The sequence below is a fragment of the Scyliorhinus torazame genome, chromosome 20, assembly GCF_047496885.1.
Source record: "Scyliorhinus torazame isolate Kashiwa2021f chromosome 20, sScyTor2.1, whole genome shotgun sequence".
Classification (NCBI taxonomy): domain Eukaryota; kingdom Metazoa; phylum Chordata; class Chondrichthyes; order Carcharhiniformes; family Scyliorhinidae; genus Scyliorhinus; species Scyliorhinus torazame.
In genome coordinates, this window is record NC_092726.1 from 27,095,510 (window position 1) to 27,238,554 (window position 143,045).

The following is a 143,045-nucleotide window of genomic DNA, read 5'->3' on the forward strand; positions in this document are numbered from 1 at the left end:
TGAATTCCTTTCAACTGACACTTGAAAGCCTCCCACATGTCAGATGTTGATTTGCCCTCAAACATCCGCCCCCAGTCTTTGTTCTTCAGATCCCGCCTAATATTGTTATAATTAGCCTTCCCCCAATTTAGCACATTCATCCTAGGACCACTCTTATCCTTGTCCACCAGCACTTTAAAACTTACTGAATTGTGGTCACTGTTACCGAAATGCTCCCCTACTGAAACTTCTACCACCTGGCCGGGCTCATTCCCCAATACCAGGTCCAGTACCGCCCCTTCACTCGTTGGACCGTCTACATATTGTTTTAAGAAGCCCTCCTGGATGCTCCTTACAAACTCTGCCCCGTCTAAGCCCCTGGCATTAAGTGAGTCCCAGTCAATATTGGGGAAGTTGAAGTCTCCCATCACCACAACTCTGTTGTTTTTACTCTTTTCCAAAATCTGTCTACCTATCTGCTCCTCTATCTCCCGCTGGCTGTTGGGAGGCCTGTAGTAAACCCCCAACATTGTGACTGCACCCTTCTTATTCCTGATCTCTACCCATATAGCCTCACTGCCCTCTGAGGTGTCCTCCCGTAGTACAGCTGTGATATTCTCCCTAACCAGTAGCGCAACTCCGCCTCCCCTTTTACACCCCCCTCTATCCCGCCTGAAACATCTAAATCCTGGAATGTTTAGCTGTCAATCCTGCTCTTCCCTCAACCAGGTCTCTGTAATGGCAACAACATCATAGTTCCAAGTACTAATCCAAGCTCTAAGTTCATCTGCCTTCCCCGTAATACTTCTTGCATTAAAACATATGCACTTCAGGCCACCAGACCCGCTGTGTTCAGCAACTTCTCCCTGTCTGCTCTGCCTCAGAGCCACACCGTCCCTATTCCCTAGTTCTCCCTCAATGATCTCACCTTCTGACCTATTGCTCCCGTGCCCACCCCCCCTGCCATACTAGTTTAAACCCTCCCGTGTGACACTAGCAAACCTCGCGGCCAGGATATTTATGCCTCTCCGGTTTAGATGCAACCCGTCCTTCTTATATAGGTCACACCTGCCCCGGACGAGCTCCCAGTGGTCCAGATAATGGAAACCCTCCCTCCTACACCAGCTGTTTAGCCACGTGTTTAGCTGCACTATCTTCCTATTTCTAGCCTCACTGGCACGTGGCACAGGGAGTAATCCCGAGATTACAACTCTGGAGGTCCTGTCTTTTAACTTTCTGCCTAGCTCCCTGAATTCCTGCTGCAGGACCTCATGCCCCTTCCTGCCTATGTCGTTAGTACCAATATGTACAACGACCTCTGCCTGTTTGCCCTCCCCCTTGAGGATTCCCTCGACCCGTTCGGAGACATCCTGGACCCTGGCACCAGGGAACGAACATACCATCCTGGAGTCTCTTTCACGTCCACAGAAGTGCCTATCTGTGCCCCTGACTATAGAGTCCCCTATTACTATTGCTCTTCTGCGCTTTGACCCTCCCTTCTGAACAACAGAGCCAGCCGTGGTGCCACTGCTCTGGCTGCTGCTGTTTTCCTCTGATAGGCTATCCCCCCCGACAGTATCCAAAGGGGTATATCTGTTCGAGAGGGGGACAACCACAGGGGATTCCTGCACTGACTGCCTGCCCTTTCTGGTGGTCACCCATTTCTCTGCCTGAACCTTGGGTGTGACCACATTTATATAACTGCGATCTGTGATGCTTTCCGCCACCTGCATGCTCCTAAGCGCATCCAATTGCTGCTCCAACCGAACCATGCGGTCTGTGAGGAGCTCCAGTTGGGTGCACTTTCTGCAGATGAAGTCATCCGGGACGCTGGAAGCCTCCCGGACCTGCCACATCTCACAGTCAGAGCACTGCACCCCTCTAACTGACATTGCGTCAATTAATTAGTAAATTAAAATTAAAAGTTAAAAAGTTACTGTTAACTATCTGTTTCCTAGCACTAGATTTCTAATATAAATCTGAAAGCTAAATATAGTACTCTCTGATCTCTGGCTTAGATACCCCTCTAAATTTTAATTAAGTAATTCTGTTTAATTAGTTACCAATGCTTAATTTTTTAAATTTAGTGTAGATTCCCAACCAGCCACTCAGGTCACAGCTTTTCTGTGATGTCACTTCAGTTTCCCCCCGACACACACAATTTGAAAAAGGTATAAAAGTAAAAATGAGTAAAAATCACTTACTTACCTTCTCAGGGTCTTCGATGTTCTCAGGTTCTCTCCCTGACAGAGACTGCTCCTCCTCCTCCGAACGGCTCCCGAAACTAGGCCGCGATCATTTTAAATCTCCGCTCCGACTCGCAGCTCCCGCGCTTTTTAAATCTCCCGCTCTCTCTCTCCTCCCGCGCTGTTTTCAATGTCCCGGCTCTCTCTCCTCTCGCGCTGTTTTCAATGTCCCGGCTCTCTCTCCTCTCGCGCTGTTTTCAATGTCCCGGCTCTCTCTCCTCTCGCGCTGTTTTCAATGTCCCGGCTCTCTCTCCTCTCGCGCTGTTTTCAATGTCCCGGCTCTCTCTCCTCTCGCGCTGTTTTCAATGTCCCGGCTCTCTCTCCTCTCGCGCTGTTTTCAACGTCCCGGCTCTCTCTCCTCTCGCGCTGTTTTCACTGTCCCGGCTCTCTCTCGTCTCGCGCTGTTTTCACTGTCCCGGCTCTCTCTATCCTCCCGCGCTGTTTTCACTGACCCGGCTCTCTCTCTCCTCTCGCGCTGTTTTCAATGTCCCGGCTCTCTCTCCTCTCGCGCTGTTTTCAATGTCCCGGCTCTCTCTCCTCTCGCGCTGTTTTCAACGTCCCGGCTCTCTCTCCTCTCGCGCTGTTTTCACTGTCCCGGCTCTCTCTCCTCTCGCGCTGTTTTCACTGTCCCGGCTCACTCTCCTCTCGCGCTGTTTTCAATGTCCTGGCTCTCTCTCCTCTCGCGCTGTTTTCACTGTCCCGGCTCTCTCTCGTCTCGCGCTGTTTTCACTGTCCCGGCTCTCTCTATCCTCCCGCGCTGTTTTCACTGTCCCGGCTCTCTCTCTCCTCTCGCGCTGTTTTCACTGTCCCGGCTCTCTCTCTCTCTCTTCAGTTCTGGTCACCCTGTTACAGGAAGGATATTGTTAAACTAGAAAGAGTGCAGAAGAGATTTACGAGGATGCTACCAGGACTTGATGGTCTGAGTTATAAGGAGAGGCTGGGGTAGGCTGGGACTTTTTTCCGTGGAGCGTAGGAGGCTTAGGGGTGATCTTATAGAGGTCTATAAAATAATGAGGGGCATAGATAAGGTCAACATCTTTTCCCAAAGGTAGGGGAGTCTAGAACTAGAGTGCAGAGGTTAAAGGTGAGAGTGGAGATGAACCAGAAGGGAAGTTTCTTCACACAGAGGGTGGTGGGCATCTGGAACGAGCAGCCAGAGGCAGTGGTAGAGGCGGGTACAATTTTGTCTTTTAAAAAGCAGTTAGACAGTTACATGGGCAGGGTGCGTACGGAGGGATATGGGCCAAATGTGGGCAAGTGGGACTAGCTTAGTGATAGAAACTGGGCGGCATGGACAAACTAGGCCGAAGGATCTGATGACTGTATGAAAGCGCCTCCACTCCATGCCAGAGACTCTCTCGGCCCTTTTCAAGCAGCGAGCACATCGTTTTGGGCCCAATATTTTCCAAAGAAGGAGAAGCGAGGAGGGAGAAATATTTTAAATTCTGGTTGATTTAACAGCCCAATAGTTGGGCAGCCTTCCCTCGGAGAGACACGCAGCTTGGTTGCTGTCTTTTCCCAATATTCCCCCATTTTTAAATTCGATCTCCGCAATTCGTAGCTTTTCGTTTAACCTCAGAAATTCAGGAATTGAAAGCTCTTGCCTAACCGGGTGGGAAGATTTACATTGTAGAATAACATTTAATGAGTAGACACACAGTACCGAGACTGGAACATCCATCAGTGTAAGATGGACACTACATTTTGAACATTCAGTGAAAGGGGTAACGGTACAATGTGGCAACATGCTTCATACTGATTCTAACCAGGTCTTTTTCCACTTTAGGCATGCGAGTTGCTTCTTGAGTGGAAACGAATATCTGTTAGTGGTCACTGAGAGCGACCATGGAAGGCCATCGACGAGGACTAATAGCCGTGAACAGCTTCTCATCAGCTGTGGTGAATGCGTAACCCGTGAGACGGATATATGTTGCTAAAAGTAGCAGGTAGGAAGGGTATTGTGTTCACCATGGTGAATTCCACACACACACACACACACACACACACATCACCCCCCTCCGGCCCCTAACGACACAGAACTGGGAAAGGCAACTTGAACCCAGAGTGGGAGAAAGGGGATTGGCTGTTCCTGACATAAAAATTTGATCGAGTCTGTTTGCACACAGGCCTCTCTCTCTCTGTTAGCTATCCGGTGCTTCACCAAGCAGCCATTCATCGTGGCTGGAAATGGACTGTGAGTTACATGGCAAGCTATGTGACATATATGTCCGGTGGCACGGTGGTTAGCACTGTTGTTTCACGTCTCCAGGGTCCCGGGTTCGATTCCCCGCTGGGTGACGGTCTGTGCGGAGTCTGCACATCCTCCCCCGTGTCTGCGTGGGTTTCCTCCGGGTGCTCCGGTTTCCTCCGTCAAGTCCCGAAAGACGTGCTTGTTAGGTGGATTGGACATTCTGAATTCTCCCTCCGCGAACCCGAACGGAGCTCTGGGGTAGGATCCCTCGCCTACACCCTATCCACCCTCAAGATCTCACCCACCAACTCCTGACTCCTGCCTATCCACAATGAACCGTGTACGAAATAGCCTCCCTCCCGATCGCCGCTTTCAACGCCTCCCAAAACGTAGAGGGCGCGACCTTCCCGTTTCCATTCCATGTCACATAGTCCCCCTGCGGCCCTAGACATCTTAACACAGAACCCAAAGTCAGCCAGCAAACGCCCATGCAAGCGCCATCCTGTCCGCTGCTCCCCACCCACCTCTAATTTCAAATCCACGCAAAATGACCGACCATCGCTGAATGCCCCAGGGAGCAATGTTTTACCCATCACGAAGAAGTGAATCCTTGGGTACATTATGCATTGATGAAGAAACGAAAGCCTCTTACCCCGCTAGGTTCACAAACCGTGCAGGGATCCATTCACCCCCATTTGCCTCGTCCGTGAGTGCACAATTGCTTCACAGCTCCAGGGCCCCAGGTTCGATTCCCGGCTTGGGTCACTGTCTGTGCGGAGTCTGCACATCCTCCCCGTGTGTGCGTGGGTTTCCTCCCACAGTCCAAAGATGAGCAGGTTAGGTGGACTGGCCGCGCTAAATTGCCCTTAGTGTCCAAAATTGCCCTTAGTGTTGGGTGGGGTTGCTGGGTTGTGGGGATAGGGTGGAGGTGTTGACCTTGGGTAGGGTGCTCTTTCCAAGAGCCGGTGCAGACTCGATGGGCTGAATGGTCTCCTTCTGCACTGTAAATTCTATGAAACTATGAAACCTTCGCCATCCCCCAAAGAGGACCGCGATCTTGCCCTGGAACGGTCCAACTTTGGATCGGAAACACAGTTAAAATCCCCCCCGCCCACCCTAAAATCAGCTGGTGCGTGTCCAGCTTCAGAGTAGCAGCCAACAGCTTCCCCATTCGGGGCATACCCATTCGCTAATACCACTGCCTTCCCTGCCAGTGTCCTGCAACCATCGCAGAGGCCCCCCACCCCCTCACTGACGAACCGCCACCACCACCCATGCCTGAACCCCGTCCCCCTTGATGGGTCCGTGATTCACCCTTCCCACCCAAATTCCCCAGATTCCCCTCAGAGAAGAAGAGAGAAGAGCATTTTATATTTATTTCAGATATCCAACTGCCCGACCGTTCCACTTTCAAATAACAAAGAACAATACAGCACAGGACAGGCCCTTCGGCCCTCCCTGTACTGGTCATGATACCAACCTTGGCCAAAACCCTCAGCACTTCCTTGTGCCGTATCCCTCTATACCCGTCCTATCCATGTGTTTGTCAAGATGCCTTTTGAAGGCCGTTAATGTATCTGCTCCCACAGTCTCCCCTGATGATGTGTGAGTAAGGTTTGTGCCGGGGTGAAAAGTTGGGGGGAAGGAACCGAGGTTGGGGGGAGGAGTTTTACAAGAGGCAGTGGACGGGAGGAGTTGGAGACTTGGGAGGGGGGGGGGTACAACTCTTGGGTATCATGTACGGTACTCTTTCAGAGGTTGGAGGGCGTTGAGTGTAAGGGGGGGGGGGAGGTAGGGGGAGTGGACTCTATAGGTTAATGGTGACCATGGGCGGTCCCGGACTCCTTTTTCTTTTTCTCCTTTGTTTTTTTGTTGCCGCCGTGGGAGGGTTTGTTTTATTGGATGCATATATTGACAGCTGGCCGTTGTTTGGGGTGGTGGGAGGATGGGATCGTTGGTATTGTTAAGGGGATTGATTTTGTATTTGTTACCGTTTACTGTCTGTGGGTGGGGTGTAAATCTTTGAAGGAAAATGTGAAAGTGGAGAATAAAAACATTTAAAAAAAGTAAAGTTTGTGGTGATGTGCATCAATGTAAATGCATGTAGGCTAGCTAGACACTAGAGGGAGCACCAGTGACATCACACACTCAACCAATAGATCAGGTAGATAGGACACGACCAATGGACATTCACGATACACACGGAGGTGACACCACCACAGGGGGGCATCACACTAACCCATATATAAAGGACACCACACACATGATCTGCTTCTTTCCAGTGGAGACAGTCAGTGAGAACAGACACAGGGTTGATTCAATATTACACCCACCACGTGGATTGCAGCAACTGGTTAGTCAGCCTGGGTAGCTATAGTAGGATTAGCAGTAGCGTCGAACCCGAGTAATAGAAGTGTAAATAGTTTAATAAACGTGTTGAAGTTATCTCCACGTCAAGTGTACCACAAGGAAGCGGCTTATGTTACACCTACAACATAACAAATCAAGGTTGGCAGCGGGAGACGGTGGCGCAGTGGTTAGGAGAACTTCCTCCATCCAGAGAGTCATGAGACTGTGGAATGCGTTACCAGCTAACCCACTGCGCCACCGTGCTGCCCCCATTGCAGTGTTAATGTAAGCCTACTTGTGACAATAATTAAGATTATTAAAATTATAGATATCGCACCTGGGGGGTCAGCACGGCGGCGCAGTGGTTAGCACTGCTGCCTCACGGCGCAGAGGACCCGGGTTCGATCCCGGCTCTGGGTCACCGTCCGTGTGGAGTTTGCACATTCTCCCCGTGTCTGTGTGGGTCTCACCCCCACAACCCAAAGATGTGCGGGATAGGTGGATTGGCCACGCTAAAACGCCCCTTAATTGGAAAAATGTTTTTAAAAAACGAGAATGGTTGTTAAAAAAAAGAGTCAAATTGGACTGTGCGGAACCTTGTACTGAAATTCTGTGAGTAATATTCTGCTTCTTACCAATTTGATGAAGGTTTTAGAACTGCAAGACAAAATTAGCAAGAGGATTTAGCAATTAGCAATTACGGCAGCACGGTAGCACAGTGGTTAGCACAGCTGCTTCACAGCTCCAGGGTCCCGGGTTCCATTCCCGGCTTGGGTCACTGTCTGTGCGGGGTCTGCACATCCTCCCCGTGTCTGCGTGGGTTTCCACCGGGTGCTCCGGTTTCCTCCCACAGTCCAAAGATGTGCAGGTTAGGTGGATTGGCCATGATAAATTGCCCTTAAGTGTCCAAAAAAAAGTTAAGTGGGGTTACTAGGTTACGGGGATAGGGTAGATAGGGCTTCAGTAGGGTGCTCTTTGTAAGGGCCGGTACAGACTCGATGGGCCGAATGGCCTCCTTCTGCACTGTAAATTCTAGGATAACTATGATCCAACCCTGCACACCTGGACCATCCTGGAATGGCCTAAGTTCTGGAATTCTATCCCCAAATCTCTCTGTCTATGGGCGGAACATTTTGCTCCTGCCAACAGCAGGGATTATGGGCGGACGGGGGAAGGTTTAGTGCGACGTCAAAAATCAGTTATCTGATGGCGGGAAGTTCGTTTGGAATCTTGAACTCCCGACTTTCATGGCATCTCATGAATACTCTTTAAAAGACCATAACTCGAATCCTGTTCCCCTCCCAAGTTAAGCCCCTCCGTTAGCGGGAGTATAAAACATCCGCTTTCACCACTGCGCCCGGTGAGGTAGACTTCCTCCTGGTCTTTGAGGTCAGGGGTCGCTGCTTAACCTTCCTCTCACCCTGACACGAGCTGCAGCACGAGCTGTGCCAACGCTTGGGCACAGGGGATGGGCGGCCGAGACTGAGGCAGGACTGGGGTGGGGGGGGGGGTGGAGGGAGGGTGCCAAGGAGCAGAGGGCAAGAGCCAATGGCTGCCCGGGGGGGGGGGGGGGGGGGGGGGGGGTGGGGGGGGGGGCGTTTGAAGATGGCCCCTTGACGTTGGAACTTGTGAGGTAATGGCGGTATGGGCCACTTCCTGCCCGCCTCGCCATTAGATGTTCTCTCCACGACTAAAGAATTCATCATTTTAAAACATATTTTTATTGAAGAGTTTAATTCATAATCTCCAGACAACATACACAATAGTAAGATGTTAAAATGGATATTTATGAGGTACAGTATGAGAAAAATCCCTCACAAATTCAACAAGTTGGTGGGCAATGTCATATTAATACTGCTAAACATTTTTTTTTGTTGCAGTGTGGGTACTACCCCCCCCTCAAACGCCCACCCCTTAACCTTTCCTCCTCCCTCGCACCCCTCCCCATACACCTCGCTCGGCCCCCCTCCCCCCTCGCTGCTGGTCATGAGCAGGTCTTCGAAGGTGGAGGCGAACTGCTTCCACCCGGAGTGGAACCCTCCATCCGATCCCCTGCTGATTTCCCCGCGCCTCAGGAATTCCGCTCGATCGGCCGGCCAGCCTGGGGCCGTGGGCGGAGCTGCCGGCCTCCGTCGGGGCAGGAGTGGCCGCCGGGCTATCAGGGAGGCGAAGGCCAGGGCCATCGCCCCGCCTCCGCCCAACGCCTCGAAGAGCTGCTTTGACACCCCAAAGACTGTCAGGATGGGCATTGCTCCACCCGAACACCCCCCCACGACCTCGGACATGGCCTGGAAGAAGGTGGTCCGGAATCCAGTCAGCCTTCGGCAGAACCAGAGTATGTGGGACTGTTCGGCAACTCCCCCTACCCCCAACATCATTCGCATCTGTCTTCTATCTCCAGAAAGAACCCGCTCATGTGCGTCTTGGTCAGGTGTGCCTTGAGTACCACCTTCAGCTCTGTCAGGCGTTCACCCTGTGTGGTATATGTCATGATATCCACATTAGCATATCATGGTGCAATCACACACACACTGATGGACAGGCAGTTGGACCAACCAGCACACACATAACATTGCAGCCAATCACCAGTGAGAGCACACGCACTATAAAACAGGGAACACCACAGTTCCTGCTCATTCTACCAGGAGCTAGCTCAGAGCACGGAGCTCACAGCGCACCTCTCAGACATACACCATGTGCTGAGTGCCTCTCTAAGATAGTGCTAGGGCTGGGTCCACAGGTTAGCTGGTGAAGCACGTACCCAAGCCAGTAGTTAGTTGTTACCGTTGATTAGACAATAAAACAGAGTTGTACCATCTACAGCCGTGCTGGATCATTTGTGCATCGGAACACCCAACACGACAGTATCCCGTTCCAGATTCCTCCCCTAATTCGAAGCCCAGTTCTTCCTCCCACCTCTCTCTCGCTTCGTCCAGTGGGGTCCTTACCTCCTCCAGGACTGGTCCATGAGACCCATGTAGACAAGGGGAGAATGTGCAAACTCCACACGGGCTGGGATCGAACCCGGGTCCTCGGCGCTATGAGGCAACAGTGCTAACCACTGCGCCACCGTGCCGCCCCATCGTAGCGTCCATTTTGGGCGGGATCTGTGGTTATTACAAAATGGAGGTTCTACGGACATATCTTTGAGTTTAAAGAGCTGGTTCCGGGCCCTCAGTATGGCTACCACCACCGGACTCGCCGGGTATTTGGTTGGCGGAAATAGTGGTGGGGCGGTGGCCAGCGTCGCAGGGACGTCCCAACACAGGAGGTCACTTCCATTTGTACATATTCCGCCCCTCAGCTCCCCCAGCCAGCCCCCCACCCTTTCTACATCTGCTACCCAATACAAGAACAATGGGCAGGATGGTAGCACAGTGGTTAGCACTGCTGCTTCACAGCGCCGGGGGTCCCAGGTTCGATTCCCGGCTCGGGTCACTGTCTGCGCGGAGTCTGCACGTCCTCCCCGTGTCTGCGTGGGTTTCCTCCGGGCGCTCCGGTTTCCTCCCGCAAGTCCAAAGACGTGCGGGTCAGGTGGATTCTAAATTGGCCACATGTCCAAAAAGGTTGGGTGGGGTAACCGGGTTACGGGGATGGGGTGGGGGCTTAAGTGGGGTGCTCTTTCCAAGGGCGGGCGCAGACTCGATGGGCCGAATGGCCCCCTTCTGCACTCTAGATTCTACGATTCTATGAACAGGTTCGGCAGTGCTAAGCCCCCCGAGCGCAGCCCGCTCTCTGAGGCGATTTTGCGGACCCCGGGGTTCTTTCCAGCCCACACGAAGGCCGAGATTACTTTATCCACCTTAGCGACAAAGGATTTGGGGGGGGGGGGGGTGAAGACTGGAAATGATTTAAACATGAAGAACAACCTTGGCAGGACGTCCATTTTTATTGTCTGCAATCTTGCGGATGCAGGACTGAGGAGCTGAGCAAGTCTCGTGTGTACGGCCACCCCACTTTCCAACAGAAGTCACTCCAACTCCTGCTCTCGCCACCGGACTTAAGCCTCCAGAATGGAAGATTCTGCCTCATTTGTCCCACTCCTCTTTCCAAACATCCACCTCTTTGACCAAGCCGGCAGTCACAGCCTGAATACCATTTCTAGGGCTCAGCATCCAATTTGGTCCCAGTTACGCTTTTGTGAAGTAGCTTGCGGACGTGGACGCCAATGGCCAAAGTTGTTATCCGTGTGTCTGATCTGAAACAGTGGGAGCGCTCGACATCCGGTCAACTGCGGGCCAGGATTTTGGACACCCATCCCACTGTCTCCTCATGTGGCTTTGTGACAAACGTTGCCGGGTTTTACCCCGTCAAGCATCTTACGATGTTGAGGGCGCCGGTTAGAAGCGAGCTGGTGTGGCGTCGAGCTAATCTACACTTCCAGGCCCACGATTAGCATCGGTACTTAGGCAAGCAATGCCGCGGGTCACCTCGATGGAGGGAGGCCCAGGAAGCTGCGGAAGGCCTGTGCGGCCTGTAGCTAGGCTCCACCACGCCGCCTCTCGCTGGGGTGAGAGAGACAGTGCTGAGCTGTATTCAGGCCCTGTTCAGCTCACCTTCAATGAGCACTGTGCCCGTCAGCTGTGCCCGTCAGTCCTGAGGCTAAGTGGGGCAAGGTGAATTAAATCCACGATACTTATTCCTTGAAGCTTTCAGTAATAGTATATTGTATAGTATATTTGCGTTTGATAAGGTTCCCCAGCGTTTGATAAGGTTCCCCACGGTAGGCTATTGCAAAAAATACGGAGGCTGGGGATTGAGGGTGATTTAGAGATGTGGATCAGAAATTGGCTAGCTGAAAGAAGACAGAGGGTGGTGGTTGATGGGAAATGTTCAGAATGGAGTACAGTCACAAGTGGAGTACCACAAGGATCTGTTCTGGGGCCGTTGCTGTTTGTCATTTTTATCAATGACCTAGAGGAAGGCGCAGAAGGGTGGGTGAGTAAATTTGCAGACGATACTAAAGTCGGTGGTGTTGTCGATAGTGTGGAAGGATGTAGCAGGTTACAGAGGGATATAGATAAGCTGCAGAGCTGGGCTGAGAGGTGGCAAATGGAGTTTAATGTAGAGAAGTGTGAGGTGATTCACTTTGGAAGGAATAACAGGAATGCGGAATATTTGGCTAATGGTAAAGTTCTTGAAAGTGTGGATGAGCAGAGGGATCTAGGTGTCCATGTACATAGATCCCTGAAAGTTGCCACCCAGGTTGATAGGGTTGTGAAGAAGGCCTATGGGGTGTTGGCCTTTATTGGTAGAGGGATTGAGTTCCGGAGTCGGGAGGTCATGTTGCAGCTGTACAGAACTCTGGTACGGCCGCATTTGGAGTATTGCGTACAGTTCTGGTCACCGCATTATAGGAAGGACGTGGAGGCTTTGGAGCAGGTGCAGAGGAGATTTACCAGGATGTTGCCTGGTATGGAGGGAAAATCTTATGAGGAAAGGCTGATGGACTTGAGGTTGTTTTCGTTGGAGAGAAGAAGGTTAAGAGGAGACTTAATAGAGGCATACAAAATGATCAGGGGGTTGGATAGGGTGGACAGTGAGAGCCTTCTCCCGCGGATGGATATGGCTGGCACGAGGGGACATAACTTTAAACTGAGGGGTAATAGATATAGGACAGAGGTCAGAGGTAGGTTCTTTACGCAAAGAGTAGTGAGGCCGTGGAATGCCCTACCTGCTACAGTAGTGAACTCGCCAACATTGAGGGCATTTAAAAGTTTATTGGATAAACATATGGATGATAATGGCATAGTGTAGGTTAGATGGCTTTTGTTTCGGTGCAACATCGTGGGCCGAAGGGCCTGTACTGCGCTGTATTGTTCTATGTTCTATGTTCTATGTTCTATAATATTCTCACCACAGATCAGTGACAAGAACTGAAGAATCACTGAATGAACGCAAACCCATCTATCTGGTCCTCTATCGCCCTGGTAGTCAGTCACGTGACCTCGTGGTAATGGAGTTCATAGAATTTACAGGGCAGAAGGAGGCCATTCGGCCCATCGAGTCTGCACCGGCCCTTGGAAAGAGCACCCTACTTAAGCCCACCCCCCCACCCTTATCCCCGTAACCCCACGAAAGGCAATTTAGCACGGCCAATCCACCTAACCTGCACACCTGTGGGAGGAAACCGGAGCACCCGGAGGAAACCCACGCAGACACTGGGGGGGGGAGAACGTGCAGACTCCTCACATGCACTGACCCAAGCCGGGAATCGAATCCGGGTCCCTGGAGCTGTGAAGCAACAGTGTTAATCACTACCCATAAAAATGGCCATAAAGCGGGGCTGCTTTGTCCTGGATGGCGTCGAACTTCTTGAGTGTTAGGGAGGGCGAGGAGAGGGGTGGGGGGGGGGGGGGGTTGCGGGGGGGTGAATCAGCCCGGGTCCCTGCTCCTGATCCCAATATTGTGGACCCGGGGTTATGGGGGAGGAGAGTGGGGAGTTTGGGGGAGCGTGGAGTTGGGAGGAGTGGGGGAGTTTGGAGTTCCCGGTGGGGGGGGGAAGGAGGAGTGTGTCTGTGCTCCACCTTGGGGAGCTCTTGGCCATCGTGGTTACAGATGAAGGTGTTGGTGACTCCAAGGCGACGAAGGTCGCCTACGACGCTCCCCAGACGCTCACTGCTGGAGTCATTTGCAGCGATGAGGCCTGTGTTCTTCATCAGCCGAGCGCAGATCGAGTAACCACGGCAGCCATTTTCTACCCATGAGTCCACAACAGACCCAGACACGAGGGGAGGAAAAGCCCAGGGGTGGCGAACATGGGTGTATCCTGACATGGAATTCTCGCCTCTGAGAGCTGTCAGCCTGTCAAATGTCTGGCTGCTCATGATCCGGTTGCAACAGCGCCGCCGGGAGTGGTGGCAACTGCTGGGACTGCAGTCGGCCCCCAATGCTGATCGTTGCCGGAGGCAGATAAGAAGGTGAGTGGTGTGGGGGGAGGGGGTGGGGGGCTAGCAGGATAGCAGGCCCATGTGTGTGTGTGTGTGTGTATGTGTGTGTGGGTGAGGTTGAGGTGGGGTGTGTGTGTGTGTGTGTGTGGGTGAGGCTGGGATCAGAATTCGGAAGGCAGGTTGTCAGAATCACGCAGGGGTGGGTAGTACAGTAGGATGGCAGGGAATGGCCTCCACTGGGCGCAGGATGCCCAAGCAGGAGGAACCGCCCCCCTAACCTCAGCATGTGGCATGGGCACCCAATACTAGTGGTATTTTGTGCCGGTAAGGGGGTCATTAATTGGCCTTACTGACAATCTCGTAAATGGAGCCTGAGCCATTTACCCATCATGCAAGCTTGATGCTGAAACAGGGCTCTATCAAAACCAATCTGCGGGATAATGGCTGCCCCGATCTGATCATTCCTTGCTGTGTACCGCATCTCCTCATGAAAGGGCCTTTAGCCATCAATCCAGAAAAGCGTCCCGTCTACCTCAGATTACCCTGGAAAGGTAGCGAGCTCAAGAATTTGAGCAACAGGTGAAGCTGGTTTTCACACACTGATACTAACCAGTAGCGACACAAGGGACATTTTCTACTAACAGAACGCTGCCCTCAAACCAAAGAAGTGCCTATCACTGAAATGAGCAATGTGGTATAACAGTTTCAATGCCTGTGTGATGTCAAGTATGTCCCAATGACTGGCTGATCATATCAAGCAGCACGTTTGGTAGAACACAGACCCTACTCAACCAGTCCATGTTTCCGAAACTCAGATCATCAGTTGGGCTTGCAATGTGCCTCACTTCTGCTTGCTAGAAGCCACTGTATTTAAATGCATGGACATGTCCTCTGCAAGCAAAAGGAATTTGTCCAGGCATTGCGCCTTTTTGGAATTAAACAAAAACGTGAGGGACAATAGTCCCCCTGGTGAATTCTCCATAGTAACAACTCAGCCAATCAGAGTCAACTTGCCAGCCCATCACCATCCGTTTCACGTATAGTATAAATTGTCGCTCCCTTCGAAATTTGGCATTCTTGCATCTGTCCTGACGAGTGCGAGCTGAAAAGTTTCGACAGCATGGGCGGGGTTCTCCGACCCGGCGTCGGGGGTCGGCGTGAATCCCGCCCCCGCCGTCCTCCGAATTCTCCGCCCCCCCCCAAAAATCGCCCCGGCGTGAATCGCGCCGCCCACCACGGAGAATGGCGGGGACCGGCACGAATCAATGGGCCCCGGGGCCACCCGAATTCTCCGGCCCGCCATGGGCCGAAGTCCCTCCCGTTTTTTGCCAGTCCCGCCGGCGTAAATTGGAGTAGGTCCTTACTGGCGGGACCTGGCGGCGCGGGCGGCCTCCGGGGTTCTCGGGGGGGGGGGCACGGTGGGATCTGGCCCCGGGGGGTGCCCCCACGGTGGCCTGGCCCGTGATCGGGGCCCACCGATCCGCGGGCGGGCCTGTGCCGTGGGGGCGCTCTATTCCTCCGCATCGGCTGCTGTGGTCCTCCGCCATGGCTGATGCGGAGACAAACCCTCCCGCGCATGCGCCTACTCACGCCGGATTTAATATTAATAATAGTCTTTATTAGTGTCACAAGTCGGCTTACATTAACACTGCAATGAAGTTACTGTGAAAATCCCCTCGTCGCCACATTCCTGCGCCTGTTCGGGTACACGGAGAATTCAGAATGTCCAATTCACCTAACGGCACGTCTTTCGGGGACTTGCGGGAGGAAACCGGAGCGCCCGGAGGAAACCCACGCAGATACGGGGGAGAACGTGCCGATTCCGCACATGAAATCATGTGGACTAGACCAGTGTGGTGAGAAATGGTGTAACAGCCCAGTCCAGTGAAATCATGCCACAATGTGGTGCATATTACACAATATAGTTACAGATTACCGTGAGGCTAATCTCACTTTTGTCCCTGAAGTAACGCGAACGGTTTTTGAACTGCTGCAATGTCAAATCGGAGTCGAAGGTCAAACATTTTCCATGACGGTTGCCTGAACTGCGATACCCGTTTATTGTTCCCGCAGTTCCAGGGTCTCATTGTACTCTGAGGTGTTTCAGAGTCATCGGCCTTCTCGACAACCTTTCCCTGGTTGCAAAGTAGACTCACGAGATTCGCTTCGCAAGTGTGTGAAACTTTTCACACTAAGGGGCAATTTAGCGTGACCAATCCACCTAACCTGCACATCTTTGGACACTAAGGGGTAATTGATCACGGCCAATCCACCTAACCTGCACATCTTTGGACTGTGGGAGGAAATCGGAGCACCCGGAGGAAACCCACGCAGACACGGGGAGAACGTGCAGATTCCGCACAGACAGTGACCCAAGCCAGGAATCAAACCTGGGACCCTGGAGCTGTGAAGCAACAGTGCTAACCACTGTGCTTCCTGCTCCTTTCCCATTGTGATCTTTTACCCCCACTTTATCCTGAGGATTTTGTGCAGGGCAGGGCGCCTGTGGCCGAAGAGTCGTGAATCCATTCACGAGCATCTCCATGCTTCAACTTTGCCTCAGTAGCGACTGCCTCACCTCAGAGTCAGGTGGCCATCGGTTCAAATCCCCGTCCAGCCACATGAGTGCACAGCGTCTAGGCTGACACTCCAGTGTAGTACTCTGCTATCGGAAGTGATGTTAAACTAATGTCTTACCTCAGCTGGAGATAAAAGATCCTGTGGTGTTATTTGAAGAAGATGATATATCCATCAATCAGCATCACAGAAATATATATTTCTTAACTTATTCCAATTAAGGGGCAATTTAGCGTGGCCAATCCACCTACCCTGCATATCTTTGGGTTGTGGGGGTGAAACCCACGCAGACACAGGGAGAACGTGCAAACTCCACACGGATAGTGACCCGGAGCCGGGATTGAACCCGGGTTTGCGGCACCATGAGGCAGCAGTGCTAACCACTGTGCCGCCCTGTCACCAAAATATATCTTCGATATGCAGGAAAGGATGTCCCGAGGCGTGGTACATTGGCGAGACCATGCAGACGCTGCGACAAAGGATGAACGGACATTGCGCGACATTCGCCAGGCAGGAATGTTCCCTTCCAGTCGGGGAACACTTCAGCAATCAAGGGCATTCAGCCTCTGATCTCCGGGTAAGCGTTCTCCAAGGCGGCCTTCAGGACGCGCGACAACGCAGAATCGCCGAGCAGAAACTTATAGCCAAGTTCCGCACACATGAGTGCGGCCTCAACCGGGACCTTGGACTCATGTCTCACTACATATAACCCCCACCATCTGGCCTGAGCTTGCGAAATCCTACCAACTGTCCCGGCTTGAGACAATTCACACCTGTTTAACCTGTGATTATCGCTCTCTCCAGTCGCACTGTCTGGACCTGTAAAGACTTAATTACCTGTAAAGACTCACATTCAATGACTTGCATCTTTGACTTTGTCTGTATATGCTGTGTTCGTGTAACCTACCTCTTCACTCACCTGAGGAAGGAGCAGCGCTCCGAAAGCTAGTGATTCCAAACAAACCTGTTGGACTTTAACCTAGTGTTGTAAGACTTCTTACTGTGCCCACCCCAGGTCTGTATAGTTTACCTCAAATGGCCTTTGTGTCTATAATCCCGATATTCCTCAGCTCCTGCTCCTAATGGGCGCCCACCTGATCGATTTTCAGGAGAAATGTAACGTAAGTCCCTATTTCCATTGATTTGAGTGCTGATAGCATGGACAGATCCATAATGAGTTTCACAAATTAGGTATTGCCCTCTAGTCGCGGCTTTGAATAATTTTTGAATGTTACTGAGGTGCCTCCTTTGAATAGTACCTGGGGTTCTTTTGCGACCACGCGACAGCACAGACAAGGAACTCCGTTTAACTTCTCACCTGAAACATAGTCCGCACGGTAGCACAGTGGTCAGCACTGTTGCTTCACAGCTCCAGGGCCCCAGGTTCGATTCCCGGCTTGGGTCACTGTCTGTGCGGAGTCTGCACGTTCTCCCCGTGTCTGCGTGGGTTTCCTCCGGGTGCTCCGATTTCCTCCCACAAGTCCCGAAAGACGTGCTTGTTAGGTGAATTGGACATTAGAATTCTCCCTCTGTGTACCCGAACAGGCGCCGGAATGTGGCGACTAGGGGCTCATCACAGTAACGTATGGTAGGGTTCTTGGCAATGTGGAGGAGCAGAGAGATCTTGGGGTCTATGTTCATAGATCTTTGAAAGTTGCCACTCAAGTGGATAGAGCTGTGAAGAAGGCCTATGGTGTGCTCGCGTTCATTAGCAGAGAGATTGAATTTAAGAGCCGTGAGGTGATGATGCAGCTGTACGAAACCTTGGTAAGGCCACATTTGGAGTACTGTGTGCAGTTCTGGTCGCCTCATTTTAGGAAGGATGTGGAAGCTTTGGAAAAGGTGCAAAGGAGATTTACCAGGATGTTGCCTGGAATGGAGAGTAGGTCTTACGAGGAAAGGTTGAGGGTGCTAGGCCTTTTCTCATTAGAACGGAGAAGGATGAGGGGAGACTTGATAGAGGTTAATAAGATGATCAGGGGAATAGATAGAGTAGACAGTCAGAGATTCTTTTCCCTGGGTAGAAAAAACCATTACAAGGGGACATAAATTTAAGGTGAAAGGTGGAAGATATAGGGGGGATGGCAGAGGTAGGTTCTTTACCCAGTGGGTAGTGGGGGCATGGAATGCACTGCCTGTGGAAGTAGTTGAGTCGGAAACATTAGGGACCTCCAAGCGGCTATTGGATAGGTACATGGATTACGGTAGAATGATGGGGTGTAGATTAATTTGTTCTTAATCGAGGACAAAAGTTCGGCACAACATCGTGGGCCGAAGGGCCTGTTCTGTGCTGTATTTTCTATGTTCATTGCAGTGTCAATGCAAGCCTACTTGTGACACTAATAGAGATTATTATTCTAAAGGCAGCACCTTTGATAAGACCGTACGACATAGGAGCAGAATTAGGCCACTCGGCCCATCGAGTCTGCTCCGCCATTCAATCATGGCTGATATTTTTCACATCCCCATTCTCCTGCCTTCTCCGCATAACCCCAGACCCCCTTATTAATCAAGAACCTATCTATCTCTGTCTCAAAGACACTCCGTGATTTGGCCTCCACAGCCTTCTGCGGCAAAGAGTTCCACAGATTCACCACCCTCTGGCTGAAGAAATTCCTCCTCCTCTCAGTTTTAAAGGATCGTCCCTTCAGTCTGAGGCTGTGCCCTCGGGTTCTAGTGTTACCGATGGCACAGCGTTCCCTCAGAGCTGTCTAGACGACGAGGCAGGGGAATTCAAACAACTCAGAAATGATTGCCCTGGCACTGAACGTCAGAGATTACGGTCGGGCTTTGCGAACAATGCCTTTATTAGGCCCCGCCCACGCAGAGTGCCAATTGTACTGTGCTGAATCGCCTGCACTCAAATGTCTGAGGACTCGTTCACCAATGAGGCAACGGTGCAGCGGGAGGGAAGAGTCTTCCTTCACCCACTTCCTGAACTCCGATGTCCTTCCCTCGTTCTCTCCCTCATTCCTGTCCTCGGTTTAATCCGTGTTGATTTCTTTATTGATCAGGAGGAAAAAGCACTGGATAGGGTTCACGGCACAGCTGCAACTGCTCCTGGCTAATGAGCCCAGCGTACCCAACCAATTGGGGCGTTCACGTCAAAACTGGGCCAGGGAAGAGCACACAGAGGCCCGAGTCAGGCTTTGTTCTGTGTTCACTCGAGCGTGCAAACGCATTCGCTTGCCTGGAGCAGCTGCCTGGCGGGAATCGTTAGCTGGAAATCCCGCCCCCCACCACCTCCCCCGCTATTGAAGCTAGGGAGAATCACAGACAAATATTGGGCAGTTTTTACACAAGACCCGGGACCGAATCTGGGATATTTCCTGGTAATTCAGTATCCCACCAGGCATCGTATGAACCCACCCAGCAGAACAAAACAAAATGGCGTCCCTCTTATTTTGACGGAGCGAGACGTCATGATGCGGAAAGCGCTGGCCGACAGGGAAAGATTGATGGGCACAGAGTCAAAAATAGCTTGCAAAAGGGAACTGGAGGCGGCACGGGGGGGGGGGGGGGGGGGGGGGGCAGTGGTTAGCACTGCTGTCTCACGGCGCCGAGCACCCGGGTTCGATCCTGGCCCCGGGTCCGTATGGAGTTTGCACGTTCTCCCCCGTGCCTGCGTGGGTCTCACACCCCCCAACCCAAAAAGATGTGCACGTTAGATGGATTGGCCACGCTAAATTGCCCCTTCAGGCAGGGTTGTAGGAATAGGACCCAGGCAGTGCGATTGTTGAAAGGGTCGGTGCAGACTCGATGGATCGAATGGCCGCCTTCTGCACTGTAGGGATTCTATGATTCTCTCGAATCTCTTTTCATAATTTCAGCCCCTGTTGTATGTAATAATAATAATAACCTTTATTATTGTCACAAGTAGGCCTACATTAACACTAATGAAGTTACTGTGAAAATCCCCTCGTCACCACATTCCGGCGCCTGTTCGGGTACACGGAGGGAGAATTCAGAATGTCCAATTCATCTAACAAGCACGTCTTTCAGGGCTTGTGGGAGGAAACCGGAGCACCCGGAGGAAACCCACGCAGACACGGGGAGAACGTGCAGACTCCGCACAGACAGTGACCCAAGCCAGGAATAGAACCTGGGACTCTGGAGCTGTGAAGCAACAGTGCTAACCCACTGTGCTTCCTGCTCCTTTCCCATTGTGATCTATTACCCCCACTTTATCCTGAGGATTTTGTGCAGGGCAGGGCGCCTGTGGCCGAAGAGTCGTGAATCCATTCACGAGCATCTCCATGCTTCAACTTTGCCTCAGTAGCGACTGCCTCACCTCAGAGTCAGGTGGCCATCGGTTCAAATCCCCGTCCAGCCACATGAGTGCACAGCGTCTAGGCTGACACTCCAGTGTAGTACTCTGCTATCGGAAGTGATGTTAAACTAATGTCTTACCTCAGCTGGAGATAAAAGATCCTGTGGTGTTATTTGAAGAAGATGATATATCCATCAATCAGCATCACAGAAATATATATTTCTTAACTTATTCCAATTAAGGGGCAATTTAGCGCGGCCAATCCACCTACCCTGCATATCTTGGGTTGTGGGGGTGAAACCCACGCAGACACAGGGAGAACGTGCAAACTCCACACGGATAGTGACCCGGAGCCGGGATTGAACCCGGGTTTGCGGCACCATGAGGCAGCAGTGCTAACCACTGTGCCGCCCTGTCACCAAAATATATCTTCGATATGCAGGAAAGGATGTCCCGAGGCGTGGTACATTGGCGAGACCATGCAGACGCTGCGACAACGGATGAACGGACATTGCGCGACATTCGCCAGGCAGGAATGTTCCCTTCCAGTCGGGGAACACTTCAGCAATCAAGGGCATTCAGCCTCTGATCTCCGGGTAAGCGTTCTCCAAGGCGGCCTTCAGGACGCGCGACAACGCAGAATCGCCGAGCAGAAACTTATAGCCAAGTTCCGCACACATGAGTGCGGCCTCAACCGGGACCTTGGACTCATGTCTCACTACATATAACCCACACCATCTGGCCTGAGCTTGCGAAATCCTACCAACTGTCCCGGCTTGAGACAATTCACACCTGTTTAACCTGTGATTATCGCTCTCTCCAGTCGCACTGTCTGGACCTGTAAAGACTTAATTACCTGCAAAGACTCACATTCAATGACTTGCATCTTTGACTTTGTCTGTATATGCTGTGTTCGTGTAACCTACCTCTTCACTCACCCGAGGAAGGAGCAGCGCTCCGAAAGCTAGTGATTCCAAACAAACCTGTTGGACTTTAACCTAGTGTTGTAAGACTTCTTACTGTGCTCACCCCAGTCCTGTATAGTTTACCTCAAATGGCCTTTGTGTCTATAATCCCGATATTCCTCAGCTCCTGCTCCTAATGGGCGCCCACCTGATCGATTTTCAGGAGAAATGTAACGTAAGTCCCTATTTCCATTGATTTGAGTGCTGATAGCATGGACAGATCCATAATGAGTTTCACAAATTAGGTATTGCCCTCTAGTCGCGGCTTTGAATAATTTTTGAATGTTACTGAGGTGCCTTCTTTGAATAGTACCTGGGGTTCTTTTGCGACCACGCGACAGCACAGACAAGGAACTCCGTTTAACTTCTCACCTGAAACATAGTCCGCACGGTAGCACAGTGGTCAGCACTGTTGCTTCACAGCTCCAGGGCCCCAGGTTCGATTCCCGGCTTGGGTCACTGTCTGTGCGGAGTCTGCACGTTCTCCCCGTGTCTGCGTGGGTTTCCTCCGGGTGCTCCGATTTCCTCCCACAAGTCCCGAAAGACGTGCTTGTTAGGTGAATTGGACATTAGAATTCTGCCTCTGTGTACCCGAACAGGCGCCGGAATGTGGCGACTAGGGGCTCATCACAGTAACGTATGGTAGGGTTCTTGGCAATGTGGAGGAGCAGAGAGATCTTGGGGTCTATGTTCATAGATCTTTGAAAGTTGCCACTCAAGTGGATAGAGCTGTGAAGAAGGCCTATGGTGTGCTAGCGTTCATTAGCAGAGAGATTGAATTTAAGAGCCGTGAGGTGATGATGCAGCTGTACGAAACCTTGGTAAGGCCACATTTGGAGTACTGTGTGCAGTTCTGGTCGCCTCATTTTAGGAAGGATGTGGAAGCTTTGGAAAAGGTGCAAAGGAGATTTACCAGGATGTTGCCTGGAATGGAGAGTAGGTTTTACGAGGAAAGGTTGAGGGTGCTAGGCCTTTTCTCATTAGAACGGAGAAGGATGAGGGGAGACTTGATAGAGGTTAATAAGATGATCAGGGGAATAGATAGAGTAGACAGTCAGAGATTCTTTTCCCTGGGTAGAAAAAACCATTACAAGGGGACATAAATTTAAGGTGAAAGGTGGAAGATATAGGGGGGATGGCAGAGGTAGGTTCTTTACCCAGTGGGTAGTGGGGGCATGGAATGCACTGCCTGTGGAAGTAGTTGAGTCGGAAACATTAGGGACCTTCAAGCAGCTATTGGATAGGTACGTGGATTACGGTAGAATGATGGGGTGTAGATTAATTTGTTCTTAATCGAGGACAAAAGTTCGGCACAACATCGTGGGCCGAAGGGCCTGTTCTGTGCTGTATTTTCTATGTTCATTGCAGTGTCAATGCAAGCCTACTTGTGACACTAATAAAGATTATTATTCTAAAGGCAGCACCTTTGATAAGACCGTACGACATAGGAGCAGAATTAGGCCACTCGGCCCATCGAGTCTGCTCCGCCATTCAATCATGGCTGATATTTTCTCATCCCCATTCTCCTGCCTTCTCCCCATAACCCCTGATCCCCTTATTAATCAAGAACCTATCTATCTCTGTCTCAAAGACACTCCGTGATTTGGCCTCCACAGCCTTCTGCGGCAAAGAGTTCCACAGATTCACCACCCTCTGGCTGAAGAAATTCCTCCTCCTCTCAGTTTTAAAGGATCGTCTCTTCAATCTGAGGCTGTGCCCTCGGGTTCTAGTGTTACCGATGGCACAGCGTTCCCTCAGAGCTGTCTAGACGACGAGGCAGGGGAATTCAAACAACTCAGAAATGATTGCCCTGGCACTGAACGTCAGAGATTACGGTCGGGCTTTGCGAACAATGCCTTTATTAGGCCCCGCCCACGCAGAGTGCCCATTGTACTGTGCTGAATTGCCTGCACTCAAATGTCTGAGGACTCGTTCACCAATGAGGCAACGGTGCAGCGGGAGGGAAGAGTCTTCCTTCACCCACTTCCTGAACTCCGATGTCCTTCCCTCGTTCTCTCCCTCATTCCTGTCCTCGGTTTAATCCGTGTTGATTTCTTTATTGTTCAGGAGGAAAAAGCACTGGATAGGGTTCACGGCACAGCTGCAACTGCTCCTGGCTAATGAGCCCAGCGTACCCAACCAATTGGGGCGTTCACGTCAAAACTGGGCCAGGGAAGAGCACACAGAGGCCCGAGTCAGGCTTTGTTCTGTGTTCACTCGAGCGTGCAAACGCATTCGCTTGCCTGGAGCAGCTGCCTGGCGGGAATCGTTAGCTGGAAATCCCGCCCCCCACCACCTCCCCCGCTATTGAAGCTAGGGAGAATCACAGACAAATATTGGGCAGTTTTTACACAAGACCCGGGACCGAATCTGGGATATTTCCTGGTAATTCAGTATCCCACCAGGCATCGTATGAACCCACCCAGCAGAACAAAACAAAATGGCGTCCCTCTTATTTTGACGGAGCGAGACGTCATGATGCGGAAAGCGCTGGCCGACAGGGAAAGATTGATGGGCACAGAGTCAAAAATAGCTTGCAAAAGGGAACTGGAGGCGGCACGGGGGGGGTGGGGGGGGGGGGGGGGTGGGGGGCAGTGGTTAGCACTGCTGTCTCACGGCGCCGAGCACCCGGGTTCGATCCTGGCCCCGGGTCCGTATGGAGTTTGCACGTTCTCCCCCGTGCCTGCGTGGGTCTCACACCCCCCAACCCAAAAAGATGTGCACGTTAGATGGATTGGCCACGCTAAATTGCCCCTTCAGGCAGGGTTGTAGGAATAGGACCCAGGCAGTGCGATTGTTGAAAGGGTCGGTGCAGACTCGATGGATCGAATGGCCGCCTTCTGCACTGTAGGGATTCTATGATTCTCTCGAATCTCTTTTCATAATTTCAGCCCCTGTTGTATGTAATAATAATAATAACCTTTATTATTGTCACAAGTAGGCCTACATTAACACTAATGAAGTTACTGTGAAAATCCCCTCGTCACCACATTCCGGCGCCTGTTCGGGTACACGGAGGGAGAATTCAGAATGTCCAATTCATCTAACAAGCACGTCTTTCAGGGTTTGTGGGAGGAAACCGGAGCACCCGGAGGAAACCCACGCAGACACGGGGAGAACGTGCAGACTCCGCACAGACAGTGACCCAAGCCAGGAATAGAACCTGGGACCCTGGAGCTGTGAAGCAACAGTGCTAACCCACTGTGCTTCCTGCTCCTTTCCCATTGTGATCTATTACCCCCACTTTATCCTGAGGATTTTGTGCAGGGCAGGGCGCCTGTGGCCGAAGAGTCGTGAATCCATTCACGAGCATCTCCATGCTTCAACTTTGCCTCAGTAGCGACTGCCTCACCTCAGAGTCAGGTGGCCATCGGTTCAAATCCCCGTCCAGCCACATGAGTGCACAGCGTCTAGGCTGACACTCCAGTGTAGTACTCTGCTATCGGAAGTGATGTTAAACTAATGTCTTACCTCAGCTGGAGATAAAAGATCCTGTGGTGTTATTTGAAGAAGATGATATATCCATCAATCAGCATCACAGAAATATATATTTCTTAACTTATTCCAATTAAGGGGCAATTTAGCGCGGCCAATCCACCTACCCTGCATATCTTGGGTTGTGGGGGTGAAACCCACGCAGACACAGGGAGAACGTGCAAACTCCACACGGATAGTGACCCGGAGCCGGGATTGAACCCGGGTTTGCGGCACCATGAGGCAGCAGTGCTAACCACTGTGCCGCCCTGTCACCAAAATATATCTTCGATATGCAGGAAAGGATGTCCCGAGGCGTGGTACATTGGCGAGACCATGCAGACGCTGCGACAACGGATGAACGGACATTGCGCGACATTCGCCAGGCAGGAATGTTCCCTTCCAGTCGGGGAACACTTCAGCAATCAAGGGCATTCAGCCTCTGATCTCCGGGTAAGCGTTCTCCAAGGCGGCCTTCAGGACGCGCGACAACGCAGAATCGCCGAGCAGAAACTTATAGCCAAGTTCCGCACACATGAGTGCGGCCTCAACCGGGACCTTGGACTCATGTCTCACTACATATAACCCACACCATCTGGCCTGAGCTTGCGAAATCCTACCAACTGTCCCGGCTTGAGACAATTCACACCTGTTTAACCTGTGATTATCGCTCTCTCCAGTCGCACTGTCTGGACCTGTAAAGACTTAATTACCTGCAAAGACTCACATTCAATGACTTGCATCTTTGACTTTGTCTGTATATGCTGTGTTCGTGTAACCTACCTCTTCACTCACCCGAGGAAGGAGCAGCGCTCCGAAAGCTAGTGATTCCAAACAAACCTGTTGGACTTTAACCTAGTGTTGTAAGACTTCTTACTGTGCTCACCCCAGTCCTGTATAGTTTACCTCAAATGGCCTTTGTGTCTATAATCCCGATATTCCTCAGCTCCTGCTCCTAATGGGCGCCCACCTGATCGATTTTCAGGAGAAATGTAACGTAAGTCCCTATTTCCATTGATTTGAGTGCTGATAGCATGGACAGATCCATAATGAGTTTCACAAATTAGGTATTGCCCTCTAGTCGCGGCTTTGAATAATTTTTGAATGTTACTGAGGTGCCGTCTTTGAATAGTACCTGGGGTTCTTTTGCGACCACGCGACAGCACAGACAAGGAACTCCGTTTAACTTCTCACCTGAAACATAGTCCGCACGGTAGCACAGTGGTCAGCACTGTTGCTTCACAGCTCCAGGGCCCCAGGTTCGATTCCCGGCTTGGGTCACTGTCTGTGCGGAGTCTGCACGTTCTCCCCGTGTCTGCGTGGGTTTCCTCCGGGTGCTCCGATTTCCTCCCACAAGTCCCGAAAGACGTGCTTGTTAGGTGAATTGGACATTAGAATTCTGCCTCTGTGTACCCGAACAGGCGCCGGAATGTGGCGACTAGGGGCTCATCACAGTAACGTATGGTAGGGTTCTTGGCAATGTGGAGGAGCAGAGAGATCTTGGGGTCTATGTTCATAGATCTTTGAAAGTTGCCACTCAAGTGGATAGAGCTGTGAAGAAGGCCTATGGTGTGCTAGCGTTCATTAGCAGAGAGATTGAATTTAAGAGCCGTGAGGTGATGATGCAGCTGTACGAAACCTTGGTAAGGCCACATTTGGAGTACTGTGTGCAGTTCTGGTTGCCTCATTTTAGGAAGGATGTGGAAGCTTTGGAAAAGGTGCAAAGGAGATTTACCAGGATGTTGCCTGGAATGGAGAGTAGGTCTTACGAGGAAAGGTTGAGGGTGCTAGGCCTTTTCTCATTAGAACGGAGAAGGATGAGGGGAGACTTGATAGAGGTTAATAAGATGATCAGGGGAATAGATAGAGTAGACAGTCAGAGATTCTTTTCCCTGGGTAGAAAAAACCATTACAAGGGGACATAAATTTAAGGTGAAAGGTGGAAGATATAGGGGGGATGGCAGAGGTAGGTTCTTTACCCAGTGGGTAGTGGGGGCATGGAATGCACTGCCTGTGGAAGTAGTTGAGTCGGAAATATTAGGGACCTTCAAGCGGCTATTGGATAGGTACATGGATTACGGTAGAATGATGGGGTGTAGATTAATTTGTTCTTAATCGAGGACAAAAGTTCGGCACAACATCGTGGGCCGAAGGGCCTGTTCTGTGCTGTATTTTCTATGTTCATTGCAGTGTCAATGCAAGCCTACTTGTGACACTAATAAAGATTATTATTCTAAAGGCAGCACCTTTGATAAGACCGTACGACATAGGAGCAGAATTAGGCCACTCGGCCCATCGAGTCTGCTCCGCCATTCAATCATGGCTGATATTTTTCACATCCCCATTCTCCTGCCTTCTCCGCATAACCCCAGACCCCCTTATTAATCAAGAACCTATCTATCTCTGTCTCAAAGACACTCCGTGATTTGGCCTCCACAGCCTTCTGCGGCAAAGAGTTCCACAGATTCACCACCCTCTGGCTGAAGAAATTCCTCCTCCTCTCAGTTTTAAAGGATCGTCTCTTCAGTCTGAGGCTGTGCCCTCGGGTTCTAGTGTTACCGATGGCACAGCGTTCCCTCAGAGCTGTCTAGACGACGAGGCAGGGGAATTCAAACAACTCAGAAATGATTGCCCTGGCACTGAACGTCAGAGATTACGGTCGGGCTTTGCGAACAATGCCTTTATTAGGCCCTGCCCACGCAGAGTGCCCATTGTACTGTGCTGAATTGCCTGCACTCAAATGTCTGAGGACTCGTTCACCAATGAGGCAACGGTGCAGCGGGAGGGAAGAGTCTCCCTTCACCCCCTTCCTGAACTCCGATGTCCTTCCCTCGTTCTCTCCCTCATTCCTGTCCTCGGTTTAATCCGTGTTGATTTCTTTATTGTTCAGGAGGAAAAAGCACTGGATAGGGTTCACGGCACAGCTGCAACTGCTCCTGGCTAATGAGCCCAGCGTACCCAACCAATTGGGGCGTTCACGTCAAAACTGGGCCAGGGAAGAGCACACAGAGGCCCGAGTCAGGCTTTGTTCTGTGTTCACTCGAGCGTGCAAACGCATTCGCTTGCCTGGAGCAGCTGCCTGGCGTGAGTAGACGCTAGGTGGTGCTTGTTTTGCCGCGGTTGAGCGACACTTTGCAGTAATTGGCGGGCGTCTTACTAGCTAACATATAAAGTATTAAAAATATTTCACGTCAAAATCCGGCGCCGGTGCGGCGACTCTCCGGGGCCTGAGAATTGGCGTGATCGCGGAGCAGGCCGCGCGGCTGCGGGGGCCCATTGACAAGAGGCCCGCCCCAGCGATCCTCCGCTCCCGACCGGCCGAGTTCCCGACGGCGTGGAACCAACCTGGTATTGCCGGTCGGGATGCTGGCGTGGCGGCTGCGGACTCAGTCCGCGGTCGCCCTGGTGGGGGTGGGGGTGGGGGTGGGGGGGGGGATCGGACACCGGGGGGGGGGGGGGGGCTTATAGGCGGCCGGAGGTTAGAACCGCGCGGTCAGATGCTCGGCCGTGAGGGCCGATCAGAGGGGTCTAATTTTTATGGCTGCCTCTGAGGTCCGAGTCCACCATGGAGCACGGCGTGGCCGTTGGAGGTCGCCGCTCTGCGCATGCGTGGACACCAAATCAGAAGTTGGGGGCCCATATCCGCAGCTAAAGCTGTGTGAATTACTTTGGGTCCCTGCCAGCCCCCTGCAGGATATTGAATTAGCTGTTCTTTTTTCCCAGGAATCTCCAGAGTAAGACTCCAGCGTTGGCATGGGGGCATAGTCCCATCTTGGGAGAACCCTGCCCAGGGCCTTATGTGCTGAGTGACATATAGACAGGCTCCTCACTCTTTGTAATGTTGCAGGTTTATCACCTCCTCCCCCAACAGCACTGACTCTCCTCAGGGTCGTGTCCTAGGCCCAACCCTCTTCAGCTGCTTCATCAATGACCTTCCTTCCACAATAACGTCAGAGGTGGGGATGTTTGCGGATGTCTGCACATTTATCAGCACCATTCCTGACTCCTCAGACACTGAAGCAGTCCATGTCCAAATGCAGTGACAAGTGGCAAGTTACATTCGCACCGCACAAGTGCCAGGCAATGACTATCTCCTTTAAAAGAGGATCTAACCATCGCCCCTTGACATTCAATGGCATTACCATCACCGAATCCCCCACATCCTGGGGGTTACCATTGACCAGAAACTGAACTGGACCCAGCCACATAAATACTGTGGCTACCAGAGCAGGTCAGAGGCTGGGAATCCTGCAGAGAGTAACTCACCTCCTGACTCCCCAAAGCCTGTCCACCATCTACAAGGCACAAGTCAGGAGTGTGATGGAATACTCTCCACTTGCCTGGGTGAGTGCAGCTCCCAACAACACTCAAGACGTTCAGCACATCGGTAGCGCAGTGGTTAGCACAGTTGCTTCACAGCTCCAGATTCAATCCCGGCTTGGGTCACTGTCTGTGCGGAGTCTGCACGTTCTCCCCGTGTCAGCGTGGGTTTCCTCCGGGTGCTCCGGTTTCCTCCCCCAGTCCAAAGATGTGCAGGTTAGGTGGATCGGCCACGATCAATTGACTTTAGAGTGCAAAAAGTTAGGTGGGGTTACTGGGTTACGGGGTTAGAAGTGTGAGCTTAAATGGGGTGCTCTTTCCAAGAGCCGGTGCAGACTCGATGGGCCGAATGGCCTTCTGCACTGTAAATTCTATGATTCAACCAGGACAAAGCAGCCCCGCTTGATCGGCACCCCATCCACAAACATTCACTCTGGAGGTTCCCCTCCGAGTCGCTCACCATCATGGCCCAGCCAGCGACGTCCACAACCTGAAAAAGAATGTTTTTAAAACCTAGGATCGTATAATGGTTACAGAGCAGAAAGAGGCCATTTAGTCTATTTTGTCCGTGTCGCTGTCCGAAAGAGCGGCTCGTACTGTCGCACTCCCCGCCTGTTTCCCCATAGCCCTCAGATAGCTACCCAATTCCCTTTCGAAAGCCACGATCGAACCTGCCCATCCTGCACTCTCAAGCAGTGCATTCCAGCTCCTAACCACTCGCTGCCTCAAATAAGGCTCCCTCCCCCACGTCACTGTTGCCCGCTTCGCTCATCACCTTAAATCTATGCCCTCACGGGGCGGCACGGTGGGGCAGGGCTGGCACTGCTGCCTCACGGCGCCGAGGTCCCAGGTTCGATCCCGGCCCCGGGTCACTGTCCGTGCGAAGTTTGCACATTCTCCCCGTGTCTGCGTGGGTCTCACCCACCATAAACCCAAAACGATGTGGAGACTAGGTGGATTGGCCAGGCTAAATTGCCCCTTAATTGGAAAATAGAATTGGGTACTCTAAATTGAACCCTGTGGCTCTCCATCCCCCTGGCAACGGGAACAGTCTGTCCGTATCAACTCTGTCCAGACCCCTCATGATTCTAAACACCGCAATCAAATCTATTCCTGACCGTCTCTTCCACACGGAGCCTGGGGCATTCTTCACCCTCGCCCACTCTCACCCGACTGTGGGTTCTGATGCGTGAGCCCATAGTAGGCGGGTACCAGCGGCAGTGTGCAGTCATTCGTGCAATATTGCCCGATGAACGCGTGAATGTTAATCGTCCGCCCATTCCTACCCCTCCCCCTCCCCTCGTAATTTGCAGATACTGACAGCACCACCAGATAGAATGAGAGTCAAACCTGGAATCCCTTTGCTCAGCACATTGCATCAACTGTGCCACGCCAAAAAAAAATATATATAAATAACCTTTATTATTGTCACAAGTAGGCTTACATTAACGCTGCAATGAAGTTACTGTGAAAATCCCCTCGTCGCCACATTCCGGCGCCTGTTCGGGTGCACAGAGGGAGAATTCAGAATGGCCAGTTCACCTAACAAGCACGTCTTTCGGGACTTGTGGGAGGAAAACCGGAGCGCCCGGAGGAAACCCGCGCAGACACGGGGGGAGAACGGGCAGACTCCACAGTGACCCGAGCCGGGAATCGAACCCGGGTCCCCTGCCGCTGAGAAGCAACGGTGCTAACCACCGTGCTATTGTGTCGTCCGATATAATCACGATGGATTAGGAGGTTTGAAAGCGTCCCTCGTCTCCCGTGCTGTGGAGCTATTCCCAAGCATGCCGGATGGGATGAGGAGTGTGCCAAGTGCAGTAACTGTCTCTCCATAAATCCCGTGTGTGTGTGTGTGTGTGTGCCCCATCCCCTAGTGACCACTGAAACACCTCGATTAAATAAATTCCCATTAATAGGATTCAAAACTCCGGCAGCACCTGCTTTAGGACTGTGTGGGCTGGGGGAGATCACCCCAGCAGTAATGTGCAACAAAAAGTCACCCCACTCGCATTGTTTTTGATTTTAAACAATCGAGCGAACACTTGAAGCCAATTCAGTTCCGACAAACTGACCAGAAACTATTTGAGCTACCCCATAAATATCCACAGGCCATTCCATCGGGGGTGGAGTCCGCGGCTTGGGCAGCTACATTTCTAAAGCAGGGCTTTTTAAATAGTGTCGTCAGCAGTAAAATAAATCCTTCAGCTGTTTCAACTTGACCTCCCGGTGACACGCCCGCCCTATCTCAGCCGTGTGGAGTCCTGCAATCTCCACCGACGGCATTTTAACTCTTTCAGCTTTGCCTTTATTTCCAGTTTTCCTATCCCGAAGGAGTTAACTGCTTACATAAGAACTAGGAGCAGGAGTCGGCCACCTGGCCCCTCGAGCCTGCTCCGCCATTCAATGAGATCATGGCTGATCTTTTGTGGACTCAGCTCCACTTTCCGGCCCGAACACCATAACCCTTAATCCCTTTATTCTTCAAAAAACTATCTATCTTTATCTTAAAAACATTTAATGAAGGAGCCTCAACTGCTTCACTGGGCAAGGAATTCCATAGATTCACAACCCTTTGGGTGAAGAAGTTCCTCCTAAACTCAGTCCTAAATCTACTTCCCCTTATTTTGAGGCTATGCCCCCGAGTTGACATAGACATAGACATAGACATAGAATTTACAGACATAGAATTTACAGTGCAGAAGGAGGCCATTCGGCCCATCGAGTCTGCACCGGCTCTTGGAAAGAGCACCCTACCGAAGGTCCAAACCTCCACCCTATCCCCATAACCCAGTAACCCCACCTAATCCCCATAACCCAGTAACCCCACCCTACGGGCAATTTTGGACACTATGGGCAATTTAGCATGGCCAATCCACCTAACCCGCACATCTTTGGACTGTGGGAGGAAACCGGAGAACCCGGAGGAAACCCACGCAGACACGGGGAGAACGTGCAGACTCCGCACAGACAGTGACCCAAGCCGGAATCATGCTACCGTGCTACCGTGCTGCCCAGTTCTGCGTTCACCCGCCAGTGGAAACAACCTGCCCGCATCTATCCTATCTATTCCCTTCATAATTTTATATGTATCTATAAGATCCCCCCCCACATCCTTCTAAATTCCAATGAGTACAGTCCCAGTCTACTCAACCTCTCCTCGTAATCCAACCCCTTCAGCTCTGGGATTAACCCAGTGAATCTCCTCTGCACACCCTCCAGTGCCAGTATGTCCTTTCTCAGGTAAGGAGGCCAAAACTGAGCACAATACTCCAGGTGTGGCCTCACTAACACCTGATACCTTATGCTGCCTCAGGGCTGGCTCGTACTGTTTTCTGAGCGAACAACACCTCAGAACGGAAGGAGGAGGCCATTTTGCTCCTCGGGCCTGTCCGCCAATCCATGAAATCCGGCCAATCTGTAGCCTAAACCCCATATCGCTTCGCCCCACATTTTTGGTGAGCAAAACCTATCGAATGTCGCTTTAAAATTAACAATTGATCAATTGCAATTCGCGGGATAGAGTTCTAAACTTCCCGGCACTGAGGACCCAGGGATGTAATTTTAAAATATTTCGACACACATAGGCGGCACGGGAGCACAGTGGTTAGCACTGTTGCTTCACAGCTCCAGGGTCCCGGGTTCAATTCCCGGCTCTGGGTCACTTTCCGTGCGGAGATTGCACATTCTCCCCATGTCTGCGTGGGGTCCCCCCCCCCCCCCCCCCCCACACCACCACCACCCAAAGATGTGCAAGTTAGGTGGACTGGCCACACTAAATTGCCGCTTAATTTTTAAAAAGTGTTCCAAACTTCCATCGCACTTTGATAATAATAATCTTTATTGTCACAAGTCGGCTTACATTAACGCTGCAATGAAGTTACTGTGAAAATCCCCTCGTCGCCACACTCCGGCGCCTGTTCGGGTACACAGAGGGAGAATTCAGAATGTCCAATTCACCTAACACGCACGTCTTTCGGGACTTGTGGGAGGAAACCGGAGCACCCGGAGGAAACCCACGCAGGCACGGGGGAGAGTGTGCAAACTCGGCACAGACAGTCACCCAAGCCGGGAATCGAACCTGGGACCCTGGAGCTGTGAGGCAACAGTGCTAACGACTGTGCTGCTTTTGTGTGTTGAAATATTTAAAATTCACAGAGCGCATTTGACGAGGGCGAGGCTGAGTAGGTTCTTTGGGGTAGAGGACAGATGTGAAAGATGTTCAGGGAGCCCGGCGAACCATGTCCATATGTTTTGGTCATGCCCGGCACTGGAGGGGTTCTGGAGAGGAGTGGCGGGAGCAATATCTCAGGTGGTGAAAGTCCGGGTCAAGCCAAGCTGGGGGCTAGCTATATTTGGAGTAGTGGACGAGCCGGGAGTGCAGGAGGCGAAAGAGGCCGGAATTCTGGCCTTTGCGTCCCTAGTAGCCCGGCGAAGGATCTTGCTAATGTGGAAGGAGGCGAAGCCCCCCAGCCTGGAGGCCTGGATAAATGATATGGCGGGGTTCATAAAATTGGAGAGGATTAAGTTTGCTTTGAGAGGGTCTGCGCGGGGGTTCTACAGGCGGTGGCAACCGTTCCTAGACCATCTCGCGGAGCGTTAGAGGAAGGTCGGTCAGCAGCAGCAGCAACCCTGGGGGGGGGGGAAATGAGAGATTGTTTGAGGGGATGGATGAGCGGGAGATGGCGTGGAGGGTGGGGAGAAACGGTACGTGCGGCCAAGAGCCAGTGTATAAAGCTATGTAAATATACCATCTTGCCATGTACATATCTTGCTCAGGGTGATTTTGCGTTATTTTGTTACGGGGGGGGGGGGTTATTGTTTGTCAGGGGAAAAAATTGTGTTGTTAAAAAACCTTAATAAAAATATTTTTTTAAAAAAAGAAATATTTAAAATTTTACTCCTGGTACCCCCCCCCCCCCTCCCCCAGTCTTAGATTCCTCAACCATTAGAAATAGATTCTCTATATTAACCGTATCCATTTCCCTTCACACCGTGGAAATTTTGATCAAATCATTCTTGACCTTCTAAATTCAAGGAAATACAACTACAGTTTGTGTCATCTTGCCTCCTAATTTAACCCCTGGAGTGGAGATATCGCCCTGGCAGATCGGCACTGCACTCCCTCCAAGGCCATTATATATCCTTCCCGGGATGGTGTGCCTTAGAACTGCCCACAGAACTGATTCCAGATGTGGTTGAAGCAGGCATCTAGCCCCCATGCATTCTATCCTCTAGATGTTAAGGCCAGCGTTTCATTAGCCTTGGATAATCGATGGAACATAGGAATTAGGAGCAGAAGTCGGCCATTCAGCCCCTCGAGCCTGCTCCACCATTCAATCAGATCCTGGCTGATCTCTTCCTGGTCTCAAATCCACCTCCCGACCTCTTCCCCATGTCCCCTTAACCCGTTTTTAAAAATCCGAAATATATCGATCTCCTTTTTGAAACCATTTAATCACTCAGACTCCGCCGCGCTGCGGGGCAGCCAATATTCAGAAGGTACCGGGGTGGTTTTGTGATCCAGGGTCCATTTGATGGGTAATGCCAAGAGGGAGTGATGCTATGTGAATAATTCCGCCAATCCCTTATGAGGGACTTGATTGGACGTTCCGCTCGGGTGTCCCGATCTCTCGAGCCCCCGAAGCGACCCCTGAACCTCTCCAAAGATTGACGTCGGTAATCTGACGAGAAGCTGGCGCCTCTACAATTCTCCAGTGCTCCCATCTCACCTTTCTTAAACAGAATGGCAGAACCTTTGCGCGGTGGCATTATAATGTTTCCAAGCTAAAGGAACATTAGGACCTCTGCAATATTCTCCCCTACTTTCTCCAAAACCCGAGGGTGGAGACCATCTGTTCCTGGTGGATTGTCACTCTTCCATTCCTGCCACTTGGTTCATGTCAATGTTGTTGAGTCTCAGGCCCTGATTCAATATTCATATCCTCGGGGTTTCAAGCAAACTGACCTCTTCCCCTAATAAACCCTCGACCACGTCTTCCCCTGATGCCAAGTTGAGCATCTGTAGGGGTGGCCCGGTAGCACAGTGGTTAGCACTGTTGCTTCACAGCTCCAGGGTCCCAGGTTCGATTCCCGCTTGCATCACCGTCTGTGCGGAGTCTGCACGTTCTCCCCGTGTCTGCGTGGGTTTCCTCCGGGCGCTCCGGTTTCCTCCCACAAGTCCCGAAAGACGTGCTTGTTAGGTGAATTGGACATTCTGAATTCTCCCTCGGTGTACCTGAACAGGCGCCGGAGTGTGGCGACTAGGGGCTTTTCACAGTAACTTCATGTTAATGTAAGCCACCTTGTGGAGCTAATAAAGATTATTCTTATTATAAGTGGTTGTTCAACGTGAACACCATGTCCTTATATAACTTCTTGGTAGTCTTGGTAGTGTGGATGAGCAGAGAGATCTCGGTGTCCATGTACAGAGATCCCTGAAAGTTGCCACCCAGGTTGATAGGGTTGTTAAGAAGGCGTACGGTGTGTTAGCTTTTATTGGTAGAGGGATTGAGTTTCGGAGCCATGAGGTCATGTTGCAGCTGTACAAAACTCTGGTGCGGCCGCATTTGGAGTATTGCGTGCAGTTCTGGTCGCCGCATTATAGGAAGGACGTGGAAGCATTGGAAAGGGTGCAGAGGAGATTTACCAGGATGTTGCCTGGTATGGAGGGAAAATCTTATGAGGAAAGGCTGAGGGACTTGAGGCTGTTTTCGTTAGAGAGATGAAGGTTAAGAGGTGACTTAATTGAGGCATACAAGATGATCAGAGGATTGGATAGGGTGGACAGTGAGAGCCTTTTTCCTCGGATGGTGATGTCTAGCACGAGGGGACATAGCTTTAAATTGAGGGGAGATAGATATAGGACAGATGTCAGAGGTAGGTTCTTTACTCAGAGAGTAGTAAGGGCGTGGAATGCCCTGCCTGCAACAGTCGTGGACTCGCCAACACTAAGCGCATTCAAATGGTCATTGGATAGACATATGGACGATAAGGGAATAGTGTAGATGGGCTTTAGAGTGGTTTCACAGGTCGGCGCAACATCGAGGGCCAAAGGGCCTGTACTGCGCTGTAATGTTCTATGTTCTATAACCGAACATGTCACCACAGGATGGGAGAAATTAATAATGATAATAATCTTTATTCGTGTCACAAGGAGGCTTACATTGACACTGTAACTGTGAAAATACCCTCGTCGCCACACTCCGGCGCCTGTTCGGGTAGACGGAGGGAGAATTCAGAATGTTAAATTCGGTTTACATTGGTCAGGGATGTATTTGAGTCTGAGGTCTTCCCAACACACGGGTGGCCTTGTTGTGCCTGCCGCAATGGGCACCCTTCATTTTCCACGCAAGAAAGCGCTGAGGTACCCTCAATAATGATGCTTAGAGATTAAACTGTAAAGAAGGCTTTATTAGGCTAATAACTATGCTACAGATTTGGACGAGAGCTGACTGCTATACAGACCATGAGGCAGGCCTTTATGTATGGCTCCCAGATGGGCGGAGCCAGAGGCGGAGTCCCCAGGGTTCCAAGCCTGGTCTTAAAGGGGACATCACCTTACATGATGATATGGCAGTAACCGTTCATCACATTCACCCCCTGTTTAAAAAGGAGTCCGGCGGGGGTGAAGTGCCATCATAGGTCCATCCGTCTCGGTGGCCGGATCGTCCTCCTCGATCTCCTCAGTTCGGGCGGTGGTGCGGCGGGCACGGACGTCCCGGTTGAGGGCACATCCGGGAGCACAGCAGTCGGAGCTTCGGTCCGGGTCGGGGCAGAGGAACTAGTCAGGGCCGGGGGTAGCGGAGCCGGCGCCGGCGGGGTGTGTAAAGGGGGGTGCACGGTAGGAGCTCACCAACGGGTGGTAGGGCCGGAAGGGGGTGTGTTGTAGGGGGCGATGGGTCCTGCAGGGGAGCGGCGCGGGAAGGGGCGTCTGTGGTGGAGGATCCAGCGGGCGCCAGATCCCGAAGGGAAACCGTATCTTGCCTGCCGTCGGAGTACTCCACGTAGGCGTAACTGGGGTTGGCGTGGAGCAGTCGGACCTTTTCAACGAGGGGGTCCGTTTTATGGCTCCTCGCGTGCCTCCGGAGAAGAACAGGTCCCGGAGCCATCAGCCAAGGTGGAAGCGAGACCCCGGAGGTAGACTTCCTGGGGAAGAGAAACAATCGCTCATGAGGGGTCTCATTTGTGGCCGTGCAGAGGAGTGACCTAATGGAGTGTAGGGCATCGGGTAGGACCTCCTGCCAGCGGGTGGTTGGGACATTTCTCGACCGCAGGGCCAGAAGGACAGCCTTCCACACGGTCGCGTTCTCCCTCTCCACCTGCCCGTTTCCCCGTGGGTTATAGCTGGTCGTTCTGCTCGAGGCGATGCCTTTGCTGAGCAGATACTGACGCAGTTCATCGCTCATGAACGATGTACCCCGGTCGCTGTGGATATAAGCAGGGAAACCGAACAGGGTGAAGATGCTGTGCAGTGCCTTAATCACCGTGGCTGAGGTCATGTCGGTGCAGGGAATGGCGAATGGGAAACGGGAGAACTCATCGATCACGGTGAGGAAATAGGCATAACGGTTGGTGGACGGGAGGGGCCCCTTGAAGTCCACGCTCAGTCGCTCAAAGGGGCCCGAGGCCTTCACGAGCCGAACCTTGTCTGGCCGATAGAAGTGCGGTTTGCACTCCGCACAGACCTGGCAGGCCCTGACCATGGCCTTGACCTCCTTGGTTGAGTAAGGTAGGTTGCGGGACTTGATGAAATGGACGAGCCGGGTAACCCCCGGGTGGCAGAGGTCATTGTGGATGGCTTGCAGGCGGTCCTCCTGCGCGTTGGCGCATGTGCTGCGGGACAGGGCATCTGGGGGCTCGTTGAGCTCCCCTGGACGATACTTGATATCGTACGAGTAGGTGGAGAGTTCGATCCTCCACCTCAAAATTTTATCATTTTTTATTTTGCCCCGTTGCGTGTTATCGAACATATAGGCGACCGACCGTTGGTCGGTGACGAGGGTAAACCTCCTACCGGCGAGGTAGTGTCTCCAGCACCGCACAGCCTCCACAATGGCTTGTGCCTCCTTTTCGACTGCAGAGTGTCGAATCTCGGAGGCGGTGAGGGTTCGGGAGAAGAACGCTACTGGTCTGCCTCTTTGATTGAGGGTAGCAGCCAGGGCGATGTCTGATGCATCGCTCTCTACCTGGAAAGGGATGGTTTCGTCCACCGCGTGCATGGCGGCCTTGATGATGTCGGCCTTGATGCGGTTGAAGGCCAATTGAGCCTCAGCCGAGAGGGGAAAAGTGGTGGTCTTTAGGAGTGGGCGGGCTTTGTCCGCATACTTGGGGACCCACTGGGCGTAATAGGAGAAAAGCCCCAAGCACCGTTTGAGGGCCTCAAGGCTGCGGGGGAGAGGGAGTTCCTTAAGGGGGCGCATGCGGTCGGGGTCGGGACCTAGGACCCCGTCTTCCACGACATAGCCGAGGATGGCCAGCCGGGTGGTGTGGAAAACGCATTTGCCCTCGTTATAGGTCAGGTTAAGGGCTCGGGCGGTCTGGAGGAACTTTTTGAGGTTAGCGTCATGGTCCTGCTGATCATGGCCGCAGATGGTGACATTGTCCAAGTACGGGTATGTAGCCCGCAAACCGTACTGGTCCACCATTTGGTCCATCGCCCTTTGACAGACGGAGACCCCATTTGTGACACCAAAGGGGACCCTGAGGAAGTGGAAGAGGCGGCCGGCTGCTTCGAAGGCAGTATAGAGGCGGTCTTTTGGTCGGATGGGGAGCTGGTGGTAGGCAGATTTGAGGTCGACCGTGGAAAAGACTCGGTATTGGGCGATCCGATTTACCATTTCCGCGATGCGAGGAAGGGGGTACGCATCAAGCTGCGTGAATCGGTTTCTGGTCTGGCTATAATCCACGACCATCCGTTTCTTCTCCCCGGACCGGACTACCACCACTTGCGCTCTCCAAGGGCTGTTGCTAGCCTCGATGACCCCCTCTCCCAGTAAACGCTGGACCTCTGACTTGATAAAAGCCATATCTTGGGCACTGTAGCGCCGGCTCCTGGTGGCGACGGGCTTACAGTCGGGAGTGAGGTTAGCGAATAGCGAGGGGGGTGCGACTTTCAGTGTCGCAAGGCAGCACACCGTGAGGGGGGGCAAGGGTCCGCCGAACTTAAGTGTCAGGCTTCGGTAGCTGCACTGGAAATCCAGTCCGAGCAGCAGGGGGGCACAGAGGTGAGGGAGGATATAAAATTTGAAACGGGTGTATTTGGCACCCTGGATCGAGAGATCCGCAATACAGTACCCCGTGATTTGTACCGAGTGGGACCCAGATGCGAGGGCTATGGTTTGGGATGTGGGATGGGTGCGTAGGGAGCAGCGCCTTACCGTTTCAGGGTGGATAAAGCTCTCCGTGCTCCCGGAGTCGAAGAGGCATGCAGTGTCGTGCCCGTTGACCTGGACCTGCATCATGGAGTTCTGCAGGTGTTTTGGCCGAGTTTGATCGAGGGTGATCGCACCCAGTCGCGGGTAGTCGGAGTCGTAAGATGGCCGCTGCCGTCGGTCGCACGTGTCGTGTCGAGAAGATGGCCTACGACCAGATGGCCGCTCCCATGATTCGCACGAGGCTGATGACGCGTCAGAAGAGGACGTGTCGGGTCGGTGCGCAGCAGCATTGCGAGGCCTGCGGGCCTGAGAGCCTGATTTTCGGGCCGGCTGTTCTTTGTTTTTCTGGCCCCTGGGTCTGGCCAGGCAGACCCTCGCAAAGTGCCCTTTCTTCCCGCAGTCGCTGCAGATCGCGGAGCGGGCTGGGCAGCGTGGGCGTGGGTGCTGGCCCTGCCCGCAGAAGTAGCAAGGTTAGGTGGATTGGTCGCGCTAAATTGCCCTTAGTGACCAAAAAGGTTAGGAGGGGTTATTGGGTTACGGGGATAGGGTGGAAGTGAGGGCTTAAGTGGGTCGGTGCAGACTCGATGGGCCGAATGGCCTCCTTCTGCACTGTATGTTCTATGTTCTAAATGGAGAATGTGATATGTCTGGAGCAAGGGTGGTGGTTTTAATGTACTGAGTCAGCAAAATACTAGTGAGGAGTTGTACTCGCAGGTCTTGTGAACTTTAGGATTATGTTGACCCTGCGTATCTCCATGTCAAGTAGTTTAAATACTACTGCGGTCCCAGAATGGTTAAAATATGCGACCATATGTGTACAGTCGAAGCAACAGATGGCTCCAAAAATGGGATCAGTTTACTGTAACGGTGCCTTGCATTAACTCTCAGTTTCACCATCGTGGCCTTCTTTATCATGAGGTCTTCTGCGTTAAGGCACCTGAGATTCTGAGACTAGTTTAAGAACGCTTGGCAATGTTGTTGGGGTGGGGGGGTGTTGGGGGGGGAGCGCGAATCACGTTCATATGTTTTGGTCCTGTCCAAAGCTGGAGGATTACTGGAAGGAGGCGTTTAGGGTAATCTCTAAAGTGGTGCACGTGAAACGGGGCCCGGGCACTCGTGTGGCCATGTTCGAGTGTCCGACCAGCCGGGGTTGGGAACGGCCAGATGTTGTAGCCTTCGCCTAGTTGATCGCCCGAAGGCGGATCCTGATAGGGTGGAGAAGTTGCTCTCCAACCCTATCAGGATAGGTTGGAGGGCAACCTCTCTACCCTGTGCCCTGACGTGGCGAGGGGACCTGCTGGAATTCTTGACTCTTGGTCAAATTTGAACTGAGGGGAAGGATGGAGGGGTTCTACAATTCATTATGCACTTTTGAGAACTGGATAACGTCGAAGATTAGGGGGGTTGGGGGCTGGGAGGGTTGGGGGGAGGGGGACTGTACGTGTGGGTGATTCCTGATTCATTTTTGTCATTTGTTGATGTTAACATGCGGGCTAATGTCTGGGGTATGGTGGGACGATGGGATTGTCGTTATTCATAGAATTTACAGTGCAGAAGGAGGCCATTCGGCCCATCGAGTCTGCACCGGCTCTGGGAAAGAGCACCCTACCCAAGGTCCACACCTCCACCCTATCCCCATAACCCAGTAGCCCCACCCAACACTATGGGCAATTTTGGACACTAAGGGCAATTTAGCGCGGCCAATCCACCTAACCTGCACATCTTTGGACTGTGGGAGGAAACCGGAGCACCCGGAGGAAACCCACGCAGACACGGGGAGGATGTGCAGACTCCGCACAGACAGTGACCCAAGCCGGGAATCGAACCTGGGACCCTGGAGCTGTGAAGCAATTGTGCTATCCACAAGGCTACCGTGCTGCCCCGTTATTGATATGGGGATTGACATTACATTTGTTACTGATTATTGTTGGGTGTACATTTGGGAGAAAATGTGAAAAAGGAGGAGAATAAAAAATATTTAAAAAGTAAAAAAAAAACCGCTTGGCTTGTTCCCACTGGGAAAGATTTTAAAATGGCCAAGCAAATTGAAGTGTGCGCACAATTCTGGTCGCCACACCACCAGAAGGATGTGGAGGCTTTGGAGAGGGTGCAGAGGAGGTTTACCAGGATGTTGCCTGGTCTGGAGGGTGTTAGCTATGTGGAGAGGCTGAATAGACTCGGACTGTTTTCATTAGAAAGACGGAGGTTGAGGGGCGACCTGATAGAGGTCTACAAGATTATGAGGGGCATGGATAGAGTGGATGGGCAGGCACTCTTTCCCAGGGTGGAGGGGTCAGACACCAGGGGCATAGGTTTAAGGTCCATGATGCAAAGTTTTTAAAAATAAATTTAGAGTACCCGATTTTATTATTGTCCAATTAAGGAGCAATTTAGCGTGGCCAATCCACCTACCCTGCACATCTTTGGGTTGTGGGGGCGAAACCCACGCAGACACGGGGAGAATGTGCAAACTCCACACGGACAGTGACCCAGAGCCGGGATCGAACCTGGGACCTCGGCGCCGTGAGGCAGCAGTGCTAACCCATTGCGACACCGTGCTGCCCATGGGACAAAGTTTAGAGGAGATGTGCGAGGCAGGTTTTTTACGCAGCGGGTGGTGAGGGCCTGGAACGCGTTGCCAGGGGAGGTTGTGGAAGCAGATACATTAACGGTGATCAAAAGGCATCTTGACAAACACATGGATAGGACGGGTATAGAGGGATACGGCACAAGGAAGTGCTGAGGGTTTTGGCTAAGGGTGGTATCATGACCGGTACAGGCTTAGAAGGGCCGAAGGGCCTGTTCCTGTGCTGTGTTGTTCTTTGTTCTCTCTTTGTGAGCTGGCTAATTATTCACAGCGTCCAAAAGGCGAGCGACACAAGTTTAATAAGTGCACACTCAGGCAGAATTTGTTCCCTCAAAGACTGAGTGATCAACTAAGTTACTAGATAAGGCCATTACAGCAGACAGTGTGAATTGGCCTTGGAGGTGGTGGCAGAGTTTGGGATTGAGAGTGAGCTTGTTCTGTGGGGGGAGGGGGGGGGGGGAATAAAAAACAGGCACATTGGGATGAATGATCTCTTTGAATGATCTCTTTCTGCTCTTAAAAGGCTGGACGCTGAAATTGTGCAAAGGACTATTTTGATGAACAATCCTGTTCTGAGAAACATCAACCCTCCATTATGTTCATGTAATTGAAAACCTCCAGAGTACAAATTAGTAACAACCAGTGATACATTGCTGAATAATTACAGTCAGATCCACAAATAGGCACGTGAAAATTTCCAAAGATGAAAAATTAGTCTTCACAGGAATAGAACTTTTTCTGCACCGTTCCCACCTCCCCTGGGATGCCGTGTTCGAATTCCTCCTATCGGGTTTCTGCGTCCGACACAGTATCGAAACTGCTCTTATTGGCGTTTTAATCATCTTTATTGTCACAAGTCGGCTTACATTAACACTGCAATGAAGTTACTGTGAAAATCCCCTCGTCGCCACATTCTGGTGCCTGTTCGGGTACACACAGGGAGAATTCAGAATGTCCGATTCACCTAACGAGCACTTCTTTCGGGGACTTGTGAGAGGAAACCGGAGCACCCGGAGGAGACCCGCGCAGACACGGGGAGAACCTGCCGCCATGAGAATGTGAAGCAACAGTGCTAACCGCTGTGCTACCATGCTCGCTTTTCACTAAAACCTTCTGTGGCCACCTCTGTCGTGTTGCCTGACTTCTCTTCTTCTTCAGTTAATCTGCTGCTAGATTCCTTACCCATGATCTTATAGAGGTCTATAAAATAATGAGGGGCACGGATAAGGTAGATAGTCGACATCTTTTCCCAAAGGTAGGGGAGCCTAGAACTAGAGGGCATAGGTTAAAGGTGAGAGGGGAGAGAGACAAAAGAGACCAGAGGGGAAGTTTCTTCACACAGAGGGTGGTGAGCATCTGGAACGGGCCGCCAGAGGCAGTGGGAGAGGCGGGTACGAGTTACATGGGCAGGGTGGATATAGAGGGATATGGGCCAAATGGGGGCAAGTGGGACTAGCTTAGTGATAGAAACTGGGCGGCATGGACAAGCTGGGCCGAAGGGCCTGTTTCCGTGCTGTAAACTTCTATGACTCTCTGATTTGTTACCTCGAGACTTGACTATTTGAACGCACTCCTGGTCGACCTCCACATTGCAAAGGATCATGGGAATTAGGAGCAGAAGTGGGCCATTCAGCCCCTCGAGCCTGCTCCGCCATTCAATCAGATCAGGGCCGATCTCTTCCTGGTCTCAAACCCACCTCCCGACCTCTTCCCCATATCCCTTTAACCCGTTTTTAATCTTGAAGCCATTTAATGATTCGGACTCCACCGCACTGTGGGGCAGCGAGTTCCACAACTTCACCACCCTCTACGAGAAGTAGTTCCTCCTCATCTCAGTTCTCAATCTACCGCCTCTCAACCTATTCTACTCTCCATAGACGTGAGGTCATCCAAACTTCTACTGCCTGCGTCTTAACACGCACCAAGTCCCAGTCCCCTATCATCCCCTGTGTTCGCTGACTAATATTGACTCCCAGTCAACCTTGACTTTGTCATTTTCATCCTTCTTTCCAAATCCCTTCATGCACTTGCTCTTCCTATCTCTGTAATCTTCTCCAGCCTGCAAAATATCTGTGTCCTCACTCTGACAATTTGAATCGCTCCACCAATAACAATAATAATCTTTTATTGTCGCAAGTACGAAGTCACTGTGAAAAGCCCCTAGTCGCCACATTCCGGCGCCTGTTCGGGGAGGCTGGTACGGAATTGAACCCGCGCTGCTGGCCTTGTTCTGCATCACAAACCAGCTGTCTAGCCCGCTGAGCTAAACCAGCCCTACAGCAACCCAATAGTGGTGGCAACATCAGCTGCCTGCCCCCCTCCACCCCTCTCCCCCCCCCCCCCCCCCCAGCACTGGGACCCGTCCCTTCAGTGCTCTACCTCACTTACAAGCTTTCAGACGCTCCTTGGGCGCAGTGGTTAGCACTGTTGCTTCACAGCGCCAGGGACCCGGTTCGATTCCTGGCTAGGGCCCTGTCTGTGCGGAGTCTGCACGTTCTCCCCCCCGTGTCTGCGTGGGCTTCCTCCGGGCGCTCCGGTTTTCCTCCCGCAAGTCCCGAAAGACGTGCTTGTTGGGTGAATTGGACATTCTGAATTCTCCCTCTGTGACCCGAACAGGCGCCGGAATGTGGCGACGAGGGGATTTTCACAGTAACTTCATTGCGGTGTTAATGTGAGCCTACCTGTGACAATAATAAAGATTAAAACCTACTTTAATAAAGGCAAGGGGAGTCAGTAAGCAAAGAAGAAGTTTATTTATATGAATATCTGTTTGTATTGGGCTCGGTTGTAACTGGGTCCTCTCTCTATGTCCTGTCTGGCCGAGATTTTACATCTCGTAGTTAACAAGCAAGCTTATACTCCTCGAGCTACAGGGGAGAACAATCAAACACATCCTTTGTGACCTGTGCAGGATATTACACCAACTCTTTGACCACATTTTTTGTCATCTGACCTAATAATCTAATGTGTCTGGGTGCCTGATTTTGTTTTACAATACTCCAGTGGAGCAACTTGGGAGGTTTTATTACATTGACAATGTCACATCAATAAAATCAATGAATCACCTGAGGAAGGAGCAGCGCTCCGAAAGCTAGTGTTTGACATAAACCTGTTGGACTTTAACCTGGTGTTGTAAGGCTTCTCACTGATATCAATAAAAGTTATTGAACCCACTAGCTTGGGCTGATAAGTGGCAAATAACAGTCTTGGCACACACATTTCCCAGGCAATGACGGTCTCCAACAAGAGATCTAACCATCTCCACTTGACAATCAATTGCTGAATCCCTCACGATCAACATCCTGGGGGGCTACCATTGACCAGACACTGAACTGGACCCAGCCACATAATACTGTGGCTACCAGAGCAGGTCAGAGGCTGGGAATCCTGCGGAGAGTAACTCACCTCCTGACTCCCCAAGCCTGTCCACCATCTACAAGGCACAAGTCAGGAGTGTGATGGAATACTCCCCACTTGCCTGGATGAGCGCGGCTCCCAACAACACTCAAGAAGCTCAACATCACTGGGCAGCACGGTGGCGCAGTGGTTAGCACTGCCGCCTCATGGCGCCGAGACCCAGGTTCGATCCCGGCCCCGGGTTACTGTCCGTGTGGAGTTTGCACATTCTCCCCCGTGCCTGCGTGGGTCTCACCCCAAAACCCTAAAAGATGTGCGGGGTAGGTGGATTGGCCACGCTAAATTGCCCCTTAATTGGAAAAAAACAGAATTGGATATTCTAAATTTTAAAAAAGCTCGACACCATCCAGGACAAAGCAGCCCCGCTTGATCGGCACCTCACCCACAAACATTCACTCCCTCCACCACCGACGCACAGTGGCAGCCGTGTGTACCATCTACAAGATGCACCGCAGCAACTCACCAAGGCTCCTTCGGCAACATTCCAAACCCACGGCCTCTACCATCTAGAAGGACAAGAGCAGCAGATACCTGGGAACCCCACCACCTGGAGGTTCCCTCCAAGTCACTCACCACCCCAACTTGGAAATATATCGGCCGTTGCTTCACTGTCGCTGGGTCGAAAGCCTGGAGCTCCCTCCCTAACAGCACTGTGGGTGTACCTACACCACACGGGACTGCAGAGGCTCAAGAAGGCGGCTCACCCACCACCTTCTCAAGGGGCAATTAGAAATGGGCAATAAGTGCTGGGCCCAGCTGGCAATGCCTGCTTCCCAAGAGTGATTGAGTAAAAGGAACACTGCCACAGCTATTTAACTTTGCTAATACAGTCACTCCGCTTCCTATCTGAGTCGATGTGGTTTGTGCAACCGCCACAATTAGCATCAGCAGTCAACTCATGGAAATATCTGCAGAAAGTATTGGGAAGAATGGCAATCCCACTGCTGTACCTTTAGCTGCAGTCCTTTCTACTGTCGCCTTCCCCTTCCCAAGCCCAGGCACACCGAAGCAGTTTTATTAGCAGCTAACACGGAGGGGCAGAGATCAAATGTGACCTCGTGGTCTGTATCATCCGATTTAATTAACTTCACCAGGTAGCTGAGCAACACGCCTTGGCTTTTACATGTACTAATAGCTGAGGGAACATCCAGACTGGAGAAAGACTGTTATCCTGTTGCAATCGACGCCCCCCCCCCGCCCCGGGCCACCTCGCTAATCGCTCCCAATTGAATCAACAGTAAAGAACATAAGAACTGGGAGCAGGAGTCGGCCATCTGGCCCCTCGAGCCTGCTCCGCCATTCAACGAGATCATGGCTGATCCTTTGTGGACTCAGCTCCACTTTCCCGCCCGAACTCCCTTTATTCCTTCAGAAAGCCCCAATCGTAGGGGCAGCACGGGTGGCGCAGTGGTTAGCACTGCTGCCTCACGGTGCCGAGGTCCCGGGTTCGATCCCGGCCCTGGGTCACTGTCCGTGTGGAGTTTGCACATTCTCCCCGTGTCTGCGTGGGTCTCGCCCCCACAACCCAAAGATGTGCAGGGTAGGTGGATTGGCCGCGCTAAATTGCCCCTCAATTGGAAAAAAAAGAATTGGGTACTCTAAATTTATTTTTAAAAAAGCTCCAATCATATATTTTGTAAGGGGCACAAAAATTCCGCACACAGTTGCTCACAAAGAAGAACTTTATTTTACAATTACTATTATACACAGCTCCAGTAGAACATACAGTGCAGAAGGAGGCCATTCGGCCCATCGAGTCTGCACCGACCCACTTCAGCCCTCACTTCCACCCTATCCCTGTAACCCAATAACCCCTCCTAACCATTTTTTGGTCACTAAGGGCAATTGATCACGGCCAAACCACCTAACCTGCACATCTTTGGACTGTGGGAGGAAACCGGAGCACCCGGAGGAAACCCGCGCAGACACGGGGGAGAAAGCGCAGACTCCGCACAGACAGTGACCCAGCGGGGAATCGAACCCGGGACCCTGGTGCTGTGAAGCCACTCGTGCGACCGTGCTGCCCCAAGCGAGAGGTCATAGTCTCGCGATACGAGGCAGCTGATTTAAAACCGAGTTGAGGAGAAACTACTTCTCCCAAAGGGTTGTGAATCTGTGGAATCCGCTCCCCCAGAGCGCGGTGCATGCTGGGACAGTGAGTAACTTGAAGGAGTTGGATAGATTTTTAATTGGTGATGGGTTGAAGGGCTGTGGAGACCGGGCAAGACTTTAAAAAGCACCTGGATGAGTACTTGGCACGTCGTAACACTCAAGGCTCGGAGGCAGGTCAGGTGTTTTCCATGTGTTGATGTCTCGATGGGCCGAATGGCCTAATTCTGCTCCTGTATCTTATAAACTCATCCGAAGAACTCTGGGATCTTTCGCATCCATGTGAACGATTCCAGGGGAGTGGGGGGGGGGATTGCAGAGACAGGCTGGGGGGGCGGGGGTAAGCCAGCATTAGAACAGTGGCACTTTGTCAAAGATCTTTTTTCACATAAAGTACCCAGTTCCGTATTGCTATTAATTCAGCGGCAATTTAGTGTGGCCAATCCAATTGGGTTGGCGGGCAGCACGGTAGCATTGTGGATAGCACAATTGCTTCACAGCTCCAGGGTCCCGGGTTTGATTCCCGGCTTGGGTCACTGGCTGTGCGGAGTCTGCACGTCCTCCCCGTGTCTGCGTGGGTTTCCTCCGGGTGCTCCGGTTTCCTCCCACAGTCCAGAGATGTGGATTGGCCGTGCTAAATTGCCCTTAGTGTCCAAAATTACCCTTAGTGTTGGGTAGGGTTACTGGGTTATGGGGATAGGGTGGAGGTGTGGGCTTGGCTAGGATGCTCCTTCCAAGAGCCGGTGCAGACTCGGAAGGGCCGAATGGCCTCCTTCTGCACTGTAAATTCTATGAACTCCACACGGACAATGACCCAGGGCCGGGATCGAACCTGGGGCCTCGGCGCCGTGAGGCAGCTGTGCTAACCACTGCGTCACCCTGCCGCCCTGCGAGATGTGAAGATGGGGGATAGTTCTGCTGACATCTGCGAGGCCATGGCCTCTGGAGGTTCACTGTTCGAAAGGGCATTGGGAGAGAGACAAGCAGAAACTAAAAGCCCTGCTGGCCAAGACAGCCCCACTGTCTTCCTCCGCAGAGAATGTGGCAGAGGCTGTCTTGCCAGAGTGGGTCTCCTGAACCACACCAGGCCATGCTTGACACAGAGCTGGTCGCCGTGACAGGAACCCAAAGGCTGCCTTGCATTTGATGGTCAAAGGAAGAAAGCGAGCTTCAGAGTTGGAGCGGTGGGGGGGGGGGGGGGGAGGGGGGGGGAACGACTCCAGAGCCTCAGGCCTCTGAAGACACGGCCTCCAATGGTGGAGTGATTCAAAATCGGGACAACTCAAGAGGCCGGGGCTAAAGGAGCGCCGAGATCTCGGAGGGGTGTGGCGGGGGGGGGGGGGGGGGGGGGGCAGGGGGGCTGGAGGAGATAAAGGAGGTAGGGAGAGATGAGACCATGGAGAGATTTGAAGACAAGGATGGGAATTATAAAATGGGGACTTGGCTTGATCGGGAATCAATCAGCGGGTACAGGGGCTGATAGAAGGGAACGGGATAGCAGAGCTTTGTGTGGATAGCTTTTTGAAGGATAAAGGAAGCAAGGGTTGTAGTGTTCGGGCAGGAAAGTGGAGCTGAGTCCACAAAAGATCAGCCATGATTGTCATAATATACACCAGTATATCATGGTGCAGACACACACTGATGGACATGCAGTGGGACCAATCAGCATACACAACACCGCAGCCAATCACCAGCGAGAGCACACTCACTATAAAGACAGGGGACAGGAGAGTTCCCGCTCATTCTAGTAGCAGCCAGCTCGGAGCACAGAGCTCACAGCCTGCATCACAGACATTCACCATGTGCTGGGTGCATCGCCTGGTTAGGACTAGGCAAGTGTCAACAGTTAAAGCTGGTATTGCATTTACCCACAGTTCAAGTATGTTAATATAGTTAACCTTATAATAAAATAGAGGTGCACCACTTCCAGTGTTGGTGACCTGTTTGTGATCCAGAACACCCAACACATCAGTGATCTCATTACTCCTGCCCCAATCCTGTGTTTCTTTCCCGTTGCCATCCACCTCATTTTTGATTAGGTTTTGAGTCGAATGCCTGGAAGATGTCAGGCAAAGCTTTTAGTTTTCCCAGACACGAGTCACTTTTGTTTTCACTCCTAGTTTTTACTGAGGCCGAGCCATTATCAGCATCCGGGATCTTTCTTGGTCTCACAACAAGCCTTCGCTCTCCTCCTCCACCCCGACCCCACCCCACGCTCCACCCTATCCTGTTCCGTGTCCGCCTTCACACTTGGCAGCTGGAGCAGGGTCAGGGAAGGACAATCCGTCACCACGCATTGGCTCGCAATTCAGCTTTTTAGTCCAACTTTTTGCACAGGCCTTTGGATGTTGCAGAGAGGGGGGAGGGGTAAGGGGAGCGGGGGAGTGTGGAGGGAGCTGGGAAATGTATTTAAGAAATCGGCAGGCGTGTACGTTCCCGAATGCACAAATGATCTAACAAGCACGTCTTTCGGGACTTGTGGGAGGAAACCGGAGCGTCCGGAGGAAACCCGCGCAGACACGGGGGAGAACGTGCGGGCTCCGCGCAGAGCGACCTGATTGACACTCCATCCCCTTCCCCCCCATCCTCAGACCTCCCAAGACAGCGCCCCCCCCCCCCCCCCCCCCCCCCCTCCTCTGAGGTAGCATCTGCGACAACTCAACTCGATCCTGAAAACCCTCAGATCGTGACCCGGTTTTGAAATCTCCTCACAGAATTTGGCCTCTCGCCAGGCTTCGCAAAGAACACCTGCCCTATTTGTGTCTGGGGACATCGCGTCCTGTGATCACAACGTGGCGGCAGACAGTGTTCTGGAGCCTGGGCTTCGATCCGGCAGGTACATTAAGCGGCGCAGACGACAGCTCTTTGTCCCCACTCTCTCCCTGCTCGGCAGTCAGCTGAGACCGTGGCAACTCACTGTTTCAAAAAAAAAAACCACACAGACCAAATGTGCCAAGAAATTGTGTGAAGAAACATTGACTTTCATCGAACCGAGGAAATGGGGTGATTAGATAAGGCCAGGAATTGCATAAGCCACACCCACCACATAACAAAACAGGCAGCAGACAAATGTAATGATGTGTGGTAATTTAGTGATGTATAGCCCATTGAGAGGTGTGTGGATTCACTACACACACACCCACACAAACACACACACTTAACATTAACTCACCCTTGTGTGCACATTCACACAAACACGCATTCACACACGCACATGGATGCCCAAACTCACACATGCACACACACACATGCACACACTTACACAAGCACACACACACACACACACAATCACTCACACACACACTCAGCCACTCACCCTTTGAGCAGCTTGCCTTCTCCTGCATGCTGCAGTGTGAACGGATTGAACACACTAATTCCGATTGCCCTCGGTCAAAATGGCAGGGGAGAGGTTAGGCCTCATGATGCCGGGCCTTGACTTGGCGGGCAGTAAATCCTCCTCCTATACAACCTGAGGCAGCGCCGCGTACTGAGACGGAGCAGTTTGCGGTTCCGATAACATGTCCTTGAAAGGAGACACTAACTGAGTGCACACTTGACTTCGCTTGCAGGTGTCTGGTGAAGCGCAGAGGCCACGCGTCAGTACAGTAAAGGTGAAGCTTTTGAAGCGATCTTTGTTAAGCGCTGGGAAATATATTTAGAGCAGGTTGATGGGGTTAGGTGAAAGGGGAAATGGGGAGGTGTGCGTAGAGCCGGAGCACGAACCATTTTGCTTAAGGGCCCCCTTTCTCTCCAGTCTTAGGAAGATTCTAAGTTCTGGGGTTTTTCCACTGTACGAACAATTAGTTACAGAATCAAACATATATTATTTTCCGTCCTCAAAGTTAAACTGGCCGCCATCTGTCAAGAAGTGTGACCGCAGGGTGGCTAGCACTGTTGCCTCACAGCGCCAGGGACCCAGGTTCGATTCCCGGCTTGGCTCACTGTCTGTGCGGAGTCTGCACGTTCTCCCCCGTGTCTGCGAGGGTTTCCTCCGGGCGCTCCGGTTTCCTCCCACAGTCCGAAGATGTGCCGGTTAGGTCGATTGACGATGTTAAATTGCCCCTTAGTGTCCAAAAAAGTTGGGTGGGGTTGCTGGGTTACGGGGATAGGGTGGCTGTGTGGGCTTAAGTGGGGCGCTCTTTCCTAAGGGCCGGTGCAGACTCGATGGGCCGAATGGCCTCCTTCTTTGATTCGATGATTTGCCTTTCCACATCTGTAAGAGGCCCACTCTCACGGCCCGAGGTTGTAAATAAATGGTCCGACAGGATTTCCTTCGATCGCACTCGCACGATCGAAGAAGTTTTTAAAAATAAATTGTAGCGTACCCAATTCTTTTTTTTTCCAATTTAGCGTGGCTGATCCGACTACTCTGCACATCTTTTTGGGTTGTGTGTGTGGGAGGCGGGGGGGGGGGGGGGGGGGGGAGCGAGAGAGCCACGCCAACACGGGGAGAATGTGCAAACTCCACACGGACAGTGACCCGGGGCCTGGATCGAACCACTGCGCCACCCTGCTGCCCCTAAAAATGATTTTCTTGTTCCAGGTTTTGTACTGAATTCAAATGTGCCGTGACGGGATTCGAACGTGGGTCGCCAGAGCACTATCCTAGGTCTGCGGGTTACTAGTTTAGTAAGTGCCAACGCCTCCGCTACAACGAACAGGTAAGTTTATTGAAACTATTTCCCAAACTGAAAAAAAAAACACGAGGTGAATTGTAACCACCATTTTGCACGTCACACGCATTTATTTGGGCCCACTTTCATACACGAATACAGGGAGCAGAGTAAGAGCGTAGACTTGTCGGATTTTGACAGTTCATGTCAAATTAAACAAAGACGTACATGGTTAGCTATTCCTTGACTTGCCTTGACACGATGATTCCAAGTTGAGACCATTTTATTCCGTTTTCTTACTGGGTGTAGTTATACGGAGCAGATTTCCATTCAGTTTGCAGTTGATTTCTCACGCTAGCCACTTTGCAAAAGTCGGAAGCCCTTCCAAGAAGATTGAGCTTCAGGCCGCATTGTTCTCACTCGCTTTTCTTCTTGGAGTCCTGGAAAATCCCTCGCTGTCTGCATTCCAGAGAAATTCGATTCATTCACGCCTCTGCTGCAGTTATTGTTTCAGAACATGCAATTGCGTTTTGTCGTCCCGCTGTCAGACATCTTTGAAAAGTGGCGGGAAGCCCCCCCCCCTTCCCCCTCCCCGCCCCGCCCCCCCCCTCCCGTCCCCTCCCCCCCCCCCTCCCGCAAGGAGATTGAGTGCTTTATTTTACATCCCATTTGGTGCAACGTGAAACAGCGTGTGTCGCAGTGGTCCGGGGAGTTCACCATCGTCTTCCGGGGGCGTCAAGCCCATCCTCCTCACAACGGCTACCGCGAGGCCGGCAGACAGCAGCCGGTGTAGGTTTGACGGGCGTCGGCAAAGTGTGCGATGGGACGAAAGCAGCGGAGTCCGGAGGAGATGTCCCTTGGCTTTGTGAAGGATGCAACTCGAGCGGGAAAGCGATTCAAGGAATGGGAGACTGGAGACTGGGCGAAGGCGCAAATGACGACCAGCACGTGATGGAAGCGGGCAACAGCTTCCAGGTTGGAGCGGACAAGGAGTGTAGGAGCGTAGGAGCAAGTGAAGGAGGTTTTAAACGGTCTCTCCACACGGGCTTATCAAACGCTGTGAGACAAGATACACCATGAGTGAGATACAGAATAAAGTTCCTTCTACTTTGCTCAGAAGGGAAGCAGATAGCTCTACAGAGAGAAAAATTTCCCCTCCTTGCAGAGTCAAGGATTAGGGCCATGGTCATAAAAAAAGCGCGAAGTCTTTCAGAACTAATATCAGGAAACGCATGGACACCCAAAACCTGGGACTTTCTGGACCTGCCAATTAATTTTAAAACTCAGATTGATAGATGTTTATAGACTAAATATATTTAGGGCCATGTGGCAAACTCCCTTTCATAAATAGGGAGCACATCAAAGATGATCTTCCTCAATGGCAGAATAGGGTTGTGGGGCTAATTGGCCTTTTCCTGTCCTGATGATCCTAAATCCCACCAAATACTGCAGGTTCAAGTTCAGCAATGGGGAGATACAGAGTAAAGCTTCCTCTAGACAGTCCCCATTAAACACTCCCAGGACAGGTACAGCACGCGGTTAGATACAGAGTAAAGCTCCCTCTACACTGTCCCCATCAAACACTCCCAGGACAGGTACAGCACGGGGTTAGATACAGAGTAAAGCTTCCTCTAGACTGTCCCCATCAAACACTCCCAGGACAGGTACAGCACGGGGTTAGATACAGAGTAAAGCTCCCTCGACACTGTCTCCATCAAACACTCCCAGGACAGGTACAGCACGGGGTTAGATACAGAGTAAAGCTCCCTCTACACTGTCCCCATCAAACACTCCCAGGACAGGTACAGCACGGGGTTAGATACAGAGTAAAGCTCCCTCTACACTGTCCCCATCAAACACTCCCAGGACAGGTACAGCACGGGATTAGATACAGAGTAAAGCTTCCTCTACACTGTCCCCATCAAACACTCCCAGGACAGATACAGCACGGGGTTAGATACAGAGTAAAGCTCCCTCTACACTGTCCCCATCAAACACTCCCAGGACAGGTACAGCACGGGGTTAGATACAGAGTAAAGCTCCCTCTACACTGTCCCCATCAAACACTCCCAGGACAGGTACAGCACGGGGTTAGATACAGAGTAAAGCTCCCTCTACACTGTCCCCATCAAACACTCCCAGGACAGGTACAGCACGGGGTTAGATACAGAATAAAGCTCCCTCTACACTGTCCCCATCAAACACTCCCAGGACAGGTACAGCACGGGGTTAGATACAGAGTAAAGCTCCCTCTACACTGTCCCCATCAAACACTCCCAGGACAGGTACAGCACGGGGTTAGATACAGAGTAAAGCTCCCTCTACACTGTCCCCATCAAACACTCCCAGGACAGGTACAGCATGGGGTTAGATACAGAGTAAAGCTCCCTCTACACTGTCCCCATCAAACACTCCCAGGACAGGTACAGCACGGGGTTAGATACAGAGTAAAGCTCCCTCTACACTGTCCCCATCAAACACTCCCAGGACAGGTACAGCAACAGGGTTAGATCCAGAGTAAAGCTTCCTCTACACTGTCCCCATCAAACACTCCCAGGACAGGTACAGCAACAGGGTTAGATCCAGAGTAAAGCTTCCTCTACACTGTCCCCATCAAACACGCCCAGGACAGGTACAGCACGGGGTTAGATACAGAGTAAAGCTCCCTCTACACTGTCCCCATCAAACACTCCCAGGACAGATACAGCACAGGGTTAGATACAGAGTAAAGCTCCCTCTACACTGTCCCCATCAAACAGTTCCAGGACAGGTACAGCACGGGGTTAGATACAGAGTAAAACTCCCTCTACACTGTCCCCATCAAACACTCCCAGGACAGGTACAGCACGGGGTGAGATACAGAGTAAAGCTCCCTCTACACTGTCCCCATCAAACACTCCCAGGACAGGTACAGCACGGGGTGAGATACAGAGTAAAGCTCCCTCTACACTGTCCCCATCAAACACTCCCAGGACAGGTACAGCACGGGGTGAGATACAGAGTAAAGCTCCCTCTACACTGTCCCCATCAAACACTCCCAGGACAGGTACTGCACGGGGTTAGATACAGAGTAAAGCTCCCTCTACACTGTCCCCATCAAACACTCCCAGGACAGGTACAGCACGGGGTGAGATACAGAGTAAAGCTCCCTCTACACTGCCCCCATCACACACTCCCAGGACAGGTACAGCACGGGGTTAGCTACAGAGTTAAGCTCCCTCTACACTGTCCCCATCAAACACTCCCAGGACAGGTACAGCACGGGGTTAGATTCAGAGTAAAGCTCCCTCTACACTGTCCCCATCAAACACTCCCAGGACAGGTACAGCACGGGGTTAGATACAGAGTAAAGCTCCCTCTACACTGTCCCCATCAAACACTCCCAGGACAGGTACAGCAACAGGGTTAGATCCAGAGTAAAGCTTCCTCTACACTGTCCCCATCAAACACTCCCAGGACAGGTACAGCAACAGGGTTAGATCCAGAGTAAAGCTTCCTCTACACTGTCCCCATCAAACACGCCCAGGACAGGTACAGCACGGGGTTAGATACAGAGTAAAGCTCCCTCTACACTGTCCCCATCAAACACTCCCAGGACAGGGACAGCACGGGGTTAGATACAGAGTAAAGCTCCCTCTCCACTGTCCCCATCACACACTCCCAGGACAGGTACAGCACGGGGTTAGATACAGAGTAAAGCTCCCTCTACACTGTCCCCATCAAACACTCCCAGGACAGGTACAGCACGGGGTTAGATTCAGAGTAAACCTCCCTCTACACTGTCCCCATCAAACACTCCCAGGACAGATACAGCACAGGGTTAGATACAGAGTAAAGCTCCCTCTACACTGTCCCCATCAAACAGTTCCAGGACAGGTACAGCACGGGGTTAGATACAGAGTAAAACTCCCTCTACACTGTCCCCATCAAACACTCCCAGGACAGGTACAGCACGGGGTTAGATACAGAGTAAAGCTCCCTCTACACTGTCCCCATCAAACACTCCCAGGACAGGTACAGCACGGGGTTAGATACAGAGTAAAGCTCCCTCTCCACTGTCCCCATCACACACTCCCAGGACAGGTACAGCACGGGGTTAGATACAGAGTAAAGCTCCCTCTACACTGTCCCCATCAAACACTCCCAGGACAGGTACAGCACGGGGTTAGATTCAGAGTAAACCTCCCTCTACACTGTCCCCATCAAACACTCCCAGGACAGATACAGCACAGGGTTAGATACAGAGTAAAGCTCCCTCTACACTGTCCCCATCAAACAGTTCCAGGACAGGTACAGCACGGGGTTAGATACAGAGTAAAGCTCCCTCTACACTGTCCCCATCAAACACTCCCAGGACAGGTACAGCAACAGGGTTAGATCCAGAGTAAAGCTTCCTCTACACTGTCCCCATCAAACACTCCCAGGACAGGTACAGCAACAGGGTTAGATCCAGAGTAAAGCTTCCTCTACACTGTCCCCATCAAACACGCCCAGGACAGGTACAGCACGGGGTTAGATACAGAGTAAAGCTCCCTCTCCACTGTCCCCATCACACACTCCCAGGACAGGTACAGCAACAGGGTTAGATCCAGAGTAAAGCTTCCTCTACACTGTCCCCATCAAACACGCCCAGGACAGGTACAGCACGGGGTTAGATACAGAGTAAAGCTCCCTCTACACTGTCCCCATCAAACACTCCCAGGACAGATACAGCACAGGGTTAGATACAGAGTAAAGCTCCCTCTACACTGTCCCCATCAAACAGTTCCAGGACAGGTACAGCACGGGGTTAGATACAGAGTAAAACTCCCTCTACACTGTCCCCATCAAACACTCCCAGGACAGGTACAGCACGGGGTGAGATACAGAGTAAAGCTCCCTCTACACTGTCCCCATCAAACACTCCCAGGACAGGTACAGCACGGGGTGAGATACAGAGTAAAGCTCCCTCTACACTGTCCCCATCAAACACTCCCAGGACAGGTACAGCACGGGGTGAGATACAGAGTAAAGCTCCCTCTACACTGTCCCCATCAAACACTCCCAGGACAGGTACTGCACGGGGTTAGATACAGAGTAAAGCTCCCTCTACACTGTCCCCATCAAACACTCCCAGGACAGGTACAGCACGGGGTGAGATACAGAGTAAAGCTCCCTCTACACTGCCCCCATCACACACTCCCAGGACAGGTACAGCACGGGGTTAGCTACAGAGTTAAGCTCCCTCTACACTGTCCCCATCAAACACTCCCAGGACAGGTACAGCACGGGGTTAGATTCAGAGTAAAGCTCCCTCTACACTGTCCCCATCAAACACTCCCAGGACAGGTACAGCACGGGGTTAGATACAGAGTAAAGCTCCCTCTACACTGTCCCCATCAAACACTCCCAGGACAGGTACAGCAACAGGGTTAGATCCAGAGTAAAGCTTCCTCTACACTGTCCCCATCAAACACTCCCAGGACAGGTACAGCAACAGGGTTAGATCCAGAGTAAAGCTTCCTCTACACTGTCCCCATCAAACACGCCCAGGACAGGTACAGCACGGGGTTAGATACAGAGTAAAGCTCCCTCTACACTGTCCCCATCAAACACTCCCAGGACAGGGACAGCACGGGGTTAGATACAGAGTAAAGCTCCCTCTCCACTGTCCCCATCACACACTCCCAGGACAGGTACAGCACGGGGTTAGATACAGAGTAAAGCTCCCTCTACACTGTCCCCATCAAACACTCCCAGGACAGGTACAGCACGGGGTTAGATTCAGAGTAAACCTCCCTCTACACTGTCCCCATCAAACACTCCCAGGACAGATACAGCACAGGGTTAGATACAGAGTAAAGCTCCCTCTACACTGTCCCCATCAAACAGTTCCAGGACAGGTACAGCACGGGGTTAGATACAGAGTAAAACTCCCTCTACACTGTCCCCATCAAACACTCCCAGGACAGGTACAGCACGGGGTTAGATACAGAGTAAAGCTCCCTCTACACTGTCCCCATCAAACACTCCCAGGACAGGTACAGCACGGGGTGAGATACAGAGTAAAGCTCCCTCTACACTGTCCCCATCAAACACTCCCAGGACAGGTACAGCACGGGGTGAGATACAGAGTAAAGCTCCCTCTACACTGTCCCCATCAAACACTCCCAGGACAGGTACAGCACGGGGTTAGATACAGAGTAAAGCTCCCTCTACACTGTCCCCATCAAACACTCCCAGGACAGGTACAGCACGGGGTGAGATACAGAGTAAAGCTCCCTCTACACTGCCCCCATCACACACTCCCAGGACAGGTACAGCACGGGGTTAGCTACAGAGTTAAGCTCCCTCTACACTGTCCCCATCAAACACTCCCAGGACAGGTACAGCACGGGGTTAGATTCAGAGTAAAGCTCCCTCTACACTGTCCCCATCAAACACTCCCAGGACAGGTACAGCACGGGGTTAGATACAGAGTAAAGCTCCCTCTACACTGTCCCCATCAAACACACCCAGGACAGGTACAGCACGGGGTTAGATACAGAGTAAAACTCCCTCTACACTGTCCCCATCAAACACTCCCAGGACAGGTACAGCACGGGGTGAGATACAGAGTAAAGCTCCCTCTACACTGTCCCCATCAAACACACCCAGGACAGGTACAGCACGGGGTTAGATACAGAGTAAAGCTTCCTCTACACTGTCCCCATCAAACACACCCAGGACAGGTACAGCACGGGGTGAGATACAGAGTAAAGCTCCCTCGACACTGTCCCCATCAAACACTCCCAGGACAGGTACAGCACGGGGTTAGATACAGAGTAAAGCTCCCTCTACACTGTCCCCATCAAACACTCCCAGGACAGGTACAGCACGGGGTGAGATACAGAGTAAAGCTCCCTCTACACTGTCCCCATCAAACACTCCCAGGACAGGTACAGCACGGGATTCGATACAGAGTAAAGCTCCCTCTACACTGTCCCCATCAAACACTCCCAGGACAGGTACAGCACGGGGTGAGATACAGAGTAAAGCTCCCTCTACACTGCCCTGGTGAAACACTGCAAGTTTATAAATTTACTCAGTGAGTACGGCTGCACGCCAGCCTGTGTTGTTGTATCCCCTCCCGACTGAAAGTCGACTTAATCCTATAATCTCAAACTGTTCCCCTATGAGCTTAGCCCTGGTTCAAACACAGCATTCGGCAGATACACAGTTAAATTTTCCCGTGCAATCGACGTGTGCAATAGTTCCCTGACCAGTTTATGCCCCGGGGGCTGTGAGTGTAAACCTGCCAGCCGGGTTGTTGCTAGGTTTGTAAGGCTCACAGGATTTTGCCGTGAATTATTTACAAACGTACTCAGCTTCAGCCCTCATTAAAATGGTGGCCAATGCAGCTGACGATCCCACGAGCTCACAGAGACCAAAGGTCAAAGTGATCTCAGTCATCCTCGTGACTGTTTACCCAAAATTGGCGGATGGCAATGTTTTAGTGCAACGATTGGACGCGTTTGAAAACAGCTGCCCGGTCTCTGCTGGTAGCTGGAGGCACTAAAGTTAGGTCACTGGTTAGGGAGAGTGTCAGGCCACAGGCTTCGGCCTTGGGATGCCTACAGAGTCCCTTCAGAAATGACAATCGTATTGAATTCGCCGGGCCCCTTCTTTGGTGCTGGGAGTCTTTGGCACCTGGTCATTTTTTACCTGTGACAGCAAGAATAGCAGCTGTTTCAGAATCACGGGCAGGATTTGATGTGATGTGTGTTTTGGATCCGTGGAACACATACAGGCTACCAACACTTAAAATAGAACAACACTATTTTATTAAGCTAGAAACTGATGAAAATACTTTCACTGTGGGATAACACGATGTTAGATTAGACTAAAGACCTAACCAGTCTATGCACTCAGCACCTGGTGTAAGCTGTAAGCTCTGTCCTTCTGAGAGGCTGCATCCCGAATGAGCGAGAAAACTGATGCCCTCTGTCTTTATAGTGAGTGTGCTCGAACTGGTGATTGGCTGCGGTGTTGTGTGTGTTGATTGGTCTTGCTGTGTGTCCATCAGTGTGTGTGTCTGCACCATGATATACTGGTGTATATTATGACATCCCCCCTTTTATAAAAGAAAATATGTGTGTGGCAATAAATAGTGTGTGGTGAGAATGTTCCTAACTACGCGTGGGGTGCGAAGACATATTTACAGGACTACGTACATGAGAACTAAGATATTTACATGGGAAGGTGCCTGGGGCAGAGGTGCAGTATGCAACAAGAATAACGAGATCAACACCAAACCAGGAAACGATCAAACAAGGTAACAAAACAATTCAGAGAGTCCATAAATTCGATAAGTTCATAAATTGCGTCTCTGAGGTGGGCGACGAATTCTGGTTGACCGCCTCAAGGGTGGGTCGAGCGCCGCCGGTTCAGGAGCGGGCTGGACTGTGTCAAAGTCAGGGGGAGGCAGAGTGCCAGGGAGCTCTGCATAGTCCGTGGCAGGGTCAGCAGGACGGCGAGGCGACACTGGAGGATCACGTCGCGAGCGTGGAACGAGACGAAGGGCGCGTCGATTGCGGCACAGAATAGAGCCATCCGGTAGATGAACCAGGAACGAGCGGGGGGGGGCCACCTGCCGAAGGACAACAGCGGTTGCAGACCAGCCACCATCCGGAAGATGGACGCGGACGTTGTCATCTGGAGCCAGAGCAGGGAGATCAGCCGCACGGGAGTCATGAGCCGCCTTGTGCTGTGCACGAGACAGCTGCATCCGGCGAAGGACCGGAATGTGGTCGAGGTCTGGGACATGGATGGACGGCACCGTCGTTCTCAGGGTGCGACTCATGAGTAATTGGGCTGGTGACAGGACAGTGGACAGTGGGGCCGAGCGATAGGCCAGCAAGGCAAGGTAGAAATCAGACCCAGCATCGGCAGCCTTGCATAGGAGCCGTTTGCCGATATGTACTCCCTTCTCTGCTTTGCCGTTGGATTGGGGGTACAGGGGACTGGGCGTCACATGGGCAAAATTGTACCGCCTGGCAAAGTTGGACCATTCTTGGCTGGCGAAGCAGGGGCCATTGTCCTACATAACCGTGAGCGGGATGCCGTGTCGAGCAAAGGTTTCTTTACATGCACGAATGACTGCAGACGAGGTGAGGTCGTGCAACCGTATCACCTCTGGGTAATTCGAAAAGTAGTCCACGATCAGGACATTGTCTCTACCCAGCGCGTGGAACAGGTCGATGCCCACCTTGGTCCATGGTGACGTGACCAACTCATGGGGCTGCAGAGTCTCACGTCGTTGGGCCGGCTGGAAGCGCTGACAAGTGGGGCAGTTGAGCACTGTGTTGGCAATGTCCTCATTAATACTGGACCAGTACACTGCCTCTCGGGCCAGTCGGCGGCACTTTTCCACGCCAAGGTGGCACTCGTGTAGTTGATCCAGGACAAGCTGGCGCATGCTATGCGGGATGACAATGCGGTCCAGTTTTAGAAGAACCCCGTCTCTTACCGCCAGATCATCTCTGACATTATAGAACTGAGGGCATTGGCCCTTGAGCCACCCGTCCGTTAGGTGGCGCATGACACGCTGTAGCAAGGGGTCAGCCGCCGTCTAGCGGCGAATTTGGATGAGGCGTTCATCCGAGGCAGGTAGATTGGCGGCCATGAAGGCCAGATGGGCATCAACCTGGCAGACAAATCCCGCTGGGTCACATGGCGTGTTGACTGCCCTGGAGAGAGCGTCAGCAATGATGAGGTCTTTGCCTGGGGTGTATACCAGCCGGAGCTTGAGAAGAATACGCTGGAGGCGAGGCGTCATGTCGTTCGTCTTCCTGTATTATATTGACCAGCGGGCGATGGTCGGTCTCGACGGTGAATTGAGGAAGTCCGTAGACATAATCGTGAAATTTAACCACACCGGTCAGAAGGCCCAGGCACTCCTTTTCTATCTGCGCGTAGCGCTGCTCCGTGGGGGTCATCGCACGTGACGCATGTGCAACGGGGGCCCATGATGAGGCCTCATCGCATTGAAGGAGCACCGCCCCAATGCCGGATTGACTGGCATCGGTTGAAATTTTGGTCTCCTTTGCTGGGTCAAAGAATCATAGAATCATAGAATTTACAGTGCAGAAGGAGGCCATTCGGCCCATCGAGTCTGCACCGGCTCTTGGAAAGAGCACCCTACCCAAGGTCAACACCGCCACCCTATCCCCATAACCCAGTAACCTCACCCAACACTAAGGGCAATTTTTGGACACTAAGGGCAATTTATCATGGCCAATCCACCTAACCTGCACATCTTTGGACTGTGGGAGGAAACCGGAGCACCCGGAGGAAACCCACGCACACACAGGGAGGATGTGCAGACTCCGCACAGACAGTGACCCAAGCTGGAATCGAACCTGGGACCCTGGAGCTGTGAAGCAATTGTGCTATCCACAAGGCTAAGACCGGGGCCGTGGTCAGTTTTGCCTTGAGTTCCCTCCATTCGCGCTCGTGGGCAGGAAGCCATTGGAAGTCTGTCGTCTTCCTGACCAGGTTCCTGAGAGCGGTGGTATGAGAGGCGAGGTTAGGGATGAATTTCCCTAAAAAATTGACCATGCCCAGAAATCGGAGGACCGCCTTCTTGTCCTCTGGTGTTTTCATAGCTATGATGGCAGCTACCTTGTCCGCATCCGGCCGCACACCCAATTGGGAGATGTGGTCCCCGAGGGACTTAAGTTCTGTCTGACCCAAAGAGCATTTGGCCCTGTTGAGGAGGAGGCCATGCTCATGTATACGTCTGAATACGCGCTGGAGGCGACTGACATGCTCCTGCGGGGTGGTGGACCAAATGATTATGTCATTGACATAGACACGAACACCTTCAATGCCTTCCATCATTTGTTCCATAATCCTATGGAACACTTCTGATGCTGAGGTGATCCCAAACGGCATCCTGTTGTAACAATATCTTCCAAAGGGGGCGTTAAATGTGCAGAGTTTCCTGCTGGATTCATCGAGCTGGATTTGCCAGAATCCTTTTGAGGCGTCGAGCTTGGTAAAGAGCTTGGCAGGAGCCATCTCACACGTGAGCTCTTCGTGCTTGGGAATTGGATAGTGCTCTCTCATAATATTGCGATTGAGATCCTTGGGATCAATGCAAATTCTCAATTCGCCGGAAGGCTTTTTTACACATACCATGGAACTGACCCAGGCGGTTGGTTCCGTGACTTTGGAAATCGCTCCTTGGTCCTGGAGGTCCTGCAGCTGCTGCTTGAGGCGGTCCTTAAGGGGTGCTGGGACCCTGCGAGGTGCGTGCACCACAGGCGTGGCATTCGGTTTGGATAAAATCCTGTAGGTGTACGGGAGCGTGCCCATGCCCTCGAAGACGTCGTGGTGCTGGTTGATGATGGCGTTGAGTTTCGCCCTGAAGTCAGTGCCCTGAAAGGCAGACGCGTCAGCAGGAGAGAGAGAGTGAACTCTCTGAACTAGGTTCAACAGCTTGCATGCCTGCGCGCCAAGCAGGGAGGCTTTCGAGGAGCCCACGATTTCAAAGGGAAGGATGGCTTTGCGTGACCTGTGCGTCACTTCAAGTTGGCACGAGCCGCTGGCATCAGTGGCATTGCCATTCTAATCTAATAGCTGGCAGGATGATGGCAGGATGGCTGGTTTGACACAAAGGCTTTGGAGGTCAGACCGCGCAATGAGATTGGCGGAGGCACCGGTGTCCAGGCGGAATCGTATTTGGGACCGGTTGACCGTAAGGGTGGCACACCACTCATCGTCCGGATTGATGCCGTACGTGGTGCGCGCCTGCGCAGTACGTTCGTCGACGTCGCCATCCCCTCGTTCGGTGCGCACAAGCTCGGGAGTCCGTGAAAAGAATGCAAAATGGCCGCCCTCATCCAGGCTGAGGCCCTGGAGTTGCTCGATTGCTGGGACCCGTTCTGCCTCGTGGGGACCTTGCCGCGCCATTTCAGCCGCTTGGATGTAGGAATACCGACTAGTGGCGTGTTCATGTAGCACGCAGGTCTCGACGGCAATCGCTAGGGTGAGCTTTACCTTGAGGAGCTGCTGGCGTAGGGGTTCCGACTGAACACCGAAAACGATCTGGTCGCGTATCATGGAGTCGGAGGTGGGCCCGTAATTACAGGACTGCGCAAGGATGTGGAGGTGGGTGAGAAAGGACTGGAAAGGTTCATCCTTACCCTGCAAACGCTGTTGGAATACATAGCGCTCGAAACTTTCATTCACCTCGATGTCGCAGTGACTGTCAAACTTAAGGAGGACCGTCTTGAATTTTGATTTATCTTCACCATCAGCAAAGGTGAGAGAATTGAAAATGTGGATGGCATGGTCCCCGGCCGTGGATGGGAAGGGAGCGATCTTCCTGGTGTCTGAGGCAGCTTCCCGGTCTGTGGCTTCAAGGTAGAGCTGGAAGCGTTGTTTGAATATCTTCCAGTTGGCCCCCAGGTTACTGGTGATGCGGAGCGGCGGCGGCGGGCGGACGCTGTCCATTTTGCAGGATGGATGTATGCTGGTGGAAGGCAGATCACTTGCAGGTCGGTCTAAGAAGTTCTAATATCCCTCAACTCCTGGTACCATGTTGTGTTGGGTGCTCTGGATCCGTGGAACACATACAGGCCACCAACACTTAAAATGGTGCAACACTATTTTATTAAGCTAGAAACTGTTGAACATACTTTCACTGTGGGCTAACACGATGTTAGATTAGACTGAAGACCTATGCCTATCCTAACCAGCCTATGCACTCAGCACATGGTGAAGATCTGTGCTGTAAACTCTGTCCTTCTGAGAGGCTGCATCCCGAATGAGCGGGAAAACTGATGCCCTCTGTCTTTATAGTGAGTGTGCTCTCACTGGTGATTGGCTGCGGTGTTGTGTGTGTTGCTTGGTCTTGCTGTGTGTCCATCAGTGTGTGTGTGTCTGCACCACGATATACTGGTGTACATTATGACAGGATTCTCCCGGAATCACGATCGGGCGGAGAATAGCGAGTCAGCCGAAGATCGAGGCTGGTGCCGGATTTCCACTGGAAATCCATGCTCCAACGCCTCAATAGCAGCGTGAATGCGATCCTTGCCGCCCACCAGCGCGGGTATGCAAATTGTACAGGAACGCCCGTCAACATATCCGAACCAGGCCCCGACCCCGTACTCTCCGGCCTCCCGCGACGCTCCGCTTCCGCCAGGTGGGACTGACGACGGCACGGTACACCTGTGCTGTTTAAGATCGAGAAACAGGTGCCATGGCCAACGAGGGAGCGACGGGAGGTGAGGCAAGAGACCGAAGGAGCAACGGTGGGCTGACAGGAGTGGCGGTGGGGTGAGGGGGGGGGGGGGGGGGGGGGGCGATCAGCGGATGGGCCTGGGGTCAGGGTGCCCAGGTGTGGACCGCCATTGCCGCGGCCTGCAAGGCAGCCGTCTGGCCGCGCACCCCACTGATTGGCCACTGTGGCCCGTGGATGTGGAACTAAGAACAAAGGACAAAGAAAAGACCAGCACAGGAACAGGCCCTTCGGCCCTCCAAGCCTGGACCGGTCATGCTGCCCGACTAAACTACAATCTTCTACACTTCCTGGGTCCGTATCCCTCTATTCCCATCCTATTCATGTATTTGTCAAGATGCCCCTTAAATGTCACTATCGTCCCTGCTTCCACCACCTCCTCCGGCAGCGAGTTCCAGGCACCCTCTACCCTCTGTGTCAAAAACTTGCCTCGTACATCTCCTCTAAATCTTGCCCCTCTCACCTTAAACCTATGCCCCCTAGTAACTGACCCCTCTACCCTGGGGAAAAGCCTCTGACTATCCACTCTGTCTATGCCCCTCATAATTTTGTAGACCTCTATCAGGTCGCCCCTCAACCTCCGTCGTTCCAGTGAGAACAAACCGAGTTTATTCAACCGCTCCTCATAGCTAATGCCCTCCATACCAGGCAACATCCTGGTAAATCTCTTCTGCACCCTCTCTAAAGCCCCCACCTCCTTCTGGTAGTGTGGCGACCAGAATTGAACACTATACTCCAAGTGTGGCCTAACTTAAGGTTCTGTACAGCTGCAGCATGGAGCCGCGGAGCGTAGCGCGGGCATGGGTAGTGCCAGCCACTGGCACCCCCTTCCCCGTGCCAGGCACCGTCGCAGTTGCGGAGCGGCAAGTGTCAGAGGGAACAGCCGGTGGGGGTGGGAATCCGTGTTGGGGGGGGTGGGGGGTGGGGGGAGGGTGGGCAGGTGGGGGTTCATGCGAGGGTAGAGGCGTGGACCCGGTTGGGCATGGGGGTTCCCGCCATACTAACATGTCCGCCCTTTATCCCCTGCAGGAAATGGATATTGGTATCGAGCCAGGAGTGGTTGGCACTTGCCGAGCCGCCTCCGCAGCCCTGGGGGATACACTGGGGCTGGACAAGCAGGAGCTGCTCAGGGGGAAGGCGCTACAGGCCAGGAGCCTGCCCCAAAGGAGCAGGAGCCAGCTGGCGAGGATGGAGAACCGGCTACCCACCAGGCCGAGGAGGAAGTGGGACGGAAATGTCGCATTAGGCCTCGTGTATGCCGGCCGGGCCTGCGTGCCAGCGTCGACTGCGGCGGAGCAGGGAGACGCCTGCGTCCAGATCATGGCGCATCCAGAGCTGCGGGGCTAGGGGGGGGGAGGGGGGGGGGAGGGCACCCGCTCCCGATGGTCGTCAAGGTGACGGTTGCCCTCAACGTGTTTGCAATGGGATTATCCCAAGCGCCGAGTGGGGACCTGTCTGGGATCTCCCAGGCCTCCGTACACGGGTGCAGCCGTGCCGTTACGGAGGCCCTATATGCCCAGGCGGCGCAAGCATCCCCCTGGATATGGTCCAAGCCCGCCAGGTTGCCCAGGCAGCGGGTTTCGCCGCCATCGCTGGCTCCCATGTCCCCCTATGAGCACCGTTGCATGATGGGCCGGCCTACACAAACCGGCAGGGATTCCACTCCCTCAATGTGCAGTTGGCGTGCGACCACCAGGGGCCCATCGTGCACGTCTGCGGCCGGCCTCCAGGCAGCGTGACCTCCACCCTGGCGCACTGGACGGTGCTCGCCAGGGTGGAGACAATCTCCCCGTGCGAGGGGTAAGGCGACAGGGGTTACCCGCTGCGGCCTTGGCTGGCGCTGCCTATCTGGAGGTCACAGGCCCGCGTGGCGAACCGCGACAACGGCGCACCTGCCATAAGGTCATCGCATTGTATTGGGGGCGCTCACGGACTCTGCCACCTGCGCCCAGGCCCGGTTGACAACTGCGGGTGTCAGCCACCTTCCCACTGTGGGCACGGACTGTCTCGCCTCCCCCCACATGGTAACCAGCAGCCTCTGCAGCTCTGCAAGTGCGAATCCCGGCACCTTTCTCCGGGGGGGGCATCTTCTTGACAGGAATGAGAGCGTGTGGGGACTGCAGATAGAATATCCAGCTTGTCACCGTCCCCATCAAACACTCCCAGGACAGGTACAGCACGGGGTTAGATACAGAGTAAAGCTCCCTCTACACTGTCTCCATCAAACACTCCCAGGACAGGTGCAGCACGGGGTTAGATACAGAGTAAAGCTCCCTCTACACTGTCCCCATCAAACACTCCCAGGACAGGTACAGCACGGGGTTAGATACAGAGTAAAGCTCCCTCTACACTGTCCCAATCAAACGCTCCCAGGACAGGTACAGCACGGGGTTAGATACAGAGTAAAGCTCCCTCTACACTGTCCCCATCAAACACTCCCAGGACAGGGACAGCACGGGGTTAGATACAGAGTAAAGCTCCCTCCACACTGTCCCCATCAAACACTCCCAGGACAGGTACAGCACAGGGTTAGATACAGAGTAAAGCACCCTCTACACTGTCCCCATCAAACACTCCCAGGACAGGTACAGCACGGGGTTAGATACAGAGTAAAGCTCCCTCTACACTGTCCCCATCAAACACTCCCAGGACAGGTACAGCACGGGGTTAGATACAGAGTAAAGCTCTCTCTACACTGTCCCTATCAAACACTCCCAGGACAGGTACAGCACGGGGTTAGATACAGAGTGAAGCTCCCTCTACACTGTCCCCATCAAACACTCCCAGGACAGGGACAGCACGGGGTTAGATACAGAGTAAAGCCCCCTCTACACTGTCCCCATTAAACACTCCCAGGACAGGTACAGCACGGGGTTAGATACAGAGTAAAGCTCCCTCTACACTGTCCCCATCAAACACTCCCAGGACAGGTACAGCATGGTGTTAGATACAGAGTAAAGCTCCCTCTACACTGTCCCCATCAAACACTCCCAGGACAGGTACAGCACGGGGTTAGATACAGAGTAAAGCTCCCTCTACACAGTCCCCCATCAAACCCTCCCAGGACAGGTACAGCATGGAGTTAGTGTGGTGATACACCACAGTACTTCCCTTGCATTGTACATAGTTATATAATAGTTGTGTGTAACGTGGCCCTGTAATCCTGTGTATTGTACTGTGTATTGTACTGCAGCTCTGTAGAGGTTCGGTCACCTGTATGTAACCTGACCTGGCCACTGATAGCTCCGCCTTGGCCACTCCTCTGGGAGTTAGGTATAAGACCCAGCTGCTGAGACCTGACCCATTTTGTCTGGGGTCGTCTGTGTCGGGTAAGCTTCCTATGTAGTGTATTAAAGCCTTGGATAAAGTCTCACATGTCTTTGTGGTTCTTGACGCTTAGTGCATCAGTTAGATACAGAGTAAAGCTCCCTCTGCACTGACCCCATCAAACACTCCCAGGACAGGTACAACACGGGGTTAGATACAGAGTAAAACTCCCTCTACACTGTCCCCATCAAACACTCCCAGGACAGGTACAGCACGGGGTTAGATACAGAGTAAAGCTCCCTCTACACTGTCCCCATCAAACACTCCAAGGACAGGTACAGCACGGGGTTAGATGCAGAGTAAAGCTCCCTCTACACTGTCCCATCAAACACTCCCAGGACAGGTACAGCACGGGGTTAGATACAGAGTAAAGCTCCCTCTACGCTGTCCCCATCAAACACTCCCAGGACAGGCACAGCACAGGATTAGATACAGAGTAAAGCTCCCTCTACACTGTTCCCATCAAACTCTCCCAGAACAGATACAGCACGGGTTTAGATACAGAGTAAAGCTCCCTGTACACCATCCCCATCAAACACTCCCAGGACAGGTACAGCACGGGGTTAGATACAGAGTAAAGCTCCCTCTACACTGTCCCCATCAAACACTCCCAGGACAGGTACAGCACGGGGTTAGATACAGAGTAAAGCTCCCTCTACACTGTCTCCATCAATCACTCCGAGGGCAGGTACAGCACTGGGTCAGATACAGAGTAAAGCTCCCTCTACACTGTCCCCATCAAACACTCCCAGGACAGGTACAGCACGGGGTTAGATACAGAGTAAAGCTCCCTCTACACTGTCCCCATCAAACACTCCCAGGACAGGTACAGCACTGGGTCAGATACAGAGTAAAGCTCCCTCTACACTGTCCCCATCAAACACTCCCAGGACAGGTACAGCACTGGGTCAGATACAGAGTAAAGCTCCCTCTACACTGTCCCCATCAAACACTCCCAGGACAGGTACAGCACGGGGTTAGATACAGAGTAAAGCTCCCTCTACACTGTCCCCATCAAACACTCCCAGGACAGGTACAGCACGGGGTTAGATACAGACTTAAGCTCCCTCTACACTGTCCCCATCAAACACTCCCAGGACAGGCACAGCACGGGGTTAGATACAGAGTAAAGCTCCCTCTACACTGTCCCCATCAAACACTCCCAGGACAGGTACAGCACTGGGTTAGATACAGAGTAAAGCTCCCTCTACACTGTCCCCATCAAACACTCCCAGGACAGGTACAGCACGGGGTTAGATACAGAGTAAAGCTCCCTCTACACTGTCCCCATCAAACACTCCCAGGACAGGTACAGCACGGGGTTAGATACAGAGTAAAGCTCCCTCTACACTGTCCCCATCAAACACCCCCAGGACAGATACAGCACGGGGTTAGATACAGAGTAAAGCTCCCTCTGCACTGTCTCCATCAAACACTCCCAGGACAGGTACAGCACGGGGTTAGATACAGAGTAAAGCTCCCTCTACACTGTCCCCATCAAACACTCCGAGGACAGGTACAGCACGGGGTTAGATACAGAGTGCAGCTCCCTCTACACTGTCTCCATCAAACACTCCGAGGGCAGGTACAGCACGGGGTTAGATACACCAACAATAATGTGCATTTATATTGCACCTTCAATATGACCCTTTTATAAATTGTCTCAATCTGCTTGACAGAAGTGGAATTAGGAAATCAAATTTGATCCGGCACCATTTCAGGAGATCTTGGGAAAAATGGCGCAAAGATTGGTCAATGAGATTTACGGAGCTTCTTGGGCGATGATGAAAGGGCAGCGAGGTGCTGAATTTGAAGTTTAGGACTTGGACAGATGAAGTGACTGCTGCCAGCTGGGCAGAGGACGGATATGGACAGGCCCAGAGAGCCTCGTCAAGGTCAACACTGACTCCACACCCAGTTTGTTGCTTTCGGAGAGTCACTGCTCTCAGCTGGTTAAATGCAAATACTGATTTGCACACAGAACGATCTCTCCAATAGCAAGCAGATGGATGGCCAGCTGATCTACGGGCTGTGGTTTCCTCGCCCATAACCCCTGTCCAAACTGACCTGCTTTCTGCCCCCTCAACTTCTAAAATTCTCTTCCTTTTCTTCTAATCGTCAATCCCGACCTCTGTCCACTGCTCCAACCTCCCAATAATTTTCTGGTACTCAAACATAAGAACTAGGAGCAGGAGTAGCCCATTTGGGGGCAGCACGGTAGCATTGTGGATAGCACAGTTGCTTCACAGCTCCAGGGTCCCAGGTTCGATTCCCGGCTTGGGTCACTGTCTGTGCGGAGTCTGCACGTCCTCCCTGTGTGTGCGTGGGTTTCCTCCGGGTGCTCCGGTTTCCTCCCACAGTCCAAAGATGAGCAGGTTAGGTGGACTGGCCGCGCTAAATTGCCCTTAGTGTCCAAAATTGCCCTTAGTGTTGGGTGGGGTTACTGGGTTGTGGGGATAGGGTGGAGGTGTTGACCTTGGGTAGGGTGCTCTTTCCAAGAGCCGGTGCAGACTTGATGGGCCGAATGGCCTCCTTCTGCACTGTCAATTCTATGAAACCTATAAAATCTGGCCCCTCGAGCCTGCTCCACCATTCAATGAGATCATGGCTGACCCTTTGTGGACTCAGCTCCACTTTCCTGCCCGAACACCATAACCCTTAATCCCTTTATTCTTCAAAAATCTATCTCTATCTTAAAAACATATAACGAAGGAGCCTCTACTGCTTCACTGGGCAAGGAATTCCATAGATTCACAACCCTTTGGGTGAAGAAGTTCCTCCTAAACTCAGTCCTAAATCTACTTCCCCTTATTTTGAGGCTGTGTCCCCTAGTTCTGCTTTCACCTGCCAGTGGAAACAACCTGCCCGCATCTATCCTATCTATTCCCTTCATAATTTTATATGTTTCTATAAGATCCCCCCTCATCCTTCTAAATTCCAATGAGTACAGTCCCAGTCTACTCAACCTTTCCTCGTAATCCAACCCCTTCAGCTCTGGGATTAACCTAGTGAATCTCCTCTGCACACCCTCCAGCGCTAGTACGTCCTTTCTCAGGTAAGGAGACCAAGTCTGAGCACAATACTCCAGGTGTGGCCTCACTAACACCTTATTCAATTGCAAACCCTTGCATTCCGCACCTTTGGGGCGGCGCGATGCCCGTCTGATTGGCGCCGTTTTGGGCGCCGGTCGGCGGACATCGCGCCATTTCCGGAGAATTTCGCCCCAGGTTGCAATTCTTCCCACGCTCGAACGGAGCAGAAGACTCCCATCATGCATCACTGCATCTATTTTCCTGGAGACAACACAACTACCAAGTCACCCTGATGCGATTATCCCATGAGTAGCTGGACATCCTGTTGTGCGAAGGAACTAATGGCGTTTGTGCCTCTCTCAGACTGTGGCGCACCTCTGCTCTCTGTCGCAGTTTGCCAACCCGCAGCTGGCTCCTGATATCATGACCGACAAGTCCCGTGCCTGTCCGCGAGGCTTATTCCACTGGATGTTGTGTGCTCGAGCAGGGGCTGTTGAATAGAGGATAAGGAGTGGGACACTGGCTGGGGCTGGGGGTGGGGAGACAGATTGTCATACCTCTCCTGGTGCCTTGGCGCAGACCAGGGAAGAGACCCGGGCCTTGTGACTCGGAAGGGCTGGACTTAAAGTTGTCAATGGGCGGAATGGTTCCCCCTCTGTGCTGTGCGTTGTTCCTGCAATGCTCACTATTGGTCAGCAGCGAGTGAGACGAGATCAAGTACCCTCAAATTGACCGTTCTAGGGGCGGCAGTGGTTAGCACTGCTGCCTCATGGCTCCGAGGACCCGGGTTCGATCCTGGCCCCGTGTCACTGCCCGTGGCTGCGTGGGCCTCCACAACGCACAAAGATGTGCAGGGTAGTCGGATTGGCCGCGCTAAGTTGCCCCTTAACTGCTCGCTCACTCTGAGGACGCACTGTCGCGGGGGCCCAGGCAGGCTGCGCACCAGCTCAGACATTCGTACGTCAGTGGGGCCCCAGTAGGGAGGGTAGTTTCCGCCCGGTGCCTCTTCCCTCACACGAGAGCGTGAGGAGACGGTGGCGACAGGAGCAGCAGCGGAGAGAGCTCATTGGAGGGCACGGGTCACCGAAAGCCAGCAGTGGGCGGGAGTCCCGCCGGAGCGGGCCCTGTCCGGGCGGGCCAAGCAAAACGCCATAGCCCTCGACGGGGCGGAAAGATCCCGCCGGCAGCCAATGGGAAGCAGCCTCTCCTGCGGGGAACCCCTCCCCCCAGGGGGGAAGTTCCAGCTAATGTGCTCTTCTACGGAAAGAGTGGCCAACTACTTGAAAGGTCAAACCCAGTGCGTTCGGCCCTCCCCAATACGCACCAAACAGTGGAGCCTTCAACTGGAGTCAGGCGAGATGGTCCCCCTTCCCATTGGCAGCAAGGACGTGGGGGTATTCCCGGAGAGGGATGACGGGTGAAATGGGATGCACTTCCACTTCTCACCCCCCCCCCCCCCTCCTCCTCCCACCCAAAGTTGGCACCCCACATGGCGCCTTGCGTGTTTATGGCTTCTGCACACATGCAGCCGGGGGCAGCCTTTCGCAGGGCCCGGGTCGCACAGAGGTCATCAGACGAAAGCATCTGAGCGAGTAGGCCTCCCTGCCTCTATCTCTGCTGGAACCGCAAGGATTGCATCAGGGCGGCGTGAACATTGGAACCCCGTGTGGCGTGATGCCTGGTCGGTTACAGGACTGAGGCAAGCCCGGGGGGGAAGTGACTGTGCATGTGAGCGACTGGTACAATCGGACTGAACCTTGCAACAGTGAGGGCATCCTGGACAAGTCAGATAGCAGTGCTCACCGTTGCTGGGCGAGGGGTTGCCACATGTCCTCCCTCCTCCGCCTCGGAAAAGGCTCAGTGCCTTGGCCCTCCTCCAGAGAACAAAAATGAAAATCGCTTCTTGTCACAAGTCAGCTTCAAATGAAGTTACTGTGAAAAGCCCCTAGTCGCCACATTCCGGCGTCTGTTCGGGGAGGCTGGTATGGGAATTGAACCGTGCTGCTGGCCTGCCTTGCTCTGCTTTCAAAGCCAGCGATTTAGCCCACTGTGCTAAACCAGCCCCTAAGGCAGGTCCACATTGTGCGGTCGTACAGCCTTGTGAAGTGTGCATCACACCCATTCCCATTCTTTTTTTAAAAATGTATTTTATTACCAACATTTACCAAAATAGGTTACAACACATAAACATACTTCCCAGCAATCAACTAAGTCTGTACAATTTGTTTCCCTTTTCACCCCCTCCTTTCCCGCGACAAACAGCTCCTCAAATATGGTCACAGACATCCCCCACCTTTTCTCAACCCCCCCTGCTGAGCCCCTTAACTCATACTTTATCTTCTCTAATCGCAGGAAGTCGTACAGGTCGCCCAACCAAGCCGCTAACCCCCGGTGGCGATGCCGACCGCCACTCCAGCAAAATTCGCCGCCGTGCAATCAGAGAGGCGAAGGCCACGACATCGGCCTTCCTCCTCTCCATGAGCTCCGGCTTCTCTGGTAGGGTGCTCTTTTGGAGGGTCGGTGCAGACTCGATGGGCCGATTGACGTCCTTCCACACAGTAGGGATTCTATGGATACTATGTGTGCCCTGTGTTGCTAATTTTCTCCTTGGTTCAATTGCTCTGTTTTATTACCTTTGCTCTCGAGTCGCCAGGTATCTTTATGATACCGCCACGAGGGTCAAGTCCAAGTAATGACCAATAATCCAATACACCGATTAGTAAGATTTAAATCAAAGCACGTTTATTATACACAGTAATCGCTACTCATGCACAAATTCTACGTCTAAGCTACTTCTACAACTAACAAGCCTATACTTAACTTCGGACTGGCCCACCAGGTCAGGGAAACAAATGGCCTTTCGTTCGGGTTCTGAGCCTGCGGGATTCAAAGTTGGTACGGACTGGTAGCTAGGAGCGCCTATCTCGTAGCGAGCGTTGAGTTAAGACTTACGATTTTGATGATCACTGGAGTCACTGCACCGGTCACGGTCAATGTTGGTCCGTGTTGCTGGGTGACCCGGGCAGGACACAGAGGTGGAGAAGAGAGCGATTTGAACTTGGGGCTCAACTCTTATAGTCCCCAGGGGCTTCCCGCCTTTTGGGGCGGACCCTGTACCTGGTTCTAGGTGATTGGACTTTGTCCCAATCGCTTGGTTCGATTTTCTCCAATACTGGAGCGGTTCCCTGATCGATGGGCGGTCTTGAGGTGCTCGTTCACCTCCTTTTGTGTCGGCTCCTGCTGGCGCCGAGGAGTCTGGCTCTGCTTTGTGTGTCTAGATGTTGCTTATTGTTCCCGGGGATTGCTCATTAGTATGTAGATGGCTGCTACTTTGTTATGCTGATGGTCGCTGGTATCGATGTTGTCTGGTTTTTGCAGAGGTAAATACACAGCAAACCTCCAGCTGCTGGTTTTTGTCTATGTTGGCTGACCTTCCCATCAGCCTTTGCCGTTCGCCATTTTAAATCGGGAGTTGGCCACTTTAGGTGGCTACACCTGTCACCCTGTCAGGCTCCATGTAGCTTTCAATAAGATCACTTCCAATTCTGCTGAACCCCACAGAATCCTTGCCCAGTTTATAATAATAATTATCTTTATTGTCAGAAGTAGGCTTACATTAACACTGCAATGAAGTTACTGTGAAAAGCCCCTCGTCGCCACACTCCGGCGCCTGTTCGGGTACACAGAGAGAATTCAGAATGTCCAATTCACCCAACAGCACGTCTTTCGGGACTTGTGGGAGCAAACCGGAGCACCCGGGGGAAACCCACGCAGACACGGGGAGAACGTGCCGACTCCGCACAGACGGTGAGCCAAGCCGGGAATCGAACCTGGGACCCTGGAGCTGTGAAGCAACTGTGCTAGCCACTGCGCTACTGTGCACTAGAGGGAGCACCAGAGACATGACGTACAGACAGTCAACCAATAGGTCAGTAAGATAGGACACGACCAATGGGCATTCACGATACACACAGAGATGACACTACCACAGGGGGGCATTACACCAACCCATATAAAAGGACACAGCACACATGCTCAGCCTCTTTCCAGTGGAGACACTCAGTAAGTACAGACACAGGGTTGATTGAACATCACACCCACCACGTGGATTGTAGCAGACTGGTTCGTCAGTCTGAGTAGCTATAGCAGGATTAACAGTAGCGTCGAATCCAAGTAGGAGAATTGTTAACAGTTCAGTAAACGTGTTAAAGCTATCTCCAAGTCTGAACCTTCCTTTGTCAGAGTGCACCTCAAGGAAGCAGCTTGTGCTACGACAAGAGCGGAACAAAACAGAAAGTGCCCCTTTCTTTCTCCGTTCTTTACATCTACTAACTCCCTCATCCGCTAATCGTTCTCCGGAAGCTAGGGAATTTTGGCAAACCACTCTCTCTCTGAAGCTACCTCCTACCAGACCCCAGGATGTATGGTCCATGAGGATCTGATGGCTTTTTATAACCTTATGGGGTCCAGATCTGACAGGTCTCCCAGTCCATATACCAGCGTGCAACCCCTCTGGTAGAAACAAAGGGGGATGATGGTGGCATGTGGGACATTGTCCGTAAGATATGATTGCGTCAGTGTGACTACTGCGTGACCAATCTGGGGGTCGCCCCAGAGGTCAGAGAGGAGCAGGTTGCAGAGACGACAGGGCTGAGCATACTGTAGACATTCCGAAGCCCGGTAATCCACCCAGTCCCATTCCTCTGAGACCATTTCTTGGCTCACACAGCTGGGCGACTCACCAGGCCATTTGAGAGTACATTTCACAGTCAACACACCTCCGCCACGTGTAGGCCAGACCAGGTAAGAGCAGTGAAACCGGTGGGTTTTTACCGCAATCAATAACCTTCCCCCGTCATCTCCAGGTTTTAAAATCCTGGATTTCCCATTGAACTCCAATTCCACCGCCTGCTCTGGCGGGATTCGAACCTGGAGTTCGTGAGCCAGAGCGAGACCTGGGGCACGAACCCAGCAACAATACCATTGTGCCTTTATGTGGCTCAAAAGGTAAATCGACGTTGAACATTGGAACATTGCAGAACACATCTATGTGCATAGCATTGTGCAACGGAAGGAAATTACTCTAAGATACCAGATGTCTTGCGCAAACTTGCATAAACATCTTTTTTTTGTAAACATTTAAAAAATTTAGAGTACCCAATTTATTTTTCCAATTAAGGGGCAATTTAGCGTGGCCAGTCCACCTACCCTGCACATCTTTGGGTTGTGGGGGCGAGACCCACGCAGACACGGGGAGAATGCGCAAACTCCACACGGACAGTGACCCAGAGCCGGGATCGAACCCGGCTCCTCGGGGCCGTGAGGCAGCAGTGCTAACCACTGCGCCACCAAGCCGCCCTAAACATCTTTTTTTTCCAACGGCCTTTCACTAAATTTTGCCCGGTGCCTTCTTGACCACTTTGTCGATCGCCAACGTCACTCCTTCAGCACGCTGGATACGACCCCCATGTTTCTTAGTTTCCTCATCGAACCCGACTTCCTTAAGGCTCAGAGGCAGCCTTGGTGTCGGACTTCGAGACGGTTTTTCCAAATTTTCGGACCCGGTTTGCAGGCTTTATCACAGCCCACTCAAAAACATCGGGTTACCGTGCAGAAAGGCCCCTTGTACCCCTTCCCCTGAAGAACAATTCCCCCAGCTCACCGCCTGCCCGCCCACTCACCCAGCAGAACCATTTAGACGCATCATCGTTCATCCTTCAGCAGAGCTTATTTTTGTTAATATTCATTTATGGGATGTGGGCGTCGCTGGTTTCGGCCCCAGCATTTATTGCCCATCCCTAATTGCCCTTCAGGTGGTGAGCCGCCTTTTTGAGCCGCTGCAGACCTTGAGGTGTAGGTACACCCACTGTGCTGTTAGGGAGGGGGCTCCAGGATGTTGCCCCAGCGACAGTGAAGGAACGGCCGATATATTTCCAAGTCGGGGTGGTGAGTGACTCGGAGGGGAACCTCCAGGTGGTGGGGTTCCCAGGTATCTGCTGCCCTTGTCCTTCTAGATGGTAGAGGTCGTGGGTTTGGAAGGTGCTGCCTGAAGAACCTTGGTGAGTTGCTGCGGTGCATCTTGTAGACGGTACACACGGCTGCCACTGTGCGTCGGTGGGGGAGGGAGTGAATGTTTGAGGATGGGGTGCCGATCAAGCGGGGCTGCTTTGTCCTGGATGGTGTCGAGCTTATTGAGTGTTGTTGGGAGCTGCACTCACCCAGGCAAGTGGAGAATATTCCATCACACTCCTGACTTGTGCCTTGTAGATGGCGGACAGGCTTTGGGGGGAGTCAGGAGGTGAGTTACTCTCCGCAGGATTCCCAGCCTCTGACCTGCTCCTCTGGTAGCCACAGTATTTATATGGCTGGGTCCAGTTCAGTTTCTGGTCAATGGTAACCCCCAGGATGTGGGGGATTCGGCGATGGTAATGCTATTGAATGTCAAGAGGCGATGGTTAGATCCTCTCTTGTAGGAGATGGTTATTGCCTGGCACTTGTGTGGCACGAATGTAACTTGCCACTTGTCAGCCCCGAGCCTGGATGTTGTCCAGGTCTTGCTGCATTTGGACATGGACTGCTTCAGTATCTGAGGAGTCGCGAATGGTGCTGAACATTGTGCATCAGCGAACATCCCCACCTCTGACCTTCTGATGGAAGGAAGGTCATTGATGAAGCAGCTGAAGATGGGTGGGCTTTTGACTCGGTACAGAGCTTGCAGACACACTGTGCTGTTGGAGGAGGTATGAGTTCTTCAGTCAGAAAGGGATGTGTGGTGGGTGGATTGAAAAGTCTCCGAGTCTTGGGGGCTCTATTGCACCTCTTGGACTGCAGAAGGACGGGGAGTTGGAGCGGAGGTCAAGCAGTTCATAGATTGTTCGTAGACTGAAGAGAAGGAAGCCTTAACTATGGGTGCTCAGGGATCGGTTCTCCTCCCTGAACCTCAGCTAGTGTCTGAGGTGGGCGCACTTCACCGAGGAGGTGGTCACAGGACTCTGCCACCCCGTGGAAATAGGCCTAGAGTCTCAGAGTAGGGTGAGTGTGGCACTGTTGCCCTCAATTCCTACCCGTACCCACTGTCACAGCTTCCAAAGCCAGATCGGCCTTCTTGAAAGTGAACCCTGGGAAGGCGACGGGTCCTGATGGGGTCCCTCGTGGGGCACTCAGAGCCTGCGCGGACCAGCTGGCAGGTGTATAAGAATTGGCAAGTCATGTTGCAGCTGTATAGAACCTTAGTTAGGCCACACTTGGAGTATAGTGTTCAATTCTGGTCGCCACACTACCAGAAGGATGTGGAGGCTTTAGAGAGGGTGCAGAAGAGATTTACCAGGATGTTGCCTGGTATGGAGGGCATTAGCTATGAGGAGCGGTTGAATAAACTCGGTTTGTTCTCACTGGAACGAAGGAGGTTGAGGGGCGACCTGATAGAGGTCTACAAGATTATGAGGGACATAGACAGAGTGGATAGTCAGAGGCTTTTCCCCAGGGTAGAGGGGTCAATTACTGGGGGGCATAGGTTTAAGGCGCGAGGGGCAAGGTTTAGAGGAGATGTACGAGGCACGTTTTTTACACAGAGGGTAGTGGGTGCTTGGAACTCGCTGCCGGAGGAGGTGGTGGAAGCAGGGACGATAGTGACATTTAAGGGGCATCTTGACAAATACATGAATAGGATGGGAATAGAGGGATACGGACCCCGGAAGTGTAGAAGACTTTAGTTTAGACGGGCAGCATGGTCGGCACAGGCTTGGAGGGCCGAAGGGCCTGTTCCTGTCCTGTACTTTTCTTTGTTCTTTGTTCTTATGTGGTTGTGGATATCTTCAACCTGTCCCGACTCCATTCTGAGAATCCACTGCAATTCGCATACTGTCACAACTGGTCCACAGCAGACGCCACCTCCCTGGTTCTACACTCATCCCTGGCAGATCTCGACATCAAGGACTCCTACATCAGACTCCTATTTATTGACTACAGCTCTGCCTTCAACACCATAATCCCAGCCAAGCTCATAGCCAATCTCCAAAACCTAGGACTTGGCTCCTCCCTCTGCAACCAGATCCTTGACTTTCTGACCCATAGACCACAATCAGTAAGAATGAACAACACCTCCTCCACGATGGTTCTCAATACTGGCGCCCCGTATTTAGCCCCCTACTATACTCCCTCTACAAGTACGGCTGTGTGGCGAAATTTGGCTCCAATTCCACCTACAGATTTGCTGTAGTGGGTCGGATCTCGAACAACGATGAGTCAGAATACAGGAGGGAGATAGAGAACCTGGTGGAGTGGTGTAGCGACAACAATCTCTCCCTCAACGCCTGCGAAACTAAAGAGTTGGTCATCGACTTCAGGAAGCAGAGTATCGTACACACTCCCGTCTGCATCAATGGTGCTGAGGTGGAGATGGTTAACAGCTTCAAATTCCGAGGTAATAGCCAATTAGTGCGGATGCTGGAATCTGAAACGAAAGAGAAAATGCTGGAAAATCTCAGCAGGTCTGACAGCATATGTAAGGAGAGAAAAGAGCGAACGTTTCGAGTCCAGGTGACCCTTTGTCAAAGCTAAAAGGCACAAAAAGTGGGAGATATTTATACTGTGGAGTGAGGGAATGAAAGATGAGTCATAGCCACAGAAACCAAGGGAACAGAGTGTTAATAGCCACAGAAACCAAGGGAACAGAGTGTTAATGGCAGTCCCCAGAGAGAACAAAAGGTGTGAAAGGCCAAACAGCAGAGAAACTAACACCAGAGGGTAAACTGTGACAGATGTATATGTGGGGGGGAGGGGAAGCGGGAAGCAAAAGGGAGAAAAGGTAAGGAAAGGGGGGATAAGATAGGGCGGAAAATTATATATACAAAGAAAGGCAAGAAAGAGAGAAATGTAGAAGACAGTTAAAATGAAATGGGATGAAAACAAAGGGGGGATCTGAAGTTGTTGAATTCGATGTTGAGACTGGAAGGCTGTAGCGTGCCGAACCGGGAGATGAGATGTTGTTCCTCCAGTTTGCGTTGAGCTTCACTGGAACATTGCAGCAGGCCAAGAACAGACATGTGGGCATGGGAGCGGGGTCTGGTGTTAAAATGGCAAGCAACGGGAAGGTCAGGGTCCTGAATGCTCACAGACCGAAGATGCCCAGCATAGCGATCACACAGTCTGCGTTTGGTCTCTTCGATGTAGAGGAGACCACATTGGGAGCAGCGGATGCAATAGACCAAATTGGAAGGGATGCAAGTGAAACGCTGCTTAACCTGGAATGAGTGTTTTGGGCCTGGGATGCTAAGCATGGAAGAGGTAAAGGGGCGATGTATTTGAGGACATCTTCTACCTCCCCCAACAATGTTCCGAGGTTCCCACCCGCTTTAAGAAGACCACCATCATACTGGTGCCAAGGAAGAACCAGGCACCATTATGGAGTGTTTCGGGAGGTACTCCCAGAATCAACTGCAATTCGCATAGCGCCAGAACCGGTCCACAGCAGAAGCGTTCTCCCTGGCCCTACACTCATCCCTGGAGCATCTCGACAACAAGGACTCCTACATAAGGGCAGCACGGTAGCATGGTGGTTAGCACAATTGCTTCACAGCTCCAGGGTCCCAGGTTCGATTCCCGGCTTGGGTCACTGTCTGTGCGGAGTCTGCACATCCTCCCCGTGTGTGCGTGGGTTTCCTCCGGGTGCTCCGGTTTCCTCCCACAGTCCAAAGATGTGCAGGTTAGGTGGATTGGCCATGATAAATTGCCCTTAGTGTCCAAAATTGCCCTTAGTGTTGGATGGGGTTACTGGTCATGGGGATAAGGTGGAGGTGTGGGCTTGGGTAGGGTGCTCTTTCCAAGAGCCGGTGCAGACTCGATGGGCCGAATGGCCTCCTTCTGCACTGTAAATTCTATAATTCTATGATCAGACGCCTATTTATTGACTACAGCGCCTCCTTCAACACCATAATCCCAGCCAAGCTCATATCAAAGCTCCAAAACCTAGGACCTGGCTCCTCCCTCTGCAACTGGATCCTCGACTTCCTGACCCATAGACCACAATCAGTAAGAATGAACAACAACACCTCCTCCACGATAGTCCTCAATGCCGGGGCCCTGCAGGTTGCGTACTTAACCCCTTACTCTACTCCCTGGACACACACGACTGCTGACGTCACGACCATAGTGCGTCAGATCTTGAACAATGCTGGGCTGGATTCTCCGATTTGAAGACTCAAGTGCTGACGCCGGCGTGGGAACAGCGACGTTTTACGCCAGGAGAAAACGGCGGCAAAGCTGCACCGATCCTCCGTCCGGTGGGGGGTGGGGGGCTAGCAGGCACGCAGCGTAGGTGCGGACGCGTCCGGAGAATGGCCGGGTCTGCGCATGTGCAGAGTGGCGGCTGATCGCCAAACGTAACTTCGCCTTCGGAGACCGGAGAATCCTGCCCCATAAGTCAAAATACAGGAGGGAGATGGAGGGCCTAGTAGACTGTATCGACAACAAGCTCTCCCTCAGTGTGGGCAGCACGGTAGCACAGTTGCTTCACAGCGCCAGGGTCCCAGGTTCGATTCCCCGCTGGGTCACTGTCTGTGCGGAGTCTGCACGTCCTCCCCGTGTGTGCGTGGGTTTCCTCCGGGTGCTCCGGTTTCCTCCCACAGTCCAAAGACGTGCCGGTGAGGTGGATTGGCCGTGATAAATTGCCCTTAGTGTCCAAACAATGTTAAGTGGGGGTTACTGGGATACGTGGGCTTCAGTCGAGTGCTCTTTGTAAGGGCCGGTGCAGACTTGACGGGCCGAATGGCCTCCTTCTGCACTGTAAATTCTATGATTCTGTGAATGTCAACACACCTATACACATAGCATTTTGCAACAGAAGGAAATGACTCAAAGATAGCAGACATCTTGCACAAACTTGCATCACCACCTTGTTTCCTTTCATCAAAATATTTCACGCCAGGCATTTTCATTGAACAATCAAATGCAAAAGACCAACCAAACAATGTTATAAAGAACCAACCCCCACTCCTCCCCCCTGTTCCCTTTTCGCCGCCCCCCCCCCCTCTCCAGAGGCCAAAACGTCGGCCTCCCTCCCGACACCTCCGAACGCCGCTACCTCTGGACTCGGGGCCCACCTCCACCCTCAGCATCTTGGCATCATGTTCACGAACCCCGTCAGCCTCGGGCAGGCCTAAAACATGTGGACGTGATGAGCAGGCCTCTGTGGGCACTGCTCTACCTGCTTAAAGACCCTACCCTGTTATGATATACACCAGCATATCATGGTGCAGACACACACTGATGGACACACAGTGGGACCAATCAACACACACAACACCGCAGCCAATCACCAGTGAGAACACACGCACTGTAAAGACAGGGGGCATCAGAGTTCCCGCTCATTCGAGCTGCAGCCTCCCAGTAGGACAGAGCTCACAGCCTGCAGCACAGATCTTCACCATGTGCTGGGTGCATCGACTGGTTAGGACAAGGCATAGGTCTTTAGTTAAAGCTAGTATCGTGTTCACCCACAGTGAGAGTATGTTAAACTGTTAATGATTCACTAAAATAGTGTTGCACTATTTCAAGTGTTGGTGACCTGTATGTGTTCCACGGATCCAGAGCACCCAACACAACATATCCGTCCTTGCTACCGTCATATGCGTCCCACGGACTACTTTATACTGAATGAAGCTCAACCCCGCACAGGACGAGGATGCGTCCACCATCCGCAGGCCCACATCCCGGCCTCCACCTCCCCTCCCAGCTCCTCCTCCCACTTACCCTTTAGGTCCCCCACCAGGGACCCCTCCCAATCCACCAGCTCCTCGTCGACCTCGGACACCGACCCCTCTCCTATCTCCCCCTTCGACAGCACCCTATCCTGCAACCCCAGGGGCGGCACCCCAGGCAAGGACGGCATCTCTCTCTTCACAAAATCCCCGACCCACAGGTACCTAAAACTGTCCCCCCCCCCCTGGGCAGCTCGCACTCTTCCTCCGGGTCCTCCAACCTCGCAAACCTGTCCCCTATGAACAGGCCATCAAACCGCTCGATCCCTGCTCGTCGCCACCCCCCCCCCCCCCCGAAACGTCGCATCCAACCCCTCCTTGGCGCAAACCGGCGGTTGCCTCCAGCCCTAAATGCCGCCTCCAGTGCCCCCACACCCGCTAGGCCGACACCACCACTGGGCTCACGGAGTACCTGACCGGCGAGAACGGCAGCGGTCAACAAAGCCCTCAGACCCGTTCCCCTACACCGGTGATTGTCAAAGTGGGGGTCGCGACCTGCGGATGGGTCGCGGGATGGTGTGGAATGTGCGTCACCGAAAATGATCCCCAAAGATGGCCTGCCCATTTTCCTCTCTGGGTCAATTCTCTGCAGTACAGTGTATGGCCACATGAGGCCGATGTAGAGGCCGGTGCCGTGGACCTCCTTGCCTCTCTGGGCCAGAGTGTGGTTGGGTCAGTTTGCAATCAATAACCTGTAAAAGTCTCTTTGGGGGGGGCATTTCTTGCGACTGTGTTCAGTGTCAGGATCTGTATTTTTTTCTCGAGGTCAGTCCGTCACCAACCAACCCCGTGTGTCTTGGCTAAGTGTGAGGTTATTCATTTTGGAAGCAAAAACAGGAAGGCAGATTACTACCTGAATGGTTGTAAATTGGGAGAGGGGAGTGTGCAGCGAGACCTGGGTGTCCTTGTACACCAGTCGCTGAAGGTAAGCATGCAGGTGCAGCAGGCAGGAAAGAAGGCTAATGGTATGTTGACCTTCATTGCGAGAGGTTTCGAGTATAGAAGCAGGGATGTGTTGCTGCAATTGTACAGGGCCTTGGTGAGGCCTCACCTGGAGTATTGTGTGCAGTTTTGGTCTGTGATGCGCTATCAATTACGATGAGACGAGAGTAGAGAGTAATTGAGGCTTTATTACACGGAGATGTGTGGCCTCCTACAGCTGCTACCGAAATGGCTGCTGTACGGAGAGCCCACACATTAATACTCCGCCTACTGGGCGGAGCCAGCAGGCAGGGATCTACCCCCGTACCTGTAGTACAGCGGACTTACCTTAATACCCTCGTATGCAGTGCAGTCTATACAATATAATACAACAGTGGTGACTACCACATTCACCCCCTGTTAAAAATGAGTCCAGCGGAGGTGGTGGAAAACTATTTACATACAGGTTCTCATTAAAATTTCAGAGAAGGGTACAAATTTAGACGGTCGGGCGCCTTGATCCGTCGTTGAGAGCGCCGCAGAGCTGGTGGCGAGTCAGGCGTCGGCTCGGTCGTCGGTGACTCCGGGAGCGTGTCGACATCCTCTTCATCCCCGGGTGGGACCAAGGGGAGGACGGATTGTCCTGGAGCGGGGACTTTGTGGGGTGCGCAGAGGAAGGGAGGGTGGCGTCGAGGTAGAGGGGGGGGGGGCAGGGTGTGTGAGGACCCAGCTTGTGCCAGGTCCCTGAGGGAGACTGTGTCTTGGCGGCCATCGGGGTACGCTACGTAGGCGTACTGCGGGTTCGTGTGGAGTAGCTGTACCCTCTCAACCAACGGGTCGGCCTTGTGGAGCCGCACGTGCTTGAGGAGGAGAACGGGTCCTGGAGCTGCCAGCCACGTAGGGAGCGAAACCCCGGAGGTGGACTTCCTGGGGAAGGCAAAGAAACGTTCATGGGGGGTTTCGTTAGTCGCCGTGCCCAGGAGCGACCGAATGGAGTGAAGTGCGTCGGGGAGGACGTCCTGCCAGCGGGAGGCCGGGAGATTTCTGGACCGTAGGGCCAGCTGGATGGCCCTCCAGACCGTCCCATTCTCCCGCTCCACCTGCCCGTTTCCCCGGGGGTTGTAGCTGGTCGTCCTGCTCGAGGCAATGCCCCCGTTGAGCAGGTACTGGCGCAGCTCATCATTCATAAATGAGGATCCCCGATCGCTGTGGACGTAGGCGGGGAAACCGAACAGAGCGAAGATGGTGTTGAGGGCTTTGATGACGGTGGCAGACGTCATATCGGGGCATGGGATGGTGAAGGGGAATCTGGAATATTCATCGGCCACATTGAGAAAATACATGTTGCGGTCGGTGGAGGAGAGGGGCCCTTTGAAGTCCACGCTGAGGTGTTCAATGGGGCAGGAGGCCTTCACCAGGCGCGCACGGTCTGGCCGGTAGAAGTGCGGTTTGCACTCCGCGCAGACCTGGCAGTCCCTGGTGATCGCCCTGACTTCCTCGATGGAGTAGGGCAGATTGCGGGCCTTGATGAAGTGGTACAAACGTGTGACTCCCGGGTGACAGAGATCATCGTGCAGGGTCCGGAGTCGGTCCACTTGTGCGCTGGCACATGTACCTCGGGACAGGGCATCGGGGGGCTCGTTGAGCTTACCGGAGCGGTACAAAATCTCGTAATTAAAGGTGGAGAGCTCGATCCTCCACCGCAAGATCTTATCATTTTTGATCTTACCCCCCTGTGTGTTGTTAAACATGAAGGCAACCGACCGAAGGTCTGTGAGGAGAGTGAATCTCCTGCCGGCCAGGTAATGCCTCCAGTGCCGCACAGCTTCAACGATAGCTTGGGCCTCCTTTTCGACAGAGGAGTGCCGAATTTCGGAGGCACGGAGGGTGCGTAGGAAGGATGTTCTTGCTCTCGAGGGAGTGCAGCGAAGGTTTACCAGAGTGATTCCAGGGATGGCGGGACTGTCATATGAGGAGACATTGACTAGGTTGGGATTGTTCTCGCTGGAGTTCAGAAGAATGAGGGGGGATCTCATAGAGACTTATAAAATTCTAACAGGACTAGACAGGGTAGATGCAGGGAAGATGTTACCAATGATGGGTGTGTCCAGAACCAGGAGTCACAGCCTGAGGATTCAGGGTAAACTATTTCAAACAGAGATAAGGAGACATTTCTTCACCCAAAGAGTGGTGAGCCTGTGGAATTCATTCCCACAGGAAGTAGCTGATGCTAAAACTTTGAATATATTCAAGAGGCGGCTGGATATAGCACTTGGGGAGAATGGGATCAAAGGCTTTGGGGAGAAGCAGGATTAGGCGATTGAGTTGGATGATCAGCCATGATGGTGATGAATGGCGGAGCAGGCTGGAAGGGCCAAGAGGCCTCCCTCCTGCTCCTGTCTTCTATGTACGTATATATGTATGTGTCTTTATCATTCTCCGATACAGGAGCCGGTGAATGCTGTAGGTGTATGCTGCACGTTATGCATATTGATCAGCTGAGCTGTGGCCAGCATTGTTTCTCTCAGCATGTTTTCTGTCTGTTACACATTTACCAGAGAAACTATGCTGGCACGCGCCCAGTGACATTCTCTCTGTGCAGTTCGTTCAGCCATTCGGGCTCCTATTTCTGAAGTAGGCGTTTTGAGGTCGTGTTAGGTTTCGAACGAGTTGAAATGACGTTGATAAATCGAAGCAAATTGGGGCCAGCACGGTGACACAGTGGGTTAGCCCTGCTGCCTCACGGTGCCGAGGTCCCAGGTTCGATCCCGGCCCCGGGTCCCTGTCCGTGTGGAGTTTGCACATTCTCCCCGTGTCTGCGTGGGTCTCACCCCCACAACCCAAAGATGCGCAGGGAAGGTGGATTGGCCACGCTAAATTGCCCCTTAATTGGAAAAAACAATAATTGGGTACTCTAAATTTATTTAAAAAAAGATAAAACTGCAATATTGAGATTGTTATCTGTCCATCGCTTGCAGGCAAATCTCCAAATGTTAACAATGGGTGTTAGGATATAAAATAATCAAACAGTCCTGAGTTAGGGTGGAGTTGTCGTTTAAGGTGTAACAGCAGCTCAAATTACAATTTTACATTTAATGATAGAGAAGTGTCAACAATGAGTGTGATAGGGCAGCACGGGTGGCGCAGTGGTTAGCACTGCTGCCTCACGGCGCCGAGGACCCGGGTTCGATCCCAGCTCTGGGTCACTGTTCGTGTGGAGTTTGCACATTCTCCCCGTGTTTGCGAGGGTTTCGCCCCCACACAACCCAAAGATGTGCAGGGTAGGTGGATTGGCCACGCTAAATTGCCCCTTAATTGGAAAAAAATGAATTGGGTGTTCTAAATTTAAAAAAAAACCAATGAGTGTGATATTTTAAAAAGTAATTCTGGAGAATATTTTAGGAAGGTGCCATGGGTTGCGTGAGTCGGCCATTTTGTAAACGTGGCTCGCCGTAAAAAAAACATTTGAAAAACTCTGCCCTACACAATGCCGCTGTAATGTTCTTGTTGGGTGGCCTGATTGTAGCTAAAGCGATTAACGATTTATGAACATAAACTCTGGGTCAAATATATACAAAACAGATGAATAACCGTATGAACCTGCACAAGCAACCTCTCTCTTCCAGCTCCCTAATCAGTCTGAGGTCACCTGACTCTAACATTCACTGATATACTAATAAGACTCCCAGTGGTCAGCCGGTGAATTACAATGCAACCATGATATCACTACATCCCCTTTCCTTTGAAGGAATAAATTAATACATTATCGTCAGTATATTTACTTGTGATATCATTAGCCTGTGTGGCTGACAGTATAATTTTAAAAAAATTGTTAAAACTGGTTTAACAAATATATATATATGTACACAAGGACAGCAAGCATAGTGATAGGTGGTACGGTAGCACAGTAGTTATCACTGTTGCCTCACAGGGCCAGGGTCCCAGGTTCGATTCCCGGCTTGGGTCACTGCCTGTGCGGAGTCTGCACGTTCTCCCCCGTGTCTGCGTGGGTTTCCTCCGGGTGCTCCGGTTTCCTCCCACAGTCCGAAAATGGGCAGATAAGGTGGATTGGCCGTGATAAATTCTCCCTTAGTGTCCAAAGGTTAGAAACATCAAAAACAGAAGCAGGAGGAGGCCATTCGGCCCTTCGAGCCTGCTCCCCCATCCATTATGATCATGGGTGACCATCAAGTTCAATACCCTGATCCCGCCTTCCCCCCCATATCCGTCGATTCCTTTAGCCCCAAGAGCTAAATCTAATTCCTTCTTGAAATCTCACAACGTTTTGGCCTCAACTACTTTCTGTAGTAGCGAATTCCACCGATTCACCGCTCTCTGGGTGAAGAAATTTCTCCTCACCTCAGTCCTAAAAGGTTTACCCCTTATCCTCAAACTCTGACCCCTAGTTCTGGACTCCCCCACCATCGGGAACATTCTTTCTGAATCTACCCTGTCCAATCCTGTTAGAATTTTATAAGTTTCTATGAGATCCCCTCTCACTCTTCTAAACCCCAATGAATACAATCCTAACCGACTTAGTCTCTCATATGACAGTCCCGCCATCCCAGGAATCAGTCTGGTAAACCTTCGCGGGACTCCCTCCATAGCAAGAACATCCTTTCTCAGATAGGGACACCAAAACTCCCGGGGAGAACGTGCAAACTCCACACAGTCACCTGAGGCCGGAATCGAACCCAGGTCACTGCCGATGTGAGGCAGCCGTGCTAACCGCTGTGCTACCCATGTCTGAGGCAACCCGAACATTGGGCATTGGGGCATAGCCTTAGGATTAGAAGGCAGTCATTTAGGAATCAGAAGAGGAAAAATGCCTTTGGTCAAAAAGGTTTGGAATACCCTAATCCAGAGGGTTGTGGATGGTCACTGTTGGAGTTGGTTCAAGATAGAGGTGGATAGGGTTTGGGGTCTGAGGTGGATGGACGGGTGTAGCGCGGGGAAGGATGATTTGAGGTAGACAATCGACGTTTTAGTCGGCATAGAGGAGTCCGGAAAGGGGAATCAAAAAAGGGTGTACGTCTGAAAGGAATGTAGTTACAAGTGTCAAGGTCAAGAAAGGTTAAGTCTGACCACATGGCTTGCAGCACGGCTTCAGTGATGTCATTTGTGGGTGGAGCTGGGCTGTGGCTGTCAGGTAAGGGGGGGGCGGGGGTTCCTGGTTGGGTTTTGGTTTGTTTCTTTGGACGGCAGAAGAGAAGCAGCGATTCTCTGTTTTCATTTCAAAGCCGTTCCAGATTGGGTGCGGAAAACCGCTCTCGGTGACTTTAAAGATAGAGTTGCTCTCCGGGAGGGGTATTGAATCTGCTCTCTGGAAACTAGATCAGAATCTCAGGGAAAGGACCAGTCTTATTCAAGTGAGATTACAGTGTGTTGGGCCACGTCCTTGAGAGGGGTTTTGGTTTATTGGATTTTGTTATTGAATTGGAACAGTTACTAAGGGGGATTCATTAAGAGTTATATCCATAGATTACTGCAGCTGTTGTGTTTTCTTCATGTTTGTAATTGATACCAAAACCTTGTTTTATATATGTTAACCACATTCTTATAATAAATTTTCTTTGGATAAAAGCACCGAGGAAGTCTGCTGAACAACACCTGAAGTGAAAGCTCTTGTGCACATCCCAGCCAAATTCGACATTAAAATTATAGAGTCAGGTGAGCTTCATAATGCACTCTGGAGTTTCTACGACCTGGCCCATAACACCAGTAATAGTCCGAGCTGGGACTAATCTGCAACTCAGCTCCGACCTGGGTTGGCTTTTAAGGCGGTGAGTTGACGAGCCCTCAGCGGGGGGGGGGGAGGGGGGGAAGCTCGTATGCCACGAGGCTCATGGGAAGATTGATCGGGTCATCCCCGCGGGTCTCGTGGGGGCGGTAAAAGGCCATGATCCTATTGAGTGGCGGAGCAGGACTCAAAGGCCTTGCTTCCCACCCACCGGAATAGAAAATAGGAAGAGGAATAGGACGAGGAGAAATTGGAAGAAGGTGCATCGTTGTAGCATTTACACCCTGCATATCGGACAAGGTTGTAGGATAAGGAGGGTCAGGGGGATCTGAGAACGTGCAGAAGGCAGGGACGTATCATCACCCTGGACGGCTTCAACAACGCCAGTTGCCATGGCTTCAGTGACAATCGGCCAATAATGTGGCCTATCCCCCAACAGTCCTTTGCGGCTGTCTCCTGTTGTGGGCCGCCTCGTCTTGCGAGAGAGAGAGTGGGAGGAGTGTCAGTGAATGTATTGCGATCTGTTCGGATGATGTGTTACAAAGAATAACACAGCACAGGAACAGGCCCTTCGGCCCTCCAAGCCTGTACTGGTCATGATACCAGCCTTGGCCAAAACCCTCAGCACTTCCTTGTGCCGTCTCCCTCTCTACCCGTCCTATCCATGTGTTTGTCAAGATGCCTTTTGAACGCCGTTAATGTATCTGCTTCCACAGCCTCCCCTGGCAACGCGTTCCAGGCACTCACCACCCTCTGCGTAAAAAACCTGCCTCGCACATCTCCTCTAAACTTTGCCCCACGGACCTTAAACCTATGCCCCCTGGTGAGTGACCCCTCCACCCTGGGAAAGAGTGCCTGCCCATCCACTCTGTCCATGCCCCTCATAATCTTGTAGACCTCTATCAGGTCGCCCCTCAACCTCTATCTTTCTAATGAAAACAGTCCGAGTCTATTCCTCTCCACATAGCTAACACCCTCCAGACCAGGCAACATCCTGGTAAACCTCCTCTGCACCCTCTCCAAAACCTCCACATCCTTCTGGTAGTGTGGCGACCAGAATTGTGCGCAATATTCCAAGTGCGGCCTTACCAAGGTTCTACACAACTGCAGCATGACTTGCCAGTTTTTATACTCGCTGCCCCGTCCAATGAAGGCGAGCATTCCGTGTGCTTTCTTGACTACCTTGTCCACTTGTGTTGCCACCTTCAAAGATCTGTGGACCTGCAGGCCCAGATCTCTCTGACTTTCTATTTCCTCGGAGTTTTGCCATTTACGGTATATTTCCCCTCTATGTCAGACCTACCAAAATGCGTTATTACCTCACATTTGTCTAGATTAAACTTCGTTGAATAACGGGGAGTACATGGAAGCTATGAGGCACAGGTGTGAGACTCGCAGTAGTGGTAAGTGCACAGGGTTGGGACGGTTAGACACGAGTTGCGTCTGGTTGTGATCATTGATGGATGGGTTATTGGGGGTCGCTGCCTTGAACAGTGTGTGAGAGATGATGCATTTTGGTAATCAAATCGAGGGCAGGACCTACTCAGTTAATGGTAGGGAGTTGGGGAGAGTTACAGAACAGAGATCTAGGGGTACAGGTTCGGAGCTCCTTGAAGGTGGAGTCGCAGGTGGACAGGGTGGTGAAGAAGGCATTCAGCATGCTAGGTTTTATTGGTCAGAATATTGACTACCGGAGTTGGGACGTCTTGTTGAAGTTGTACAAGACATTGGTAAGACCACACATGGAATACTGTGTTCAGTTCTGGTCACCCTGTTACAGGAAGGATACTGTTAAAGTAGAAAGAGTGCAGAAGAGATTTACGAGGATGCTACCAGGACTTGATGGTCTGAGTTTAAGGAGAGGCTGGGGTAGGCTGGGACTTTTTTCCCTGGAGCGTAGGAGGCTTAGGTGTGAACTTATAGAGGTCTATAAAATAATGAGGGGCATAGATAAGGTTAACATCTTTTCCCAAAGGTAGGGGACTCTAGAACTAGAGGGCATAGGTTAAAGGTGATGGGGTAGAGATACAAAAGAGACCAGAGGGGCAATTATTTCACACAGAGGGTGGTGGGCATCTGGAACGAGCAGCCAGAGGCAGTGGCAGAGGCGGGTACGATTCTTTCCTTTATAAAACAGTAACATGGGCAGGGTGGGTATAGAGGGATATGGGCCAAATGCGGGCAAGTGGGACTAGCTTAGTGATAGAAACTGGGCGGCATGGACAAGCTGGGCCGAAGGGCCTGTTTCCGTGCTGTAAACTTCTATTTTTTAAAAATACATTTAGAGAACTCAATTCTTTTTTGTTTCCAATTAAGGGGCAATTTAGCGCGGCCAATCCACCTACCCTGCACATCTATGTGTTGTGGGGGTGAGGCCCACGCAGACACGGGGAGAATGTGCAAACTCCACACGGGCAGTGACCCAGGGCCGGGATTCGTACCCGGGTCCTCAGTGCCGCGGTCGCAGTGCTAACCACTGTACCACGTGCCGCTCCTGCTGTAAACATCTCTGACTCTGCGACTAGTGGCGTGGATTAAACCACCTCTCTTACCGGCGGGACAAGGCGGCGCGGGCGGGCTCCTGGGGGGTGCCCCCACGGTGGCCTGGCCCGCGATCGGGGCCCACCGATCCGCGGGCGGGCCTGTGCCGTGGGGGCACTCTTTTCCTTCCGCCTTCGCCACGGTCTCCACCATGGCGGAGGCGGACGAGACCCCCTCCACTGCGCATGCGCGGGGATTCCGTGAGCGGCCGCTAACGCTCCCGCACATGCGCCGCCCGGCAAAGTCATTTCCGCGCCAGCTGGCGGGGCACCAAAGGCCTTTCCCGCCAGCTGGCGGGGTGGAAATCACTCCGGCGCGGGCCTAGCCCCTCAAGGTTAGGGCTCGGCCCCTCAAGATGCGGAGGATTCCGCACCTTTGGGGCGGTGCGATGCCGGACTGATTAGCGCCGTTTTTGGCGCCGGTCATCGTGCCGATACTGGAGAATTTTGCCCAATGTCTCCCCAGTGCTGCCTCTCTGGCCTGCTGCTCCATTGTTCTGGGTCCAGCCTCCCAGACACCCATGGTAGCACAGTGGCTTCACAGCGCCAAGGTCCCAGGTTCGATTCCCGGCTTGGGTCACTGTCTGTGCGGAATCTGCACGTTCTCCCCCGTGTCTGCGTGGGTTTCCTCCGGGTGCTCCGGTTTCCTCCCACAAGTCCCGAAAGACGTGCTCGTTAGGTGAATTGGACGTTCTGAATTCTCCCTCTGTGACCCGTACAGGCACCGGAGTGTGGCGACTAGGGGATTTTCAGTCACTTCGTTGCAAAGTAAGCCTACTTATGGCAATAAAGATTATTATTAACCTCTTCCAGCACCGGGTTCAGCTGGAATGCACCTCCCTGTTAAGACATGCACACTGCCTTTAAGGAATGGCGGCCAACTTTAATCGAGTGATTACGTCGCATGAGCTAACATGTTTATTGCACAGCTGCATGTTGCAACCAGGGAGGTGCACCATCGACATTGATTTCGTATCATCCCCGTTCCTACATGGGGTATATTGCGATCCCCTCCTTGTCCGAATAAATTTAGAGTACCCAATTATTTTGGCGAGGACACTGACACACACAGCGAGGACACTGACACACACGGCGAGGACACTGACACACACAGTGTGGACACTGACACACACGGTGAGGACACTGACACACACAGTGTGGACACTGACACACACAGCGAGGGCACTGACACACACAGTGTGGACACTGACACACACAGTGTGGACACTGACACACACAGTGTGGACACTGACACACACAGCGAGGGCACTGACACACACAGTGTGGACACTGACACACACAGTGTGGACACTGACACACACAGCGAGGACACTGACACACACGGCGAGGACACTGACACACACAGTGTGGACACTGACACACACAGTGAGGACACTGACACACACAGTGAGGACACTGACACACACAGTGTGGACACTGACACACACAGTGAGGACACTGACACACACGGTGAGGACACTGACACACACAGTGTGGACACTGACACACACAGCGAGGGCACTGACACACACAGTGTGGACACTGACACACACAGTGTGGACACTGACACACACAGTGAGGACACTGACACACACAGTGTGGACACTGACACACACGGCGAGGACACTGACACACACGGCGAGGACACTGACACACACAGTGTGGACACTGACACACACCGTGAGGACACTGACACACACAGCGAGGACACTGACACACACAGTGTGGACACTGACACACACAGCGAGGACACTGACTCACACAGTGTGGACACTGACACACACAGTGTGGACACTGACACACACAGCGAGGACACTGACTCACACAGTGTGGACACTGACACACACAGTGTGGACACTGACACACACAGTGAGGACACTGACACACACAGTGTGGACACTGACACACACAGCGAGGACACTGACTCACACAGTGTGGACACTGACACACACAGTGTGGACACTGACACACACAGCGAGGACACTGACACACACAGTGTGGACACTGACACACACAGTGTGGACACTGACACACACGGCGAGGACACTGACACACACAGCGAGGACACTGACACACACAGTGTGGACACTGACACACACAGCGAGGACACTGACTCACACAGTGTGGACACTGACACACACAGTGTGGACACTGACACACACAGCGAGGACACTGACTCACACAGTGTGGACACTGACACACACAGTGTGGACACTGACACACACAGTGAGGACACTGACACACACAGTGTGGACACTGACACACACAGCGAGGACACTGACTCACACAGTGTGGACACTGACACACACAGTGAGGACACTGACACACACAGTGTGGACACTGACACACACAGTGTGGACACTGACACACACAGTGTGGACACTGACACACACGGCGAGGACACTGACACACACAGTGTGGACACTGACACACACGGCGAGGACACTGACACACACGGCGAGGACACTGACACACACAGTGTGGACACTGACACACACGGCGAGGACACTGACACACACGGCGAGGACACTGACACACACAGTGTGGACACTGACACACACGGCGAGGACACTGACACACACGGCGAGGACACTGACACACACGGCGAGGACACTGACACACACAGTGAGGACACTGACACACACAGTGAGGACACTGACACACACGGTGTGGACACTGACACACACAGCGAGGACACTGACACACACAGCGAGGGCACTGACACACACAGTGTGGACACTGACACACACAGCGAGGGCACTGACACACACAGTGTGGACACTGACACACACGGTGTGGACACTGACACACACGGCGAGGACACTGACACACACAGTGTGGACACTGACACACACAGTGTGGACACTGACACACACAGCGAGGACACTGACACACACAGCGAGGACACTGACACACACAGCGAGGACACTGACACACACAGCGAGGACACTGACACACACAGTGAGGACACTGACACACACAGCGAGGACACTGACACACACGGCGAGGACACTGACACACACAGTGTGGACACTGACACACACGGTGTGGACACTGACACACACAGTGTGGACACTGACACACACAGTGTGGACACTGACACACACAGCGAGGACACTGACTCACACAGTGTGGACACTGACACACACAGTGTGGACACTGACACACACAGCGAGGGCACTGACACACACAGTGTGGACACTGACACACACGGCGAGGACACTGACACACACAGTGTGGACACTGACACACACGGCGAGGACACTGACACACACAGTGTGGACACTGACACACACAGTGTGGACACTGACACACACAGTGTGGACACTGACACACACAGCGAGGACACTGACACACACAGTGTGGACACTGACACACACAGTGTGGACACTGACACACACAGCGAGGACACTGACACACACAGCGAGGACACTGACACACACGGCGAGGACACTGACACACACAGCGAGGACACTGACACACACGGCGAGGACACTGACACACACAGCGAGGACACTGACACACACGGCGAGGACACTGACACACACAGCGAGGACACTGACACACACGGCGAGGACACTGACACACACAGCGAGGACACTGACACACACAGCGAGGACACTGACACACACGGCGAGGACACTGACACACACAGTGTGGACACTGACACACACAGCGAGGACACTGACACACACAGCGAGGACACTGACACACACGGCGAGGACACTGACACACACAGCGAGGACACTGACACACACGGCGAGGACACTGACACACACAGCGAGGACACTGACACACACGGCGAGGACACTGACACACACAGCGAGGACACTGACACACACAGCGAGGACACTGACACACACAGCGAGGACACTGACACACACAGTGTGGACACTGACACACACAGCGAGGACACTGACACACACAGTGTGGACACTGACACACACGGCGAGGACACTGACACACACAGTGTGGACACTGACACACACGGTGTGGACACTGACACACACAGTGTGGACACTGACACACACGGCGAGGACACTGACACACACAGCGAGGACACTGACACACACAGTGAGGACACTGACACACACAGCGAGGACACTGACACACACGGTGTGGACACTGACACACACAGTGAGGACACTGACACACACAGCGAGGACACTGACACACACAGTGTGGACACTGACACACACGGCGAGGACACTGACACACACGGCGAGGACACTGACACACACAGCGAGGACACTGACACATACAAATTTCTAACTCCTCTATGGCCACGGGGGAGGTGCCGGAGGACTGACGAACAGCTCATGTGGTCGCACTATTTTAGAAATGTTAGAGAGACAAGCCAGAGAACTACTGACCAGTGAGCCTCCCGTCAGTGGGCGGGAAACGGAGTAAATTCCGAAGGAGAGAATCTCTCACCACTTGTAGAAGGAAGGTTTGATCAGGAATAGTCAGGGGGAGGTCACGTGAATAAACGGGATTGACTTTTCTCAAGCATGTGACCAGGAGCGTAGATGAGGGTGGCGTGGTTGATGTAGTTTACATGGATTCCAGCAAAGCCTTTGACAAGGTCCAACATGGGAGACTTAGAAATAAGGGAAATGCACATGGGATAGGTTAACTTGATAAGGTGGATTCAAAATTGGCTTAGCTATAGGAGACAGAGGGTGGTGCTTTAGCGACTGGACGCCAGTGTCCAGTGGGGTACCACAGGGATCTGTGCTGGGTCCCCTATTGTTGTCATTTATATAAACGACATAGATGACTGTGTGGGGGTAGGATCAGTAAGTTTGTGGATGACACAAAGATTGGCCGGGTGGGTAACAGTGACGTTGAGTGTCTTGGGTTACAGGAAGGTGTAGACGGAATGGTCAAATGGGCAGGAAGGTGGCAGATGGAATTTAACCCTTGAAAAGTGTGAGGTGACACACTTCGGAAGGAGTAATGTGACCAGGAAGTGTTCAATGAAGGGCCTGACGCTGGGACGTTCCGAGAGGAACAAAGGGACCTTGGCGTGTTTGTCCATAGATCTCTGAAGGCAGGTTAATAGGGGGTGAAAAAGGCAAATGGGACACTTGCCTTTGTCAATCGGGGCACAGATTACAAAAGCAGGGAGGTCAGGTTGGGAGTCGTGTAGAACTTTGGTGAGGCCACAGCTGGACTGCTGTGTGCGGTTCTCGTCGCCACTCTATAGGAAGGATGTGATGGCACTAGAGAGGGCTATGGGCCAAGAGCTGGCAAATGGGATTAGGCAGGTCAGGTGTCGGTGCAGACTCGACGGGCCGAATGGCCTCTCCTGTGCTGTGTTATTCTGCGATTTGCCAACGAAGGCACGATGACTGGCCCTCAAAGGTGAGGTGGGTGGACAATACTGAGCACTGAGGCCAGAAGGACTTGTACAGCGTGACGTGAGCATTCACCCTCCCAGTGGTTCAACTGCGCCACCTGGTGCACACGAAGGTATCTGCAGGTTTGGCCTTTTCAAACAGGACATACCAGAAACACGCACGTGACATTTGCATCACACAAGCAGTATGTCCACTTGCCTGGATGAGTGCGGCTCCCAACAACACTCAAGAAGCTCGACACCATCCAGGACAAAGCAGCCCCGCTCGATCGGCACCCCTTCCACAAACATTCACTCCCTCCACCACCGACGCACAGTGGCAGCCGTGTGTACCATCTACAAGATGCACCGCAGCAACTCACCAAGGCTCCTTAGGCAGCACCTTCCAAACCCACGACCTCTACCATCTAGAAGGACAAGGGCAGCAGATACCTGGGAACCCCACCACCTGGAGGTTCCCCTCCCAGTCACCCACCATCCCGACTAGGAAATATATCGGCCGTTCCTTCACTGTTGCTGGGTCAAAATCCTGGAACTCCCTCCCTAACAGCACAGTGGGTGTACCTACGCCACACGGACTGCAGCGGCTCAAGAAGGCGGCTCACCCACCACCTTCTCAAAGGACGACTCGGGATGGACAATGAATACTGGGACCGGCCAGGATAAATATTCCGTTTGCCGAATCCTCTTCATCATCTTAAAACGTCAATGAGGTCATCTTTGAAGTCTTCGCGTTGCCAAAGACAACAAGTTCTTATTGTATTCTCAGAACCCAAATCCCCGATATCCAGATTAATTTCTGCCGCTATCTTCTGGAGGACAAAGTTTCTTTCCCGCGATTAGCTGCCCGGAACTGTACTGGGGTCTGGCCAGTGTTTGTTACAAGACGGACAACAGAGTGCAAGTGATTAAATATTTGGAACCTTGTTATCACACTTGAGCTTGCCCCCACCTTTCCGTGCAGTCCCCAGACCACATCGCCCGTCCTGGGCCCACTGCATCTCTTCTCCTGCGTGGAGCCCTTGCTAACCTCGAGACTCGACCATTCCAACACACCCCTGGCTCGTATCCCACAGTCTCCCCTCCATAACCCTGAGCTCATTCAAAACTCCGCTACCCCCGTGTCTTAACTTGCCCCCAGTCCCCCCCCCCCCCATTCCCCACTCTCACCTCCCTGACCCGCAGAGGGTCAATTTAGCCTGGCCAATCCACCTACCCTGCGCACCCTTTTTGGGTTGTGGGGTTTTGAGACCCACGCAGACACGGGGTGGGGGGAGAATGTGCAAACTCCACACGGACGGTGACCCTGAGCCGGGATCGAACCCGGGTCCCCATGGAGTCATAGAATTGACAGTGCAGAAGGAGGCCATTCGGCCCATCGAGTCTGCACCGGCCCTTGAAAAGAGCCCCCTACCCAAGCCCACACCCCCGCCCCATCCCCGTAACCCCACTAAGGACAATTTAGCGCGGCCAATCCACCTAACCTGCACATCTGTGGATTGTGGGAGGAAGCCGGAGCGCCCGGAGGAAACCCACGCACACACGGGGGAGGACGTGCAGACTCCGCACAGACAGTGACCCAGCGGGGAATCGAACCTGGGACCCTGGCACTGTGAAGCAGCTGTGCTAACCACTGCGCCACCGTGCTGCCACAGATTTGATATTCTCATCCTTCTTTTCGAATCCCTCTGTGCCTCGCACCTCCTCATCATCTGTAATCCCCTCCCCCCCCCCAGCCCAACAACCCTCCACGGTATCTGTGCGCCCATAATTCTCGTGCCTTCCGCATCCGGGGATTTTAATTGCTCCCTCCGTTGACTGCCTTCCCATCAAGTGACGAGAAACTCAAGCTCTGGAATCCCCTCCCTTGGCTCCTCCACTTCACTTCCTCCCTGGAAAGATGGTCCCAGAAACCTACCTCACTGCCCAGGCGTTTTGTCTCCTGACCTAATACCACCGCTATAACATGACTCAGCTTTTACCAGCTTTCTAACATTCCAGGCCCATTCCTCCGTAGCAGGTCCACAGATCTTTGAAGGTGGCAACACAAGTGGACAAGGTAGTCAAGAAAGCACACGGAATGCTCGCCTTCATTGGACGGGGCAGCGAGTATAAAAACTGGCAAGTCATGCTGCAGTTGTATAGAACCTTGGTAAGGCCGCACTTGGAATATTGCGCACAATTCTGGTCGCCACACTGCCAGGAGGATGTGGAGGCTTTGGAGAGGGTGCAGAGGAGGTTTACCAGGATGTTGCCTGGTCTGGAGGGTGTCAGCTATGTGGAGAGGCTGAATAGACTCGGAATGTTTTCATTAGAAAGACGGAGGTTGAGGGGTGACCTGATGGAGGTCTACAAGATTATGAGGGGCATGGATAGAGTGGATGGGCAGGCACTCTTTCCCAGGGTGGAGGGGTCACTCACCAGGGGGCATAGGTTTAAGGTCGGTGGGGCAAAGTTTAGAGGAGATGTGCGAGGCAGGTTTTTTACGCAGCGGGTGGTGAGGGCCTGGAACGCGTTGCCAGGGGAGGTTGTGGAAGCAGATACATTAACGGCCTTCAAAAGGCATCTTGACAGACACATGGATAGGACGGGTATAGAGGGAGACGGCACAAGGAAGTGCTGAGGGTTTTGGCCAAGGTTGGTATCATGACCGGTACAGGCTTGGAGGGCCGAAGGGCCTGTTCCTGTGCTGTTCTTTGTTCAAATCAGCTTTAGACACGGACGGACCACTCCACCCAAACCTGCACGTCTTTGGACTGTGGGAGGAAACCGGAGCACCCGGAGGAAACCCACGCAGACACGGGGGAGAACGTGCAGACTCCGCACAGTCACCCGAGGCCGGAATCGTCTGGTCAGATCAGAGCAGCGAAATGAGCGAGGATTCCGGATTGGGGGAGGGTGGGTCAGACTGAGCAAACGCACTTCAGGCTCCATTGACCATTCTACAGACCGGCACAGTGTGTAAACCTTTTAGAAAGATAGAAAGTTTATTTGACACGTGGGCAGAGTGCTGGGGTTAAGGGGGGACGAGAAACCAATTCATATCAGAACAATTTTCTGTACAGAGCGAGGATCAAAATCCTCCGCGACCAAATAAAATCATTAAATATGTTCAACAGACATCGAAGATCTCCACCAAGACTGGTTGGAAAAGACTAACGTGCATTTCAATAGCCTCTGTCACCATCAGGGCATGTCTTTGTCATCGTAACAATGTAGGAAAATACCAACAGAGAGCTAATACAGCAGACGCGGTTTCAAGACAGACAAATCCTCAAATGGTTCTTCTTTCACATCTCGTCCAACACTGAAACCAGACGTTTGGTACAGCAACGCACAGCTGCATGGCGGGGAGGATACAAGGGGTTCGGCGAGTTCTTTGAGAAGGTGACCAAACAGGTAGACGAGGGTAGAGCAGTTGATGTGGTGTATATGGATTTCAGCAAAGCGTTTGATAAGGTTCCCCACGGTAGGCTATTGCAGACAATACGGAGGCTGGGGATTGAGGGTGATTTAGAGATGTGGATCAGAAATTGGCTAGCTGGAAGAAGATAACCAATCGTAGCACCTCATCCCACCTAGGACGAATTGAATACAAACCTGACCCTCGGGGTCCAAGACATCGACCCACTGCGCCATCCGGGAAAAAGGGGGAACGACACTCACTGTTGATGGGAATCAACATTTATCCCACTTGATCTTTGCCGAGGAATACTGTTGGGATTCTGCTCGCCTGAAGTGAACCACCGCGTGAATTGCGGAGGCTCGATTCCCGTTGCCGGCTCCTGGGCAATAATATAACGGTGGGAGCCCTTCCTCTGTACTGTTGTGTGTGGTGACCTGAGCTCTGTGACATAGCGGGAGCCAAACCTGTCCGAGCGAAGATCACCGGGCAGAGCTATTCCAACCCCGACAGCTGGAGTGAACCACGCACGGTGATCGGAAAACCCTTCCGCTGCACAGGTCCGATACATTATTCAAGGCGATGCTCCCCTTGTTCCTTTGTACCAAGCAGTCAGCAATAGAGCCAGAGAGTACCAAGACTTTAACTATCTTACAATCCCTTTCTTCCAGCACCTACCAAATTGCATGACGGGGCAATGCTAATTCTCTAAAATGAGGAGATACCAATAAACACTTTTGCATCAATCATTAATCCTAAAGGTAACACTGGACACCATCCACTTAATGTTTGTTTAACACTGTGCACGGTAAATTGTGCATCCGTCTTCAATACATATCCACTCTTATTTGGCAGTCTGTCGATCAACGCGGGTCGTCTGCCTCAGGGAATCAAGTCTTCCTTTCCCCGCTCTCTCACCAACCGTTTCTGCTGTGGCCCCGGGATCCTCGAATCTCTCCGCGCTCCCGTCAGGAATCGGGGAGGGGGGAGAAAAGGAAAGGAAACGACACAAAAAACGCAACAAGAACCCGCTCCAGAACTGGGCCAGTCCGCCACTGCTGCGGCCGTGCTCAGCGCTTGGAGATCCGCTTCTCGATTTCCTCCTGGATTCGCACCCTCAGCGCCTCCTTCATCAGCGGCTCCAGGCTGTTCTTCTTCCCAATTTTTTCCGCCACTTTCTCGGGATCGTCGCCCTGGGGTGAGGGAAAAGATAAAGGCGTCAGTGTGTGTGTGTGTGTGTGTTTGTAGTCTGTTCGTGTGTCTGTGTGTTTGTGCGTGTAGTGTGTGTGCGTATGCGTGTGTGTAGTGTGTGTAATGTGTGTGTGCGCATGTGTAGTGTGCATGTGTGTGTGTGTGTAATGTGTGTGTGTGTATGTAGTGTTTGTGTGTGTAGTGTGTGTGTGCAGTGTCCATGCGTGTGTAGTGTGTGTGTGCATGTGTGTAGTGTGTGCGCGCAATGTGTAGTGTGTGTGTGTTGTGTGTGTGTAGTGTGTGTGTGTGTATGCATAGTGTGCGTGTGTAGTGTGTGTGATGTGTGTGTGCGCATCTGTAGTGTGTGTGTAGTGTGCATGTGTGTGTGTGTAATGTGTGTGTGTATGTTGTGTGTGTGTGTGTAGTGTGTGTGTGCAGTGTCCATACGTGTGTAGTGTGTGTGTGCATGTGTGTAGTGTATGCACGCAATGTGTAGTGTGTGTGTGTGTAGTGTGTGTGTATGTAATGTGTAGTGTGTATGCACGTGTTTGTGTGTAGTGTGTGTTTGAGTAGTGTGTGTGCATGTGTGTGTGTAGTGTATGTGATGTAGTGTGTGCAGTGTGTGTGTGTAGTGTGCGTGTGTCCGTGTGTGCAGTGTGTAGTGTGTGTGTGTGTGTGTGTAGTGTGTGTGTGCAATGTGTAGTGTGTGTGTGCGCATGTGTGCGTGCATGTGTCTGTAGTGTGTGCGTGTGTGTGTAGTGTGTGTGTCTGTAGTGTGTGTGTAGTGTGTGTGTAGCATGTGTGCATGCGTGTAGTGAGTGTGCAGTGTGTGCGTGTGTGTGTCTGTAGTATGTGTGTCTAGTGTGTGTGTCTGTAGTGTGTGTGCGCGTGCATGTAGTGTGTGTATCGTGTGTGTGTGCGTGTAGTGTGGTGTGTGTGTAGTGTGTGTGTAGTGGGTGTATCTCTAGTGTGTGCGTGCGTGCGTGTAGTGTGTGTGTGTGGTGTAGTGCATGTGTGTGTAGTGTGTGTGCGCGCGTGTAGTGTGTGTGTAGCGTGTGTGTGTAGTGTGTGTATGGTGTGTGTGTAGTGCGTGTGTGTAATGTGTGTGTGCGCATGTGTAGTGTGTGTGTAGTGTGCAGGTGTGTGTGTGTAATGTGTGTGTGTGTGTATGTTGTGTGTGTGTGTGTAGTGTGTGTGTGTGTAGTGTGTGTGTGTGCAGTGTCCATGCGTGTGTAGTGTGTGTGTGCATGTGTGTAGTGTGTGCGCGCAATGTGTAGTGTGTGTGTGTCGTGTGTGTGTATGTAATGTGTAGTGTGTGTGCACGTGTGTGTGTAGTGTGTGTTTGAGTAGTGTGTGTGCATGTGTGTGTAGTGTATGTGATGTAGTGTGTGCAGTGTGTGTGTGTAGTGTGCGTGTGTCCGTGTGTGCAATGTGTAGTGTGTGTGTGTAGTGTGTGTGTGTGTGTGGTGTGTGTGTGTAGTGTGTGTGTGTAGTGTGTGTGTGCAATGTGTAGTGTGTGTGTGCGCGCATGTGTGTGTGTAGTGTGTGTGGTGTAGTGTGTGCAGTGTGTGTAGTGTGCGTGCGTGTGTCTGTAGTGTGTGCGTGTAGTGTGTGTGTAATGCGTGTATGTAGTGTGTGTGTGTGTAGGTGTGTGTGTGTAGTGTGTGTGTAGCATGTGTGCATGCGTGTAGTGTGTGCGTAATGTGTGTGCAGTGTGTGCGTGTGTGTGTCTGTAGTGTGTGTGTAGCATGTGTGCATGTGTGTAGTGTGTGCGTAATGTGTGTGTGCAGTGTGTGCGCCTGTTGTGTGTGTGTCTGTAGTGTGTGTGTCTGTAGTGTGTGTGTGTGTCTGTAGTGTGTGTGCGTGTAGTGTGTGTGTGTAGTGTGTGCATGTAGTGTGTGTGTGTAGTGTGCGTGTGTGTTGTGTAATGCGTGTGTGTGTAGTGTGTGTGTGTAGTGTGTGTGGTGTAGTATGCAGTGTGTGTGTGTGTGTAGTGTGTGGGTCTGTAGTGTGTGTATAGTGTATATAGTGTGTGTATCTGTAGTGTGTGTGTGTAGTGTGTGTGTGTAGTGTGTGTGTGTAGTGTGTGTGTGTGTAGTGTGCGCGTGCGCGCGTGTGTGCAATGTGTAGTGTGTGTGTGTGTATAGTGTGTGTAGTGTGTGTGTGAGTGTGTGTAGTGTGTGAGTGTGTGTAATGTGTGTGTGTAGTGTGTGTGTGTAGTGTGCGCGTGTGTGCAATGTGTAGTGTGTGTGTGTATAGTGTGTGTGTAGTGTGTGTGAGTGTGTGTAATGTGTGTGTGTAGTGTGTGTGTGTAGTGTGTAGTGTGTGTGTGAGTGTGAGTATAGTGTGTGTGTGTAGTGTGTGTGTGTAGTGTGTGTGTGTGTGTAGTGTGTGTGTGTGTAGTGTGTGTGTGTGTGTAGTGTGTGTGTGTGAGTGTGTGTAGTGTGTGTGAGTGTGTGTAGCGTGTGTGTGTAGTGTGTGTGTGTAGTGTGTGTGTATGTGTGTAGTGTGTGTGTGTAGTGTGTGTGAGTGTGTGTAGTGTGTGTGTGTAGTGTGTGTGTGTAGTGTGTGTATAGTGTGTGTAGTGTGTGTGAGTGTGTGTAGTGTGTGTGTGTAGTGTGTGTGTAGTGTGTGGTGTGTGTGTAGTGTGTGTGTGTAGTGTGTGTGTAGTGTGTGTGTAGTGTGTGTGAGTGTGTGTGTAGCGCGCGCGTGTGTGTGTAGTGTGTGTGTGTGTAGTGTGTGTGTGTAGTGTGTGTGTGTAGTGTGTGTGTGTAGTGTGTGTGTGTGTAGTGTGTGTGTAGTGTGTGTGTGTGTAGTGAGTGTGTGTGTGTGTAGTGTGTGTGTGTGTAGTGTGTGTGTAGTGTGTGTGTGTAGTGTGTGTGTGTGTAGTGTGTGTAGTGTGTGTGTGTGTGTAGTGTGTGTGTGTGTAGTGTGTGTGAGTGTGTGTGTAGTGTGTGTGAGTGTAGTGTGAGTGTGTAGTGTGTGTGTGTTGTGTGTGTGTGTAATGTGTGTGTGTGTGTGTATGTGTGTGTGTGTGTGTGTGTAGTGTGTGTGTAGTGTGTGTGTGTGTGTGTGTGTAGTGTGTGTGTAGTGTGTGTGTGTGTGTGTGTGTGTGTGTATTGTGGCTGAGCTGGTAGCGGTCTTGCCTCTGAATTCACAAAGGTCCTGGGTTCAACTCCCACTCCAGGGCTCCAGCACAAACGAAAATCAAGTCCGAAGCCACACTGCTGGAGGTACTATCCTTTGGGTGACCCAAACTCCCATCCGCCTGCTATCCCCAGTCACCCTGTTAATCCTTCAATTAATTAAAACAGTAGCACAGTGGTTAGCATCGATGCCTCACAGCTCCCCGGTCCCAGGTTTGATTCCCGGCTCGGGTCGCTGTCTGTGCGGAGTCTGCACGTTCTCCCCGTGTGTGCGTGGGTTTCCTCCGGGTGCTCCGGTTTCCTCCCACAAGTCCCGAGAGACGGGCTTGTTGGGTGAATTGGCCATTCTGAATTCTCCCTCTGTGTACCCGAACAGGCGCCACAATGTGGCGACGAGGGGATTTTCACAGTAACTTCATTGCCGTGTTAATGTAAGGCGACTTGTGACAATAAAGATTATTGAAATAAATTAACCAGCGTTACGAAAACAAAAATCAGATGATCTGATTGTGATCACACTGCTGTTTGTGAGAGCTTTCTGTGAGCAAATTGACTGCTCAATTCCCGATATTAAAACGTCCAAAAGCGCCCCCCAGTGGCCAGTCTTCCCATGTGACCCCAGAAGGAGGGTACAGCGGGGATCGCTGGCGAAAAACAGCAGAGCGCAGACTTGAAGCCGTGCGATCGTTATGGCCTGCGAGGGCCCGCCGTGAAGCCCAAATGCCAACTCACTTGATGAATGACAACTGACGTGACAATTTTGTCGTCGGCCTGGTAATCCAGACAGAAGAGCTCCGTGTTCTCCAACTCCAGCGCGGCGCTCTGAGGTTCCGGGTCCGTGCCCGAGCTGCTTCCGTTCGACTCCTCGTAGTCAAATCCCGAGGAATTCTCTGCTCCGTCTGCAAACGAGAACGGGCGGTTCCTGTCAAGGCCCGACCTCACTCTTTCAAATAACCCCAATCGCGTCCCTCTTCCCCGCCACAGCTTCCCAACAGCCACATCCGCTGTCTTGATTTTGCTATTGTGTGCCTTCACGTCAAGAACGAATAAGAACACAGCACAGGAACAGGCCCTTCGGCCCTCCAAGCCTGCGCCGATCATGATGCCTGCCTAGGGCGACACGGTGGCGCAGTGGTTAGCACTGCTGCCTCACGGTGCCGAGGTCCCAGGTTCGATCCAGGCTCTGGGTCACTGTCCGTGTGGAGTTTGCACATTCTCCCCGTGTCTGCGCGGGTCTCGCCCCCACAACCCAAAGATGTGCAGGGTAGGGGGATTGGCCGCGATAAATTGCCCCTTCATTGGGAAAAAACTGATGCCTGCCTAAAATAAAATCTTCTACACTTCCTGGGTCCGTATCCCTCTATTCCCATCCTATTCATGTATTTGTCAAGATGCCCCTTAAATGTCACTATCGTCCCTGCTTCCACCACCTCCTCCTGCAGCGAGTTCCAGGCACCCACTACCCTCTGTGTAAAAAACTTGCCTCGTACATCTCCTCTAAACCTTGCCCCTCGCACCTTAAACCTATGCCCCCTAGTAATTGACCCCTCTACCCTGGGGAAAAAGCCTCTGACTATCCACTCTGTCTATGCCCCTCATAATCTTGTAGGCCTCTATCAGGTCGCCCCTCAACCTCCGTCGTTCCAGTGAGAACAAACCAAGTTTATCCAACCTCTCCTCCTAGCTCCAGACCAGGCAACATCCCGGTAAATCTTTTCTGTACCCTCTCCAGCTCCCAAGCTCTGGGACTCCCACCCTAAACCTCCCTTTGCTCCTTCAAGGTGCTCCTTAAAACATACCCCTTTGGCCCAGCTTTTGATCATCTGACCCAATAGAACAGACAGTGCAGAAGGAGCCCATTCGGCCCATCGAGTCTGCACCGACCCACTTAAGCCCTCACTTCCACCCTATCTCCGTAACCCCTCCTAAACTTTTTGGACACTAAGGGCAATTTATCACGGCCAATCCACCTAACCTGCACGTCTTTGGACTGTGGGAGGAAACCGGAGCACCCGGAGGAAACCCACGCAGACACGGGGAGGACGTGCAGACTCCGCACGGACAGCGACCCAGCGGGGAATCGAACCTGGGGCCCTGGAGCTGTGTAGCCACAGTGCTAACCACTGTGCTACCGTGCGGACCAAATATCTCCGTATGTGGATCAATGTGCCAGTAATATGTCTTGGGGCGTCTTATTAAGTTGAAAGTGCCACAGAAATGTAACTCGCTGCTGTTCCCTAATGCTGCATCCGAGGGCGGCACGGCAGCACAGTGGTTAGCACAGTCGCTTCACACCCCCAGGGACCCAGGTTCGATTCCCCGCTGGGTCACTGTCTGCGCAGAGTCTGCACGTCCTCCCCGTGTCTGCGTGGGTTTCCTCCGGGTGCTCCGGTTTCCTCCCACAGTCCAAAGATGTGCAGGTTAGGTGGATTGGCCACGCTAATTCGCCCTTAGTGTCCAAAAAGGTTGGGTGGGGTTACGGGGATAGGGTGGAGGTGTGGGCTTGGGTCGGGTGCTCTTTCCAAGAGCCGGTGCAGACTCAATGGGCCGAATGGCCTCCTTCTGCACTGTCAATTCTATGATTCAAAAATTATCCTTTCATTGTCACTTTCCTCGGCGTTAATATTCTCTAATTCCTCCCAGAGAATGATGTGAATAACCGACAGTGATACTCACTCCTGCGACGCGGGTGATACATCTGTAGGTCAGGCCTGCGAGGGCGTACTGGAGCTGGAGTCTGCCTCTTCTTCTGTTTCTCCTTGGCCTGTCTTACCTCCTTGTCGTAATCATCTCTGCAAAAAAATAAGGGACAGGTTGAACGCTCTTTATTCATTCTCTCGGTCAATCTCTGAAGACTGGAATTGATACTGATTGCAAAGTCGAGGGGACCACAGACAGAAGCCCACCGACTTGCCTATTGCTCCCAAATAAGGGCGGGGCATGACGGCGCAGTGGTTAGCACTGCTGCCTCACGGCGCCGAGGTCCCGGGTTCGAATCCCGGCCCCGGCTCACCGTCCGTGTGGAGTTTGCACATTCTCTCCCGTGTCTGCGTGGGTCCCGCCCCCACAGCCCCAAAAGGTCCAATCGCGGATTGAATACAGGAGTTGGGACGTCTTGTTGAAGTTGTACAAGACATTGGTAAGACCACACATGGAATACTGTGTTCAGTTCTGGTCACCCTGTTACAGGAAGGATATTGTTAAACTGGAAAGAGTGCGGAAGAGATTTACGACGATGTGACCGGGACTTGATGGTCTGAGTTATAAGTAGAGGCTGGATAGACTGGGACTTTTTTCCCGGGAGCGTAGGAGGCTTAGGGGTGATCTTATAGAGGTCTATAAAATAATGAGGGGCATTGATAAGGTAGATAGTCAACATCTTTTCCCAAAGGTAGGGGAGTCTAGACTAGAGGGCATAGGTTAAAGGTGAGAGGGGAGAGAGACAAAAGAGACCAGAGGGGAAGTTTCTTCACACAGAGGGTGGTGAGTATCTGGAATGAGCAGCCAGAGGCAGTGGTAGAGGCGGGTACAATTTTGTCTTTTAAAAAGCAGTTAGACAGTTACATGGGCAGGGCGGGTATAGAGGGATATGGGCCAAATGTGGGCAAGTGGGACTAGCTTAGTGATCCGGGGCTGGTTTAGCACAGGGGCAAAATCGCTAGCTTTGAAAGCAGACCAAGGCAGGCCAGCAGCACGGTTCGATTCCCGTAACAGCCTCCCCGAACAGGCGCCGGAATGTGGCGACTAGGGGCTTTTCACAGTAACTTCATTTGAAGCCGACTTGTGACAAAAAAGCGATTTTCATTTCATTTCTCGTTGCAAGCAATTGAGGGGTTGAATAAAGTCGGGGAGCCAGTTCGTCTCCCTCAGCCTGGGGCACAACAATTTGGGGGTTTGCCGGAAGTTAACAAATTGAGGAATCCGGTCCGGGATTTTTTTACAAATTAGGACTTACGACAGAGAACATACCGTGCAGAAGGAGGCCATTCGGCCCATCGAGTCTGCACCGACCCACTTAAGCCCTCACTGCCACCCGATCCCCGTAACCCAATAACCCCACCGAACCTTTTTGGTCACTAAGGGCAATTTAGCGTGGCCAATCCTCCTAACCTGCACGTCTTTGGACTGTGGGGGGAAACCGGAGCACCCGGAGGAAACCCACGCAGACACGGGGAGGATATGCAGACTCCGCACAGACAGTGACCCAAGCTGGGAATCGAACCTGGGACCCTGGCGCTGTGAAGCCACAGTGCTAGCCACTTGTGCTACTGTGCTTGCGCTGAGATAGTTCCACATAGGGTAACAAATTGAGGGACCTCGTCCACTTTAACAAATCTGGGGAACCTTGCCTGGGGTCCCAGTCATAACAATAGCTGCAGTTAGGCTGGTTTAGCACACTGGGCTAAATCGCTGGCTTTTAAAGCAGACCAAGGCAGGCCAGCAGCACGGTTCGATCCTCACTGTCTTCAGGGGATGTCCCGGAGGACTGGAGAATAGCCAATGTTGTTCCTCTGTTTAAGAAGGGTAGCAAGGATAATCCAGGGAACTACAGGCCGGTGAGCCTTACTTCAGTGGTAGGGAAATTACTGGAGAGAATTCTTCGAGACAGGATCTACTCCCATTTGGAAGCAAATGAACGTATTAGTGAGAGGCAGCATGGTTTTGTGAAGGGGAGGTCGTGTCTCACTAACTTGATAGAGTTTTTCGAGGAGGTCACTAAGATGATTGATGCAGGTAGGGCAGTGGATGTTGTCTATATGGACTTCAGTAAGGCCTTTGACAAGGTCCCTTATGGTAGACTAGTACAAAAGGTGAAGTCACACGGGATCAGGGGTGAGCTGGCAAGGTGGATACAGAACTGGCTAGGTCATAGAAGGCAGAGAGTAGCAATGGAAGGATGCTTTTCTAATTGGAGGACTGTGACCAGTGGTGTTCCACAGGGATCAGTGCTGGGACCTTTGCTCTTTGTAGTATATATAAATGATTTGGAGGAAAATGTAACTGGTCTGATTAGTAAGTTTGCAGACGACACAAAGGTTGGTGGAATTGCGGATAGCGATGAGGACTGTCAGAGGATACAACAGGATTTAGATTGTTTGGAGACTTGGGCGGAGAGATGGCAGATGGAGTTTAATCCGGACAAATGTGAGGTAATGCATTTTGGAAGGTCGAATGAGGTAGGGAATATACAGTGAATGGTAGAACCCTCAAGAGTATTGAAAGTCAAAGAGATCTAGGAGTACAGGTCCACAGGTCACTGAAAGGGGCAACACAGGTGGAGAAGGTAGTCAAGAAGGCATACGGCATGCTTGCCTTCATTGGCCGGGGCATTGAGTATAAGAATTGGCAAGTCATGTTGCAGCTGTATAGAACCTTAGTTAGGCCACACTTGGAGTATAGTGTTCAATTCTGGTCGCCACACTACCAGAAGGATGTGGAGGCTTTAGAGAGGGTGCAGAAGAGATTTACCAGGATGTTGCCTGGTATGGAGGGCATTAGCTATGAGGAGCGGTTGAATAAACTCGGTTTGTTCTCACTGGGACGAAGGAGGTTGAGGGGCGACCTGCTAGAGGTCTACAAAATTATGAGGGGCATAGACAGAGTGGATAGTCAGAGGCTTTTCCCCGGGGTAGAGGGGTCAATTACTAGGGGGCATAGGTTTAAGGTGCGAGGGGCAAGGTTTAGAGTAGATGTACGAGGCGAGTTTTTTACGCAGAGGGTAGTGGGTGCCTGGAACTCGCTGCCGGAGGAGGTGGTGGAAGCAGGGACGATAGTGACATTTAAGGGGCATATTGACAAATACATGAATAGAATGGGAATAGAGGGATACGGACCCAGGAAGTGTAGAAGATTGTAGTTTAGCCGGGCAGCATGGTCGGCACGGGCTTGGAGGGCCGAAGGGCCTGTTCCTGTGCTGTACATTTCTTTGTTCTTTGATTCCCGTACCAGCCTCCCCGAACAGGCGCCGGAATGTGGCGACTAGGGGCTTTTCACAGTAACTTCATTTGGAGCCTACTTGTGACAATAAGCCATTTTTATTTTTTCATTTCATTGTCATGGAAACTGGGCGGCATGGACAAGCCGGGCCGAAGGGCCTGCTTCCGTGCTGTAAACATCTCTGACTATATATGGAGGGTAGGTGCATTGACCACGCTAAAATTGCCCCTTAATTGGAAGAAGGAATTGAATACTCTAAATTTTGTTTTTTAAACTACCGCCAGAGTTCTGGACAGGTTCCTCGCGACATCATAGAATTTACAGTGCAGAAGGAGGCCATTCGGCCCATCGAGTCTGCACCCTACCCAAGGTCAACACCCTCACCCTATCCCCATAACCCAGTAACCCCACCCAACACTAAGGGCAATTTTGGACACTAAGGGGCAATTTATCATGGCCAATCCACCTAACCTGCACATCTTTGGACTGTGGGAGGAAACCGGAGCACCCGGAGGGAACCCACGCACACACGGGGAGGACGTGCAGACTCCGCACGGGCAGTGACCCGAGCGACATGTTCGGGCGCGCACTCGGATATGTCGCCCTCAAATCCAGCAGCTCACAGAGACAGCAATGACCCACCAATTCCTCGCTTCCTTGGATAGCTGACCTGCCTGCACCCCTGCGAGACCCAATCACAGATTCACTACACCCACCCATTAAATAAACACAGATAAAATTCACGACAAGCTCCTTTTCAATATAAACTTATAGAGTATCCCATTAATTTCCCCCCCCAATTTAGCGGGGCCAATCCACCTACCCTGCACATTTTGGATTGTGGGGGTAAGACCCATGCAGAAACGGGGAGAATGTGCAAACTCCACGCGGACAATGACCCGGGGCCGGGATCGAACCCGGGTCCTCGCCGCCGTGAGGCAGCAGTGCTAACCCACCGCGCCCCCGTGCCGCCTTACGAGAAACCCAGTTCTAAGGGGATAATGCAACGTAACTCCAGTCTCAAGCCCGGTATACAAGCAGCATCATTCCATGTCATTACAGACAGGGACAGTGACGTCAATGCTTCCCAGTAAAATGGACGGCGAACTACCAGAAGTGGGTCACAGGATAACAAGAGATCTGGACCCAAACCCTAGGGCCCCCAGCACGCACCAAAAATGATAAAAACCCGATTAGGCTAGCTCTAACTGGGGAGCGATCCTCAACCTCAGTGAGGACTTAACTAACCCTAAAACCCAACTCCACCCTAACCATCACCCGCCATGGCTCCACTCATCTTCGCCATGGACGAGACTTGTGTCCAACATACATACTCATGCTCACACCTCCCGTGCCCTTACAGGAGAACGGTCAACAAGAAATAATCAGGATTTTAATGGCGTCTATTTTGCTTGAAAAGGTCAAACGCCATGACGGGGTCATCGAACACTCCTTCACTTAACGGGATGATATGAGGCCAGCGGTCGGGGGGGGGGGGGTAACCGACCATAGGCCTCGAGGGCCGGACTCACGGTGCTCCGTCGAAGCTGATCCGGCCAGCTTCCAACTCAGGATCACGGCAGCCAATCTTCAAACTCAGTCGGGAGCTCACCTCCCGCCAGAAACCGGATTCCTGGTCCAGTCCCTGCCTCCCGAACCCGACAGGAAATGCGACACGCCATGCGGCAGGAGGTCAATGAACCAGAGGCGGGCCCTCATCCAATGCACGGTCCCTCTCCGGCGCCTCCGGCATTCCCTCAAGGATGCTTCTGCGGTTCCTCAAGGTGAGCTCCGAGGACCTGCGAAGAAGGCCGGGCCTACATGGAATTGAACCCGCGCTGCTGACGCCGATCCGCATCACGAACCCGTCGTCCCGCCAACCGAGCTAAACCGGCCAATGGATTGGCCAATTCAGGGACAAGAGCAGGTGAATGGATATTCCCCATAAATTGCAGGTTTCTAATCCGCCCCCCCCCCCCCCCCCCCCCCCGCCTTGCCCAGTTTGGTTCCTGAAGCCTCCAGGAGTCACACGCTTCCAAGCAATCAGGCAGACAATCTTGATTAAGACTTCACTAGAATTCTGAGGGGAAAATCGAGGCGCCATCAAACCGTTCAGGTGGATATCAAAAGGTCTCCTTGTACCTTTCAAGAAAGAACAGCACGTTCTGGAGCTCGGGCCAACATTCATTCCCTTCCTCAAGCCCAGGCACAAATTCATGAATAATTCACCTCATGGCTGTTACAGAGATTTTCCGGTGTGCGAAATGGCTGCCGCGAGATTATCCCGTGTGCAAAATGGCTGCCGAGAGATTATCCCGTGTGCAAAATGGCTGCCGAGAGATTATCCGGTGTGCAAAATGGCTGCCGAGAGATTATCCCGTGTGCAAAATGGTTGCTGAGTTCGCCTGCACAACGGCAAGGCAGTTTATTTGTAAATTAAGCATTTGAGATGTTTGTGCCTTTCATCGGATTCTCAAAGCCCTTTGCTGCGAATAAGTAGGAGGTGCCATAGCTGGTGTAACATGGGCACACGCAATCACCAATTTGCGCACAGCAAGGTGCCACAAACATATATGACCAAATAATCTGAGTTAGTGGTGCTCGCTGAACAACAAGGACCCTGGAGAAACGTTTTCTTCCCTTTCTTGACGGGCTGCCGTGGGTATTTTTGTATTCCCCTCACAGGGAAGCCCGGGGCCTCCTATTATTGTCTCGTCCAAAAGATGCCACCTGCGGCAGTGCGGAACTCTCCACAGCGCTGCACAGAGGTGGGGCCTAAACTCACAGGCTTCTAATTGAGAGGCAAGAGCGCGGCCTCGTGAGCCAAGGTACACACCTGATGTGAGCGAGCATGGCGGTCTGTCTTTATTTTGTAAACGAAGTGACATTTTGCCGTCACGTTTTCCTTTGAACGCTGCATAGCCATGTCAAGCACAGAACAAAGAACAGTACAGCACAGGAACAGGCCCTTCGGCCCTCCAAGCCTGCGCCGACCATGCTGCCCCTGTAACGTAAAACCTTCTACCCTTCTGGTGTCCGTATCCCTCTATTCACATCCTATTCGTGCATTTGCCAAGACACCCCTTAAACGTCACTATCGTCCCTGCTTCCACCACCTCCTCCGGTAGCGAGTTCCAGGCACCCACTACCCTCTGTGTAAAAAAACTTGCCTCGTACATCTCCTCTAAACCTTGCCCCTCGCACCTTAAACCTATGCCCCCATGTAATTGACTCCTCCACCCTGGGAAAAGCTTCTGACTATTCATCTGTCTATACCCCTCATATCTATGCAACCTTTATCAGGTCACCCCTCAACCTCCGTCGTTCCAGTGAGAACAAACCAAGTTTATTCAACCTCTCCTCATAGCTAACACCCTCCGTACCAGGCAACATCCTCTTCTGTACCCTCTCCAAGTCCTCGACACCCTTCTGGTAGTGTGGAGACCAGAATTGAACACCATACTCCAAGTGCGGCCTAACTAAGGTTCCATACGACTGCAGCAAGTGAGCGGTGGGTAAAATGACCACAGGAACAACTTAGGTTGCTTCAGCGGTGTCTGGAACTCCGGGACGAAGGCTTCGAAGAAATTGAGGCAACATTCCCCCACCTCTGCTAATTTGGGAAGGCGGTGTCCTTAGTGTCAGCGGCCGAGGCTGATGCTCTGAGGGACGCGGGTTCAAATCCCACCACGTCAGCTGGTGGAATTGTAAATTAAATTCGTAAAATTTGTAATTAAATACAGGTCTAATGATGATCATAAAACCACTGTCGATTGTCATCTGATTCACGATTTAGGGAAGGAAATCTGCCGTCCTTACCTGGTCTGGCCTACCCTGATCTGGCCTACATTTCCCCAAGGATCTTAAATTTGTCCCCCCCCTGGTTCCTCCAATGGGGTAACAGCTTCTCCCCAACGACTCTTGTCCCTCCTGATTTGAACACTTCGATCATAAGATATAGGAGCAGAATGAGGCCATTCGGCCCATCGAATCTGCTCCGCCATTCGATCATGGCTGATCTCATCCTGACCTTAACCCCACCGTCCTGCCCGTTCTCCATAACCCTTCAACCCCCTTCAACCCATTACCGATTAAAACTCTGTCTAACTCCTCCTTAAATTGACTCACTGTCCCAGCATGCACCACATTCTGCTGCCGAATTCCACAGATTCACAACCCTTTGGGAGAAGTAGTTTCTCCTCAACTCGTTTTAAATTTGCGACCTCTTATTCTAAGGCCTCTCGATCTCCAATTCCCCACAAGAGGGAGCATCCGCTCCGCGTCTACTTTATCGGTACCTTTTACCATCTTGTAAACCTCAATTTCATCTCCCTTCATTCTTCTAAACTCTAGAGAGTATCGGCCTAAACTGTTCAATCTCTCTTCAGACGACAAACCCCTCACCTCTGGAATCAACCTATGAGCCCCCTCTGAACTGCCTCCAAAGAAGAACCAGGCAACGTGCCTCAATGATGACCGTCCGGTGGCCCGGACTTCAGTCGTAATGAAGTGCTTTGAGAGGTTGATCATGAAGTGCATCACCTCCATACTCCCAGAACGCCGAGATCCACTGCAATTCGCATACCGTCGCAACCGGCCCACAGCAGACACCATTTCCCTGGCCCTACACTCAACCCTAGAGCAGCTCGACAACAAGGACTCCTACATCAGCCTCCTATTTATTGACTACAGCTCCGTCTTCAACATCATAATCCCAGCCAAGCTCATATTAAAGCTCCAAAACCCAGGACTTGGCTCCTCCCTCTGCAACTGGATCCTCGACTTTCTGACCCACAGACCACAATCAGTAAGAATGAGCAACAACACCTCCTCCACAATAGTCCTCAACACCGGCGCCCCGCAAGGCTGTGTACTTAGCCCCCTACTCTACTCCCTGTACACACACGACTGCGTGGCAAAATTTGATTCCAACTCCATCTACACGTTTGCTGACGATACGACCATAGTGGGCCGGATCTCGAATAACGACGAGTCCGAATACAGGAGGGAGATAGAGAACCTCGTGGAGTGGTGTAGCGACAACAATCTCTCCCTCAATGCCAGAAAAACTAAAGAGCTGGTCATTGACCTCAGGAAGCAAAGTACTGTACACACCCTTGTCAGCATCAACGGGGCCGAGGTGGAGATGGTTAGCAGTTTCAAATTCCTAGGGGTGCACATCTCCAAAAATCTGTCCTGGTCCACCCACGTCGACGCTACCACCAAGAAAGCACAACAGCGCCTATACTTCCTCAGGAAACTAAGGAAATTCGGCATGTCCACATTAAACCTTACCAACTTTTACAGATGCACCATAGTAAGCATCCTATCGGGCTGCATCACAGCCTGGTGTGGCAATTGGCAGCACCGTAGCACAAGTGGCTAGCACCGTGGCTTCACAGCGCCAGGGTCCCGGGTTCGATTCCCCGCTGGGTCACTGTCTGTGTGAAATCTGCATGTTCTCCCCGTGTGTGCGTGGGTTTCCTCCGGGTGCTCCGGTTTCCTCCCACAGTCCAAAGATGCGCAGGTTAGGTGGATTGGCCATGACCAATTGCCCTTAGAGACCAAAAAACAAGGTTAGGAGGGGTTATTGGGTTACGGGGATAGGGTGGAAGTGAGGGCTTAAGTGGGTCGGTGCACTCAATGGGCCAAATGGCCTCCTTCTGCACTGTATGTTCGATATTGTAATTGCTTGACCCAAGACCGCAAGAAACTACAGAAAGTCGTGAACACCGCCCAGTCCATCACACGAACCCGCCTCCCATCCATTGACTCCACCTACACCTCCCGCTGCCTGGGGAAAGCGGGCAGCATAATCAAAGATCCCTCCCATCCGGCTTACTCACTCTTCCAACTTCTTCCATCGAGCAGGAGATACAGAAGTCTGAGAACACGCACGAACAGACTCAAAAACAGCTTCTTCCCCGCTGTTACCAGACTCCTAAATGACTCTCTTATGGACTGACCTCATTAACACTACACCCTGTATGCTTCATCCGATGCCAGTGCTTATGTAGTTACATTGTCTATGTTGTGTTGCCCTATTATGTATTTTCTTTTATTCCCATGTACTTAATGATCTGTTGAGCTGCTCGCAGAAAAATACTTTTCACTGGACCTCGGTACACGTGACAATGAACAAAATCCAATCCAATTCAAACTAGTTCCTCAACAGAGGGGACACAAACTGCACACAACACTCGAGGCGATCAAACCTCCTAACTTTCTCTTGAAGGAAAACCGGTGCCAGCCTCCCCTTTGCAAACTTTTCCCCGCCATGGAGCATTCATCCAACGGTGATGCTGCCCCCCCCCCATTCCGTGCCCCCAATGGCATCCTCGGATCCGCTTCCCCACCAGGCAACGCGCCAAAATGAATTGTCGGAGCGATCGCTTGTGGGGGGGGAATTGGCACGAGATGCAACTGGGAGAATTTGGTCCCAGGTAATGCTTTGGGATGCAATGCCTGCATCACACCTTGGCTGGAGACTTTGCAACCGGAGTGTTTAATTATTATTAGCATGTTTTATTGGAGGGTTTGCAGGTTTCTATGGGGTTTGAGGCATTTCCCAGGGTCTCCCCAGTCCAGACACATCTGGAGGGAACACATGCTGTGCCCAGCCAGCCAGCCTGTCAATCATCCATTGTGACGCCGAGCCTGCCCGGGCAGCTTCGTCTCCCATTGGCCAAACCAGCTGTCAATCGGGAGAGGGCGCCGCCCTGGCTCCCCGATAGGCCAGCCGGCCGTCAATCATCCATTGCGACGCACACCCGAAACTCTCGCACCAGGCCCCCTCGTTTCCCATTGGCCGGCCCGGCTGTCAATTAGGGAGGGCGCCGCCCCGGCTCCCTGATAGGCGAGCCGCTCTGTCAATCATCCATTGCCCCGCACGAGCGACACTCCCGCCCCTGGCCGCCCCGTTTCCCATTGGCCGGTCCGGCTGTCGATCAGGGAGGACACCGCCCCGTCTCCCTGATAGGCCCAGGCGGCCGTCCATCACCCGGCCGCTTCCGGACCCGCCCCCCCCCCCGGCCGGCCCGACCGGCGGCCACCCACCCACCCACCTGGCGATCTGGTTGCGGCGGATGTGGCTGACGAAGCCGTGGCTCATGTCGAGCCGGGCCGATTTGGCCGCCGCGTCCCGGGAAGCGGCGCCGCCCTCGTCCTCCAGCTCCATCCGGGCCGGCGTCCGCCTCTCGGAGCGCCCGGGGGCGGGAGGGGAGATGGCCGAGCAGCTGCTATCCCGGAGTGACAGCCCCTCCCTGAGCAGCCAGTCTGTATCCCTGCCCACTGCCCAGGGCTGGCAGCAGCCAGTCTGCATCCCTGCCCACTGCCCAGGGCTGGCAGCTGCCAGTCTGCATCCCTGCCCACTGCCCAGGGCTGGCAGCAGCCAGTCTGCATCCCTGCCCACTGCCCGGGGCTGGCAGGCAGTCTGCATCCCTGCCCACTGCCCAGGGCTGGCAGCAGGCAGTCTGTATCCCTGCCCCCTGCCCGGGGCTGGCAGCAGCCAGTCTGCATCCCTGCCCACTGCCCAGGGCTGGCAGCTGCCAGTCTGTCTCCCTGCCCACTGCCCAGGGCTGGCAGCAGCCAGTCTGTATCCCTGCCCACTGCCCAGGGCTGGCAGCAGCCAGTCTGCATCCCTGCCCACTGCCCAGGGCTGGCAGCAGCCAGTCTGTATCCCTGCCCACTGCCCGGGGCTGGCAGGCAGTCTGCATCCCTGCCCACTGCCCAGGGCTGGCAGCAGGCAGTCTGTATCCCTGCCCACTGCCCGGGGCTGGCAGGCAGTCTGCATCCCTGCCCACTGCCCAGGGCTGGCAGCAGCCAGTCTGTCTCCCTGCCCACTGCCCGGGGCTGGCAGCAGCCAGTCTGCATCCCTGCCCACTGCCCAGGGCTGGCAGCAGCCAGTCTGCATCCCTGCCCACTGCCCAGGGCTGGCAGCAGCCAGTCTGCATCCCTGCCCACTGCCCAGGGCTGGCAGCAGCCAGTCTGCATCCCAGCCCACTGCCCAGGGCTGGCAGCAGCCAGTCTGCATCCCTGCCCACTGCCCGGGGCTGGCAGCAGCCAGTCTGCATCCCTGCCCACTGCCCAGGGCTGGCAGCAGGCAGTCTGCATCCCTGCCCACTGCCCGGGGCTGGCAGGCAGTCTGCATCCCTGCCCACTGCCCAGGGCTGGCAGCAGGCAGTCTGTATCCCTGCCCACTGCCCGGGGCTGGCAGGCAGTCTGCATCCCTGCCCACTGCCCAGGGCTGGCAGCAGGCAGTCTGTATCCCTGCCCACTGCCCGGGGCTGGCAGGCAGTCTGCATCCCTGCCCACTGCCCAGGGCTGGCAGCAGGCAGTCTGCATCCCTGCCCACTGCCCGGGGCTGGCAGGCAGTCTGCATCCCTGCCCACTGCCCAGGGCTGGCAGCAGGCAGTCTGTATCCCTGCCCACTGCCCGGGGCTGGCAGGCAGTCTGCATCCCTGCCCACTGCCCAGGGCTGGCAGCAGGCAGTCTGTATCCCTGCCCACTGCCCGGGGCTGGCAGCAGCCAGTCTGCATCCCTGCCCACTGCCCAGGGCTGGCAGCAGCCAGTCTGCATCCCTGCCCACTGCCCAGGGCTGGCAGCAGCCAGTCTGCATCCCTGCCCACTGCCCAGGGCTGGCAGCAGCCAGTCTGCATCCCTGCCCACTGCCCAGGGCTGGCAGCAGCCAGTCTGCATCCCTGCCCACTGCCCAGGGCTGGCAGCTGCCAGTCTGTCTCCCTGCCCACTGCCCAGGGCTGGCAGCAGCCAGTCTGCATCCCTGCCCACTGCCCGGGGCTGGCAGCAGCCAGTCTGCATCCCTGCCCACTGCCCAGGGCTGGCAGCAGCCAGTCTGTCTCCCTGCCCACTGCCCAGGGCTGGCAGCAGCCAGTCTGTCTCCCTGCCCACTGCCCAGGGCTGGCAGCAGCCAGTCTGCATCCCTGCCCACTGCCCAGGGCTGGTAGGCAGTCTGCATCCCTGCCCACTGCCCAGGGCTGGCAACCTGTCTGCATCCCTGCCCAGGGCTGGCAGCAGCCAGTCTGCATCCCTACCCACTGCCCAGGGCTGGCAGCAGCCAGTCTGCATCCCTGCCCACTGCCCAGGGCTGGCAGCAGCCAGTCTGCATCCCTGCCCACTGCCCAGGGCTGGCAGGCAGTCTGCATCCCTGCCCACTGCCCAGGGCTGGCAGCAGCCAGTCTGCATCCCTGCCCACTGCCCAGGGCTGGCAGGCAGTCTGCATCCCTGCCCACTGCCCAGGGCTGGCAGCTGCCAGTCTGCATCCCTGCCCACTGCCCAGGGCTGGCAGCAGCCAGTCTGCATCCCTGCCCACTGCCCAGGGCTGGCAGGCAGTCTGCATCCCTGCCCACTGCCCAGGGCTGGCAGCAGCCAGTCTGCATCCCTGCCCACTGCCCAGGGCTGGCAGGCAGTCTGCATCCCTGCCCACTGCCCATGGCTGGCAGGCAGTCTGCATCCCTGCCCACTGCCCAGGGCTGGCAGCCTGTCTGCATCCCTGCCCAGGGCTGGCAGCAGCCAGTCTGCATCCCTGCCCATTGCCCAGGGCTGGCAGCAGCCAGTCTGCATCCCTACCCACTGCCCAGGGCTGGCAGCAGCCAGTCTGCATCCCTGCCCACTGCCCAGGGCTGGCAGCAGCCAGTCTGCATCCCTGCCCACTGCCCAGGGCTGGCAGGCAGTCTGCATCCCTGCCCACTGCCCAGGGCTGGCAGCAGCCAGTCTGCATCCCTGCCCACTGCCCAGGGCTGGCAGGCAGTCTGCATCCCTGCCCACTGCCCATGGCTGGCAGGCAGTCTGCATCCCTGCCCACTGCCCAGGGCTGGCAGCCTGTCTGCATCCCTGCCCAGGGCTGGCAGCAGCCAGTCTGCATCCCTGCCCATTGCCCAGGGCTGGCAGCAGCCAGTCTGCATCCCTACCCACTGCCCAGGGCTGGCAGCAGCCAGTCTGCATCCCTGCCCACTGCCCAGGGCTGGCAGCAGCCAGTCTGCATCCCTGCCCACTGCCCAGGGCTGGCAGCAGCCAGTCTGCATCCCTGCCCACTGCCCAGGGCTGGCAGCAGCCAGTCTGCATCCCTGCCCACTGCCCAGGGCTGGCAGCAGCCAGTCTGCATCCCTGCCCACTGCCCAGGGCTGGCAGCAGGCAGTCTGCATCCCTGCCCACTGCCCAGGGCTGGCAGCAGCCAGTCTGCATCCCTGCCCACTGCCCAGGGCTGGCAGCAGGCAGTCTGTATCCCTGCCCACTGCCCAGGGCTGGCAGCAGGCAGTCTGCATCCCTGCCCACTGCCCAGGGCTGGCAGCAGCCAGTCTGCATCCCTGCCCACTGCCCAGGGGTGGCAGGCAGTCTGCATCCCTGCCCACTGCCCAGGGCTGGCAGCAGCCAGTCTGTATCCCTGCCCACTGCCCAGGGCTGGCAGCAGCCAGTCTGCATCCCTGCCCACTGCCCAGGGGTGGCAGGCAGTCTGCATCCCTGCCCACTGCCCAGGGCTGGCAGCAGCCAGTCTGTATCCCTGCCCACTGCCCAGGGCTGGCAGCAGCCAGTCTGTATCCCTTCCCCGGGCTGGCAGGCAGTATGTATCCCTGCCCACTGCCCAGGGCTGGCAGCAGCCAGTCTGCATCCCTGCCCACTGCCCAGGGCTGGCAGCAGCCAGTCTGCATCCCTGCCCACTGCCCAGGGCTGGCAGCAGGCAGTCTGTCTCCCTGCCCACTGCCCAGGGCTGGCAGCAGCCAGTCTGCATCCCTGCCCACTGCCCAGGGCTGGCAGCAGCCAGTCTGCATCCCTGCCCCCTGCCCAGGGCTGGCAGCAGCCAGTCTGCATCCCTGCCCACTGCCCAGGGCTGGCAGGCAGTATGTTTCCCTGCCCAGGGCTGGCAGCAGCCAGTCTGCATCCCTGCCCACTGCCCAGGGCTGGCAGCAGCCAGTCTGCATCCCTGCCCACTGCCCAGGGCTGGCAGGCAGTATGTATCCCTGCCCAGGGCTGGCAGCAGCCAGTCTGCATCCCTGCCCACTGCCCAGGGCTGGCAGCAGCCAGTCTGCATCCCTGCCCCCTGCCCAGGGCTGGCAGCAGCCAGTCTGCATCCCTGCCCACTGCCCAGGGCTGGCAGGCAGTATGTATCCCTGCCCAGGGCTGGCAGCAGCCAGTCTGCATCCCTGCCCCCTGCCCAGGGCTGGCAGCAGCCAGTCTGCATCCCTGCCCACTGCCCAGGGCTGGCAGGCAGTATGTATCCCTGCCCAGGGCTGGCAGCAGCCAGTCTGCATCCCTGCCCACTGCCCAGGGCTGGCAGCAGCCAGTCTGCATCCCTGCCCCCTGCCCAGGGCTGGCAGCAGCCAGTCTGCATCCCTGCCCCCTGCCCAGGGCTGGCAGCAGCCAGTCTGTATCCCTGCCCACTGCCCAGGGCTGGCAGCAGGCAGTCTGCATCCCTGCCCACTGCCCAGGGCTGGCAGCAGCCAGTCTGCATCCCTGCCCACTGCCCAGGGCTGGCAGCAGCCAGTCTGCATCCCTGCCCACTGCCCAGGGCTGGCAGCAGCCAGTCTGCATCCCTGCCCACTGCCCAGGGCTGGCAGCAGCCAGTCTGTATCCCTGCCCACTGCCCAGGGCTGGCAACAGCCAGTCTGTATCCCTGCCCACTGCCCTGGGCTGGCAACAGCCAGTCTGCATCCCTGCCCACTGCCCAGGGCTGGCAGCAGCCAGTCTGTATCCCTGCCCACTGCCCAGGGCTGGCAACAGCCAGTCTGTATCCCTGCCCACTGCCCTGGGCTGGCAGCAGCCGTCTACAGCCCTGCCCACTGCCCAGGGCTGGCAGCAGCCAGTCTGTATCCCTGCCCACTGCCCAGGGCTGGCAGCAGCCAGTCTGCATCCCTGCCCACTGCCCAGGGCTGGCAGCCAGTCTGCATCCCTGCCCACTGCCCAGGGCTGGCAGCAGCCAGTCTGCATCCCTGCCCACTGCCCAGGGCTGGCAGCAGCCAGTCTGCATCCCTGCCCACTGCCCAGGGCTGGCAGCAGCCTGTCTGCATCCCTGCCCACTGCCCAGGGCTGGCAGGCAGTCTGCATCCCTGCCCACTGCCCATGGCTGGCAGGCAGTCTGCATCCCTGCCCACTGCCCAGGGCTGGCAGCAGCCAGTCTGCATCCCTGCCCACTGCCCAGGGCTGGCAGCCTGTCTGCATCCCTGCCCAGGGCTGGCAGCAGCCAGTCTGCATCCCTGCCCATTGCCCAGGGCTGGCAGCAGCCAGTCTGCATCCCTACCCACTGCCCAGGGCTGGCAGCAGCCAGTCTGCATCCCTGCCCACTGCCCAGGGCTGGCAGCAGCCAGTCTGCATCCCTGCCCACTGCCCAGGGCTGGCAGCAGCCAGTCTGCATCCCTGCCCACTGCCCAGGGCTGGCAGCAGCCAGTCTGCATCCCTGCCCACTGCCCAGGGCTGGCAGCAGCCAGTCTGCATCCCTGCCCACTGCCCAGGGCTGGCAGCAGGCAGTCTGCATCCCTGCCCCGGGCTGGCAGCAGCCAGTCTGTATCCCTGCCCACTGCCCAGGGCTGGCAGCAGGCAGTCTGCATCCCTGCCCACTGCCCAGGGCTGGCAGCAGCCAGTCTGCATCCCTGCCCACTGCCCAGGGCTGGCAGCAGCCAGTCTGCATCCCTGCCCACTGCCCAGGGCTGGCAGCAGCCAGTCTGCATCCCTGCCCACTGCCCAGGGCTGGCAGCAGCCAGTCTGTATCCCTGCCCACTGCCCAGGGCTGGCAACAGCCAGTCTGCATCCCTGCCCACTGCCCTGGGCTGGCAGCAGCCAGTCTACAGCCCTGCCCACTGCCCAGGGCTGGCAGCAGCCAGTCTGCATCCCTGCCCACTGCCCAGGGCTGGCAGCAGCCAGTCTGCATCCCTGCCCACTGCCCAGGGCTGGCAGGCAGTCTGCATCCCTGCCCACTGCCCAGGGCTGGCAGCAGCCAGTCTGCATCCCTGCCCACTGCCCAGGGCTGGCAGCAGCCAGTCTGCATCCCTGCCCACTGCCCAGGGCTGGCAGGCAGTCTGCATCCCTGCCCACTGCCCAGGGCTGGCAGCAGCCAGTCTGCATCCCTGCCCACTGCCCAGGGCTGGCAGGCAGTCTGCATCCCTGCCCACTGCCCATGGCTGGCAGGCAGTCTGCATCCTTGCCCACTGCCCAGGGCTGGCAGCAGCCAGTCTGCATCCCTGCCCACTGCCCAGGGCTGGCAGCCAGTCTGCATCCCTGCCCAGGGCTGGCAGCAGCCAGTCTGCATCCCTGCCCATTGCACAGGGCTGGCAGCAGCCAGTCTGCATCCCTACCCACTGCCCAGGGTTGGCAGCAGCCAGTCTGCATCCCTGCCCACTGCCCAGGGCTGGCAGCAGCCAGTCTGCATCACTGCCCAGGGCTGGCAGGCAGTCTGCATCCCTGCCCACTGCCCAGGGCTGGCAGCAGCCAGTCTGCATCCCTGCCCACTGCCCAGGGCTGGCAGCAGCCAGTCTGCATCCCTGCCCACTGCCCAGGGCTGGCAGCAGGCAGTCTGTAACCCTGCCCAGGGCTGGCAGCAGCCAGTCTGCATCCCTGCCCAGGGCTGGCAGCAGCCAGTCTGCATCCCTGCCCACTGCCCAGGGCTGGCAGCAGGCAGTCTGCATCCCTGCCCACTGCCCAGGGCTGGCAGCAGCCAGTCTGCATCCCTGCCCACTGCCCAGGGCTGGCAGCAGCCAGTCTGCATCCCTGCCCACTGCCCAGGGCTGGCAGCAGCCAGTCTGCATCCCTGCCCACTGCCCAGGGCTGGCAGCAGGCAGTCTGCATCCCTGCCCACTGCCCAGGGCTGGCAGCAGCCAGTCTGCATCCCTGCCCACTGCCCAGGGCTGGCAGCAGGCAGTCTGTATCCCTGCCCACTGCCCAGGGCTGGCAGCAGGCAGTCTGCATCCCTGCCCACTGCCCAGGGCTGGCAGCAGCCAGTCTGCATCCCTGCCCACTGCCCAGGGGTGGCAGGCAGTCTGCATCCCTGCCCACTGCCCAGGGCTGGCAGCAGCCAGTCTGTATCCCTGCCCACTGCCCAGGGCTGGCAGCAGCCAGTCTGCATCCCTGCCCACTGCCCAGGGGTGGCAGGCAGTCTGCATCCCTGCCCACTGCCCAGGGCTGGCAGCAGCCAGTCTGTATCCCTGCCCACTGCCCAGGGCTGGCAGCAGCCAGTCTGTATCCCTTCCCCGGGCTGGCAGGCAGTATGTATCCCTGCCCACTGCCCAGGGCTGGCAGCAGCCAGTCTGCATCCCTGCCCACTGCCCAGGGCTGGCAGCAGCCAGTCTGCATCCCTGCCCACTGCCCAGGGCTGGCAGCAGGCAGTCTGTCTCCCTGCCCACTGCCCAGGGCTGGCAGCAGCCAGTCTGCATCCCTGCCCACTGCCCAGGGCTGGCAGCAGCCAGTCTGCATCCCTGCCCCCTGCCCAGGGCTGGCAGCAGCCAGTCTGCATCCCTGCCCACTGCCCAGGGCTGGCAGGCAGTATGTTTCCCTGCCCAGGGCTGGCAGCAGCCAGTCTGCATCCCTGCCCACTGCCCAGGGCTGGCAGCAGCCAGTCTGCATCCCTGCCCACTGCCCAGGGCTGGCAGGCAGTATGTATCCCTGCCCAGGGCTGGCAGCAGCCAGTCTGCATCCCTGCCCACTGCCCAGGGCTGGCAGCAGCCAGTCTGCATCCCTGCCCCCTGCCCAGGGCTGGCAGCAGCCAGTCTGCATCCCTGCCCACTGCCCAGGGCTGGCAGGCAGTATGTATCCCTGCCCAGGGCTGGCAGCAGCCAGTCTGCATCCCTGCCCCCTGCCCAGGGCTGGCAGCAGCCAGTCTGCATCCCTGCCCACTGCCCAGGGCTGGCAGGCAGTATGTATCCCTGCCCAGGGCTGGCAGCAGCCAGTCTGCATCCCTGCCCACTGCCCAGGGCTGGCAGCAGCCAGTCTGCATCCCTGCCCCCTGCCCAGGGCTGGCAGCAGCCAGTCTGCATCCCTGCCCCCTGCCCAGGGCTGGCAGCAGCCAGTCTGTATCCCTGCCCACTGCCCAGGGCTGGCAGCAGGCAGTCTGCATCCCTGCCCACTGCCCAGGGCTGGCAGCAGCCAGTCTGCATCCCTGCCCACTGCCCAGGGCTGGCAGCAGCCAGTCTGCATCCCTGCCCACTGCCCAGGGCTGGCAGCAGCCAGTCTGCATCCCTGCCCACTGCCCAGGGCTGGCAGCAGCCAGTCTGTATCCCTGCCCACTGCCCAGGGCTGGCAACAGCCAGTCTGTATCCCTGCCCACTGCCCTGGGCTGGCAACAGCCAGTCTGCATCCCTGCCCACTGCCCAGGGCTGGCAGCAGCCAGTCTGTATCCCTGCCCACTGCCCAGGGCTGGCAACAGCCAGTCTGTATCCCTGCCCACTGCCCTGGGCTGGCAGCAGCCGTCTACAGCCCTGCCCACTGCCCAGGGCTGGCAGCAGCCAGTCTGTATCCCTGCCCACTGCCCAGGGCTGGCAGCAGCCAGTCTGCATCCCTGCCCACTGCCCAGGGCTGGCAGCCAGTCTGCATCCCTGCCCACTGCCCAGGGCTGGCAGCAGCCAGTCTGCATCCCTGCCCACTGCCCAGGGCTGGCAGCAGCCAGTCTGCATCCCTGCCCACTGCCCAGGGCTGGCAGCAGCCTGTCTGCATCCCTGCCCACTGCCCAGGGCTGGCAGGCAGTCTGCATCCCTGCCCACTGCCCATGGCTGGCAGGCAGTCTGCATCCCTGCCCACTGCCCAGGGCTGGCAGCAGCCAGTCTGCATCCCTGCCCACTGCCCAGGGCTGGCAGCCTGTCTGCATCCCTGCCCAGGGCTGGCAGCAGCCAGTCTGCATCCCTGCCCATTGCCCAGGGCTGGCAGCAGCCAGTCTGCATCCCTACCCACTGCCCAGGGCTGGCAGCAGCCAGTCTGCATCCCTGCCCACTGCCCAGGGCTGGCAGCAGCCAGTCTGCATCCCTGCCCACTGCCCAGGGCTGGCAGCAGCCAGTCTGCATCCCTGCCCACTGCCCAGGGCTGGCAGCAGCCAGTCTGCATCCCTGCCCACTGCCCAGGGCTGGCAGCAGCCAGTCTGCATCCCTGCCCACTGCCCAGGGCTGGCAGCAGGCAGTCTGCATCCCTGCCCCGGGCTGGCAGCAGCCAGTCTGTATCCCTGCCCACTGCCCAGGGCTGGCAGCAGGCAGTCTGCATCCCTGCCCACTGCCCAGGGCTGGCAGCAGCCAGTCTGCATCCCTGCCCACTGCCCAGGGCTGGCAGCAGCCAGTCTGCATCCCTGCCCACTGCCCAGGGCTGGCAGCAGCCAGTCTGCATCCCTGCCCACTGCCCAGGGCTGGCAGCAGCCAGTCTGTATCCCTGCCCACTGCCCAGGGCTGGCAACAGCCAGTCTGCATCCCTGCCCACTGCCCTGGGCTGGCAGCAGCCAGTCTACAGCCCTGCCCACTGCCCAGGGCTGGCAGCAGCCAGTCTGCATCCCTGCCCACTGCCCAGGGCTGGCAGCAGCCAGTCTGCATCCCTGCCCACTGCCCAGGGCTGGCAGGCAGTCTGCATCCCTGCCCACTGCCCAGGGCTGGCAGCAGCCAGTCTGCATCCCTGCCCACTGCCCAGGGCTGGCAGCAGCCAGTCTGCATCCCTGCCCACTGCCCAGGGCTGGCAGGCAGTCTGCATCCCTGCCCACTGCCCAGGGCTGGCAGCAGCCAGTCTGCATCCCTGCCCACTGCCCAGGGCTGGCAGGCAGTCTGCATCCCTGCCCACTGCCCATGGCTGGCAGGCAGTCTGCATCCTTGCCCACTGCCCAGGGCTGGCAGCAGCCAGTCTGCATCCCTGCCCACTGCCCAGGGCTGGCAGCCAGTCTGCATCCCTGCCCAGGGCTGGCAGCAGCCAGTCTGCATCCCTGCCCATTGCACAGGGCTGGCAGCAGCCAGTCTGCATCCCTACCCACTGCCCAGGGTTGGCAGCAGCCAGTCTGCATCCCTGCCCACTGCCCAGGGCTGGCAGCAGCCAGTCTGCATCACTGCCCAGGGCTGGCAGGCAGTCTGCATCCCTGCCCACTGCCCAGGGCTGGCAGCAGCCAGTCTGCATCCCTGCCCACTGCCCAGGGCTGGCAGCAGCCAGTCTGCATCCCTGCCCACTGCCCAGGGCTGGCAGCAGGCAGTCTGTAACCCTGCCCAGGGCTGGCAGCAGCCAGTCTGCATCCCTGCCCAGGGCTGGCAGCAGCCAGTCTGCATCCCTGCCCACTGCCCAGGGCTGGCAGCAGGCAGTCTGCATCCCTGCCCACTGCCCAGGGCTGGCAGCAGCCAGTCTGCATCCCTGCCCACTGCCCAGGGCTGGCAGGCAGTCTGTATCCCTGCCCACTGCCCAGGGCTGGCAGCAGCCAGTCTGCATCCCTGCCCACTGCCCAGGGCTGGCAGGCAGTCTGTCTCCCTGCCCACTGCCCAGGGCTGGCAGCAGCCAGTCTGCATCCCTGCCCATTGCCCAGGGCTGGCAGCAGCCAGTCTGCCCACTGCCCAGGGCGGGCAGCAGCCAGTCTGCATCCCTGCCCACTGCCCAGGGCTGGCAGCAGCCAGTCTGTATCACTGCCCAGGGCTGGCAGCAGCCAGTCTGCATCCCTGCCCACTGCCCAGGGCTGGCAGCAGCCAGTCTGCATCCCTGCCCACTGCCCAGGGATGGCAGCAGGCAGTCTGCATCCCTGCCCACTGCCCAGGGCTGGCAGCAGGGAGTCTGCATCCCTGCCCAGGGCTGGCAGCAGGCAGTCTGCATCCCTGCCCAGGGCTGGCAGCAGCCAGTCTGCATCCCTGCCCAGGGCTGGCAGCAGCCAGTCTGCATCCCTGCCCACTGCCCAGGGCTGGCAGCAGCCAGTCTGCCCACTGCCCAGGGCTGGCAGCAGCCAGTCTGCATCCCTGCCCACTGCCCAGGGCTGGCAGCAGCCAGTCTGCATCCCTGCCCACTGCCCAGGGCTGGCAGCAGCCAGTCTGCATCCCTGCCCACTGCCCAGGGCTGGCAGCAGGCAGTCTGCATCCCTGCCCACTGCCCAAGGCTGGCAGCAGGCAGTCTGTATCCCTGCCCAGGGCTGGCAGCAGCCAGTCTGCATCCCTGCCCAGGGCTGGCAGCAGGCAGTCTGTCTCCCTGCCCACTGCCCAGGGCTGGCAGCAGGCAGTCTGTCTCCCTGCCCAGGGCTGGCAGCAGGCAGTCTGCATCCCTGCCCACTGCCCAGGGCTGGCAGCAGGCAGTCTGTATCCCTGCCCACTGCCCAGGGCTGGCAGCAGCCAGAGCAGGGAGTCTGTATCCCTGCCCACTACCCAGGGCTGGCAGCAGGCAGTCTGTATACCTGCCCACTGCCCAGGGCTGGCAGCAGGAAGTGCAGGGAGTCTGTATCCCTGCCCACTGCCCAGGGCTGGCAGCAGGCAGTCTGTATCCCTAGCCACTGCCCAGGGCTGGCAGCAGGCAGTCTGCATCCCTGCCCACTGCCCAGAGCTGGCAGCAGGGAGTCTGTATCCCTGCCCACTGCCCAGGGTTGGCAGCAGGCAGTCTGTCTCCCTGCCCAGGGCTGGCAGCAAGCAGTCTGTATCCCTGCCCACTGCCCAGGGCTGGCAGGCAGTCTGAATCCCTGCCCAATGCCCAGGGCTGGCAGCAGCCAGTCTGCATCCCTGCCCATTGCCCAGGGCTGGCAGCAGCCAGTCTGCATCCCTACCCACTGCCCAGGGCTGGCAGCAGCCAGTCTGCATCCCTGCCCACTGCCCAGGGCTGGCAGCAGCCAGTCTGCATCCCTGCCCACTGCCCAGGGCTGGCAGCAGCCAGTCTGCATCCCTGCCCACTGCCCAGGGCTGGCAGCAGCCAGTCTGCATCCCTGCCCACTGCCCAGGGCTGGCAGCAGCCAGTCTGCATCCCTGCCCACTGCCCAGGGCTGGCAGCAGGCAGTCTGCATCCCTGCCCCGGGCTGGCAGCAGCCAGTCTGTATCCCTGCCCACTGCCCAGGGCTGGCAGCAGGCAGTCTGCATCCCTGCCCACTGCCCAGGGCTGGCAGCAGCCAGTCTGCATCCCTGCCCACTGCCCAGGGCTGGCAGCAGCCAGTCTGCATCCCTGCCCACTGCCCAGGGCTGGCAGCAGCCAGTCTGCATCCCTGCCCACTGCCCAGGGCTGGCAGCAGCCAGTCTGTATCCCTGCCCACTGCCCAGGGCTGGCAACAGCCAGTCTGCATCCCTGCCCACTGCCCTGGGCTGGCAGCAGCCAGTCTACAGCCCTGCCCACTGCCCAGGGCTGGCAGCAGCCAGTCTGCATCCCTGCCCACTGCCCAGGGCTGGCAGCAGCCAGTCTGCATCCCTGCCCACTGCCCAGGGCTGGCAGGCAGTCTGCATCCCTGCCCACTGCCCAGGGCTGGCAGCAGCCAGTCTGCATCCCTGCCCACTGCCCAGGGCTGGCAGCAGCCAGTCTGCATCCCTGCCCACTGCCCAGGGCTGGCAGGCAGTCTGCATCCCTGCCCACTGCCCAGGGCTGGCAGCAGCCAGTCTGCATCCCTGCCCACTGCCCAGGGCTGGCAGGCAGTCTGCATCCCTGCCCACTGCCCATGGCTGGCAGGCAGTCTGCATCCTTGCCCACTGCCCAGGGCTGGCAGCAGCCAGTCTGCATCCCTGCCCACTGCCCAGGGCTGGCAGCCAGTCTGCATCCCTGCCCAGGGCTGGCAGCAGCCAGTCTGCATCCCTGCCCATTGCACAGGGCTGGCAGCAGCCAGTCTGCATCCCTACCCACTGCCCAGGGTTGGCAGCAGCCAGTCTGCATCCCTGCCCACTGCCCAGGGCTGGCAGCAGCCAGTCTGCATCACTGCCCAGGGCTGGCAGGCAGTCTGCATCCCTGCCCACTGCCCAGGGCTGGCAGCAGCCAGTCTGCATCCCTGCCCACTGCCCAGGGCTGGCAGCAGCCAGTCTGCATCCCTGCCCACTGCCCAGGGCTGGCAGCAGGCAGTCTGTAACCCTGCCCAGGGCTGGCAGCAGCCAGTCTGCATCCCTGCCCAGGGCTGGCAGCAGCCAGTCTGCATCCCTGCCCACTGCCCAGGGCTGGCAGCAGGCAGTCTGCATCCCTGCCCACTGCCCAGGGCTGGCAGCAGCCAGTCTGCATCCCTGCCCACTGCCCAGGGCTGGCAGGCAGTCTGTATCCCTGCCCACTGCCCAGGGCTGGCAGCAGCCAGTCTGCATCCCTGCCCACTGCCCAGGGCTGGCAGGCAGTCTGTCTCCCTGCCCACTGCCCAGGGCTGGCAGCAGCCAGTCTGCATCCCTGCCCATTGCCCAGGGCTGGCAGCAGCCAGTCTGCCCACTGCCCAGGGCGGGCAGCAGCCAGTCTGCATCCCTGCCCACTGCCCAGGGCTGGCAGCAGCCAGTCTGTATCACTGCCCAGGGCTGGCAGCAGCCAGTCTGCATCCCTGCCCACTGCCCAGGGCTGGCAGCAGCCAGTCTGCATCCCTGCCCACTGCCCAGGGATGGCAGCAGGCAGTCTGCATCCCTGCCCACTGCCCAGGGCTGGCAGCAGGGAGTCTGCATCCCTGCCCAGGGCTGGCAGCAGGCAGTCTGCATCCCTGCCCAGGGCTGGCAGCAGCCAGTCTGCATCCCTGCCCAGGGCTGGCAGCAGCCAGTCTGCATCCCTGCCCACTGCCCAGGGCTGGCAGCAGCCAGTCTGCCCACTGCCCAGGGCTGGCAGCAGCCAGTCTGCATCCCTGCCCACTGCCCAGGGCTGGCAGCAGCCAGTCTGCATCCCTGCCCACTGCCCAGGGCTGGCAGCAGCCAGTCTGCATCCCTGCCCACTGCCCAGGGCTGGCAGCAGGCAGTCTGCATCCCTGCCCACTGCCCAAGGCTGGCAGCAGGCAGTCTGTATCCCTGCCCAGGGCTGGCAGCAGCCAGTCTGCATCCCTGCCCAGGGCTGGCAGCAGGCAGTCTGTCTCCCTGCCCACTGCCCAGGGCTGGCAGCAGGCAGTCTGTCTCCCTGCCCAGGGCTGGCAGCAGGCAGTCTGCATCCCTGCCCACTGCCCAGGGCTGGCAGCAGGCAGTCTGTATCCCTGCCCACTGCCCAGGGCTGGCAGCAGCCAGAGCAGGGAGTCTGTATCCCTGCCCACTACCCAGGGCTGGCAGCAGGCAGTCTGTATACCTGCCCACTGCCCAGGGCTGGCAGCAGGAAGTGCAGGGAGTCTGTATCCCTGCCCACTGCCCAGGGCTGGCAGCAGGCAGTCTGTATCCCTAGCCACTGCCCAGGGCTGGCAGCAGGCAGTCTGCATCCCTGCCCACTGCCCAGAGCTGGCAGCAGGGAGTCTGTATCCCTGCCCACTGCCCAGGGTTGGCAGCAGGCAGTCTGTCTCCCTGCCCAGGGCTGGCAGCAAGCAGTCTGTATCCCTGCCCACTGCCCAGGGCTGGCAGGCAGTCTGAATCCCTGCCCAATGCCCAGGGCTGGCAGGCAGTCTGTATCCCTGCCCACTGCCCAGGGCTGGCAGGCAGTCTGAATCCCTGCCCAATGCCCAGGGCTGGCAGCCAGTCTGCATCCCTGCCCACTGCCCAGGACTGGCAGGCAGTCTGCATCCCTGCCCAGGGCTGGCAGCAGCCAGTCTGCATCCCTGCCCACTGCCCAGGGCTGGCAGCAGCCAGTCTGCATCCCTGCCCACTGCCCAGGGCTGGCAGGCAGTCTGCATCCCTGCCCACTGCCCAGGGCTGGCAGGCAGTCTGCATCCCTGCCCACTGCCCAGGGCTGGCAGCAGCCAGTCCGCATCCCTGCCCACTGCCCAGGGCTGGCAGCAGGCAGTCTGCATCCCTGCCCACTGCCCAGGGCTGGCAGCAGGCAGTCTGTATCCCTGCCCACTGCCCAGGGCTGGCAGCAGCCAGAGCAGGGAGTCTGTATCCCTGCCCACTACCCAGGGCTGGCAGCAGGCAGTCTGTATACCTGCCCACTGCCCAGGGCTGGCAGCAGGAAGTGCAGGGAGTCTGTATCCCTGCCCACTGCCCAGGGCTGGCAGCAGGCAGTCTGTATCCCTAGCCACTGCCCAGGGCTGGCAGCAGGCAGTCTGCATCCCTGCCCACTGCCCAGAGCTGGCAGCAGGGAGTCTGTATCCCTGCCCACTGCCCAGGGTTGGCAGCAGGCAGTCTGTCTCCCTGCCCAGGGCTGGCAGCAAGCAGTCTGTATCCCTGCCCACTGCCCAGGGCTGGCAGGCAGTCTGAATCCCTGCCCAATGCCCAGGGCTGGCAGGCAGTCTGTATCCCTGCCCACTGCCCAGGGCTGGCAGGCAGTCTGAATCCCTGCCCAATGCCCAGGGCTGGCAGCCAGTCTGCATCCCTGCCCACTGCCCAGGACTGGCAGGCAGTCTGCATCCCTGCCCAGGGCTGGCAGCAGCCAGTCTGCATCCCTGCCCACTGCCCAGGGCTGGCAGCAGCCAGTCTGCATCCCTGCCCACTGCCCAGGGCTGGCAGGCAGTCTGCATCCCTGCCCACTGCCCAGGGCTGGCAGGCAGTCTGCATCCCTGCCCACTGCCCAGGGCTGGCAGCAGCCAGTCTGCATCCCTGCCCACTGCCCAGGGCTGACAGCAGCCAGTCTGCATCCCTGCCCACTGCCCAGGGCTGGCAGGCAGTCTGCATCCCTGCCCACTGCCCAGGGCTGGCAGCAGCCAGTCTGCCTCCCAGCCCAGGGCTGGCAGGCAGTCTGCATCCCTGCCCACTGCCCAGGGCTGGCAGCAGCCAGTCTGCATCCCTGCCCACTGCCCAGGGCTGGCAGACAGTCTGCATCCCTGCCCACTGCCCAGGGCTGGCAGCAGCCAGTCTGCATCCCTGCCCACTGCCCAGGGCTGGCAGCAGCCAGTCTGCATCCCTGCCCACTGCCCAGGGCTGGCAGCAGCCAGTCTGCATCCCTACCCACTGCCCAGGGCTGGCAGCAGCCAGTCTGCATCCCTGCCCACTGCCCAGGGCTGGCAGCAGCCAGTCTGCATCACTGCCCAGGGCTGGCAGGCAGTCTGCATCCCTGCCCACTGCCCAGGGCTGGCAGCAGCCAGTCTGCATCCCTGCCCACTGCCCAGGGCTGGCAGCAGCCAGTCTGCCCACTGCCCAGGGCTGGCAGCAGCCAGTCTGTCTCCCTGCCCACTGCCCAGGGCTGGCAGCAGCCAGTCTGTCTCCCTGCCCACTGCCCAGGGCTGGCAGGCAGTCTGTATCCCTGCCCACTGCCCAGGGCTGGCAGCAGCCAGTCTGCATCCCTGCCCACTGCCCAGGGCTGGCAGCAGGCAGTCTGCATCCCTGCCCATTGCCCAGGGCTGGCAGCAGGCAGTCTGTATCCCTGCCCAGGGCTGGCAGCAGCCAGTCTGCATCCCTGCCCAGGGCTGGCAGCAGCCAGTCTGTCTCCCTGCCCACTGCCCAGGGCTGGCAGCAGGCAGTCTGTCTCCCTGCCCAGGGCTGGCAGCAGGCAGTCTGTATCCCTGCCCACTGCCCAGGGCTGGCAGCAGGCAGTCTGTATCCCTGCCCACTGCCCAGGGCTGGCAGCAGCCAGAGCAGGGAGTCTGTATCCCTGCCCACTACCCAGGGCTGGCAGCAGGCAGTCTGTATACCTGCCCACTGCCCAGGGCTGGCAGCAGGAAGAGCAGGGAGTCTGTATCCCTAGCCACTGCCCAGGGCTGGCAGCAGGCAGTCTGTATACCTGCCCACTGCCCAGGGCTGGCAGCAGGAAGAGCAGGGAGTCTGTATCCCTAGCCACTGCCCAGGGCTGGCAGCAGGCAGTCTGCATCCCTGCCCACTGCCCAGAGCTGGCAGCAGGGAGTCTGTATCCCTGCCCACTGCCCAGGGCTGGCAGCAAGCAGTCTGTATTCCTGCCCACTGCCCAGGGCTGGCAGGCAGTCTGTATCCCTGCCCACTGCCCAGAGCTGGCAGCAGGCAGTCTGTCTCCCTGCCCACTGCCCAGGGCTGGCAGCAGGCAGTCTGTCTCCCTGCCCACTGCCCAGGGCTGGCAGCAGGCAGTCTGTATCCCTGCCCACTGCCCAGGGCTGGCAGCAGCCAGTCTGTCTCCCTGCCCAGGGCTGGCAGCAGGCAGTCTGCATCCCTGCCCACTGCCCAGGGCTGGCAGCAGGCAGTCTGTATCCCTGCCCACTGCCCAGGGCTGGCAGCAGGCAGTCTGTATCCCTGCCCACTGCCCAGGGCTGGCAGCAGGCAGTCTGTATCCCTGCCCACTGCCCAGGGCTGGCAGCAGCCAGTCTGTATCCCTGCCCACTGCCCAGTGCTGGCAGCAGGCAGTCTGTCTCCCTGCCCACTGCCCAGGGCTGGCAGCAGGCAGTCTGTATCCCTGCCCACTGCCCAGGGCTGGCTGCAGCCAGTCTGTCTCCCTGCCCACTGCCCAGGGCTGGCAGCAGCCAGTCTGTATCCCTGCCCACTGCCCATGGCTGGCAGCAGGCAGTCTGTATCCCTGCCCATTGCCCAGGGCTGGCAGCAGCCAGTCTGCATCCCTACCCACTGCCCAGGGCTGGCAGCAGCCAGTCTGCATCCCTGCCCACTGCCCAGGGCTGGCAGCAGCCAGTCTGCATCCCTGCCCACTGCCCAGGGCTGGCAGCAGCCAGTCTGCATCCCTGCCCACTGCCCAGGGCTGGCAGCAGCCAGTCTGCATCCCTGCCCACTGCCCAGGGCTGGCAGCAGCCAGTCTGCATCCCTGCCCACTGCCCAGGGCTGGCAGCAGGCAGTCTGCATCCCTGCCCCGGGCTGGCAGCAGCCAGTCTGTATCCCTGCCCACTGCCCAGGGCTGGCAGCAGGCAGTCTGCATCCCTGCCCACTGCCCAGGGCTGGCAGCAGCCAGTCTGCATCCCTGCCCACTGCCCAGGGCTGGCAGCAGCCAGTCTGCATCCCTGCCCACTGCCCAGGGCTGGCAGCAGCCAGTCTGCATCCCTGCCCACTGCCCAGGGCTGGCAGCAGCCAGTCTGTATCCCTGCCCACTGCCCAGGGCTGGCAACAGCCAGTCTGCATCCCTGCCCACTGCCCTGGGCTGGCAGCAGCCAGTCTACAGCCCTGCCCACTGCCCAGGGCTGGCAGCAGCCAGTCTGCATCCCTGCCCACTGCCCAGGGCTGGCAGCAGCCAGTCTGCATCCCTGCCCACTGCCCAGGGCTGGCAGGCAGTCTGCATCCCTGCCCACTGCCCAGGGCTGGCAGCAGCCAGTCTGCATCCCTGCCCACTGCCCAGGGCTGGCAGCAGCCAGTCTGCATCCCTGCCCACTGCCCAGGGCTGGCAGGCAGTCTGCATCCCTGCCCACTGCCCAGGGCTGGCAGCAGCCAGTCTGCATCCCTGCCCACTGCCCAGGGCTGGCAGGCAGTCTGCATCCCTGCCCACTGCCCATGGCTGGCAGGCAGTCTGCATCCTTGCCCACTGCCCAGGGCTGGCAGCAGCCAGTCTGCATCCCTGCCCACTGCCCAGGGCTGGCAGCCAGTCTGCATCCCTGCCCAGGGCTGGCAGCAGCCAGTCTGCATCCCTGCCCATTGCACAGGGCTGGCAGCAGCCAGTCTGCATCCCTACCCACTGCCCAGGGTTGGCAGCAGCCAGTCTGCATCCCTGCCCACTGCCCAGGGCTGGCAGCAGCCAGTCTGCATCACTGCCCAGGGCTGGCAGGCAGTCTGCATCCCTGCCCACTGCCCAGGGCTGGCAGCAGCCAGTCTGCATCCCTGCCCACTGCCCAGGGCTGGCAGCAGCCAGTCTGCATCCCTGCCCACTGCCCAGGGCTGGCAGCAGGCAGTCTGTAACCCTGCCCAGGGCTGGCAGCAGCCAGTCTGCATCCCTGCCCAGGGCTGGCAGCAGCCAGTCTGCATCCCTGCCCACTGCCCAGGGCTGGCAGCAGGCAGTCTGCATCCCTGCCCACTGCCCAGGGCTGGCAGCAGCCAGTCTGCATCCCTGCCCACTGCCCAGGGCTGGCAGGCAGTCTGTATCCCTGCCCACTGCCCAGGGCTGGCAGCAGCCAGTCTGCATCCCTGCCCACTGCCCAGGGCTGGCAGGCAGTCTGTCTCCCTGCCCACTGCCCAGGGCTGGCAGCAGCCAGTCTGCATCCCTGCCCATTGCCCAGGGCTGGCAGCAGCCAGTCTGCCCACTGCCCAGGGCGGGCAGCAGCCAGTCTGCATCCCTGCCCACTGCCCAGGGCTGGCAGCAGCCAGTCTGTATCACTGCCCAGGGCTGGCAGCAGCCAGTCTGCATCCCTGCCCACTGCCCAGGGCTGGCAGCAGCCAGTCTGCATCCCTGCCCACTGCCCAGGGATGGCAGCAGGCAGTCTGCATCCCTGCCCACTGCCCAGGGCTGGCAGCAGGGAGTCTGCATCCCTGCCCAGGGCTGGCAGCAGGCAGTCTGCATCCCTGCCCAGGGCTGGCAGCAGCCAGTCTGCATCCCTGCCCAGGGCTGGCAGCAGCCAGTCTGCATCCCTGCCCACTGCCCAGGGCTGGCAGCAGCCAGTCTGCCCACTGCCCAGGGCTGGCAGCAGCCAGTCTGCATCCCTGCCCACTGCCCAGGGCTGGCAGCAGCCAGTCTGCATCCCTGCCCACTGCCCAGGGCTGGCAGCAGCCAGTCTGCATCCCTGCCCACTGCCCAGGGCTGGCAGCAGGCAGTCTGCATCCCTGCCCACTGCCCAAGGCTGGCAGCAGGCAGTCTGTATCCCTGCCCAGGGCTGGCAGCAGCCAGTCTGCATCCCTGCCCAGGGCTGGCAGCAGGCAGTCTGTCTCCCTGCCCACTGCCCAGGGCTGGCAGCAGGCAGTCTGTCTCCCTGCCCAGGGCTGGCAGCAGGCAGTCTGCATCCCTGCCCACTGCCCAGGGCTGGCAGCAGGCAGTCTGTATCCCTGCCCACTGCCCAGGGCTGGCAGCAGCCAGAGCAGGGAGTCTGTATCCCTGCCCACTACCCAGGGCTGGCAGCAGGCAGTCTGTATACCTGCCCACTGCCCAGGGCTGGCAGCAGGAAGTGCAGGGAGTCTGTATCCCTGCCCACTGCCCAGGGCTGGCAGCAGGCAGTCTGTATCCCTAGCCACTGCCCAGGGCTGGCAGCAGGCAGTCTGCATCCCTGCCCACTGCCCAGAGCTGGCAGCAGGGAGTCTGTATCCCTGCCCACTGCCCAGGGTTGGCAGCAGGCAGTCTGTCTCCCTGCCCAGGGCTGGCAGCAAGCAGTCTGTATCCCTGCCCACTGCCCAGGGCTGGCAGGCAGTCTGAATCCCTGCCCAATGCCCAGGGCTGGCAGGCAGTCTGTATCCCTGCCCACTGCCCAGGGCTGGCAGGCAGTCTGAATCCCTGCCCAATGCCCAGGGCTGGCAGCCAGTCTGCATCCCTGCCCACTGCCCAGGACTGGCAGGCAGTCTGCATCCCTGCCCAGGGCTGGCAGCAGCCAGTCTGCATCCCTGCCCACTGCCCAGGGCTGGCAGCAGCCAGTCTGCATCCCTGCCCACTGCCCAGGGCTGGCAGGCAGTCTGCATCCCTGCCCACTGCCCAGGGCTGGCAGGCAGTCTGCATCCCTGCCCACTGCCCAGGGCTGGCAGCAGCCAGTCTGCATCCCTGCCCACTGCCCAGGGCTGGCAGCAGGCAGTCTGCATCCCTGCCCACTGCCCAGGGCTGGCAGCAGGCAGTCTGTATCCCTGCCCACTGCCCAGGGCTGGCAGCAGCCAGAGCAGGGAGTCTGTATCCCTGCCCACTACCCAGGGCTGGCAGCAGGCAGTCTGTATACCTGCCCACTGCCCAGGGCTGGCAGCAGGAAGTGCAGGGAGTCTGTATCCCTGCCCACTGCCCAGGGCTGGCAGCAGGCAGTCTGTATCCCTAGCCACTGCCCAGGGCTGGCAGCAGGCAGTCTGCATCCCTGCCCACTGCCCAGAGCTGGCAGCAGGGAGTCTGTATCCCTGCCCACTGCCCAGGGTTGGCAGCAGGCAGTCTGTCTCCCTGCCCAGGGCTGGCAGCAAGCAGTCTGTATCCCTGCCCACTGCCCAGGGCTGGCAGGCAGTCTGAATCCCTGCCCAATGCCCAGGGCTGGCAGGCAGTCTGTATCCCTGCCCACTGCCCAGGGCTGGCAGGCAGTCTGAATCCCTGCCCAATGCCCAGGGCTGGCAGCCAGTCTGCATCCCTGCCCACTGCCCAGGACTGGCAGGCAGTCTGCATCCCTGCCCAGGGCTGGCAGCAGCCAGTCTGCATCCCTGCCCACTGCCCAGGGCTGGCAGCAGCCAGTCTGCATCCCTGCCCACTGCCCAGGGCTGGCAGGCAGTCTGCATCCCTGCCCACTGCCCAGGGCTGGCAGGCAGTCTGCATCCCTGCCCACTGCCCAGGGCTGGCAGCAGCCAGTCTGCATCCCTGCCCACTGCCCAGGGCTGACAGCAGCCAGTCTGCATCCCTGCCCACTGCCCAGGGCTGGCAGGCAGTCTGCATCCCTGCCCACTGCCCAGGGCTGGCAGCAGCCAGTCTGCCTCCCAGCCCAGGGCTGGCAGGCAGTCTGCATCCCTGCCCACTGCCCAGGGCTGGCAGCAGCCAGTCTGCATCCCTGCCCACTGCCCAGGGCTGGCAGACAGTCTGCATCCCTGCCCACTGCCCAGGGCTGGCAGCAGCCAGTCTGCATCCCTGCCCACTGCCCAGGGCTGGCAGCAGCCAGTCTGCATCCCTGCCCACTGCCCAGGGCTGGCAGCAGCCAGTCTGCATCCCTACCCACTGCCCAGGGCTGGCAGCAGCCAGTCTGCATCCCTGCCCACTGCCCAGGGCTGGCAGCAGCCAGTCTGCATCACTGCCCAGGGCTGGCAGGCAGTCTGCATCCCTGCCCACTGCCCAGGGCTGGCAGCAGCCAGTCTGCATCCCTGCCCACTGCCCAGGGCTGGCAGCAGCCAGTCTGCCCACTGCCCAGGGCTGGCAGCAGCCAGTCTGTCTCCCTGCCCACTGCCCAGGGCTGGCAGCAGCCAGTCTGTCTCCCTGCCCACTGCCCAGGGCTGGCAGGCAGTCTGTATCCCTGCCCACTGCCCAGGGCTGGCAGCAGCCAGTCTGCATCCCTGCCCACTGCCCAGGGCTGGCAGCAGGCAGTCTGCATCCCTGCCCATTGCCCAGGGCTGGCAGCAGGCAGTCTGTATCCCTGCCCAGGGCTGGCAGCAGCCAGTCTGCATCCCTGCCCAGGGCTGGCAGCAGCCAGTCTGTCTCCCTGCCCACTGCCCAGGGCTGGCAGCAGGCAGTCTGTCTCCCTGCCCAGGGCTGGCAGCAGGCAGTCTGTATCCCTGCCCACTGCCCAGGGCTGGCAGCAGGCAGTCTGTATCCCTGCCCACTGCCCAGGGCTGGCAGCAGCCAGAGCAGGGAGTCTGTATCCCTGCCCACTACCCAGGGCTGGCAGCAGGCAGTCTGTATACCTGCCCACTGCCCAGGGCTGGCAGCAGGAAGAGCAGGGAGTCTGTATCCCTAGCCACTGCCCAGGGCTGGCAGCAGGCAGTCTGTATACCTGCCCACTGCCCAGGGCTGGCAGCAGGAAGAGCAGGGAGTCTGTATCCCTAGCCACTGCCCAGGGCTGGCAGCAGGCAGTCTGCATCCCTGCCCACTGCCCAGAGCTGGCAGCAGGGAGTCTGTATCCCTGCCCACTGCCCAGGGCTGGCAGCAAGCAGTCTGTATTCCTGCCCACTGCCCAGGGCTGGCAGGCAGTCTGTATCCCTGCCCACTGCCCAGAGCTGGCAGCAGGCAGTCTGTCTCCCTGCCCACTGCCCAGGGCTGGCAGCAGGCAGTCTGTCTCCCTGCCCACTGCCCAGGGCTGGCAGCAGGCAGTCTGTATCCCTGCCCACTGCCCAGGGCTGGCAGCAGCCAGTCTGTCTCCCTGCCCAGGGCTGGCAGCAGGCAGTCTGCATCCCTGCCCACTGCCCAGGGCTGGCAGCAGGCAGTCTGTATCCCTGCCCACTGCCCAGGGCTGGCAGCAGGCAGTCTGTATCCCTGCCCACTGCCCAGGGCTGGCAGCAGGCAGTCTGTATCCCTGCCCACTGCCCAGGGCTGGCAGCAGCCAGTCTGTATCCCTGCCCACTGCCCAGTGCTGGCAGCAGGCAGTCTGTCTCCCTGCCCACTGCCCAGGGCTGGCAGCAGGCAGTCTGTATCCCTGCCCACTGCCCAGGGCTGGCTGCAGCCAGTCTGTCTCCCTGCCCACTGCCCAGGGCTGGCAGCAGCCAGTCTGTATCCCTGCCCACTGCCCATGGCTGGCAGCAGGCAGTCTGTATCCCTGCCCACTGCCCAGGGCTGGCAGGCAGTCTGTATCCCTGCCCACTGCCCAGAGCTGGCAGCAGGCAGTCTGTCTCCCTGCCCACTGCCCAGGGCTGGCAGCAGCCAGAGCAGGCAGTCTGTATCCCTGCCCACTGACCAGGGCTGGCTGCAGGCAATCTGCATCCCTGCCCACTGCCCAGGGCTGGCAGCAGCCAGTCTGTCTCCCTGCCCACTGCCCAGGGCTGGCAGCAGGCAGTCTGTATCCCTGCCCACTGCCCAGGGCTGGCAGCAGGCAGAGCAGGCAGTCTGCATCCCTGCCCACTGCCCAGGGCTGGCAGCATGCAGTCGGTATCCCTGCCCACTGCCCAGGGCTGGCAGCAGCCAGTCTGTCTCCCTGCCCACTGCCCAGAGCTGGCAGCAGCCAGTCTGTATCCCTGCCCACTGCCCAGGGCTGGCAAAATGCAGTCTGTCTCCCTGCCCACTGCCCAGGGGTGGCAGGCAGTCTGTATCCCTGCCCACTGCCCAGGGCTGGCAGCAGGCAGTCTGTCTCCCTGCCCACTGCCCAGGGCTGGCAGCAGGCAGTCTGTATCCCTGCCCACTGCCAAAGGCTGGCAGCAGCCGGAGCAGGCGGTCTGTATCCCTGTCCACTGCCCTGGTTTGGCAGCAGGCAGTCTGTATCCCTGCCCACTGCCCAAGGCTGGCAGGCAATCTGTATCCCTGCCCACTGCCCAGGGCTGGCAGGCAGTATGTATCCCTGCCCACTGCCCAGGGCTGGCAGCAGCCAGTCTGCATCCCTGCCCACTGCCCAGGGCTGGCAGCAGCCAGTCTGCATCCCTGCCCATTGCCCAGGGCTGGCAGCAGCCAGTCTGCCCACTGCCCAGGGCGGGCAGCAGCCAGTCTGCATCCCTGCCCACTG

The 143,045-nt window shown here is 55.1% G+C and overlaps 1 protein-coding gene and 1 long non-coding RNA gene across 3 annotated transcripts; one reads left to right on the top strand and one right to left on the bottom strand.

Moving 5' to 3' along the window:
* Nucleotides 1-4,008: 4,008 nt before the first annotated feature.
* LOC140397016 (uncharacterized) lies at nucleotides 4,009-66,976 on the top strand. Of its 2 annotated transcripts, none has more exons than XR_011936665.1 (3): nucleotides 4,009-4,124; nucleotides 52,294-52,411; nucleotides 66,660-66,976. It is a non-coding gene; the product is annotated as an uncharacterized lncRNA (long non-coding RNA). The 2 variants fall into 2 exon arrangements; XR_011936664.1 differs by having other exon boundaries at nucleotides 4,015-4,171.
* Nucleotides 66,977-102,628: 35,652 nt separating this feature from the next.
* c20h2orf68 (chromosome 20 C2orf68 homolog) lies at nucleotides 102,629-119,215 on the bottom strand. The gene is made up of 4 exons (XM_072486050.1): nucleotides 119,050-119,215; nucleotides 108,725-108,840; nucleotides 106,781-106,947; nucleotides 102,629-102,904 (listed from the first exon to the last, which is right to left on the bottom strand). The coding sequence occupies exons 1-4, from the start codon at nucleotides 119,160-119,162 to the stop codon at nucleotides 102,782-102,784; spliced, it is 519 nt and encodes a 172-aa protein (XP_072342151.1). The 5' UTR covers nucleotides 119,163-119,215; the 3' UTR covers nucleotides 102,629-102,781.
* Between the last annotated feature and the right edge of the window lie 23,830 nt (nucleotides 119,216-143,045).

Bases quoted from the DNA above. Each gene is read 5' to 3' on its own strand.
- c20h2orf68 (XM_072486050.1), bottom strand. From the start codon at position 119,162: ATGGAGCTGGAGGACGAGGGCGGCGCCGCTTCCCGGGACGCGGCGGCC. The intron at 106,948-108,724 runs GTGAGTATCACT...TCTCGTTTGCAG, and splicing joins GTATCACCCGCGTCGCAGGA to ACGGAGCAGAGAATTCCTCG. The intron at 102,905-106,780 runs GTGAGTTGGCAT...CCCTCACCCCAG, and splicing joins CGTCAGTTGTCATTCATCAA to GGCGACGATCCCGAGAAAGT.